Below are 121,438 nucleotides of genomic sequence, written 5' to 3' on the forward strand. Positions count from 1 at the left end.
ACAAGCTGCTCAGGTAGGGTAGATAGATTAGTGGACTCAATTGGGCAGGACATTGTGTACGGTGTTACTTGCTCAAGACTTAAGCCCCCAAAACACATCATATTACAGAGGCGGTAAAGACACTCACTGGAAATGTTGAGTTAATACGGATTCTAAACCGCTATGGACATGGAATGTCCTATACACAGCTTGAAGAGGTTGAGACAGCTGTTGCTCTTCAAAAGTTAGAAACTCATAAAACTGACGGTATTGCTTTGCCAGAGGACATTAAACCGAACATCATGACGACCCTGGCATGGGACAACATAGACAGGCTCGAAGAAACACTAAGCGGTGGAAGCACTTCACACAGAGTGAATGGAATCGTGGTACAGCCAAAGGCATTCGGACCGGACCCCATGCCAAAGGATATCTCAATGCGTAGTCTACAGGAGTCTGGTAAGAAGCCAAGGGCAATTGGGTTAGTCCAACCACTCCTGCCGATCTACAATGTTGGTGAGAGTGTTTGTCCACCAGTAAACATGGCCTATATATACCATAGATCATAAAAATGACTAGTAAACGGTTTATTCCAGAGATACTTAGCTAAACAGAGTTTTTTTAGTCCAAAATTTCCACACAATTTTTACCCCAAACCATGGAAAACAGTGCATATTAATGGTAAATGGTTCACAGCTTTCAAAAGAATACAAAGATTTAAGATGAAAACAGTGCAATTGTGAATCTAGGCAGAGGAGGCCAACTTGTTACTGAGAAGGTAACACCTGAAACTGAAGATCAATCACTTTCGCTGGCATCGTCGTCGTCATCATCGCTATCCTGTCTATGGGATGGTGCATATAAAACGTCCCTTATTGCTGATCAAAATTGCTTATCGGAAACAGTGACCCATGTGGCGGTAGCGAGTTTCTTTTTCACTGTCATAATGCTCCTTAACCGTTTTGTCTGACGCCACATAAACGTATATCAAATGCGTTGAGTGTGTCGTTAAATAAACATTCCTCTCGTATGTATGTGTAGTCTATATGCATTTCTAGTCGATTAGTTTATAGGTTGTTAGGTTGTTTGATAATGAATGATATGGAAATAAATAGTTTTTGGTGTTAAAGAGTTCATGCATACACTATTACTTGGGGGGGGGGGGGGGGGGGGGGGGGGGGGGGGGGGGGGGGGGGGGGGGCTATTGTTTGTAGAACGTATACCATTTAATACCATCCACACATTAAAATAAATTATTATTTTTTAAAATCTATAAATGAAGAAATAAAGAACGAAAGAAAAGAACAAACAAGTAAATAAATAATTAAATTGATATCTGCATACATATACATGTGCACAAGTTGCTCATTCTGAAAATGACTATTATTAATGAATCGATTTGCCGTTTCTCTTAAAGGGACATTCCTGAGTTTGCTGCATTGTAAGATGTTTCTCTTAAAGGGACATTCCTGAGTTTGCTGCATTGTAAGATGTTTCTCTTAAAGGGACATTCCTGAGTTTGCTGCATTGTAAGATGTTTCCGAATAATAAAACATTTCCACGATTAAACTTACATATTAAATATATTTTCTTGTTTAGAATATCAATGTCAGTATATTCAATGTGTTTCTGGTCGTCTTAACATTTGTAAGAAGCCCAAACTGGATTTTGTCTTTTTTAGGAAATAAAATGAAAATTAACCTAGTACAAATATTCGAACGATCAGAAACGGGTTTAATATACAGCCACTAATATTCTAAACAAGAAAATATATTTAATATGTAAGTTTAATCGTAGAACTATTTTATTAGTCGATAACATCTTAAAACATTGTAGCAAACTCACGAATGTCCCTTTAATTGGTTACGTTATTTGTGGTTGTGTCTGCGACAGGGTGAGGATGACTGCCCATGAAATCAAGCTTGATACGACTGGCTGGCTGCCCGTCTGCAGTCGTAACCACTAACAAAAGAAAAGAAAGTTTGCCACAGTACCATTGGTGGACTTTCACACCTGTGACAAAACGAGATATTGTCAAGCGTTTCTTAGTTGAATTCAGACCCGTGATAACGCTGTATATGCATTCAGAGGAACGCAAGTGGTTTATTATAAAAACAAACAAAAAAAATATATATATATATATATATATATATATATATATATATATATATATAATTCACTTTTTTTACGGCAATAAATTAGGACACAAAACTGGGGCATGGTGCAGCGCCCTTTTATATATTGCTAGCTAGAACGCTATATTCATCCATGTGGTTTTATAGTAAACGTAAACACGATAGATACCATTATGTGAATGTGTGTCTTCATCCCCTGGGTAACATTCATTTGATAATCCAGACGTTATGATCCCCTGTTTCTCAAGGCAAATAATAGTTCTACTATGAGAGTAGTAGACAATGGGAGATCAGTTCTACTGACTGACCAGTACTGCTTTTAACTATAGGCACTGTTACTGGAGTTGATGCTAAACACATCTAAGTTTAGTAAATAATTATGAGTAATCATTAAAGTAATCGCGGATTACGATTATATTAGCAATGTAATCGATTACGATTGCGATTAGATGACATTCTCAAACAATGTAATCGATTACGATTGCGATTAGATGACATTCTCAAACAATGTAATCGATTACGATTGCGATTACATGAAAACATGTAATCGATTACTGATTATGATTACCCCATCTCTGCTATATATATATATATATATATATATATATATATATATATATATATATATATATATATATATAAAGAGTTCAGGCGCAAAACGCGATATAAACCATTTCCTTTATTTTTAAAGCCATTATTGTATGTCAGTAAGGACTAATCGTAGGCCCGCTGATTTACCGCAAAACGCGATTAATCCTTGTGAAATTGTATTGGTAAAGCCCGTTTTTGTTTTTTTTACTGAAAATGAAAAAAATTGATATATCGCGTTTTGCGCCTAAACTCTTCATATATGCAACAGTAATTATACAAGAGATAATATTGGGAAACACCAGCTGTTTAGACTCAGGCAGACGATTTGTTGGGGGCTGTTTTTTCTCTGTATTACTAATTCATATAATACATTTTGATATGGGCAAGTATATTAACCCCAATCCGTATTAATATAAAAAATTTCTATATAATCACTGTTTTGACATTGGTTCATGAGTGCATGTCATCACAGCTAGTTTTGATTTTGTAAACTAGTCTGGGAGTGGCAGTCGTCTTTGTGCGAGAAGGATGAACTGTTCAGAAAGGGTGATTTCTTCGTGCCTCGGGAGTGCTGTCCTCATGCAGACGAGGCACTAGTTAGGGAATCATGAAATCAACTCAAAAATTATCTTGACAAAATTTGTCATTTTTAAATTTCGGCTAGAGAAAGGAAACTGCTATAATGTCACTGGTCACTCCTACGTAATAGCAAAAACTAATATTTTATGTGCACTGTCCTGCAAACATTGCATTATACACCATGTATATGTGTACATACATACATACATACATGTGTACATACATACATACATACATAAATCAATACATCTATACATGCATACATACATATATGTGTACATGCATATCAATACATACATCTATACATACATACATGCATACGTACATACATGCATACATACATACATCAATACATACATCTATACATACATACATGCATACGTACATACATGCATACATACATACATCAATACATACATACATCAATGCATACATAAATATAGCATCACGTTCAGAATGTTACTAATTATAGCATCACGTTCAAAACGCTATATCAATTAAATATATTATCATGTTCGGAATATTACTAAATATAACATCATGTTCGGAATATCACTAAATATAACATCATGTTCGGAATGTTACTAAATATACCTCCTACATAACTCCTTGAACACCTGCCTTTGATTTACGATATAATTTGCTTTTAAAGGGACATTCCTGAGTTTGATGCAATTTTTCAGATGTTATCGACTAACAGAGACTTTTTGACGACTGTAATTGCATATCAAATATATTTTTCTGCATACATTATTAGTGGCTGTATATTAAACGTGTTTCTGATCGTTCTAATATTTGTACTAGGTTAAATTTCATTTCATTTCCTAAAAGATATTTTTTTCGTACATATGAAATTATTTGAAGACAAAATCCAGTTTGGGCTTCTTACAAATATTAAGACGACCAGAAACACATTGAATATACAGACACTGATATTCTAAACAAGAAAACATATTTAATATGTAAGTTTAATCGTAAAAATATTTTATTAGTCGGAAACATCTTATAATGCAGCAAACTCGGGAATGTCCCTTTAATGTTCAAGGTAACTGCTACAGAGAGGGCTGGTTCATTAAATGGAAGAGCGACGACAGGTGCTACGCTGCGACTAGACAGAATCGCATGACCAACGTCAGGTCTGATCAGGCCTGCCTGTCGCATTTCAACGGCTCTTTAGCGTATCTGTCCAATCAGCGACGCATTCGAGACATGGAGGCGTGCTTGGACGTCCACAGTTCCAGTAAGTCAACCATTATCATGTCTTTGTGTAGCCCGAGTACTCGAATGTAGGGGCATGGGTAAAACGTACGCCTGATATGTTTACCAGTCGTGGTACACTTTCTGGAACGACAAATAGACCAATGGGCTCACCGCCGAGTATTGATCTCAGACCGACCGCTGATCAGCCCAAAGCTTTACTACCCCTTTCTATTTATACACTTCTGTTTTTTTTTCTTTCTTTTTTCATTTACTTCTGTTTTAGCGTCTAGTGCCTACTGGTTTGGACTCATGGTTGTCGACATGGATGTTGTGAATGTTGACGCTGTTTGGCTAAACAAGAAGAAACTCGGCGGCGACAGAAGTGATTGGCCGTGGGATGCCCAACAGACCAACACTCGATGCGTGTTCGTCAGCAAGCGAAAGGGAAGGTGGTTGTGGAAGAGACAGGGCTGTCTATACAAGAACTTATTCATTTGTCAATATACCGGCTGTCCATAAGCAGACAAGACCCGATGGAGGAGGGTCTGGGAGGAATGGAAGCGAACGGAGAGGTGGTTGTGTAAGAGACAGGAATGGCTATCCAAGAACTTGTTCATTTGTCAATATATGAGCTGCTTGTTTCAATAGTATTCCTAAAATGGAGTTCTTTTGACATTATGTTGTGTCTCTTACCCTTTGAAATAAATGTATCATGTTTCAGCATCACGATGTGCAACACTGCAAGATTTACTGGTTCTGTTCAATTGTTTAGACCCTAAGTCGTTTGCAAATGTTACGTTTAATTCCTATCCAATCCTTGTTTTCTTTACATTTGCCTGACAACAAACCCTAACCCCGACAGATTTTATATACAATTCATCATCTAAAATGACTTATTTCCATTTTACAAAAATCTGTTTATTTTGTGAATGCAATTTCGTTCTGCTATAAATAACTAAGGCTATTTGCATAACAAAAGCACCATTCTATAGTGTCTTTCAAACTAGCGGAATATATTGTAGTATGACCTATATTTAAGAAACAATTTGGAAATGTAAGTCAATAAACAATTCAGATGCGGATTCAGGTGCGGAGTCCAGGTGACACGCCCCCCTCTGTTTTTGTCAAACAATATATATTACAGAATACAAAAAAAAAAAAAAATCCCATCTACCTGTTTTTTGGCTCCCGCTATTAATAAACGCCCAGATCCGTGTCTGCTATGTCATTAATGTAATGTACTAATACGTTTGGCTGCTAATTGGGATAAAAACAATGTAAAACAACTATAAGATAGGTTGATACATTATCACTGTCAGGTTGTATGTCCATCAATAATATATAATATTTAGTATTTACTAATGCACGGGCAAGTGTTCATCTGTAGGTCACGTTCCCTTTTAGTTAAGGGGGTTGGGGTGAGGTCTTAATCTCGAGATGTTCATTGTGACATAATGCACACACACACACACGTGACCAGAATATTGTATACCCGCGATTTTTGGAGGCGTGGCCCTCTGACCAACCCCCCCCCCCCCCACCCACCTCTGGCTTCGTATGAAGGTGTATATTTATATGGTTTTATATTGATTGTCCGTGTTTTGTAATAAACGTTTATATTTGTTCAATTGATAGGTTGTTTGATAGTGACTGATTATTAATGTCATGGGAATAAATTGTTTTTAGTGTTAAAGGAAGGCGTCGGACATATGGCTAAGGACTACCCAGATATTGAGAGAGGAAACCCGCGGTCGCCACTTCATGGGCTACACTTTAGCAGCAAGGGATATTTTATATGGACCATCCCTCAGAAAGGATAGTACATACCACGGCCTTGGTTACACCAGTTGTGGCACACTGGCTGGAACGAGATATAGCCAAATTGGGCCACCGACGGGGATCGATCCTAAAGCGACTGGGCATCAAACGAGCGCTTTACCACTGGGCTACGTCCCGCCTCTCGGTGTTAAAGAGTTAGTAAATGCATTGGACGTTATATGCTTGATGGGTAGGGAGAAGCAATTTTCGATTTACCCATATTTTACTCAACTAACAATAATGTATGGAATGTTCAATAATACATTTTCTGTGAACGTATATACCCTTCAATGCTTGTATTTCATGTGGTTTACACAATGCTACAACAGCATGTCCAATCATATGCCGAGTCAAATAAAAAACACTTCACAATCTAAAATTTGAATAAAGTCATGTCGGTAGCTGACGTTGCAAGGGCGCTGGGTTGCAGTCGACCGGCAATTTATGACACGAGTACAACAAACGGGCACGACGATTTATCGCCCCCGACCGGGTAGCCCACGTGTGACGTCATAGGCAGATGTCCGTCATATTGAGTTAGTCACCTCCGCTATTTTTCTGCAATCAAATTAAATAATGGACACGATACCTAAAAACATTCTGTCGAGTACGCAAATTGTGGTAGTTAAGGGTAAAAATTCGGACAGAATGTCCCAGCTCATCTCATTGGTCAATAATTTACGATTTTTTTTTTTTTCAAAACAAAGACGAATATATGTTAATATGATGGCCATGCGTCAAATATATTTATAAACAAATACCCGTGTTGAATGCTATATTCGTCTTTGTTTTGTAAAACGTTTGTTACGTCATTGACCAATGAAATGATTTTGCCCAAATTTCGACCCGTAAAGCTATGGTCCCACAGAGCCTGCGTTGGTATACGATGGGCTACGATGGTAGCATCATGGAACATCGTAGAGCATCGTGTAGGCCATCCTGCGTCGACGTACGATTTTGTGGCCTCGGAGAGCCATCGTAGGTTGGAAAATCATCTTTTGAAATGTTCAAAAGATAGTCTACGATGGTCAACGTCGTAGACCATCGTAAGACCGTCGTACGACCGACGTACGGCCGTCGGACGATGTCGTAGACTATCGTATGACCACGTAGATAACTTTCACTTGTCCACAGGTAAATACCTGACACGTACGATATCGTACGGCATCAATGGAAATCGTACGACGATCCTGCGAGGACGCAGGATCATCCTGGGTCCTCGTAGCCACTTTGGGAGTAGCTACTTTGGGAGTATATAAACACCAGCCATCACTTCATCATCATCAGTTCGAGCCGACTTGTTCAAAGTGATTCATCATGACGCTGATTTCACCACAGAGGTTGACAAGGCGTCAAGAGCAAGATGACGTTGACATGATCGCTATAGCTGTTCTGCTGAGGAGGCGTCAAGAAAAAGATCAAAGAAGAAGAAGACAGTTTTGGGTGCGGCCCTGGATAGCCAGGCGAGAGTTGTTCGGCACGTATGATCAGCTGATGACCGAGTTGGAACGGGAGTCTCATGGAGATTTCAAGGGCTACCTGCGCATTGAGCCGGCCATGTTTCACGAGATGCTTAAGAGACTGACCGACAGCCTTGAGAAGACCAAGACCAACTGGAGAACACCCCTTGGGGTTGATTTAAAACTTGCAGTGACCATCCGCTACCTGGCCTCCGGTGACAGCCACCGAAGCCTCGCTTACTCCTTCCGTGTGACGCACAACACCATCTCCAAAGTCGTGCGGGAGGTGTGTGCCTCAATTGTTGAAGAGTATGGCCCAGAGGTGTTCAGCACGCCTTCAGCCCCTGATAGCTGGCGTGTAGTAGCTCACCGCTTTGGTTCACGGTGGAACTTTCACCATGCGTGCGGTGCACTGGATGGCAAACACATTGCCATGAAATGCCCCAAAGACTCTGGTTCACTATATTATAACTACAAGGGCTTTTTCTCCATCATACTCCTTGCCCTCGTCGATGGGGACTACAAGTGGGCTGACGTCGGTGCCAACGGCTCCACGTCTGACTGTTCCGTGTCCAACAGTTCGACCCTTAGTACGGCCCTGATGAATAACACCTTGGGACTTCCCCCGCCCGAACCTCTACCGAACGATGACAAGGATACCCCGTACTTTCTAGTGGGAGATGATGCATTTCCACTGCGAACATAGATGATGAAGCCATTTTCTCACCGTCAAATGTCAAAAGAAGAGGCCATCTTCAATTACCGGCTGTCCCGCGCCAGACGCATCGTGGAGAATGCTTTTGGAATACTTGTGCACAGGTGGCGTTGCCTGCTCACAACCCTACAACAAGAGCCAGAACGTTTTAAAATGTATTATAAAAAGACGTTTGTTTTGAAAAAAAATGAAAATAAGTTCTGGGTGGAAGATTCCACCACATTTCGTTTGAGAGTATGAGAGGTCATTCGAGAGTATGAGAGGTATTTTCCCCATGCACAAATAACCTCCCATACTCGCCTCGAAACAGTTATCTAAATAGCACATTAAAAATTATGTTATTTAATTTTTGTGTTACAAATTGTATTTTCAGTGTAAAAATTATAAATAATAAATTACAATATTATAACTTACTGAATCTCTGGCTTCCATGATCCATTGCATCGATCGGCGTTGGAATTTGCCCCACTGCCGTTCAGTGAGTTGACGGCACTCCGCCTCCAACCACGACATGTAGGCCCCAATGGTGTCGACGGTCTCGATGCGTCTCTCCACATGGCTTCTGGCGAGCTGCAGCAGGGCGTCGTCCATCTCGTCCCGGCGGCCCTTGCCAGTCTTGGAAGTCTTGCTGGTATTGCCTGCTGCTGTCTTGCTGGTAGAGGTTGAGGGCTGGGTAAATTGGAAAGAAATAGTACTATCGGTCTGTATGGCGCTGTCTTCAGACGATTGGTCACAGTCATCTACCATGGGAGCGATACCTATCACGCCCAGCTGGGATGTCTGTGTCCTCACTGCCACGTGACCCTCCAACCAGGAGAAGTTGGCGAGGACCCATTTGTTCCTACTCGTGACGTGGGTTTTCCCCGACCCGGACTTCACGTCCTTGCAGTCCCTCCACCTCCCATAATTGCTTCTCTGTGTGGTGAACCATGTACGCCCATCAAATGTCTTTGCCTTGTCATTCAGCAGCCGCTCTTTCATCTCAGCCTGCTTGAAATCTTTTCTGGTTTTGTCCCAAAAGATTGGGTGTTCCGAAAACCACTCCGCTAGCTCGGTCTCCTGTTCCTCCGTCAGAAGTTCTGACACGGACGTTGTCTGCACAGGCCTGGTTTTGGTCTTCATTTTCTTGGCTGGGACGGCCGCTATTGCCTCCTGATCACCGTCACTGCGCTCTTCACTGTGACCAGGGTCTTCCCGGTTGTCTCCCTCCGTCTCTGCCTCTCCCTGCTGCATCAGGTCTTGTTGTTCTGGCTCTTCCTCCACAACAGGTGCTGGCTGACTCCCCTTGCCCTTGTCCTTGCCCTTGCTCTTGGTCTTGCCACCTTTTGCCATCTTCAAATAGTTGTGTACTGAACTAAAAGTGGAATTGAACTTAATTATATACCATACTGTGATGACGCAGGACGTCGTAGGCCGTCGTACGATGTCGTAGACCATCGTACGACCACGTGAGACAATCGTGGGCCTATCGCGGGATGCTCGTGCGACGTCGTAGGATGTCGTACGACGTCGCACGACTTTTTCGGGTTACCTCGACTACCAACGAAAGCTACATCATACGATGACGCACGTCATCGTACGATGGTCGTACGATGACGTGCGTCGTCGTATGATTGCAATAGCATAATATTTCATTGTCTACCATCGCGGGCCATCGTAGGTTTAGGCCATCGTAGCCCATCGTATACCAAAACGCAGGCTCTGTGGGACCATAGCTTTACTTCCGTGCTCGATGCAGCAGAACAAAATTCGCCATGTTTATATACTACTATCTATACAAATTATATACATTGTAGTTATTAACATAGAATATTTTAACACCAACCTTTCCAACACTTCTCAACTTTACCATAGAAAATCGACACCTAATACCAGAATCAAATATCAGGCTGAACCACAACTGTCACGTGTCACTATCTGCACGTGCACTTAATATGTGTATTCGTATTCTACTTCCATTTTACCGGCCTCAGTGGCGTCGTGGTTAGGCTGGTAGGTACTGGGTTTGGATCCCAGTCGAGGCATGGGATTTTTAATCCAGATACCGACTCCAAACCCTGAGTGAGTGCTACGCAAGGCTCAATGGGTAGGTGTAAACCACTTGCACCGACCAGTGATCCATAACTGGTTCGACAAAGGCCATGGTTTATGCTATCCTGCCTGTGGGAAGCGCAAATAAACGATCCCTTGCTGCTAATCGGAAAGAGTAGCCCATGTAGTGGCGACAGCGGGTTTCCACTCAAAAATCTGTGTGGTCCTTAACCATATGTCTGACGCCATATAACCGTAAATAAAATGTGTTGAGTGCATCGTTAAATAAAACATTTCTTTCTTTCGTATCAGCATTGGTCGAAATAGTCTGAGGAAGTGTGAGGAAGACTCGAATGAGGTTCAGCAATGATTGGTTTCTTGCAGTCGATGACTGTTTTAAGCAATGGTGGTGTTCTTGCTGGTGTCCATGACATTGTTAAAGGAACATTCCTGAGTTTGCTGCAATTTTTAAGATGTTATCGATTAACAGAGACTTTTTAACGATTGTAATTACGTATCAATGATATTTTTCAGCATAAAATATTAGTGGCTGTATATTAAACATGTTTGTGATCGTTCTAATATTTGTACTAGGTTAAATTTCATTTTATTTCCAAAAATATTGTTTTTTCGCACTTACGAAATTATTTAAAGACAAAATCCAGTTTGGGCTTCTTAGACATATTAAGACGACCAGGAACACATTGAATATGCAGACACTGATATTCTAAACAAGAAAATATGTTTAATATGTAAGTTTAATTGTAGAAATATTTTATTAGTTGGAAACATTTTACAATGGAGCAAACTCAAGAATGTCCCTATAAGCAATGATGTTCGGTTTGCGAAAGCAGTCGGTAGAGACCAGTCTAGTCACAAGAACTTTGCTAAATAAAAAAAATATGGACGACAAAAGAAAGCAATACGTAGTTTCACTTTATCGCAAAATTATTGATTGTGTTTCTTTTAATAGTAAATATATGTTTCAATACTGTAATAGTGTGCTGTTGGGATTAGTTCAATGGGGACGCGAAGACGGGTGAAGAAGCACGTAGGCCCTACACGGATGGATGTAGGAGTTTTTAAGGGAGGGAGTGTAACGTTTGAAAAGGACACCATCATTATTCAGGGAGGGGATGCAACATTTAAAAGGGGCACCTCCGGTATTCATGCGAAACAAGCTTCATGCTTTCAAGCCAGTCCTGGGAGAGTGGCAGTCCTCCTATAGGCAGTGCATGGAGGATGAAATATGGCGCATTCATTTATCTTGAAAAGATCCCTTGGTGCATTGGTGTTTTGTCTGATAACTAATAGTCAGAATTACCAAATGTTTGACGTCCAATAGCCAATGATTAATTAATCAATGTGCTCCAGTGGTGTCGTTAAACAAAACAAACTGTTCGTTTATCATCAGAGAGAAACTGGAAACAGATATCTTTAGACGAAGATATGTGATAGAATCCTTTCTTTGAGATACTGACTTTTATTCTAAATTTTAGTTTCATCTGTCTGTGATATTTGTATTTTTACACAGTTCCTAACACTGTCGTATAATGCAACAGTTGCATTTTTATATTGATGTTAATCATCACTTGATATTTGCAAATACCACAGTTTGACACCCAATAGCCGATTTATTTTTTGGTCACCATTCATTCCAGTATTCAAGGAGAGGATACAACTTCTAAAATGGCATCTCCATTATTCAGGGAGGGGTGTAGTGATTAAATAGGCCCTCTCCAGTATTTAAAGAGGGGGCGCAACCTTTAAATGGACATACCCTAGTTTTTAAATACTAAGGCATAGTTGTGACTGTTAGAGCCTTTTTTGATAACTAAAATCATATTTTACTTAGATTTTATTGTTTAGATTATCCATTTCCATACATTCGAAGTCTTTTTGGTCATCCTGGTATTTTTATTATCACACAATGCATTTATCATATTTTTAAACATGCACGTGCGTCTGAGACGTAACATTTATGGAGTCGAGTATTAGTGAATTTTTAGAAGTTTGTTTTGTTTAACGACACCACTGGAGCATATTGATTTATTAATCATCGGCCATTGGATATCAAACATTTGGTAACATTGATATATAGTCTTAGAAAGGCCTACTACATTTTTTCATTAGTAGCAAGGAATCTTTTATATGAACCACTCCATAGACAGGATACCACATACCACTGCCTTTGATATACCAGTACACTGGCTGGAACGAGAAATAGCTAAGTGGGCTCTACTTTTAGAGTCACAAACTCGTGTTTCACTCAATTGTAACTTTATCCAAATGTGTTGTAGGTTTGTAGATTAATTAAACTTAGTGTTATTTCTTACGGGTTGAAACTAGGGTCTGTCCCTTTAATTAAACTTAGTGTTATTTCTTACGGGTTGAAACTAGGGTCTGTCCCTTTAATTAAACTTAGTGTTATTTCTTACGGGTTGAAACTAGGGTCTGTCCCTTTAATTAAACTTAGTGTTATTTCTTACGGGTTGAAACTAGGGTCTGTCCCTTTAATTAAACTTAGTGTTATTTCTTACGGGTTGAAACTAGGGTCTGTCCCTTTAATTAAACTTAGTGTTATTTCTTACGGGTTGAAACTAGGGTCTGTCCCTTTAATTAAACTTAGTGTTATTTCTTACGGGTTGAAACTAGGGTCTGTCCCTTTAAAAAGACAACGACAGAATTGAAAAGTACACTAACTATCTACGCAAATGTCAAGATGACAAAGACATTTCATATTATCAAGGAACAATGGGTTCTATGACTATCTGGTATTTCGAAGAGTGTTTATGGTACAGGCAATCTATCGTCGATGAACTAAGTAAAGCTCGTATCTGCCAGATTTACGAGTGTTTTCGCATTAATAATGTCTTCATTTAGTAAAGGAAGGGACGTAGCTTAGTGGCACAGCGCTCGCCTGATGCGCGATCCATCTAGGATGGATTCTAGTCGGTGGGCCCATTGGGTTATTTCTCGTTCCAGCCAATGCTCCACAAATGGTTAACAAAGGCCGTGGTGTGTACTATCCTGTCTAAGTGATGATGTGTATAAAAGATCCCTTGCTGCTAATCGAAAAGGGTAGCTCATGAAGTGGTGACAGCTGGTTTCCTCTCTCAGTATATGTGTGGTCCTTAACTATAAGTCCAACGCCATATTTCCTTCCTGACTTCACTGGTTTCGAGCGGAATGTGAAGATTGTCTAGAAATTTCTTGTCGCAGGTCATACCTTGGAATACCAGTTCTGAGCAGATTAATTTTAAATTGATTTTTTTCTTGCATGAGACGCGCTGGGAAGCTTTGCCCGAAAGTATTCAAATCCCCCAAAATTTGTTTTGTTTAACGACACCACTAGAGTACCTTGATTAATTAATCATCGTCTACTGAATGTCAAATATTTGGTAATTCTGACACAAAGTCATCAGACAAAACCTACTTATTTTTTGCTAATGCAGCAAGGGATATTTTATATGCACTTTCCCACAGGCAGGACAGCACATACCAGTGTGGTGCACTGGTTGTAACTAGAGAAACCCTAATCAGTTAAACTGATCCACCGAAGTGTTTCGATCATGCGACGCGAGCACTCAACCGATTGAGAGGGGCGGGATGTAGCCCAGTGGTAAAACGTTCGCTTGATGCGCGGTCGGTCTAGGATCGATCCCCGTCGGTGGACCATTGGGCTATTTCATGTTCCAGCCAGTGCTTCACAACTGGTGTAACAAAGGCAGTGGTATGTATTATCCTGTCTGTGGGATGGTGCATATAAAAGATCCCTTGCTGCTAATCGAAAAGAGTAGCCCATTTTTTTCTGTCGCGCGACACGAGCGACAAACATACACTGAATAAGTGAAAATAAAAAATTGGGGGCCGAATTTTCCAAAAAAAACACACTTTTACTTGGCAGTTTCAACTGTTGATAACAATTTAAAAAAAAAAGAAAAAAGACTGTCGTTATAGTCGAGTTAGGATATAAATAATATCGCGGACGAACTATAGGAGGTTCGATCACGTGACTAAAGTTCGTCAAGAAAGCGCTCGTTTTATCATTTTATTTACAATATCAACTGTAATACACATATAAAAACAACATGTATATAATAAAATAAATAAATAAATAACAAACAAAAACACACACAAACAACCATTCACTGACACAAGCCAAACAAACTTGCACAATTATTTAAACCTCAATAACACCTAATAGTCTGAAATAATTGACTGCCAGTGGCAAGTGATCGCTTGATGTGCGGTCGGTCTGAGATCGACCCCCATCGGTGGGCCCATTGGGCTATTTCTCGTTCCAGCCAGACCCAGTGCATCACGACTGCTATATCATAGGCCTTGGTATGTGCTATCCTGTTTGTGGGATGGTGCAGATTAGGCGTGATTTAGCTCAGTTGGTTGAGTGCTCGCTTCAGGTGCTTGCGTCGCAGGATCGAACCACCTCAGTGGGTCCATTTTGATGATTGTTTTTTTCTCGTTCCAACCAGTTCACCACAACTGAACAAAGGTCGTGGTATGTTTTCCTGTATGTGGGAAAGTGCATATAAAAGATCCCTTCCTGCATTAGAAACAAAATGCAGCGGGTTTCCTCTGATGACTACGAGACATAATTACCAACTGTTTGACATCCAATAGCAGATGATTTTTTAATCGATGTGCTCCAGTGGTGTCGTTAAACAAAACAAACTTTTGGTGCATATTAAAGACCCCTTGCTACTGATAAAAAAGGTAGCGGGTTTCCTCCTCTAAGACTATATGAAAAAATTGCCATATGTTTGACATCCAATAGCCGATGATTAATAAATCAGTATCAATAAGTGTGTGTGTGTGTGTGTGTGTGTGTTGGGGTGGGGTGGGTGGCTTGAGGTCACTCGAGCTAGTTCCTCGTATATACGCGGGACTACAGATCTAAAGGAGCAATAATTCTCTCTGCTTCTCTCAGTCAGGGTGAGGTGTAGCTCTATGGTAGAGCGCTCGTCTGAGGTGCGATTGGTCACAGGGTCGATCACCGTCGATATGTCTGGGTTTTACCTTCCTTACTAGTGCTCTACGGCTGGTACACCAAAGGCCGTGGTATGTACTGTCTTGCCTTTGAGAAATTGCACACAAAAGATCCCTACCTGCTATATCGCTATGGGCATGTTTCTGTCAAAATAACCATATTGTAGACAGCGCCTAGTCATATATTACGATGTGCTGAGATGTTATTGAACATCTTTTTTCAGCCTGGATTTTATATTGAGAGAACTACATGGGTCAACAAGCAAATCTATATAAATGTAAACGGTGGCGCCTGATTGGGTGCATACGGCCTCATCCGCCCCCGGTTACGTCAACGCGTATTTCTCCCCCCCCCCCCCCCCCGATTGTCTGTCTGACTCTCTCTCTCTCTCCCCCCCCCTCTCTCTCTCTCTCTCTCTCAATCTGTCTTTGTTTTTGTATGTCTGTCTTTGTCTGCATGTCTCTCTCTCTCTCTCTCTCTCTCTCTCTCTCTCTCTCTCTCTCTCTCTCTCTCTCTCTTTCGCTTTGTGTCTCTGTTATGGTTGTTGCTGATGCAAAACAAATGTAGCCGGTTTCCTCTCTATGGCTGTGTCAAAATGACCATATGTTTGAGATCCAATAGCCGATGATTAATAACACAATGTGCTCTAGTGGTGTCGTTAAACAAAACAAACTTCTGTTGATGCAATGTGATGATGATTACTATGCAGTGATGTCAATCCTGGGGTGAGACCAGGTCTCCTGACCTCCCCTGAAAACCATTTATAATTAGGAAAGAGCTGAATAAAACGCCAGTTTTATTACCTGTATCCAAAATTATATATCCAGTTAGATTATTGTCCCGTTTTCAGGGTCGTAACCAAACATGTGTCCCTTTCCGTTTTATACGTGCACCTGTTTTCTAACTGGAAAAGAACGTACCTATAATATAAACCGGGAGCCCAGGGCCTCGAGCTCGAACGAACGAGGTACTAATATCTGAGTAGTGGGACACATACGGAGTAACTTGACATTTACAGAAATGGATTTCTGCCGGGGCCCACCTGCTGCGTGTGAACCCTGGCTACCCTTAAATAGCCCCTGAAATGGGTCTAGCTCAAACATAGGAGGTACCAGTCAGAACCACTTCTAAACTGTGCACACTATCAACCTTACAACGAGGACACATGTGACAGACACGCCAGCTGCTGCAAAACGCCCCCCCCCCCCCCAGACGCCCCAGAAAGGCCCCCAAAATTTGGGCTAGCTCAAACATTGGAGGTACCAAGTAAAACCAAGTTTAAATGAACAAGTACACCCCACTGAGTGTGAAATGGCCCATGCCAGACAAATTGTCTGCTGCGTTGGCTCTACCAGACGCCCCAAATATTCACCCTCCATACTCTCTTGAAAAACTGGTCTAGCTCAAACACTGGAGGTACCAGGTAAAACCAAGTTTAAATGTACAAATACATTCCACTGAGTGTAAAATGACCCATGCCAGACAAATTGTTTGCTGCATTGGCTCTACCAGACACCCCAAACATTGACCTCCAACACCCTTGAAAAACCATTCTAGCTCAAACATTAGAAGTACCAGGTAAAACCAAGTTTAAATGTATAAGTACATTCCACTGAGTGTAAAATGGTCCATGCCAGACAAATTAGCTGCTGTATTGGCCCTACCAGATACCAAAATTTCACCCCATGGACCCTCTGGAACACAGGTCTAGCTCAGACCGCAAAGGAACCAGGTATAAGAGGATAGGTCACAGAGGAAATAAAATGACAAAAACACAGCTGTTCGTGTTATTTGTTTTCTTAACTTCATTTTTCAAAATTTTCTGGAGGGCGCTAGGGCGCTCGCGATTAGTCACACGAAATATTGTTAGAACCCAATTGTCCCCCCCCCCCCCCCCCCCCCCCCACTTTTTCCTTGCAAATGACGCCCATGCTGTCTTGCATATAAATACCTTTCGCTGCTAATCGGTCAGGCGCGGATTTAGTGGCGGCCCAAGGGGCCCGCCCCCACCCCTATTTTTGGGGTCAAGTTATTTTTTTTTTTTAACTATAGCATACACTAGAGTGGAATTACACAAAAATGCACTTATTTCCCAAGAGTCTTTAAATTATATTTTGTTCATGAAAATCGTCTTAAAGGGGCATTCCTGAGTTTGCTGCAATTTTTAAGATGGTATCGACCAACAGAGACTTTTTAATGATTGTAATTACATAACAAATATATGTTTCTGCATTAAATGTTACTGACTCTATATTAAACATGTTTCTGACTGCTTTAATATTTGTACTAGGATAACTTTCATTTTATTTTCTGAAAACAATTTTTTTCGTACGTACGAAATTAGATGAAGCCAATATCCAGTTTGGGCTTCTTACAAATATTAAGACGACCAAAAACACATTGGATATACAGACTAATATTCTTTCTGATTAGCAGCAACATATTACATAACATGGCTGTTAATACACATTGGCCCAGTTGTTCAAAGCAATGTATATTACTGAAACAATTGTTTCGATATTCCTTCCCATTTACCGGCAGCCGCAGTCAACGGAAAGCCAGCCTAATATGGGAAGGAGAGATTACCACTTTAACTTTAAAAAAAAGAAGAGACCAGAGTTTATGAAATTTTGAAGATAACAAAAACAGTATGACAATACCAAAAACATACGTTAATATAGCTATTTTGTTACTCAGATGCGAGGCAATCGCGTTTCAGGCCACTTAAATTTCAAAATTTCGCGGGGGAGCATGCCCCAGGACCACACCCCCCCCCCCCAGTAATCTCGGGCGCTTCGCGCCCTCGGCCCCCCCCCCCCGCCCCCTATTTAAAAATCATCGATCCGCGCCTGTCGGTAGTTTAATCAATATTTAGATACATCATAATCAATATATTTTAGACACCTTAGCCTAATGTAAAGGTGTATTTTATAAACAGGCGTTCCTTTCCCTTTGTTTATTCGTAACGTCGCACGTGTGACGCGCGAGTTAGCCCATGACGTCACCATTTATCAGAATTTAAACATGGAAAGTCCTTCTTTCGCTCTCCGCTACGAATTAAGCTACCAACGGTAAGTTTTACTTAAAATATCATAAACAATATATATGCTATTTGTTTTGATTAATAAATGTAAAAAAGTATTCTAATAAAATGTTTCATAGGCCTATAAAACGATTCGGTTACCAGCAATTTCAATAGCATTGATCAGCTGCTACATCTACGTCAGATCTGTTACATCACGTGATACTCTTTCTTCGGTAAAAAAATAAATACAATTTTTAGCAGATTTCTCATCAGTTAACGTTAAAAACACGTTAGCCACTGTGTATGTTAAATGGTTAGCTGAGAGAGAACATGATACCATTTAAGGGTTGAATTTAGAAAGCTACATAAGTGACTGTCGAGGAGGGGAGAGCTTGGTTTTTTTTTGTTTGTTTGTTTTTGGGGGGGCTTTTTTGTTGTTGGTTTTGTTTGTTGGTGTTTTTGTTGGTTTGTTTTGTTTTGTTTTGTTGTTTGTTTGTTTTTTGGGGGGTGGGGGTGGGGTGGGGGGGGGGGGTGTTGTTTTGTGTAGAAAAGATGGACCAGTGACGGACCTTCATAAAATTTACAATTCAGAAGGTTTGTTGATATGAAATATTTTATGGTAAACGTATGCACTTTAACAAAGCCTTTAATTATTAGTTCGTTTATGGAGTCATCTCCCCAAAACCCTCTTTAGGTGGTTAAAAGAAAAAAAGAAAAAAGAAGAAACAAGTACGGTAGCAACAATAACAGATCCATAGTCCGTCCCACGGTTAACGCCTTTTTTTTTCATACTATGGCATTAACTGCAAGTTATTTATTCCTGAGCCAATTGTTTTTCTAAATTGGACACAAAAATAGTAGTTCTGTTCTTTCCAAAACACTTCTCTTTTTTTTTTCTTACGTCAAACCTAACTGAAATTATTTTTGTAGAATGATATTGAACGGACTATAATAATAAATAATTATATTATAATACAGGCGAGTATGCAGAAATTTTAGCAGGGGAATCTATAGGATTTAGTCCCATCCTCCTACTTTTTGTTTTGTTTTTGTTTTTGTTTTGTTTGTAAATAATTTCAGTTTTGTTTGACGTAAAAAGAAAATTAAAAGTGTATTGGAAATAACAAAACAAAACAAATATTTCTGTATCCAATTTAGAAAAAAAAAATTGGCTCAGAAATAAATAACTTGTAGTAAATTTCATAGCATGTAAAAACAAATCCGTGTGGGACGGAATATAAGAAAGAATAAGAATAATTTATTTGAATAACACCCGTATATGGGCAGAGCAAAAACAACAACACAATATACATTTATATAGACTTGGCGAGCGAGGTTTATGTACACGTGAGGTGTGTGTGTGGGGGGGGGGGGGGGGGGGGGATTCAGAGGGTGTCCAGTCATGTTCCCCCCAAAATGTATATATATATATATATATATACTGAACAAAAAAAGAAACTTCCGATTTGTACATATAGTATTTGTTGTGTTAAAGAATTCATTGTGTAATGAAATTATATAGGTGCATGCATGGTTCGACATGTCCCGTGTAGTATTCGGTCAATTTGTTTTACTTGTCTTACTGACATTGTTGTCAAGTGAACGAAAACGCTTCAAAATTTGTAAAAATATTAACGTTTTTTACATTGTAGCATTTTTAGTATGCCAAGAATACCCAATAATTTACGCGAACGGGCGATTGGCATGCTTGATGCTGGCATGTCGACAGAAGACGTTGCAAGGCATGTTGGGAGTTCTAGTCGAGCAATACGAAATCTTCGCGTAAGATTTCGAACGACAGGAAGCACCAACGACTTACCACGTCGTGGACGTCCGCGTGTTACAACGCGTGGTCAAGACCGCTATATCATGAACACGCATTTGCGCAATCCATTCCAAACTGCCACTGCTACTGCTGCTAACAGACCTGGGCTTCATAATAACCGAATCAGTGAGCAAACTGTTCGTAATCGTATGCGGGAGAACGGTTTACATGCACGACGTCCTTACGTCGGATGCGTTTTAACGCAACGTCATCGTCTAAATTGTCTTAATTGGGCACGTGTACACACTCGTTGAATACGGCGACGCTGGAATACCGTTCTTTTTAAGAATGAATCCAGATTTTCTTTACAACGTGGTGATGGCAGGGTGCGCGTCTACCGTAGGAGAAATGAAGGCTATGCTGACTGTTGTGTTCTTGAACGAGATCGTTTCAGGGGTGGAGGTTCTGTCATGGTCTGGGCAGCCATTGCCCATGGTTATCGTTCACCACTAGTCGTCATTGATGGCAATTTAAATGATCAACGTTACCGCGATGACATTCTCGCTCATCACATCATTACTCTGTTGCATAACAACGCCAACATCTCAATTTTTCAGCATGATAATGCCACCTCACATACAGCTAGAGACACTGTAAATTTTCTTAGGACAAATAACATTGATTTCATTGATGACTGGCCCGCTAAAAGTCCTGATCTCAACCCCATCGAGCATGTCTGGGATAGTCTGGACAGACGATTGAGGCGTCGTCCCAACCCACCCGCTAACGTCAACGAACTTCGTCAAGCGCTCATTCAGGAATGGAACAATATTCCACAGGCAGAAATCAACACTTTAGTCAATTCTATGCGCCTCCGATGCACTGCAGTGGTCAATTGAAGAGGTGGTCATACCCGTTATTAAGTGGGTGTTGTTGTTTTTTTAACCCCTACCACACTTGGTCAAAATTTCTCCCAGTTTCTGTTAACCTATGGCCATGATTTTGGCACCAAACGATGCATCATGGAACACTCTTTAAACGCATATATAACAATTATTCCCACGGTTTGTTTTCATCAAGTTATGTTCAAGCAAAGTTAGCGGAAGTTTCTTATTTTGTTCAGTATATATATATATACATATACATATACATATACATATACATATATATATATATATATATATATATATATATATATATATATATATACATACATACTGCCATATACATACTGCCATATATATACTGCCATAATTTAGCAATATATATATATATATGTATCTATATATGTATCTATATATGTATGTATATATATATATATATATATATATATATATATATATATATATATATATATATATATATACATATATACACATATACATATATACATATATATACATACATATATATATATATATATATATATATATATATATATATATATATATATTTATCATATCACTACTAAGGAATAGCATTGGGCACGCCCATTACATAAATCACATATTTTGAGACATAAGTATGCAAATATATAAATTATATACCAAAACGTGGAACTATTTTCACCTGTCAAAATTGTTGACGAACAAACATGGCGTCTTTTGAAGTTGTCTTTTGCAAGTATGCAAAGTATGAGAAAATCCCCGCGATTGCAGAGACGTTATTCCAAAAATGTGGGCAAACACACAAAATCCCTTTCGATGTCCCGTTGAAGTTTTCAAGTTTTATTCTTCAAAACGACCGCGAAACTTTTGTGCTGACGACCCATTCTACATTGCTACACACGCACATACACACACACACTCGGTATGCCGAAAGCAGGAGAACAGTGGTTCCTCGGGCAATGCATTGGTAGAAATAAACTTGCTGGACTGATGAAAAACATGTGTTCGAGTGGTAATATTTGTACCACTAAACGACTGACGAACCACTCTGCACACAAATATCTGGTCCAAAAACTGAACGACAATCACGTTCCTGCTCATTAAAACATGCAGATAACAGGACACAAAAATATTCTTTAAGTTAATGCATACAGCCATATAAATCACGACCAACACAAAGAACTGTCGCACATTCTGTCCGCGATATCTACATCTGGTGAATCCTCAAGTTTGGTTCCCGCGTGTTCGTCTTCGAAGGAAATCCGACAACACTTTTAAATTCGAAACAATCACAGATCATCAATATTTCCGGCGGTGTGAACACCATGTTTGGAGGCAATGTCAGTGGAGGCAATGTCAGTGGGGGCAACATCGTAATAAATCTGGCTCAGCCTAAAAGTCCTGTTGTCCCCATAAAACAACGAAGAATCATTTTGGTAGATTCCGACGGCGACTGAACTTGATGAAGCCCTTAAATAGGTCAGTGACGTAGATACGCCTATGTCTGACAATGACGTAGTATTCAGCAAAATGCCGCGAAAAGTTATTTTGAAAATTTGGCTATTGTCAGTTATTTTATTATAATTTCATTGTTTATATATAAAACTGTTAAATTAGTATTAAATTGTTTAAATAGCTACAATCGTTCTGTCCGTTTTTAACCTAGTTTCAGAAAGCATGTATTGACAAACCGATTACCAGCTGAGTGATTGACATGTACATGTATTCATACGTCATAACAAATTGTTACGTCCGAGCGTTGGGGTTTTGTTTATTAATCATTTAAGTGAAAAATAAACAAAATTGACAGTGATATGATAAATAGAATTCGTCACGAGTATTTTTTAATATGGTAAATATCAACCTCGGCCTGTTAATCTGTATTTGTCTCGCCAAAGGCTCGACAAATACAGATTAACGAAGCCTCGGTTGATATTTCCCATATTAAAAAATACTCGTGACGAATCCTCTCTCTCTCTCTCTCTCTCTCTCTCTCTCTCTCTCTCTCTCTCTCTCTCTCTCTCTCTCTCTCTCTCTCTATATATATATATATATATATATATATATATATTGCTAAATTATGGCAGTACAATTAAAACAATATATAATATAACACGTAAGGCCGTTTCAAGTTTCCAATCGTTCTGATCGCTTCTCGTCTTTGCATCTGCACTGCCAGCCGCCTTCTTTGTACTAACGTCGTAAGGAACTTTCTGCGCTCGCGACCAGTCGACTACCGTACACAAGTACACATGTAAATATTGCACACGAAGATGAATTCCATAAATGCGACAATGGAGGCTGTCATCTTTATCACTTATGCTAACATAGAAGAAAACATAGAAGTAACCATATACCCGACGGAATTAAATAGCCGGGGATGGGGGATTTAGCTCAGTTGGTTGAGTACTTTCCTGACTTACTTGCGTCTCGGGATCAAACCACGTCGGTGTATACTATCCATTCTACTGAGTGAGTTTTTCTCGTTCCAAACAATGTACCACAAATGGTCAAAAGCCGTGGTATGTGTTTTCCTGTCTGTGGGAAAGTGCATAAAGATGATCCCTTGCTGCTAATGTAGCGGGTTTTCTCTACGGGTCATAATTACCAAATGTTTGACATCCAATAGCCGATGATTAATGTGATCTAGTGGTGTCGCTAAACAAACGAAACTGTAACTGGTCAGGTCAGAGGTTTTTACATGCACATTCAGAGCAAGCTGTTGTAGCGCAAGCCTGTCATGGGCGCAGGTGTCAGTCTCGGCCGGCTCCTCTGTCCAGGACATGTACATTAACTTAAATAGCCTGGCTAACAAGGACCGACTACCTACCAGACGGCATTGGCATACGGGCTCCCATTTTTGTAGGGGTGGAGTGGGGGTGGGAGACCGGAGGTCAGACTGATATATGACTGAAGCAAACTTAAATACCCTAATCAGGGCCCTGTTCCACGAAGCGATTTTAGCCCTAAGATCATCTTAAATGTATAACGACTGTACATACATTTAAGGTGATTTTAGCGCGCTAAGATCGTTTCCCAGAACGAGGTCCTGGATGACAACATTTATTCATATTACCATTACTACCAAACCGCTATAGAGGGTTGCAAATGATTTAGTAGTAGGCCAACGTAGTTTTTTTACGTAGAAAGACGGAAATGCCCCCCCCCCCCCCCCCAACTTTGTGGGAACAGCGATGTTGTTTTTTATATTTATACATGCATCTTCCTATGCACGTGAGAGTGAAAAGGTTTCAGACCATCTTATTTTGCCGTATGTTCCATCGTTGTTTTCGATGCGGGACGTAGCTTAATTAGTGGTGCAGCGCTCGCCTGTTGTGTTATCGATCTAGGATTGATCCATGTCAGTGGGCCCATTGCGTAGGGCCTATATTATTTCTCGTTCCAGTCAGTGCACCACAGCTGGTGTAGCAAAGGCCGTGGCACATGTATGTGTTATCCTGTCTGTGGAATGGTGCACATAAAAGATCCCTTGCTGCTGATCGAAAAGATAACGAGCTTCTCTCGGCATACTAAGTTCAAAACATGTAGCTCCCCTCTCTTATTTTCGGCAGACCGTTAAAAAATGCGCCCAGTTTCTGTCATTCAAACTGTGCACCTTTTACCTTTGGCATTAATTCTACGAGACATTCAAAATTTCATAGCACCAAAACAAACCTCCGCCTGTTACCAGCTCCGGTCGGCTGCTAGTGCTCTCTTGCATCTGCCAGCGCAGGCGGTTCCTTCTCCCACCTACCCCCACCCCTTTCCTGTTCTGGACGGAGGAGCCGGCCAAGGCCCGCACCTGCGCCCACGACAGGCGTGCGCTACAACAGCTTGCTCTGAATGTGCACGTACAATCCTCTGACCCGACCTGACCTAATCAAAAAGAGTAGCCAATGAAGTGGCGACATCTGGTTTCCTCTCTCAATATCTGTGTAGGCCTAGTCCGTAACCATATAACCAGTGCGTCGTTAAATTAAACATGTCCTTCCTTCCTTCCTTCCTTCCTTCCTTCCTTCCATCGTTTTCTTTTTCTTCTTTTTTTTTCCCCCTGAATTCGAATATTTGCTCCAGAACTGGGGAGGTGGGGGCATTTACCCTCGACCCCGCAACTTGTACACTTATGAACGGCGGTGTTTTTTGTTTGTTTGTTTTTTTGTTCTTTCTTAATTTTGTTTTTCTTTGTTTTATTTGGTAGGGGCGGTGTGGGTGTTGAGCCCAGTGTAAAACCACCACATATCCTATATAAACGTCCACATGATAATGGTTAACATCTAGTAAGATATAAAACCGTTCAATAGTAAACGTTTTTCTGAGCATTCCTATTTAAAAAAAAATTCAGATCATATATGCCCCCGAACTACCCTACAAATATCGCTTCCCTATTTAGAGTTCCGTGCCCCCCCCCCCCCCCCTTACATATCATATCGCTAGTCGCGCAGCAGGAAATCGTGTACGGGAGGGGGGTGCGAAGTTTATAGGGGATTGCGCTTTGCTCCCCAAGAAATTACATTGAACAATTGTTTTTGCTAGGCTTAGGGGAAGGGGAGAGGGGGGTTGACCCCCACCTGCACAATCACCTGATCGTACGTACCACTGACGATCTTTTCCCTTCTTATTTCTTTTTTCCTTTCTTTCTTCTTCTTCTTCTTCTTCTTCTTCTTTTAAAACAATTTCCCCATGTTTCATTTATTTAATATAGTGATTATTGCAATACCGATCAAGAAAATGAAGTCCTCTGCCGTCACTGTTATCCCAGCGCGGATCCGGGGGAAGCGGGGGGGGGGGGGGGGGGGGGAGATCGAGCGGGTCAAGTTTTGCTCATTTATTTTAAAGTGCATTCACCGCAAATGTACATTTTCAATGTTAGTAGTTGCATGTAGACACCGCCACCACTGCAAATATTCCTGGACCCGCACCTGGTTATGTATGCTATTTTTCAAAATTATATTTTCATTGATGCTATCAGTTTGTTTTATTTATTTATTTTATTTAGTTCAGTTTTAATGTTAAATGCCATTTTTCTGTTGGGTGGGGGTGTGAGTGGGGTGGGGGTGGATGGACACTGTTTTGTTAAAGTTTGTTTTGTTTAACGACACCACTAGAACACATTGATTTGTCAATCATGGGCTATTGATTTGTCAATCATGGGCTATTGGATGTCAAACATTTGGTTTCAATGTCAATACGGGGAAGGCTGAAGGTGACTCGAGTTACCCACTAGTAAGACCAGTTTTATTTAAGTCACTCGATGGTCGCAATAGCGGAGTTTTAATATATATAGACAACCCTTCCCCAAAGTGCTTGTTCACCGTATCCCCACTTTGCTACCAGCCTCCCTGTAAGACGTTCCGTTGTTTTGACGTGACGTTGATAGACAACGGCCTTGTAGAGTTACCGCCCTTGACGCAATTTCCATGACAACCACTTAGAGGACGTTCATCACGTCGCGCTTTTGTTTCGATTGTTGTCGTCGCAAATGTTTTCAGTATGAAAAAGGTTTTTCAAACAAATGGAAAGAGAAGACCCAGGGAGTCAACTTCGACTACGTCTACATCGTCAGTGATGTCAGATTACAGCTACGGCTATGTCTATGACAAGAAGCAAGCGGAGAGACAGAAAAAACGGGCCATCAATATTGTCTCCAGTTCGCCAGTCATTGGGCCAGATGAGAATGGGTAGGACTACTGTAACGGGCCAAGTCTTTGGAAAATCATAGTCCGTCCCACAGGGAACGCCTTTTTTTTTTTTAATATATGGAATTGACAAGAAATTATTTATTTCTGAGCCGATTGTTTTCTAAATTGGACACAAAAATAGTAATGTTTTTTTTTGTTTTTCCTAAACATTTTTACTTTTCTTCTTCCGTCAAAACAAAACTGAAATTATTTAGGTCTATATAAACCCCCCCCCCCCCCCCCCCCCCCCCCCAAAAAAAAAAAAAAAAAAAAAACCCACAAAAAAACCCACAACATTTTTGTAGGATGGGACGGAGTACAGAATTTTATTTCTTTGAAAACAGTTTAAATGAAATATTTTATTGGCTAAATATTTTACAAGTTTAAATGAACTATTTTACAAATAATAATAATAATAATAATAATAATAAATAAATAAATATTTTACAAATAATAGTAATAAATAAATAAATATTTTACAAGTAATAATAATAGTAATAAAAACATATATATAGGGCCTATATATATGTATGTATGTATGTATGTATGTATGTGTATATGTATATGTATATGTATACAGTGCTGTCCGGTGTATCGGCGCACCTAAGCTTTCAAGGACTGTTGTCTATGTGAACATTGTAAAATATTTAATAAAATGCGTCTCTCACCAATGAAGAAGTGCACAATCTGAAATACACTACAAACTGTTTTATGTCTGTAGTAAATAAACATTTTAAAATGGTGCATAAATATAGGCACCCCCTTATATCCAAAACGATTTGCATGTCCGGTGATTCGGCGCAGTAGATGTAGATAGTTGACCCCGCTATTTATAAAACGCCCATGACCTCACTTTTAGCCCATAAATGCTACACTATTGTCCCAGAATTATTTTAGTACTTTTTTGTTTTGTCTTGTTAAAAATATTACTATGAAAATGAACGATCACATATGACCCATCTCATGATCAGTTTCAGAGTTTGAGTGGCACAGTACTGCAGATGCATACATGTTCATTGTCATGCATGGCTAAGATGCCTACATGGATTTTATTTTTCTCGGGTAGATTGTGCACACACGTGGATCTTATTTCGCTTTTATTTTTTATAACAATGTGACAGTTGTGAACTGGAATGACTGTCAATTAAGGTGTAAAATTTTCGTTTTGTTTGTATTTGCCTGTGTTTTCTTTTTCGGTTTAAATAAAAAAATAACCGAACAAAAATAATTACATTTATAGTTTACTATAATTTTTAAAATGCGGGAAAGGTGGTTTTAGACTGGTTTTAACATTCTTAATATCAATAAGGATGACCTACTTCGCGTTTATAAACACGAAAACAGGTGAATGATTTATTTTGAAATTATTATATAATTGTTGATAATTCAAAAAAAAAAATAATTGCACCCGTAACAATAAATATGTTGATACTTGATTAACCATTGAAAAAGGAATTGAACTTTAGTTCGTTAAAAACTCCGACAACATGACACCTTCCTAAGCATACTCAAGCAAAATACCAAGTGCGCCGAATCACCGGACGCGCCGATACACCAGACACGGTTGTATATATATATATATATATATATATATATATATATATATATATATACTACTACTCAAAAGAATTTAAGGGTCAGACGATATTTTCGACATTATTTTCTGAATGTCGATTATATTAGCTAGACCATAATGTCACGCATGGTATTGTTCCATTTTGACGAAAGTGGGTCTAAGCAACCCATAAATGAATTAAAATCCACTGTCATTGACACTGTCGACTAGTTCAAATGGCGAAAACATGCTTACATTTGCACGTAAATTAGGGCGAAAGCGAAAGGTCTGCTAAGTGCCCATAACTTGCTTTTTCATAAAGCGCTTCATTTGTACGCTTTGCACGTGTATTCCATGTTCCCAATGCTGAATTTCTGTATAATTGGAGCTTGCGTTCGTGTACGGTGCACACTCCAAATTCGACAATGGTACGACTTCAACTGACTATCGAAGATCGAGGAAGGGCTATTGCTTGGCTTCAGGATGGCAATACGCAAAGAAATGTTGCTCTGAGACTTGGTGTCAGTCAGAGTGTCGTTGGCCGACTGTGGCAACGGTACCAAGCAACGAATTCTGTTCGAAATCGTCCACGTTCGGGAAGACCCCGAAGCACTACAAATAGAGAGGACCGCTACATCACCAATATGGCTCTACGTCAACGCACAACCACTGCACGCCGATTACGTGACAATCTGCGGACTGCGACTGGAACTCGAGTGTCTGATCAAACCATACGCAATCGTCTGAGAGCCAATAATCTACGCTGCCGTCGCCAGGCTGTTCGACCACCACTCCTACCACGTCACAGAACGGCCAGACGTCACTGGTGCACGCTTCATCTGCGGTGGCAACGTGTTCAGAGGGGTCGAGCGATGTTCACTGATGAGTCCAGGTTTAGTCTCCAGTTCAACGACGGTCGGTCGGGTTCGTGTCTACAGACGTCCTGGGGAGCGCTTCGCTGACGTTAACGTTAGACAACTTCACCGTTTCGGTGGTGGCAGCGTCATGGTGTGGGGCGGCATCTCTATCCACCACAGGACCCCCCTCTATGTGGTGGATGGCAATCTGAATGGAATCCGCTATCTGAATGAGATTATCCGGCCGTTGGTTCTCCCAGGCCTTCAGCAGATTGGCGGCAGGGCAGTTCTGCAGGATGACAATGCCAGACCCCACCGCGCCAGGGTGGTAACGGACTTTCTCAGACAACAAGGTATCGCCAGGATGGATTGGCCAGCATATTCGCCTGACTTGGCCCCAACGCCTGGGACGAATTAGGCAGGAGAGTTCGGGATAACCATGCCCCTCCGGCCAACCTTCATGATCTGGGTCAACTTCTTATGGCAGAGTGGCAGGCCATTCCCCAAGAGTTCTTCAGACGTCTGATCAACAGCATGAGGCAACGATGTGTCGAGTGTATTCGCACCAGGGGTGGATTCACACACTATTAAACGAATGTTCTAATGTGTAAAATCCATGTTTGACAACCTTCAACTTTGACAGCATGTCATGTGACTTTCTTGTATACAGTGACGTTTATTTGTGTTTTTTTGTAAATATGGAACAATAAATAAAAAATTTGGTGTAGTTTACATCATCAATCTAATACACTCTGAAACTTATTTGGTTATACATTTTTGACCCTTAAATTCTTTTGAGTAGTATATATGTATATGTGTGTATATATATATATATATATATATATATATATATATATATATATATATATATACAGTCGAACCTGTCTATGGCGGCCACTCGTGGGACATGACAAAAGTGGCCGCCATAGAGAGGTGGCCGCCGTATGCAGGTCATATATAAGTCCGAATTTTTAAAAACAATTACACGTATGTTGCAATAAAACTATTAAGGAGCCATATACATGTGCAAAAACGTAATTAAAAACAAGACAAAAAATTATCATCTATATGAAATTTTATTAAGTGAAAAAGAATATTTAACAAACAACAGAATAATGGAGCACTGTTCTGCAGTGTCACTTACGTCACCTCGCTCCCCACTTAGTGTACCTGCGACGATGTTGTGCCTATGCCTGAATGAATCCAGCCACCCATTTGACGCTTTGAAACTCGCTATTCCCAAATCTTTAACAAATTTTAACGCCTTCTCCTTAATCAGTGGACCGCTGACATTTATTCTACAAGCAGTGGCATCTTGGAACCATTTCCAAACCAACATGTTAATATCCTCATTGCCTGTAAGTTTTCTCTGCCTTTTTCTGTCAGATGGCTGGTTGTTATCACAATCTGCCAACACCTCCGCTTTTCTCTTTAAAATGCCATCATTTTGAGTTCTACCCACCCTGAAATGTTCAGCAATTTTTCTAGCACTCAATTTGTCTTTCTCTGATTTTTTAATGACCTCTACTCTCTGTTCCAACGTTAACGCGATCGGCTTACTGGGTTTAGGTGGCATTTTGAAAATAAATATCAGAAATAAACTGCGGCAGTATTTAATTCCTTCTAGAGTTGACACGTTTAACTCAAGTTGTTTTAGGCTAGATACCCTCTTATCAACTGCGTTTAATGACCACCGCCGATGACTAGTACATCGCACCGTTAATCCAGATTAAAAACACTTGTTAATTAACGAACACAGCTAAGCAACCGACGACCTTTAAAGAACCGCTGTTTATCAAGCCAATTGGTTATATCAACAAAAACATCTTACGTTTTTTTTTTTACAATTGCCGACATTTCTTTATAACTTGCACTAAAAAAACAATTGTGGCCACGATAGCAGGTTCATTTTCGCTTTTTTTATGACAAAAGTGTGGCCGCTGGCCGCGTTGAGCAGGTGGTTGCTATATAGAGGTAAAATATATAGTAAAATTCATTGGGGGACCTCAGGGTGGCCGCCATGGACAGGTGGCCGCCATATGGAGGTGGCCGCGAAGGCAGGTTTGACTGTATATATATATATATATATATATATATATATATATATATATATATATATATATATATATATATAGTAATCGTAATAAATAACTAAATAAAATTAATCTTACAGTATGTGATGTGCCTACATGTATATTCAATTAAGGTTCAAGCATGCTGTCCTGGGAACACCGTCCAGCAGCCTGGACTGCCTCTCCAGGACAGACAAACACTAAACAGATTCAATGTAAATTATTTGAATACAATATTAATTAAATGCGACAACATAAACTGAGACACAGGTGAAAGTTTCTGTAAAATACTGTAACTAAATATTTATATGCACATATCCAGGCATTGGGGCCATTCAAGTATTATGTGACACTATTTTTGACAAAATTTGATACCCGCCTCCCCCCTGCTATGCTCCGTAACGCTAGACCATATACACACCCAAAAATATTATGTAATGTTTGGAGACCTACCTTGTCCCCAATCTTTCATTAACAGACAAGTCATGCTATTGGTATAATATACATGTAAGTAACGTACTATTTTTGATTTAGGAAAACGCTGATATACATTTCAACACAGTTCATAATCCTTACTGTTTTCATCTAGCTATTACGACCTACGTTAAACACTGTCGCTGTGATCGAGCATTTATGAAAAGAAACAACAAAAAAACACACCCCCCCCCCACCTAATGCTGTTCAGTACATCCACCCACCCCATGTAATGCTACATGTACATGTACATAACATTTGGACATACACCCACCCACCTCATATAATGCTACATAATTTTTGGACATACAGCCACCCACCTCCTCGAACGTTACATAATATTTGAATGGCCCCATTGAATCTGAGAATTTTGTCTGGAAAGTTGAGTGAATTTTGTGGTATTGACAGAATGCTGATCGTTCTGGCTATTGGGACATGACATCATTTGAGTGAACTGTGAAATATGTGCATAAGCAGTTTTTCACCCAGAAATAAATTTTTGTGTATGTACATGCTATGGAATTCAATGCAACCACAGACACATGGGGTATGGGTGGCCTCCCCCAGAAAGAAAATGGATTTCAGTTTAGGGTTAGAGTTAAGAAAATCATACAATAATGATAAGAGTAATTAATTTTGTCAAAAGGTTAACTTTAAAAAATTAAATCAGCAAACAAATTTGGGTATAACCCCATAACCATTTTACTCGCTAGCAGAAACCCTGATAAGCATTTGGGCTCCCAAGTTTGTAGACGGTGCACGATGATTTTTGCACAAATTAATTGAAAATGCTCGAATCTGGATAAGAATATTTATTCACATTAAGCATTAGTGCCAAGCAGCTATACATAGCAAACGAATAACTATGCATTTTTACATGGACTATACAACTATTATTGTGAATAGAATGATGAAAAAACAGGGCCAAAAGGTTTCAGTCTGGTTTTTTCCTCAGATATCTCTATAATTTTTGCCCAAATTTGAGGATTTGCTCCAGCACTAAGAGTCAGTTGCGCCACCTCCACACACACACACACACACACCGTGCACCAGGGGTGGGGAAAAATAAAATTGTCAATTGGTCCCACTTGATGTCGTCACTACCGGGGGGGGGGGGGGGAATAAAAAAACAAAAATTTAAAAAACGATATTTGCCCAATAGTTTTTTTAAAAATCATAGTGATATTTGTATAGTTTTATCTTGAATCATGAACGCGAAACGATAAACATGAAAACAAAAACTAAAAAAATTAATCACATAATTATCATCAGTGAAAAAACCCACAAATTGTATATATTTTACATAATAGAATAAATAATATAAAAAAGGAATAAAAGTTATGAATTTTAAATCCTATATATGTATAAAAAAGTACGAGTATTCAGTACTGTATCTTGAAAATTAATCAAAGATGGCACCGTGGAAGCGTTTGACAGCCTGAGCTAGCACATGTTTAGACAAAGAGAGTAATAACGTCATCACTGATTGGATGAAATTTGACCTCTGCTGGCTCTTGAGATAACAGTACATGTAGCTGTTCTGCTCACTCCCACTTGTTAAAAAAAGGTGGAAACCTTTTGTTAATTTTAAAATCCTTTATAATTATTGGATACACTACATTGAACAGTCAACAATAAATACATTTATAGATTATTTCATTATATTGTATGCTATTTTAAGCAGTTTGTATTGCACAAAAGCCTCTTGCTGCAGACTAGGACAGTCAACCCGACAGAGCTCCGTACTCAGGTGTTGACAGGTGTTGATTGTAACCAGTTGCAAATTCTGGGTCCTTTGTTTTAATTGGAGTGTAATACCTTGATGGCTCTCTAAACCAAGAATGGTGCTATCGTTAATGTCTGTGTAATCTCTTGACCGACTCTGCGACTTTGAGAAATGTCTAGCCTAGTGGCAGTCGATTGACACTACTGTAGGTCCGACTTCAGTGACTGGCGATATACTTAGGCAGACTTTAAAATCACAAACGTCTGAAACACCAGCCATATTGACCACTATTTATTTATTATTTTAAATCATGCACGAGATACCATGTCTGGGCTGGCCGGTCCACTTGACCGATAGGAATTTGTTCCAATAATAGAAATGGACAGGTGTTTCGGACTGACAAGAATGACAAAAGTGGGACCGGCAAACGCGCGTTTTTAAAAATAATTTCGGTCTCAGAGATCGAGAATCGGTCCCAGACCGGGAAAAAAGGGCTTTTCCCCACCCCTGCCGTGCACCTGTCTTGTATGATTATGATTATTTTTGAGATATTTTGTGATAAACATACAGTATGTTCAATAACATATTTTTGTTGTTGCACGGTCAGAATGGTCTTTATTACTAATATAATAGTAAGATTAAATGGGTATGTAATGAAAAAAAAACTTCTTTTTTTTTTGGGGGGGGGGGGGGGGATAATTTTCATTAGCACTTAATTTAGTTATGTTTAAAAAAAAAAAAGCACCACAACTGATATATCAGAGGACATGGTATGTACTATCCTGCATATGGGATGGTGCATATAAAAGATCCCTTAATTGCTACAAATAATTTTTTTTATCGGGTTTCTTCTCTCAGACTATAATATGTCAAAATGACCAAATGTTTGACATTCATAAGCCGATGATTAATTACTCAATGTGATTTAGTAATGCTGTTAAAACAAAACAAACTTCTTTTTTTTTTCAGAGTACCCTGTGTGCCAGCGCCAGAGTGCAATGTGCCCGAAGATCCAGAAATACTGGAGTGGAAGATGTTGATGCAAGCTCATGGAGACATGAACCAAGACACCAACAGGAAGGTATTTTATTTAATTAATCTTCCCAAGACCGGGACTTAACCCAGACTTGAGTACTAAAGCGCTCACTTGATACATGATCGGTTTGTAATCGATCTCCGTCGGTGGGCCCATTAATTAGCTATTTATTGTTCCAGCCAGTACACCATGCACAACTGGTATATCAAAGACTGTGGTATGTGCTGTCCTCTCTACAGGATGGTGCATATAAAAGATCAGTTGCTACTAATGGAAGAAAATGTAGCAGGTTTCCTCTGTAAGACTAGATGTCAAAATTACCAAATGTTTGACATCCAACTATGTGCTCTAGTGGTGTCGTTAAATAAAATATTTATTTTTTATTTTTATATTTGGTCTGATCCTTAATCCACTAATTAGCAAAATTATAAGGCACGTAATTTTACACTGAGCTGTACATTGTGGCAGAACTCCTGGGAGTGATCGCCCATCTTTCCTATATACATGTAGTTACGGGGTTTTAGATCTCAATAATTTTGGGCACAACAGGGACTAACGTTGTCTTTTCTGAGCACAGGAAGGCAGTTTCAGTTCAGTATACTGTTATTAACAGCTGCTGGAGAGTTGTCAATTAATATTCAGAAATGTACATTTCAAGTTATTAAACTTAACATTTCGATGGCTTTGATGTGAAATATTTTAAGGTCGGCTACTCACATATTTGTACTTAATTTGGGCTTGATTTTTTTTTGGGGGGGGAGGGGGCATATGTATTTTGGGCACAAGGTTCATCGATCGCCCCGACTTTGATGCATTGATCTATAAGCTAGGCACTGAGTTAAGACTGAATATTGTGTTTCTTTTCAGATTTGTGATGAAATCGTTTGCGAAGCTGTAAAATACAATCCAGATGGCGATTGTAAGAATTAATCTTTTTTTAACTTAGACACATTTAAATTAAATTATTCATTGTTCATCATTTGGAATTTCGGACTTCACAAGATTATACTGGACAAAAATATCAGATTTTAAAATTACATGTATAGGCCTAGCATATAAAATTTACAGGGATCGAAATAAGTCGAAAACGATCGTTCAGGTTACCAGAAGGTTAATATCACATAATAAGAAAGTCAAGAATGGTAGTTGAAAGAATATTTTGTTTAGTATCGCGTAGAGATTTTCTAGGCAAATTTCAGAGGTCGCTATATAAAATTTTAAAACATTAAACAGTAGTTGTTAATCAATTTACAATTGACTAGAGATACATGTATCACTAATCAATTAAGATTTTAAAATAAAATGTTCTCTGTACTTTGTTCTTCACAAAACGTTATTTACTAAAACTACATCTAAATTTTTATGAACTGAATGTAATTTAGATACACATACAATATATCATGAATACAATGAGAATAGCTAGTGCATGATTCAGGGCCATACCCTGATCAAAATCCTAGGGGGAGCACTACTTTTATCAAAGAAATGAAACACTATACAAATTAAACCCTGAGATGTGTATGCTACTTTCAGGAGTGAAAAAAAAAAAGGTGAAATTCTCAGGAGGGCAACTGTCCCTGCCCCCCCCCCCCCCCCCCCCCCCGAGGGTACGACCCTGTGATTTACTTAAGGATTGTCTGTTATATCTTTTATGTTCATTGGGGTATGAACAAAAATAAATCATCCGCAAACTTATGTGAGAACGGCTTTGCCGATTCACAGTTTGCAGATGATTCTTTTGTTTGTTCATACCCTGATGAACGTAAAAGAAATAACAGACAATCTTTAAATAAACGTAAAAATAATGTTGTCATGCAATATATCTGATGATGTCACTTTAAATTGGTTCTTTGTCTTACTGAGCATTGTTGTTGCAGATCGATCCAAAAATAATTAGGAGATAACCATATGAAGTTTTTAGATTTGCGGGTGTTATTGTCTGTTTGATCCCGCAAATGTCATTTTTTACTGAAGGCGTTAAACTGAGGTTAAAAGTTAAATATTTGCGGGCATCAAAAAGAATATAACACATGCAAATTTAGAAACTTTATCCTGTTTTGTCCATTTTAAACTGAATCGTTTTTCTACGGAACTAACACTATATTTGGTATTTCTTGAAAAAAATACCTGGCTACAATCTAACTGTAGACCCTTGAACCATCAACTTGGCCAGTTTCAATTGCTAATGACGTCATTAGCTTTCCAGTTGTTATTTTCATTTGATCCTGGAAAATGAATGTAATTAACCAATCAAATACAGAACACACTCGCCATCAGTTTACAATTCAAAATAAAATATGTACTTTTAGTGTTATTATTAGTAAATATATGTTTGAAATTTAATTATAGGTATTGTCAGTTATTTCTTTTATATAACATAACATAGTCATATTTTATTTTGAATTTGTTTGTTTGTTAAAACATTCGCTCAGTAAAACGCTCAGTAAGACAACTTGCCCATGTAAAAGGATGTCATCAAGTCTGACATTCCCTAGCTGACGACGTAATTTTTACATTCATCGACAAATTAATAAACTGCTGTTGCTCCGGCTGAACCATTAGGATGACGCACTATATTGTAATCATTGTAACAAAAATTTAATAATTACTCATTGTTCTTAAACTGAATGTATATAGAGGTTACCGGGGTGTTTTTCGGTATCGTCAGTACCAGAGGCTCGCATAATACAATTTTTATTCCTAATATATGATATTGACGATACCGAAATACACGAGGGTAATAATCTCCTTATCATATAAGCCCAAGCTTAATGCAACATGTTTTTGTAAACTGTGCACGCAACTTTAATTCCAGTCCGCCATTACTAGATATTCAAATAATTACTAGATATTCAAGAATATGTGGCGCAGTGTATTTTACATCAAAACAAACTAGGGCTTAACGGTTTTTTGTTTTCTGAATGTTGGACAGCTTTCAGTGTCAAATTGCCATTGAAATGTTTTTATTTCATGACTATGAATGCATTCGTCAATCATGGAGTGTCACCCAAGTACGTTTGCATAAATGTCAATAAACCTAGTGCCGAGACCTCGACTAATTTACATCTAATTTGCAAAGTTATCAAATTCTTAAAGTGTTGATTGCATTGAAAATGTAAGATATTATATGATAAATAGATATATTTTTTTAATGACAAACTGATGCGCTGAAGCTGTTGATATTGACTTTGATTTGATCTAACAGCCCAATGTCCAACAGCAGACTATGCCATGTCTCCGATTAAGTGTTCCAGCTTTGAGGATTTAGATATGCGTTTGGAAGATTGGTCCTTGCTTGACGACATCATGCAACAGTTCCACGAGTCTGAAGAGTACAGGGATATTGCAGACTTCTTTGTAAGTACATGTATATAGAGGTTATTACCAGAGTGTTTTTTGGTATCGTCAATATCATATATTTTGTAAACTGTACACGCAACTTTAATTCCAGTCCACCATTACTAGATATTCAAATGACGTAATAATTTAATATGTGGCGCTGTATGTTTTTGAATGGAAATGACGTCATACTCGAATGACATCATTTTGGATGTCCTTACATCAAAACAAACTAGGGCTTAAAGTTTTTTTATTTCCTGAACGCTGGACGGCTTTCAGTGTCAAATTGCCATTGAAATGTTTTTATTCGATGACTTTGAATGCAGGCATACGTCAATTATGAAGTGTCACACAAGTACATTTGCTTAAATGTCAATAAACCTAGTGCTGTGACCTCGATTAATTTACATCTAATATGCAAAGTTATCAAATTCTTAAAGTATGTAATCTTAAAAATATCACATACTTTGATTGCACTGAAAATGTCAGATGTTATATGATAAAAATGTTTATCAACACATAATTATAAATGCATGGCCTTATAATTTGCAAATCAGAATGCAAATCTTTTTTACAGTTCACCAATTCCCACCCATGTCTTATACATCCAGCTTTATAAACAACCAGAAAATGTCATATCTGCACTGACCCAAGTTTCCAACATCAGGGCTCGAAATGGCCTATATGGCCAGGTCATCAAATGCGACTGATGTCCTGTTTGGGCGAATTAAATATTAAAAAATAATGGCATTAGTTGCCCAAATAATATTATTTGGGCGATCTTCTTTAGAGCTATAACATATGAGACACTATTGGTATTTGTATCAGGGGTTCAAAATTGTTCAAAAAATTACTGCCAATCAGATATTCACTTGCCCCATATATTTTTCCACTTGCCCATACTTCTTAAGGTAACCAACTGTGTTACTCCTATGTAATTTAATACAGTGCTTAATAGTGTAATAATCTTGAAAGTAATTAGTTAATTGAACAAATAAAGAATTTTGCCAATATTTTTCCTGAAAACAACACTTACCTAGGAAGTACTAAATGTATATGTCTGTCCAGTAGTATCAACTGTCTTCTCTATTTATTGATTTAAACTTTATTTTTTAAATAGTGTCCATTTGTTGATTTAAACTTTGTTATTTGTTTGGTAGTGTCGATCCACTTGTTCATCTAAATATAATTATTGTGTTGATGTATGCCTTAGTGACCACTGTTTGTCCGTGGATGTTGTGAGATCCCTTTCCACTCATGAGCCATTCTTTTATGGCTGGCATTGGTTCAAAAATGTTTAGGGATGTGTCATTATTGTGTGTATATTATTTTAAAATTTTTGCCCCTGAACACTTCTCTGGGGTGTTTTTACCCTGTTAATAGCTGAGAAAAGTCTCTCGCAAATAGTCATGGCTGGGCTCAAAATAAACATGAGCCCTGTTACTTTGCAAATGTTTTTAAATAGTGCAGGCTTGGTAACAGCCGGGAGGGGGTGTACATCGATTGCAGCCTTGTATTTTTAACTCATTGAGCATAATTTATTTGTTAAAAACTATTAATAAAGCAGAAAAAAATTAATATATTCATGTATGCTTAGAGGGCATTGCACCATCACGATTATTGCGTAAGGCTAATGAAATCTAACTTCACCTTACCCGTTCATTTTACACAAACGTAGATTTACATTTGCAAAGTACTGAAACACATTAAGTATTTTCTGCTACAAGGTTTATTATATCTAAACTAAAATGTCTTGCATCTTTTATAAGCATACAGTTCGTAATATTTATGCTCTTTTCAAGTGAACTCGGAAATTATAAATTTGCTTTACGCCCCCGTTAATTTGCAAAGAGCAGATTCCGGAACCACATTATAACATCTAATTTGATTTGAATATGACAATTTTAAACTGTATCCCACCTCAACATACTCCATTGCGAACATACATTATATAAGCATTTATTTTCACTCCAAAATTGAGAATATTTCCATCTCAGTTTTTTTGCTATATGACTGCATCTGGCTGAAGTACCGGTCCGAACAGGTGGTTCATTAACTGATTCACTCCGGCTGTCACTTGCGCTGTATACCCATGTCCCAAAAGGTTGCTGCACAATATTACAAAATAACATAGGCAAAATACAGTCAGAAGGCTTTCCATTAAACATACATATTGGTGAACCATAACATGTGTCACAATTAGGAACTATAGTGGACCATGATGAATGAACTCTCACCCGAAAGTGATCTGTGTAGTGAGACCTTAAAGTCTAGTGACAGATTTTGCCAAACTTAGTTTGGAGTCAGTTTGATAATTTGGATCATTTACACCATGTAAAGGTATACTAGAGCCGTGTAACTTATGAACTGTAACCAATACACCAAAAGATAGATGCACCATACCATCCAATAAAACTTCGTATCACATTGTTACTCCTTGGTCATCCACACAATAGATGACCATCAAACAAGCAGCCACTATATGGTAATGTATGACCTTGTTGGTAGTTCTGATATGGGGAACATACAAAGAAGCTAATTATCTAGTTAGTTCATTAAAAATATTAGTTTTCATCAATTGTTGCTATGGGCAACAATTGTTTCATAATGAAGTGTTGAAATCCTGGTTTTATCTATATATTTCAGCATGAAGATCCACTTATTATTAAAGGCATATACAAATTCTACTTTTATAGTAGAATACTATGTTATATATACACAATACCATCAAAACTGTTTGTCACTATGACTGTACATGTGAAAAAATTCATTATGCACAAAATCACAGAAATTAGGGTAAATTTGGATATTGACCTTGTGACCTTGAATATTGACCTTTAACAATGAGAAACTCAGTGTTAGACACTCAGATCAATTTATATATTACATGTAAGAACACTAGAATATACATTTTGACACATATACCCCTAAAAAATAAAAATAAAATAAAAATAAAAAAAATAAAAATAAATAAAATTGACATGTTTGCAATATTTACCCAAATAGGGCCCCCATACGCTTGGCTCAAATCCACATCCATGTAATTACCTTTTATAAGGATGCTACGCTATTACATTTTCATTTTGGCTTGCTAAACTTATATTTTTGGGGATAAACAGTAATTTCATGTTTTACATTATGTTCTCACTACACAGATCGATGTCATCTGCCATTGAAACCCATGTTAAATTGCCCAACTTCAAATGAAGATTGCCAATAGAACGGGTTCTCATTGGCACTAACAACATACACCATTGCGAACATACATTATATAAGCATTTATTTTCACTCCAAAATTGAGAACATTTCTGTCTCAGTTTTTTGCTACATGTATATGACTGCATCGCTCTGGCTGTAGTACCGGTCCGAACAGGTGGTTGGTTCATTAACCGATTCACTCCGGCTGTCACTTGCGCTATATACCTATGTCCCAAAAGGTCGATGCACAATATTACAAAATAACATGGGCAAAATACAGTCAGAAGGCTTACCATTAAACATACATATTGTTTAATTCTTCACCATTTCCTAGAAGTGAATATGTGAACGATAACATGTGTCACAATTAGGACTATAGTGGACCGTGATGAATGAACTCTCACCCGGAAGTGATCTGTGTAGTGAGACCTTTTCAACACATTGTTTTTAGTTTTGATGTGCAACACATTGGCAAGAGTTCCAATCGTTGCAGCATTTAGGGTTAGTTATCCTTAGAGCTATGTAAATGCTCGCACAATCGTAACTTTTTCCAAAGGTTTTATCGAGATTTGTAACAAAATTTTAAAAAGGTTTTAGGTGTTACATTAGTCACTTGAGTCTTGTCATCGGGCATATGCAGTTAACATAATTACTTGCCCGGCATGAAAATTCCACTTGGCACGGGCGTCGGGCAATGCGATTTTTGAACCCCTGTGTATTGCATATATTTATTCCACATAAAATCTTGCTCGTGGTTAATGGTTCGCTTACCTTAATTTGCCAACATCCATTATAATTTTTTGGGCCACCATATTTTTTGCCGAGTTTCGAGCCCTGAACATGAAATACATGTATGTAATTTTGAACCTACTAATATAGCAAGTTCTATAGGGAGTATTGCATTCATATGCTCCCTAGACAATTTTGATATAAAGATGCACCGAACAGGTTCGTAGCTAGGAATTTTTAACTTTTAACTTTTAATTTTATTTTTTTGTTTGTGGGGGGAAGGGTGCAGATGAATTGTGTGCATACCTAAAACTCCTTAAACGGTTAAGAAGATGATTTTCTTTAAGTTTCTATTATTTTTACCAGCTAGCTACGGCCATGCCAAAAATGTCAGTAATTATAACTTGCTTAATATTTTTGGGGAGTATAATTTAGAAAAAGTGTCATCCTAAAAGTATTATTGAAACATGTATATTATATATATATATATATATTATTTGCAAATTTTTATAGTCCAAAGAGAAGCAAGTGACTGAAAGCCAACTCTCTCTACAGTCACAACAATCACAACGGGTAAGTTATTGTTTTTCATATTGTATTTCTTATAAATAAATTGCAATATATAAAAAAAAGGGATATATTCTCTGAATGAAAAACTCTTGGTAACATGGTGGCAAGTGAAAATTTGGGAAAAGCTGTAGGTTCATAGCCTGAGTGTCAGCTTTATGGAGCAGGGCTCGAACTTAAAGACGGCACCAATGGCAATTGTCGTTGTTGAGAATGAAATTGCCATAGGTCGGGAGCATCACCAACGGCACTTTTCTGCCACTGGTTAAACATTTTAGTTGTCTGTAAAGCTCCTCTACAATGGCAAAACTATACATAGAGAGAGAGAGAGAGAGAGAGAGAGAGAGAGAGAGAGAGAGAGAGAGAGAGAGAGAGAGAGAGAGAGAGAGAGAGAGAGAGAGAGAGAGAGAGGAGAGGGAGAGGGAGGGGGAGGGAGGGAGGGAGAGGGAGGTTATTACCAGAGTGTTTTTCGGTATCGTCAATATCATATATTAGGAATAAAAATTGTATTATGCGAGCCTCTGGCGAGCATAATACATTATTTTTATAGAGAATACTAAACGAGCTTGCCTGTCATACCATTTTTATGAAATGAGTGAACAGTTTTGGTATTTGACGAGCAAAAGCGAGTCAGATACCAACACTGTTCAGATTTTCATAAAAATGGTATGACAAGCAAGCTAGTTTAGTATTTTATTTATTACAAACCAATTCAGGGGTGTAGGCTAGGGGTGTTCGGGGGGGGGGGGGGTGTTCAGCAAATGGTCTGCTTTCAGAACTAAAACATACAGGTTTATATACATATGGAGTTTCTAGTGGTGCAAAAAAAACAAAATAGAAAAAGGTCCACTTGGTTCATATTCGAAATGCCCCCCCCCCCCCCCCCCCAGTCCAGATCACTCTACACCCCTGCAATTGCAACGAGCCGCAACGCAGATGTCGAGACCTATTACACGTTATTTTCTACGAATTGGGTCAGCAAGTGATCTACATGTACGTCACGCCCACGTCATGCCAATATTACACTAGTTAGATATTGAGTGATTGTTATGACATGAGCAATATCTTACACTGGTGTGTAATAAATTTCTAATATATGATATTGACGATACCGAAATACACGAGGGTAATAATCTCTTTATCATATAATCTCAAGCTTAATACAACACATTTTTGTAAACTGTATACGCAACTTTAATTCCAGTCCACCATTACTAGATATTCAAATAATTACTAGATATTCAAGAATATGTGGCGCGGTGTATTTTTGAATGGAAATGACGTCAAACTCGAATGACGTCATTTTGGATGTCCTTACCTCAAAACAAACTAGGGCTTAATGTTTTTTTTGTCTTCTGAATGCTGGACAGCTTTCAGTGTCAAATTGCCATTGAAATGTTTTTATTCGATGACTATGAATGCATACGTCAATTATGGAGTGTTACACAAGTACGTTTGCTTAAATGTCAATAAACCTAGTGCTGTGACCTCGATTAATTTACATCTACATGTAATTTGCAAAGTTATCAAATTTTTAAAGTATATATCACATACTTTGATTGCACTGAAAATGTAAGATATTATATGATAAATATATATATATCGGATAATAAACAAGTTACTAGTTATTATCAAATTTATGTCCCGAGTGAAATAATTTTCATTTGTCACAAGCTTTAATTTAAATTAAAACAGATACTTGTAAACTAAAACAGACACTAGCTTGTAAACTAAAACAGACAATTGTAAACTAAAACGAGCACTAATAAAGTAATACAGGCACTTTTAAACTTCAACAGAAACTTGTACAAGACAGACACTTGTAAACTAAGACAGACACTTGTAAACTAAGACAGACACTTTTAAACTTTTTCTGGTATATAATATTTTGTTAATTAATTTTCAGGACAATGAGATTAATGCATTTGAATTCAGCAGAAAGAATTCAGAGACTGAATGTGAGTTATTTTTCTTCATTTTTATTTTTAAATTTTATCTTTTTTTTAACTTAAAAAGCAATATTGACATTTAAAAAAAACAAATTCCATTTTATTCAATTAGGGAACATTTTGTTCAGTATCGCATTGCAGTTCACTACACAGGTTTGTGAGATCACTACACATTCAAAACATTGAACAGTAGTTGCTAATCACTTTTCAAATGACTAGAAATATCACTAGTCAAGATTTTAAAAACAAAATGTTCCCTATCTAGTGGACCTATTGTTGGTTGCATTTACGAACAAAAAGTCAAATTATAAAATATAAATATGTTGCTTGATTTGAATATTTTGAGATATATGTGGGTTTTTTGTCAGTCTTGTGCATAATTATATATATATAGGGCCTGTAAATATTTTGGACATTATTTTCTTTAAATATAGTTTTAAAAATTCCCAGCTTCTTCCTCTTATGGACCAGGGCATAAAATTTGGCACACATGATTTTGTTGTTCATCTGTCGGTTATGCAAAACCAATATCAACATAAACGACAGAGCGTTCATGCAAAAGACATATTGTTTAAGCCTAAATTGAAATTGGTTAAATATAGTTAAAAAAACAAAAGATGTGAAAACAGATTTTGACACTGGTCGATATTTGTGGGTCTGTCGGGTTAGGACAAGCAGAACTAATTTTTATTCGCCTGGTAGGTTTCAAGTTAGTCCAAGCACACACAAATGATTTTTCTATATTTATGATAGGAGGAAAGCTTCGAAAATCACTCATCCTAGATTCTCATTTGTATCTGAACTACTGAAGAAAATCATTCCTGCAAATACTATAAACCACACAAACAACATATTGGTTGTCTGAGAAATTCAAATTTTATGCCCTGTGGACTGAGCCTTTTTGTAATGTTATACTAATATCACACCATAATATCCACAACATAATTGAATTAGGAGATAACTATATGGAGTTTTTAGATTGCGGGTGTTATTGTCTCTTTGATCCTGCCAATGTCATTTTTGACCGAAGTCGTTAGACTGACGTTAAAAGTGAAACATTTGTGGGCATCAAACAGACAATAACACCCAAAAATCTAAAACCTCCATATGTCCATTGTAAACTGAATCGATTTTGTATGGGAACTATAATTGTATATTTCGTATTTCTTGAAACATACCTGGCTACATTCTAACTATAGACCCTTGAACCGTTAACTTGGCCTGTTTTAATTGCAAATGACATCACTTTGTAATGGCGTCATTAGCTTTCCAGGTGTTATTTTCATTTGATCCCAGAAAAAGAATGTAATTAACCTATCACAATACAGAACACACTCGCCACCATTTTACAATTAATGGTGCTGTCACACTACATATGGGTGTATACATGCAATGGCGAGGCCTGTCCATGCATGCATGCATGCATGTATCTAGTATCAGTGCCTTTAACAGGTCAGCTAGGTCAGGTCAGGTCATATGTTTTAACTTGCACATTCAGAGCAAGCTGTTGTAACACACACCTGTCATGGGTGCAGGTGTCAACTTGAGCCGGCTCCTCTGTCCAGGACAGGAAAGTGGTTGAGGGGGTGGGATCGAGAGGGAACCGCCCTTGCTGGACATATTACATATATTACATACAAGTTACATATAATTATAGCTCTTTCTCCAACCTAGCTTGCCTATTGTGAGCCGTCCTGGTTGCATGGCTTCCCATAGTTGACCCTTAGTTTTAGCCCTTTTGCATGGAGGACTTGATCAGTTGGGTGAACCTTTTTTTTTCTTTCTTTTTTTGGTTCTACTAGTTGATGGAAGGCAACTCATGGAAGTCTTGTGCCTTTAACAAGAGTTGTTTCCCTTTATAGTGAGCACAATTTTCTTGAGAGATTTAGGAAGACCGACCGTGTCTTGAAAATGATTTTTGACGCTATTTTTGTGTCTCGACTGTGCAGTTGAGAATGGGAGGGAAAGCTAGAGTTAACAAGAGTTATTTCCCTTTATAGTCGGGTCAACTTTGTCGAGAGATTCTCTGACATCTTCCACACTGGCGAGTGTGAAGGAGGAGGAGAGGGAGGAGAAGAAGGACAGGGAGAAAGCTCTGGACCAGGACTTTGACTGCCCCCGGCGAAACTGGTCCCTGCTCGACGACATCGTGTCGCACTTCAGCGAGACAGACACTCGCAGTGATATCTCAAAGATTCTGGTAATTATATATACAGTTGAGGGTTCCATTAGACCAAATCAATTCCTATTGCCGATAATGTTAACGTTTACTAATAAAACTGATATAAGCAGCATTTCAACACACCCAGGAAGTACAGCAATAGAAAGTGTGGCACCTCACATCTAATCTAGCTGCAAGAAAATGGGGGGTCACGTATCATTTAAGAGATTTAATTTATGTTTTTAATAGCAACTGTCATTTTTGCTGAAAATTGCAGTTCCATTTTTGGGGGTACCCCGCATTAGTTTCAACCTCTGGTATATACTGCATAACAACTGTATAACAAATAAAAATGTATTTATTTATTGTCAATGGATAATAGTATTTGCACAAATAATCAATGTCACATATTACTACCAATCACACCCACAGCTGCTTTTACTCCGTAAATATTTGACAGTGCACGTCGAACTTTGACACGGTACTCTTCTTTGGTACTATGCAACCTATATCAAAAAAAAAAAATTCTTTCAAAAAGTGTCCAATTGGGTGTTTAAATGACTATCAGGATCTTCTGTGTTCTGATATGATGTGACAACATAATTGAAAGTGTTGTTCCTACAGTGCAACCTGATTTAATGTACACCTCAGGAAGCATCAGTGTTATGCAAAGTTGTATACAAATGCAATGTATCATATTTAAAACAAATAATAAATAAAAATACTACTCTTGAAGATACATACTATGGGTTTGTTGTGTATGTCTAGTTGTATATGTAGTGTGTGCATGCATAGTCAAGTCTCTCATTTCCAATAAATAATTACCTTAAAACTCATTTATTCCCTGTGTTTTGAAAGCCTTTAATGGGCATGCGATAAGAACTTCACTAGAAAAAAAGCATATTACATGTGGTATCTGAAATGAACACCACTGCATCCACAAATAGTAGTAAATTAATGTGGTACACATCATGGTAGGGTAAACACCCAAGGTATGGACTATGCTTGGATATCAAGTCACTGAATGCAATATTTTCAAACCCATCAGCCTAGTTGGTTTTTATATATGCATTATTAAATCCACTGACAGCTACCAATATATCTATTGATATTTTATTAATAATCTCCAGTGATTGGTGCTTACAGACATGAATCATATCTAGAATTATCATTAGGGTTTTACATATTTATTTTTTATTTGTCATAAAAAAAGCACATTCAATCCATCAAAAGAGTGCGAAAGTCATTTTTCTTTAATTATTTTCTGTTTTAACTGAATATAATATTTATATCGTATGCATTACTACAATCTGTAATGTAACACATCATTTACATAGTAATATTGGAAAATATAGCTTTACAAGTGTGGTAATAGTGGAAGATAATACTAACACACTCCTAGGTAGATTAACAAATGTGGCAAAATTGCTCTTGTACTTGGTATATACTTCAAATACCCTTTACTATAGAAAACTCACTGAATATATGGACAAGATTTAATGAACTGACCTAAAGCTATCATTACCAAGCTTATATTTGTGTACAAATAAAGAAGAGAATGCAAAATGGCTACACAGAACCCACTTCTGTAGATTTTAATGTTTTTGGCAAACTCACAAAAACAATTGTAAAATCTCCCATATTTGCCTAAAACATAATTCATCAACCTAAAAAGTATGTTAAAATTACAGAAGAAATTAGGTTATTTAAATATAGCCATTCCAGAGCCAATTGCATTCAAATACACATTGTTAATGGAGATCTAAAAGCTTAACCTAATATCAGCTAACATTATTTTTTAACTAAAAATAAATTATTACTAATAGCTTATTTCATCTTGCCTAGACTTATTATCCTAAATAAGATTAGTGTTATATGACATGTCCATCACCTTGGATAAATAAGCTTTAAAATATTTTAAAGCTGCAATGTCTGGTTTCAATCATATACAGTCAAGTTCTAAGTTCAAATACAAGCATAACTGCACTTTTAATTCACTCGCAAGTTGTCGTCATTAACGCATATCGTCAAATGCTTACTAGCCAATTAGAACAATTCTCGCCATTTTGTAATACCGAGCGCATTCTAGCAGCCACTTCCTAGCATCCAATTACGCTAGCAGCCAATTTCAGCAGACACGCATGGCGACGTTCTAAACACCGGACCATTACGCCTTTTATAATGTGTGTTGTGGTGTAGGCTATACGATACTAGTTGGACATTCTATATTACCGTAGTACAGACGGATTTTTAAAGTGATACTTCAGATATTATAAAAGTGCTTAATAAAACGGTTAAGTTGTATTTATATGGATATTAGTAACAATAAGACTGTGAAAATGAGTCTTGGTTCTTATTTTGTTGTAGTGAATAATTAAAAATTAGCATAACAGTGTGTATAAAAGTGTGTGAAATACAGGTAACAATCGAAAGGCGTATGAGTCCGGTGTTTAGATCGTCGCCATGAGGGTCTGCTAAAATTGGCTGCTAGCGGAATTGGCTGCTAGAATCCGCTCGGTTTTTGTAATGCAACAATAGCCGAACCGTACTATTTTTAGCCCAGAGGGAGCCCGGCAAAAGTGTCCCATTTTCAAAATAGTGGGTTTATTTTTAACTTGGAAAAGCCAGTGTAGTGAAACCAATTCGGAGTGCGGCGTCTTATATGCACCAAACGTAATGGGATTTTCTGTTCTAAATGCTTAATAATAAAAATATTCCAGACATTGCCGCTTTAAGTAAAAAATATGGACCAAAATCTCCAATTGGTCAGCACAGACTTTTTTTCAAACTCTATTCTCAGCAGTGCACAGTAAATTAATGCCAAGGTCAAGGTCATTATGAACTCCCATGTCCGAGTGTAACCTAATTAAGCAATTATGACTGTCAAATAACAGTAAATGGCACACAATATAAAATATGATAATATAGTGAATATATGCTATAGGTTCCATTAGACCAAATCAATTCCTATTGCCGATAATGTTAACGTTTACTAATAAAACTGATATAAGCAGCGTTTCAACACACCCAGGAAGTACGGCAATAGAAAGTGTGGCTGCAAGAAAATGGGGGGTCATGTATCATTTAAGAGATTTAATTTATGTTTTTAATAGCAACCGTCATTTTTGCTGAAAATTGCAGTTCCATTTTTGGGGGTACCCCGCATTAGTTTCAACCTCTGGTATATACTGCATAACAACTTTGACACGGTACTCTCTTCTTTGGTACTATGCAACCTGAAGGAAGGAAAGAAATGTTTTATTTAACGACCCACTCAACACATTTTATTTACGGTTATATGGCATCGGACATATGGTTAAGGACCGACCACACAGATATTGAGAGAGGAAACCCGCAGTTGCCACTTGATGAGCTACTCTTTTCGATTAGCAGCAAGGGATCTTTTATATGCACCATCCCATAGATAGGATAGCACATACCATGGCCTTTGATGTACCAGTCGTGGTGCACTGGCTGGAGCGAGAAGTAGCCCAATGGACCCACCGACGGGGATCAATCCCAAACCGACCGCACATCAAGCGAGTGCTTTACCACTGGGCTACGTCTCGCCTCCATATATACAGTTGAATGCTGGCCGTTGGCTCGAACCACGTCAGTGCTGGAGAAAGTGTTCGACCCATCCATTCGGTGATTTATAATGAGTAAGTGTAACTTTGACAGTGATAGTATGCTTATCCAAGGTATGATGTGTTGCAGAATCAATTGAGTACTCATCCAGGTAACATTTTGTTTTCAAAATCTTGTTTAGCAATATTTTTTGTCAATTAAAAATTGATTAGTAACTACTGTTGAATGTTTTAAAATGTTGTATCGATCGATTTGTGAAACTTGATTAGTGAATCGCAGTGCGATACTGAAATGTTCCCTGCCTTCCCAACCATCCATTGTCGTACGACTGGTACATCAAAGGCCAAGGTATGTACTGTCTTGTCTGTGGGAAAGAGTATACAAAAATGCCTTGCTGGTTTTTAATAGACATAATAACTGATTTATGTGGCGACAGTTAGTTCCTGATATCTTTCTCTCAACAATGTATCCCCATGTTAGACACCAAATAGCTCGGATGATTGGGGTTTTCTTAATTGTTTTCTAATTAATGTGCGATGGTGTCACTAATGCTACAGTCACATATATCCACTGATTTGGGATAAGGCCCAAATTTCGGGGGAAATTTGCAAAATCTCACGGTGGCCGCAAGGGTGCCATGGCTATCCTGCGGATGCCTTGGTGTTCTTTTCTCGCCGTAGGGTGCATCGGAAGCTTTTAGCATGGAGTTAAAAGTTTCTGATGTGCAGTAGACATTTTTATTGGCCGTAAACCCATAGACATGTTGTATACAGCATCACACAGGCACCGCATGGGCCCAGTACGGCCCCCGGAACATTCTTACAGATGCCGTATGATTTTGGGTCTGAATTATGGGCCCCTCAATTCGTACGGCAACCGGGCGATTTCCAAGATCATCATACGAGTATCTTACGATGTCCATGCCAGTACCTCATGAGCCCTGCCAAATGTGTAAAAATCATACGGTTATCTTATGGCTCCCGTCCGACTGCCGTGCAGCGTCCGTAAGATTATTCTGCAGTACCCTTTCACCTTACCCATGGGCGCCTCGCGATTGGAGTTGAGAAAACATCAAAGGGCACCATGTGGGCCCCCACTGAATATGTGACTGCTACACACGGATGCCGCAGACCCCTGCGATACCCCCGATTTCGTGGAACGATAGAAATCCACCATAGGTAGAAAAATATGTATGGGGCCCATTGGATATGTGATTATAGCATGCATAAGGGACCATCTCAAAATTTCATCACTTCTCACTAAACGAATAACCTTCTAATACTTTTCAACACACACACCTCTCCACCCCTCCAAATTAATTTAGTCAGGGAAAAAGGTGTTGAAATGTTTTAGGCAACAAAAGTTGTAGGACGAAATTGACAAGATGACGTCATGTGTGAAACATGTCACCGTGCTGGGAAACAGAAAAGTTCTGACTTCTCAAACTGTAATTGTCGAGACTAATAATTATTTATTACCCCAGCAGGCACTTATAATGGGGAAAATAAAAATCATAATTTCTCACTGAGAAATTATCATGCATTGGTTTAATGTACACTACTATTGGACGATTTGACGCCAACAAACCAATCACCTTGTCAGTACTAAATATGACGTCATCACGATTTGGCAAAGCACACACAGTGACGTCACATAGTTTAAAGCATTTGCGTTTATGTCTTTTGTTTTACAGTATATATAGAACTTTGGCTTTTGATAATTATCTGTGAACTGTGAATAAAATAGAAAGTTAAAGCAATACAGTAAAGTAGTTTACGTCTTTTCTATAAGAATTGTTTCTCATTTTTTAGGAATTTATCGATGTATAAAAGTCACAAAATAGCTGGAGTAATCAATAGAATAACAAACTCGCTACCAGGTATTATTAAATTTATGTCCCTCGTGAAATAATTTTCACTTGTTACTCGCTAAAGCTTGTGACAAGTGAAAATTATTTCACTCAGGACATAAATTGGTAACTCGTTTATTATCCTCTATGTTGTTCATGTGTTGTTTATGAAATTTTTCGTTAACTGGTCTCGATTTTCACTTTATAAATAAAGAAATAAAAACTACAGACTTTACAATACACTTCCATTTTTGACTTTTTAGCCGCATGGGTGTTTTACCCCCCTCCCCCCATCCCCCCCCCCTCCTTTCACAGGTTATTCATTTAGGGAGAAGTGATGAGATTTTGACATGGTCCTTAAAGATATATTTCTTTCCTTTTCCATGTCAGTTAAAATTTGTTACAGAAATTAAGATTATAGATTAACATTTTCAAGCAATAGTCAGAGGGCATTTAATAAAATAATAAAATAATAATAAAAGGAGAGAAACTTTTGTAGGTTAATTATAATTATATTTGCTTTTGAAATTATGTTAATAAACCTAGCTAGTGGCTGAATGGAATACATTTTTTTTTTCTCAGCTTAAAGACGAGTCTGATGAAAAAATTTATACAGAACAAACAAAGGTAAATGTTCATAACTAATTACAGAGTTTGAGAGCTTTTATCAGTATTATTTGCATGCATGATGGTAAACTTCTTTTTTTACTAAGTAAATTTGTTTTGATTTTCATATAATAAAAATATTATCTAAATTGGACAATTTGTTTGTAAATTTATTTTGAAATATTCATGTACATGTATATATTCTTAGGAATACTAACTAACATTCAGTTCACACTTAATACACCTTTTATCATATACACATGTATATATGTATATGAAGACAGGGCTCGAAACGGTCAGTGTCCAGGTCGCCAAATGCGATTAATATCCCGTTTGGGCAACTTAAATAAAATAAAATAATGGCATTAATCGCCCAAATAATATTATTTGGGCGATCTTCTTTAGAGCTATAACATATGAGCCACTATTAATATTTGTATTGCATATATTGATTCCACATTAAAATCTTGTTCATGGTTCATTTACCTTAATTTGCCAACATCCATTGTTATAATTTATTATTTTTTGGGTCACTATATTTTTTGGCGAGTTTCGAGCCCTGGAAGAGTTCAGGTGCAAAAACCAATAATGCCATTTTATCACAAAACCGACTTCTAGCATGTCCAGAGTAATAAAGTGTGGTACATTTTTCAGATCACATACTTTGAGAATTTGATAACATTGCAAATTAGATTATGGGCATGAAAATTTGTTTATTGACACTTAAACAAATGTACTATGGTGAATGTATGCATTCATAAGCATCAAACAAGTACGGTTGCTGCATGCATATCTTGAAATATATACATTTGTATGCAAGTGGTGTAACTGAAGGGGACTATAGGTTTCATTTCCGTCCTTTCGTCCCTCTGTCTGTCTGTCCATCTGTCCCACATATATAGTTTTTTGGATTTTTTTTGTTTCACAATGTCTTGAGATATTGGCCTTTTTTGCACAGTTATGGCCTTTGAACTTAAGGAGATGTTCAGGGGTGGGAATTCTCCTCGGATCAGCTGTTTTCCTCTCATGGAACATTGCATTTCCTTGCATTTTAATCGTCCTTTCCTCCAAAATGTGTCAGATGGCAAAGATTTTAACCTAGGATTTCAAGAATTTCCAGGACCCCTCTAGATTTCCTCTTTTTTACAGTTCACCAATCTCCAGCCCTAGCTGGATGTTAAAATGTGTTGGGCCTGCATGGTGGGGGACATACATGCATATTGCTTTAGCAGTACTCTCAGAATGCTTGTTTACACAGGAAATGTCTTTAGAGTCTGTATATTTTGTACATGGCTTTTATCACTTACTGTTCATGAAGATTTACCCATTTTTTACGGAGTTACGGCCCTTGAACTTGGGAGACAAACATTTTTGGGACCCACGGTAGAGAACATGTAAATTGCTTCAGCAGTATATATCTCAAAATGCTTGTTTAATTTTTTTTTTCAGTTTGCCAATATGCAGGGACACTGGGTAAGGTTTTGCGATTGTTCATATTTATAAAAGAAGTTTGTTTTGTTTAATGACACCACTAGAACACATTGATTTATTAATCATCGGCTATTGGAAGGAAGGAAGGAAATGTTTTATTTAATGACGCATTCAACACGTTTTATTTGCGGTTATATGGTGTCGAACATACATGTATGATTAAGGACCACACAGATCTATATGAGAGAGGAAACCCGCTGTCGCCACTTCATGGGCTACTCTTTTCGATTAACAGCAGACAGGTTAACACATACCAGTCACGGTGCACTGGCTGCAACAAGAAATAACCCAGTAGATCCACCGAAGGGGATAATAGACCGACTGAACATCAAGCGAACGATTTACCACTAGGCTACGTCCCTCCCCCAAAGAGAATGGGTGTGCATTTTTTTTATGAAGGAATTTAGGCACAATTTTGAACAGTTGATCTAAATGGAAAGGGATAGCTGTGTCCTATATATACCTGCATGAGAAGAGGGAATTATATAGCTGTAATGTGATAGGTTAACATTTTGCATGGATAATATTTAAATGTGGTAGCTAGACTATACATTGTATTTTCATTTGAATATTGTGGTGTTTTTCTTCTTACAGCCCAAGTACATTAACCTCTTGAAACCAGACAATGACAGGACAAAAAGGAGAACTGAGGTAATTGTCTCATAGTGTGTCTTCGTAAGATGTGAGAATTGGGGGTGGGGGTTTGGGGGTGGGAGGGTGGAAGGCTGTTGTTTTCAGAGCCCATCTCAAGTTGTACCTGTCATAATAATATTGATGAAGGCAGGGTAAATACATGGGGCATATGTGCAGGAGGGGGGATTGGGGGTTTGGGGGTGGGAGGGTGGAAGACACTTGTTTTCAGAGCCCATCTCAAGTTGTACCTGTAGTAATAATATTGATGGAGACTGGGTATATATATATATGGGGGATGTGTGCAGGAGGGGGAAACTGGGGGTTGACCCCCTATTCCAGGGACATTTTCTTCATTTAAAAAAAATTTATCTTCTGGAGGCCAGAACATGACCTGAACCCCTAGAAAGTTGCTCACCATAACCAACACCTCTCCCCCCCTCCCCATCCACTTAATTGTTTGCATACACCTGTAGATCCACGCTTTTATTAAACATGCAGTGGTGTGTCAGTGTGTGTGTGTGTGTGTGTGTGTGTGTGTGTGCACACGTGTTTGTGTACCTGGTGTGTGTGTCAATATGTGCGCGCTCGTGTGTGTGTGTGTGTGCGCGTGTAATTGTGTGTATGTGCATGCATGTTTGTGTGTGTGTGTGCATGTGTGCGTGTGTGTGTTTCGGGGTGAGATTGGTGTGTGTGTGTGTATGTGTTTGGGGGTGAGATTGGTGTGTGTGTTTGGGAGTGAGATTGGTGTGTGTGTTTGTCTTTGGGGGTGAGATTGGTGTGTGTGTGTCTTTGGGGGTGAGATTGGTGTGTGTGTTTGGGTGAGATTGGTGTGTGTGTTTGGGGTGAGATTGGTGTGTGTGTTTGGGGTGAGATTGGTGTGTGTCTTTAGGGGTGAGATTGGTGTGTGTATTTAGGGTGAGATTGGCGTGTGTCTTTGGGGGTGAGATTGGTGTGTGTGTGTCTTTGGGGTGAGATTGGTGTGTGCATGGCTGTATTAAAAACAGATGACAGTTTTGTATAGTCCATGTTCTCAGAGAATTAGGATTTTAGAAAAAAGCTTTCACTTATTATAAAACATTTAAACCCCCCAAAAAATTAATCTTAACTGATCCAGGCTTTTACAAAAAAAACGTGGATATATATATATATATATATATATATATATATATATATATATATATATATATGGGACAAAATAGACATGGATTAAAATTATTTCACTCATTCATTCATTCACACATTCATTCACTCATTCATTCATTTATAAATTCACTCATTTGTTCATCCATTCATTCATTCGTTCCATGACTATTTCTCGCTCCAGCCAGTGCACCACAACTGGTATATCAAAGGCCATGGTATGTGTTTTCCTGTCTGTAGGATGGTGATAAAAGATCTTTTGCTGCTAATCGAAAAGTTCCGACAGCGGGTTTCCACTCTCAATATCTGTGTGGTCGATAACCATGTCCTTTGCCATATATAACCGTAAATCAAATGTGTTCAGTGCGTCGTTAAATAAAACATTTCCTTTCTTTGTTCCTCTGTGTAGGATATGATGCATATATAAAAGATCCCTTGCTATATGCTAATCGAAAAATGTAACGGGATTCCTCTCTAAGATTATACATTTATACATGAATGTCTCAATTACCAAATGTTTGGCATCCAATTATTATAGCAGGTGATTAATAAATCATGAATGTCTCAATTACCAAATGTTTGGCATCCAATTATAATAGCAGGTGATTAATAAATCATGAATGTCTAAATTACCAAATGTTTTGCATCCAATTATAATAGCAGGTGATTAATAAATCAATGTGCTCTAGTGGTGTCATTAAACAAAAGAAACTGACTTTTTTAATTTAAAATTGGACTTGCTTCATGATAAAAAATAATGCTTACATGCCTTTCTCGAAACACCCCTCCCCACCAGAAAAAACCTGCTAACCCCCCAAAAAACACAACCCACCAAAAAAAAACCCCAAAACAAAACAAAACAAAACACCCCCCAAAAAAAAGAAAAGAAAAAAACTTGTGGTGAAATCTGAGGTTGTATCCATGACAGGCATGCTTGAACATGAGCAATTTAGATGAAAGTATCTAGCTACATGTGTATGCCAAAAACTACCCACATGCACACTCATGTTTGTTACTTTCAGCATACCCCTGGCAATGGACCCTTCAAAGTACAACCACGTAGGGTAAGCTTTCAAGTTTGTATTTTTCCAATTTTCAGTAGAGCTGCGTGGTGCCCTATTGCACTTGCCAGCACAGGCGGTCCCCTTCTCCCACCCACCCCAAAACCCTTTCCTGTCCTGGATGGAAGACTCTTCAAGAGCCAGCTTAAGTTGACATCTGCTTGTGCTACATTCATTTCAACTTATTTTTCATGCTTATATTCAATTAAGGTTCAAGCACGCTGTCCTGGACACACACCTCAGCTGTCTGGGCTGGCTGTCCAGGACAGTGGGTTAGTTGTTAGTTGGTTAGTAGTTAGTGAGAGAGAAGAGGGTGTAGTGGCCTTACACCTACCCATTGAGCCCTTAAGAACTCACTCTGGGTTGGAGCCGGTACCGGGCTATGAACCCTGTACCTACCAGCCTGTAGTCTGATGGCTTAACCACTGCGCCACCGAGGCCGGTCTTGTGCTACAACAGCTTGCTCTGTATATGTGCATGTTAAGTCCTTTGACCTGGCCTGATCCCTCTCTAGCCTTGCTCCACAAAAACTACTTCAGTACTTGTAATCTTGTTTATCAAAAAAAAAGTTGATGTATGATTCAAATAAAATATCAAAATACTGTTCATTTTAATTCATGTGTTCACATCAAAAACATGAGGGGTGAGATGTAGCCCAGTGGTAAAGGAACACCTGATGGGCAGTCAGTTTAGGATCGATCCCCACAGGTGGGCCCATGCATTGGGATAGTTCTCATTTCAGCCAGTGCACCACGACTTGTATATCAAAGGCTGTGGTATGTGCTATCCTGTCTGTGAGATGGTACATATAAAATATCCCTTGCTGCTAATGGGAAAATGGAGTGGGACTCCTCTCTAAAACTACATGTACATGTATTTGTCTAAATTACCAAATGTTTGACAACCAACTATATAATAGCAGGTGATTAATAAATCAATGTGCTCTAGTGGTGTTGTTAAACAAAACAAACTTTACTGTCACTTTATCATTCAAAATTAGACCTAATTGCTTAGGTCTCACTGCACAGATGTCATCTGCCATTGAAACCCATGTTAAATTGCCCAACTTCAAACGAAGATTGCCAATAGAACGGGTTCTCGTTGGCACTAACAACATACACCATTGCGAACATACATTATATAAGCATTTATTTTCACTCCAAAATTGAGAACATTTCTGTCTCAGTTTTTTGCTAGATGACCGTATCTGGCTGTAGAACCGGTCCGAACAGGTGGTTCATTAACCGATTCACTCCGGCTGTCACTTGCGCTATATACCCATGTCCCAAAAGGTTGATGCACAATATTACAAAATAACATGGGCAAAATACAGCCAGAAGGCTTACCATTAAACATACATATTGTTTTAATTCTTCACCATTTCCTAGAAGTGAATATGTGAACCATAACATGTGTCACAATTAGGAACTACAGTGGACCGTGATGAATGAACTCTCACCCGGAAGTGATCTGTGTAGTGAGACCTTAAAGTCTAGTGACAGATTTTGTCAAACTTGGTTTGAAGTCAGTTTGATCATTTGAGTCATTTACACCACAAAAAGCTATACTAGAGCTGTGTAACTTATGAACTCTAACCAATACACCAAAAGATAGATGCACCATACCATCCAATAAAACTTCACATCACATTGTTACTCCTTGGTCATCCACACAATAGATGGCCATCAAACAAGCAGCCACTATATGGTAATGTATGACCTTGTTGGTTGTTTTGATATGGGGAACATACAAAGAAGCTAATTATCTAGTTAGTTCATTAAAAATATTAGTTTTCATCAATTGTTGCTATGGGCAACAATTGTTTCATAATGAAGTGTTGAAATCCTGTTTTTTCTGTATATTTTAGCATGAAGATCCACATATATTAATGGCAGATACAAATTCTACTTTTATAGTAGAATACTATGTTATATATTCACAATACCATCAAAACTGTTTGTCACTATGCACAAAATCACAGAAATTAGAGTTAATTTGGATATTGACCTTGTGACCTTGAATTTTGACCTTTTACAATGAGAAACTCAGTGTTTGACACTCAGATCAATTTATTTATTACATGTAAGAACACTAGAATATACATTTTGACACACACACCCCTAAAAAATAAAAAATAAAATAAATAAAAATAATAAAAATAAATAAAATTGACATGTTTGCAATATTTACCCAAATAGGGCCCCCATACGCTTGGCTCAAATCCACATCCATGTAATTACCTTTTATAAGGATGCTACTCTAGTACATTTTCATTTTGGCTTGCTAAACTTATATTTTTGGGGATAAACAGTAATTTCATGTTTTACATTATGTTCTCACTACACAGATCGATGTCATCTGCCATTGAAACCCATGTTAAATTGCCCAACTTCAAATGAAGATTGCCAATAGAACGGGTTCTCGTTGGCACTAACAACATACACCATTGCAAACATATATTATATAAGCATTTATTTTCACTCCAAAATTGGGAACATTTCTAACTCAGTTTTTTGCTAGATGACCGCATCTGCCTGTAGTACCGGTCCGAACAGGTGGTTCATTAACTGATTCACTCCGGCTGTCACTTGCGCTATATACCCATGTCCCAAAAGGTTGATGCACAATATTACAAAATAACATGGGCAAAATACAGCCAGAAGGCTTACCATTAAACATACATATTGTTTTAATTCTGCGCCATTTCCTAGAAGTGAATATGTGAACCATAACATGTGTCACAATTAGGAACTATAGTGGACCGTGATGAATGAACTCTCATCCAGAAGTGAATAAAAAAAAATAATGCTTGCATTTATTGGGAAAAAAAAAAAATCCAAAAAAAAAATAAGAATTTAGAAATTAGAAAGAAAAAACAAAAACACTTGTGGTGAAATCTGAGGTTGTGCCATATGACAGGCATGCTTGAATACGAACAATTTAGATGAAAGTCTTAGTAGCTAAATGTGTATGCCAAAAATTACCCACATGTATGCACACTGTTTGTTACTTTCAGTGTATCCCTGGCGATGGACCCTTCAAAGTAGAACCACATAGGGTAAGCTTTTAGGTTTGTTTCAAATTTTCAGTAGAGCTTCGGTAAATAAAAAAAACCCATATATATATATATACATAAATTATAGTAATAAAAAATTTTTTCAAAAAAAAATCTGAAATCCTGTTAATTGATTTAGCCCAATATAGTAAGGTATACTATGAAACAAGTGGTTGCTTAAGTATTACTAACCGTACAATGAATAATGTTTTGTTTTATTTTATTTCATTTTATTTTACATCTAAACAGCTGCTTTAATTACTATCTTAAATGCTCAGTAGAGTCATAAATTACTGTTACTTATTTTTACAGTTTTATTTATAAAAATTGTGCTCCTACAGTTAAACATTTTTCTTCTTACCTGTCTTACTTTACGCACGTAGCTTGGCATACAGTTACAATGCTTAAACACCTGTCTTACACGCACATAGCTACATACAGTTACAATGCTTAAACACCTGACTTACACGCACGTAGCTACATACATTTACAATGCTTAAACACCTGACTTACACGCACGTAGCTACATACATTTACAATGCTTAAACACCTGACGTACATGCACGTAGCTACATACATTTACAATGCTTAAACACCTGACTTACACGTGTGTAGCTACATACACTTACAATGCTTAAACACCTGACTTACACGCGTGTAGCTACTTAAACACCTGTCTTACACACATGTAGCTACATACATTTACAATGCTTAAACACCTGACTTACACACATGTAGCTACATACATTTACAATGCTTAAACACCTGTCTTACACACATGTAGCTACATACATTTACAATGCTTAAACACCTGACTTACACACATGTAGCTACATACATTTACAATGCTTAAACACCTGTCTTACACACATGTAGCTACATACACTTACAATGCTTAAACACCTGTCTTACACACACGTAGCTACATACACTTACAATGCTTAAACACCTGTCTTACACACACGTAGCTACATACAGTTACAATGCTTAAACACCTGACTTTCACACATGTAGCTACATACATTTACAATGCTTAAACACCTGTCTTACACGCGTGTAACTACATACATTTACAATGCTTAAACACCTGACTTTCACACATGTAGCTACATACATTTACAATGCTTAAACACCTGTCTTACACGCGTATAACTACATACATTTACAATGCTTAAACACCTGTCTTTCACACATATAGCTACAGACATTTATAATGCTTAAACACCTGTCTTACACACATGTAGCTACATACATTTACAATGCTTAAACACCTGTCTTACACACATGTAGCTACATACATTTACAATGCTTAAACACCTGTCTTACACACACGTAACTACATACATTTACAATGCTTAAACACCTGTCTTACACGCGTGTAAGTACATACATTTACAATGCTTAAACACCTGTCTTACATGCGTGTAGCTACATACATTTACAATGCTTAAACACCTGTCTTACACGCATGTAACTACATACATTTACAATGCTTAAACACCTGACTTTCACACATGTAACTACATACACTTACAATGCTTAAACACCTGACTTTCACACATGTAACTACATACACTTACAATGCTTAAACACCTGTCTTACACGCGTGTAACTACATACACTTACAATGCTTAAACACCTGTCTTACACGCGTGTAACTACATACACTTACAATGCTTAAACACCTGTCTTACACACATGTAACTACATACACTTACAATGCTTAAACACCTTCATTTTAAGAAAAACAAGCTTCGTAAATTTGGTCCGCTATATTCTCAAGCTCTGTTATTTAGTTGTTTCATTTTGCAGAAATTGTACACACGGTGGAGGAAGAATTTTGACTGGAACCGAACTTCCAACTGGAGGATAACTGATGACAGTGACAGAGAAACTTACCTGCACATACCGGAGATAACACAGGTAAATATGTACTGTCTTTATAGATGTACATACAGGTAGGATATCAACGAGTACTCGAGTACTCGGGAACGGGCTGAGTCTAGCAAGACTCGAGTCCATTCAGATGTAAGAGCTATGCGGAAACATGTAAATGCGCTTAACCCATTTTGTCTAAAAAAAACTAAAACATGATGTTCAATACTGTTGATCACACAAGGTTCATTTGCATGTTTTCACGGTTTCAAGTTTATGATGTGTGCCTTATATTATACGTTATAACCAATTTAGACTTGTTAGCGTTGAATGCAATTTTTGACACTTCTGGGGATTGCAAACAACAATTTTCCTTCAGGGGCCCTTGAGCGGCCCCTGGACCCTGGCTGCAGTAAGCTTTTTTGTTCCAGCTCCTTTGACATCCCTGTGCAAACGGGGGAAAATTTAACCAGTTAAAAAACCAACCATTAAATTGCTTCTCTACTTCCCCAATCACTATAACTGAATTATATATATATATATAGTCTTCATGATTGTATGTAAAAGTCAGTACCTAGTATATCGTTTATCTAATTTGTGAATGTCGGTAAATCATTTTAATAAGATACCCGTACATATTTGTCACTGTGTATGTATGGGAATATATTAAAAACATGCAACAATATGGCTGCGTGCATCCATGAAAAGTGTAAATTGAGAATTAACCACTTTTGTAGGCGATAAATAGTATGTAGATTTGATAATCTTACAGGTACATACGACATCGGTCTTTTGAAAAATAATGTGCCGTTTTATTTCGGGGTGTGGGAAGGGAGGGGCGCAGGGGGTGAGATTAGCAGCAGATGTTTATTTCACCTGTTAAATCTGAAAATGGTTGTTGTTACGGGTAGTTTTAACATGCTCATATACTACGAAGGTTTCGAGCATGTCTGTCCTGGGTCCCGTTTCTGAATAGCCAGGGGCCTGACCCGGGACACGATCTGAAAATGTCTGTCCCGGGTCCCGTTTCTGAATAGCCAGGGGCCTGACCCGGGACACGATCTGAAAATGTCTGTCCCGGGTCCCGTTTCTGAATAGCCAGGGGCCTGACCCGGGACACGATCTGAAAATGTCTGTCCCGGGTCCCGTTTCTGAATAGCCAGGGGCCTGACCCGGGACACGATCTGAAAATGTCTGTCCCGGGTCCCGTTTCTGAATAGCCAGGGGCCTGACCCGGGACACGATCTGAAAATGTCTGTCCTGGGTCCCGTTTCTGAATAGCCAGGGGCCTGACAGGATCTGAAAATGGACACTTTTTTCACAAGCTGGTATTTGGAGGTGTTGGTATAATTAATCCCCTCAATGGATCCATTCAACTGATTGGGTGGGGGTGTTTTTTTTGTTCCAACCAATGCATCACAGCTGGTCAGAGGCCGTGGTATGTGCATTTCTGTTTGTGTGGAAACTGCATATAAAAGATCCCTTGCTGCTAATGGAAAAATGTAGCAGGTTTCCTCTGATGACTACGAGTCAAAATTACCAAACGTTTGACATATTCAATATCCGATGATTAATAAATCAGTGTGCTCTAGTGGTGTCGTTAAAGAGAACAAACTTGTTAATTAACCTTCCTTTCCTTTGTTTTGTAGCAGTTGGCAGCTGAGCAGTCGGTTGTTGAGGAGCGTGCTGCCACGTCAGAGGACATGGTGGTCGATGATGTCAAGGTCTGCTTTAATAGGAGGGATTTCTCTGTACATGTATTATATAGACAATAATTAATGTTGTCAGTCACGACATTTAGCGTGCTGCCACGTCAGAGGACATGGTGGTCAATGATGTCCAGGTCTGCTTTAATATGAGGGATTTCTCTGTACATGTATTATATAGACAAATAATTAATGTTGTCAGTCACGACATTTAGCGTGCTGCCACGTCAGAGGACATGGTGGTCAATGATGTCCAGGTCTCCTTTAATATGAGGGATTTCTCTGTACATGTATTATATAGACAATAATTAATGTTGTCAGTCACGAGATTTTGCGTGCTGCCACGTCAGAGGACATGGTGGTCGATGACGTCAAGGTCTGCTTTAATATGAGGGATTTCTCTGTACATGTATTATATAGACAATAATTAATGTTGTCAGTCACAAGATTTAGCGTGCCGCCACGTCAGAGGACATGGTGGTCGATGATGTCAAGGTCTGCTTTAATGGGAGGGATTTCTCTGTACACGTATTATATAGACAATAATTAATGTTGTCAGTCACGAGATTTAGCATGCTGCCACGTCAGAGGACATGGTGGTCAATGATGTCAAGGTCTGCTTTAATATGAGGGATTTCTCTGTACATGTATTATATAGACAATAATTAATGTTGTCAGTCACGAGATTTAGCATGCTGCCACGTCAGAGGACATGGTGGTCAATGATGTCAAGGTCTGCTTTAATATGAGGGATTTCTCTGTACACGTATTATATAGACAATAATTAATGTTGTCAGTCACGAGATTTAGCATGCTGCCACGTCAGAGGACATGGTGGTCAATGATGTCAAGGTCTGCTTTAATATGAGGGATTTCTCTGTACATGTATTATATAGACAATAATTAATGTTGTCAGTCACGAGATTTAGCATGCTGCCACGTCAGAGGACATGGTGGTCGATGATGTCAAGGTCTGCTTTAATATGAGGGATTTCTCTGTACATGTATTATATAGACAATAATTAATGTCAGTCACGAGATTTAGCGTGCTGCCACATCAGAGGACATGGTGGTCGATGTTGTCAAGGTCTGCTTTAATATGAGGGATTTCTCTGTACACGTATTGTATAGACAATAATTAATGTTGTCAGTCACAAGATTTAGCGTGCTGCCACGTCAGAGGACATGGTGGTCAATGATGTCAAGGTCTGCTTTAATATGAGGGATTTCTCTGTACATGTATTATATAGACAATAATTAATGTTGTCAGTCACGAGATTTAGCGTGCTGCCACGTCAGAGGACATGGTGGTCAATGATGTCCAGGTGTGCTTTAATATGAGGGATTTCTCTGTACATGTATTATATAGACAATAATTAATGTTGTCAGTCACGAAATTTAGCGTCCTGCCACGTCAGAGGACATGGTGGTCAATGATGTCAAGGTCTGCTTTAATATACTACTCAAAAGCATTTAAGGGTCAGACGATATTTTCGACATTATTTTCTGAATGTCAATTATATTAGCTAGACCATAATGTCACGCATGGTATTGTTCCATTTTGACGAAAGTGGGTCTAAGCAACCCATAAATGAATTAAAATCCACTGTCATTGACACTGTCGACTAGTTCTAATGGCGAAAATATGCTTACATTTGCACGTAAATTAGGGCGAAAGCGAAAGGTCTGCTAAGTGCCCATAACTTGCTTTTTCACAAAGCGCTTCATTTGCACGCTTTGCATGTGTATTCCATGTTCCCAATGCTGAATTTCCGTATAATTGGAGCTTGCGTTCGTGTACGGTGCACACTCCAAATTTGACAATGGTACGACGTCAACTGACTATCGAAGATTGAGGAAGGGCTATTGCTTGGCTTCAGGATGGCAATACGCAAAGAAATGTTGCTCTGAGACTTGGTGTCAGTCAGAGTGTCGTTGGCCGACTGTGGCAACGGTACCAAGCAACGAATTCTGTTCGAAATCGTCCACGTTCAGGAAGACCCCGAAGCACTACAAATAGAGAGGACCGCTACATCACCAATATGGCTCTACGTCAACGCACAACCACTGCACGCCGATTACGTGACAATCTGCGGACTGCGACTGGAACTCGAGTGTCTGATCAAACCATACGCAATCGTCTGAGAGCCAATAATCTACGCTGCCATCGCCAGGCTGTTCGACCACCACTCCTACCACGTCACAGAACGGCCAGACGTCACTGGTGCACGCTTCATCTGCGGTGGCAACATGTTCAGTGGGGTCAAGTGATGTTCACTGATGAGTCCAGGTTTAGTCTCCAGTTCAACGACGGTCGGGTTCGTGTCTACAGACGTCCTGGGGAGCGCTTCGCTGACGTTAACGTTAGACAACGTCACCGGTTCAGTGGTGGCAGCGTCATGGTGTGGGGCGGCATCTCTATCCACCACAGGACCCCCCTCTATGTGGTGGATGGCAATCTGAATGGAATCCGCTATCTGAATGAGATTATCCGGCCGTTGGTTCTCCCAGGCCTTCAGCAGATTGGCGGCGGGTCAGTTCTGCAGGATGACAATGCCAGACCCCACCGCGCCAGGGTGGCAACGGACTTTCTCAGACAACAAGGTATCGCCAGGATGGATTGGCCAGCATATTCGCCTGAACTGGCCCCAATAGAGCACGCCTGGGACGAATTAGGCAGGAGAGTTCGGGATAACCATGCCCCTCCGGCCAACCTTCATGATCTGGGTCAACTTCTTATGGCAGAGTGGCAGGCCATTCCCCAAGAGTTCTTCAGACGTCTGATCAACAGCATGAGGCAATGATGTGTCGAGTGTATTCGTGCCAGGGGTGGATTCACACACTATTAAACGAATGTTCTAATGTGTAAAATCCATGTTTGACAACCTTCAACTTTGACAGCATGTCATGTGACTTTCTTGTATACAGTGACGTTTATTTGTGTTTTTTTGTAAATATGGAACAATAAATAAAAAATTTGGTGTAGTTTACATCATCAATCTAATACACTCTGAAACTTATTTGGTTATAAATTTTTGACCCTTAAATTCTTTCTCTGTACATGTATTATATAGACAATAATTAATGTTGTCAGTCACGAGATTTAGCGTGCTGCCACGTCAGAGGATATGGTGGTCAATGATGTCCAGGTCTGCTTTAATATGAGGGATTTCTCTGTACATGTATTATATAGACAATAATTAATGTTGTCAGTCACGAGATTTAGCGTGCTGCTACGTCAGAGGACATGGTGGTCAATGATGTCCAGGTCTGCTTTAATATCAGGGATTTCTCTGTACATGTATTATATAGACAATAATTAATGTTGTTAGTCACGAGATTTAGCGTGCTGCCACGTCAGACGATATGGTGGTCAATGATGTCAAGGTCTGCTTTAATATGAGGGATTTCTCTGTACATGTATTATATAGACAATAATTAATGTTGTCAATCACGAGATTTAGCGTGCTGCCACGTCAGAGGACATGGTGGTCAGTGATGTCAAGGTCTGCTTTAATAGGAGGGATTTCTCTGTACATGTATTATATAGACAATAATTAATGTTGTCAGTCACGAGGTTTAGCGTGCTGCCACGTCAGAGGACATGGTGGTCGATGATGTCACGGTCTGCTTTAATATGAGGGATTTCTCTGTACACGTATTATATAGACAATGATTAATGTTGTCAGTCACGAGATTTAGCGTGCTGCCACGTCAGAGGACATGGTGGTCAATGATGTCAAGGTCTGCTTTAATATGAAGGATTTCTCTGTACATGTATTATATAGACAATAATTAATGTTGTCAGTCACGAGATTTAGCGTGCTGCCACGTCAGAGGACATGGTGGTCAATGATGTCAAGGTCTGCTTTAATATGAAGGATTTCTCTGTACATGTATTATATAGACAATGATTAATGTTGTCAGTCACGAGATTTAGCGTGCTGCTACGTCAGAGGACATGGTGGTCAATGATGTCAAGGTCTGCTTTAATATGAGGGATTTCTCTGTACATGTAAGGGCGGGACTTGATTACCTCAATCAGTTGGGCACTTGCTTGAGGAGCTTGTGTCAATGGATCGAACCACCTCAGTGGATCCATTCAACTGATTATTTTTTTTCTCATTCCAACCAGTGCACCACAACTGGTCAAAGGCCGTGGTACATATATGTGCTTTCCTGTCTGTGGAAAAATGCATATAAAAGATCCCTTGCTGCATTAAGAAAATATAGCAGGTTTCCTCTATTGACTACGGGTCAGAATTACCAAATGTTTGACATCCAATAGCCGATGATTAATATATCAATGTGCACTAGTGGTGTTGTTAAACAAACAAACTTTACATGTATTTATAAATATAGGATACTGAACAAGCTTGCCTGTCGTACCATTCTTATGAAATGTGTGAACAGTTTTGGTATCTGACAAGTGAAAGCAAGCCAGAACCAACACTGTTCACGAGTATCATAAAAATGGTATGAAAGACCAGCTATGGTTTAGTATTTTATTTATTACAAACTAACTGCAAACAAGGCGCAATGTAGAAGTAAGCAGATGTGGAGACATACTATAGGTTATTTTTCCATGAATTGGGTCAGCAAGTAATATTTATTACCCATATGGTTAAAAACAATCTAATTAAAATTAGCTCCATTATTACATGTGGATCTAAAGACAGCCAGTTGGAGCTCGATGTCCACCAATCAAAACCTTACTTGCAGAATCCTGCCTGTGATTTAAAAATAATTTGAAAACATTACGAATTATCCTGAGGGTATACGACATGTTTCGTGTGAATTACGAATGCCTTAAAACATGTTTTATTTTATAAAATAAATAATTTGTAATGTAAAACTGAAGACTGATTTAGTTGTTTTTAATTTTATAAATAAATAAATAATTTTTAATGTAAAATTGAAGACTGATAACCCACCCCGTACATATTGGTATGGTTCGCTGTACTGCGGCCACTAAAATAGACTCGCCCGATATTTTTAGAATTTGTATGCTCCCAAATAACGTTATAAAAGGTGAAGTGTGATTGGTCAATATTTAAATTATTATTTACAGACGAAATGTTACCTGGACATTGGGGACTACGCAGTGTTGTTAGTTTTAAATCACTGGCAGGATTCTGCAAGTAAGGTTTTGATTGGTGGACATGAGCTCCAACTGGCTGTCTTTAGATCCACATGTAATAGTGGAGCTAATTTTAATTAGATTGGGTTAAAAATATTTTGGTACATATATATATATCCCCGTGATACGTCCCACCAGAATGCCAAGTGGGACGTAACACTGTTGACGTCACATGTTAAATTGGTGCACTACAACCTTACACTGTAAGTTACAGGACCGTCTTCCAAACGAGTTGAGTGATATAAATTAAGATCGATTATGGGTAATAAATAGGATATTAAACTCGCTACCATTTTGAATCATATTTATGTCCCTCGTGAAATAATTTTCATTGTCACTCACTAAATCTCTTGACAATTGAAAATTATTTCATTCGGGACATAAACTTGATATGAAATAGAAGCTCGTTTAATATCCTATACATGTCACACGTAAACTTGAACGACGTCATAGTGAGCAGCGAGATGCCATTAATGTACAGTTTAGATTTTGGTGCGAAGCTAGCATTAATGAGTTTTTGAAAGGCACAATAATGACTGAATTGCTGATCGGATAGGCAAAGACTGAGCTGAATGGGATTGACTAAATCTAATGCCGACATTTTGCACATAGCCTAGGCCGTGAAAAAAAAAAGTAGCATGTCGACAACATCGTTTTGGCTTCGTACACAATAGGCCCAAATATAATGGCCTATCTTATTGCAATTTCAATTCATGGCTATATTTCGTAATATGGTACAAAATGGTAACATTACAAAATTTAAAAGTGTAACATTACGAAATGTGGTCATGAATTGAAATTTCTATAAGATAGGCTGTTAATATTTGTGCCTATATTGCGTATGAAGTCAACACGATGTTGTCTACATGCTACAATTTTTTTTTTTTACGGCCCTTAGTAAAAAATGTCAGCTGATAAGGCTGATAAGCTACTTGTGTTTATCACAAGCGTATTAAGGCTTAATATTTCTATTGGGATACCAGGCTAGCACAAGCATCCACAGGGATGTTTCCAGGGAAGGGTAATTAAGACATATAAGTTGGCACATGCAGTATATATTGACCTTATTGTTTGACACAAGTAATTGCTCATGCTCATGAAAAACGATTTCCAGAAACTGAACTCTAAACTGCTCACCTAAATATCACACGCTGATTATTATTGATAATTTATTTTACTCAAAATTACTCTGAATTGGACACTGAGATCAATTGTGCTCCTACAAAATTTCAGGAGAGTAGTTTATTTCTCACCGATTATTTTCAAACCATAAGCACTGTATATATACATTAAATATAAAGCTAATGTATTCTTCGACTGACAGTTACATGTATATACACAAGTATGTATGTCGACGAACATTTCGGTACCAGATCTATGCCTCCGCCCCTCTCTGGATGTCCATGATACTAATTTAATATAATATTATAGTAAAACAAATGAATGGATGCAGTTCTTGTTAATATTAAGTTTTGTTTGTTTATTTCCAGAAACTGAACTCTAAACATGCTGATGTTGATTTCCTAGAAAAGAGGTTAGTACATTTGTGTACATGTATAGGCTTTATTTTAAAATAAAACTGTTAGAATTCAGTTTGCTTATTTTCATTTTATCACCAATCAGATGCTGCAAATTGTAGTTTTTTTAAAGTGGCCATATAGATATTTTAGGAATTTTATTCGTTTAAATTCTTTTCTTTTTTTCTTTTTCTTGAGGGGGGATTATTATTCCACTGCCATCTTTCCTTTCTCTCCTTTCTCTCCATCTCACTTCTTACCAATCTGGCAGCTCCTCCTATATGTCGCTGTCCACCTCCACATCCCAGTCCTTGTCTCTCCAAGCACTAATCTCAGGGGATTGATAGCTCGATCCCCTTTAAGGGCAAATCCATGGTGTAAACAAAATTCTGACAAGGGCAGTTTGAATTTGTTGAATAAGCCGAGCTGCCAAATTAAGGAAGTGTAGTTGGGGGGGGGGGGGGGGGGGGGGGGGAATTAAGGGAAGCTGCCCTCAAAATTTTGAAATAAGATGCTTATACAGACTGTAGAGATGTTTTTTCAGGGCAATTTAGTTTTGTGAGTTGTGGATAATCAATTTAAAAAAAAAAAGGGGCACTTCAAATGGGTGGGGGGAGGGTCATTTGACCCCTGTTAACCTCCCCTCTGGATCCTCTGAGGTCTGAATATTCCTTTCCTTTCCCTTTGACCATATATTCTGTAATGCTATTTTGATCATGTATTCCTTAATGCTCTTTTGATCATATATTCTTTGATGCTCTTTTGACCATGTGTTTCTTGATGCTTTTTTGACCATGTATTCCTTAATGTTCTTTTGATCATATATCACCACAACTGGTCAAAGGCTGTATAATGTACAATGTACTAGTACATTGTGTATGTGTGCTTTCCTTTCCTGTCTGTGAGATAGTGCATATAAAAGATCCCTTGCTGCATTAGGAAAAATGTAGCTATACGAGTCAGAATTACCAAATGTTTGACATCCAATAGCTGATGATTTATTAATTATTGTGCTCTAGTGGTGTCGTTAAACAAAAGAAAATTTAACTTTTATCAGATGAATATATATATATATTCCTTAATGTTCTTTTTACGTACCATCTATAATTCTTAGTGGTGTTTTTTGTATCATGTACCGCATGAAGACATAAATAATGTTAAAAGTTTTTTTTAGTTTTGCCAATATTGACGTGAAAAACCTGACGTCCGGGAGAACTTCTCCAATGAGCCACAGCGGGATCTATCATCAGGTGGACTCCTACATCTCCAGCCTCTTCCAGAAAGAAGGTATGTGCATGCATGCAGGCGTGATTGGCACACATTTCTGTACTTTTAGGTCTTCCTTAAAATCAGGGCTCGAAATACATGTTAGAAAGTAAAATATGACCTGCTGGGTTTTTTTTTTTTAAATAGCAGACCAAAAGAAATATGGACTGTTCAGAATAAATATAGCCTGCTAAGAATAAATATGCCTGTTAAGAAATAAAAACAGCTTGGGGTGAGTGGAGGGTTTGGGACAGTGTGTGGATAATAATTAGCATGTCTGAGATGTATTGTAGAGTATTGTAAAATTAAAATATAACAGAATCATGAGCTCAGCCTCAGCTAAATAGAAGATGAGATGATCGTACAATTTCTGTGTGTGTGTCTCTCTCTCTCTCTGTGTATGTGTGTGTCTCTCTGTGTCTGTGTGTGTGTCTCTCTGTGTGTGTGTGTGTGTCTCTCTCTCTCTGTGTCTGTGTGTGTGTCTCTCTGTGTGTGTGTGTGTGTCTCTCTCTGTGTCTGTGTGTGTCTCTCTGTGTGTCTGTGTCTCTCTCTCTGTTTGTCTGTGTGTGTGTCTCTCTGTCTGTCTGTGTGTGTCTCTCTCTCTGTGTCTGTGTGTGTGTCTCTCTCTGTGTCTGTGTGCTTCTCTCTCTGTGTGTGTGTCTCTCTCTATCTGTGTGTCTGTCTCTGTGTGTGTGTCTCTCTCTCTGTGTCTGTGTGTGTGTGTGTGTGTGTGTCTCTCTCTCTCTCTCTGTGTCTGTGTGTGTGTGTGTCTGTGTGTGTGTGTCTCTCTCTCTGTGTGTGTGTCTCTCTCTCTGTGTCTGTCTGTGTGTGTGTCTCTCTCTCTGTGTCTGTGTGTCTCTCTCTCTGTGTCTGTGTGTGTGTGTGTGTGTCTCTGTGTGTGTGTCTGTGCGTGTGTGTGTGTGTGTGTGTGCCTCAGTGTGTGTGTCTCTCTCTGTGTCTGTGTGTGTCTCTCTCTCTGTGTCTGTGTGTCTCTCTCTCTCTCAGTGTGTGAGTGTGTGTGTCTATCTCTGTGTCTGTGTGTGTGTCTCTCTCTCTGTGTCTGTGTGTCTCTCTCTCTCAGTGTGTGTGTCTCTCTCTCTCTGTATCTGTGTCTTTCTTTCTATCTGTCTGTCTTTGTGCATCTCTCTCTCTCTCTCTCTCTCTCTCTCTCTCTCTCTCTCTCTCTCTCCCTCACACCCCCCATGGAGGGACATAGCCCAGTCGTAAAATGCTCGCCTTGCATGTATATGCCTGTCGTGGGCCCACTGGGGTTTTTCTTGTTCAGGTTCCTCTACTGGTACAAAACAAACTTAAACTCTCTCTCCAGTTCCCTTAAATATACATTGGTATTTTTCTTATACAAGCCTAACTACATTTGTTCAAAAAATTATTATGTAATTAACTGTTATTGTGTGTTGTGTTTCAGAACGCAAAGAGAGTAGCCCCAAGATTAAAATAACATACTGCAACTGAACTGGCTTCAGACACTGGCATCGATATAGACAAATCTCTGAAGAACATTTTCGTATCAACGCCAGTCAACATTTCTTTTTATTATTTATAAAAAATACACTGTTTTTCCAGTGATATTTATTGTGATAAAATACTTTGTTACATGCAGAAATATTTTCTTTTTTACTGTTTATCCATTTATCTAATCGACCATATACAAATTTAATGGTGTATCTGTATGTGTGTTTATGAATCTGTGGAAGTATTTTCCCAAGAATCACAATTTCCTGTGTACTGCCGTGACTGTATGGTTTAACATTACCACCCAATGAATCGCAATTTCCTGTGTATTGCTGCAGCTGTATGGTTTAACATTATGATGTAATGAATCACAATTTCCTGTGTACAGCCGCGACTGTATGGTTTAACATTACCACCCAATGAATCGCAATTTCCTATGTATTGCCACAGTTGTATGGTTTAACATTACCACCCAATGAATCGCAATTTCCTGTGTATTGCTGCAACTGTATGGTTTAACATTACAATCTGATGAATCGCAATTTCGTGTATACTTCCGCGACTGTATGGTTTAACACTAGAACCTGAAGAATCGCAATTTTCAATGTACTGATGCGGCTAGCTGTATGGTTTAACATTACCACTTTCCTTTTGTTTTTCAAACTTACATTGTGGCAGGATTATGCCCAATGGTAAAGGGCTCCCATGATGTGCAGTCAGTCTGGAATCGATCACTGTCGGTGGGATATTTCTTGTTCCAGCCAGCACACCATGACTGGTACATCAAAGGCTGTGGTATGTGATATCATGTCAGTGGAATGGTGTATACAAAAGATCCCTTGTTAGTAATGGAAAAATGTAGTGGGTTTCCTCTCTAAGATTATATTTCAGAATTACCAAATGTTTGACATCCAATACCCGGTGATTAACAAATCAGTGTGCTCTAGTGGTGTTATTAAACAAAACAAACTACTGTTAATACTAAATGTCAACATTACCAAATGTTTGAAATCCAATAGCCGATGATTAACAAATCAATGTGCTCTAGTGGTGTTGTTAGACAAAATAAAATTTAATTTCAACTTTTAAACTTGGGATATTTTGTGAAATTGGCTCCAGTATCTCAGAGCTAAAGAAAATGCTTATTACAGACACACTGTGTAATAAAACAGTGTCAAGTAAATAATGCTACATCAATGTTTATTTTTAAAATGTCCATAATTAGGCATATCTTAAATTACAATAAAAGCGATCTTTTTGTGTGTGTGCTAAAACCTAATTATAACTAGTAAATGCACAGGCTATACAGTTTAGCAGGCAATACACAGGAACGTATGGTGGTAAAAGTATGAAAGTGACTTTGTTGGATTTATACAGAAACAGCTTATTCCTTAAAGTGGGAATTTAATGCAGTTAAATTTAATTTGTTTTCTACAAGGAAATATCTTCACATAAAATAACTGAGAATTCACAAAAATTACTTCATTAACACAAATATATTCAAACTACATCTAAAACAATTAATGTTGTGATTTTTTTAATGAGACTAACAAACAAACAAAATAAAAAACCCTCCATTAATTTTAATAGTGTTATGGCTCTCTGAACATCATATTCAATATATTTATTAAAAAAAAGAAGGAAAATTAATGCCTCAACATATTTTCAGGGATGTGATTTTTCAGTTTTTTAACTGATTTCAGCATTTTTTTAAATGCATAAAATAATTTTCACAAAATAGACTGGATTTGATTGGAAATGCGAAAAAAAAACCGCAACTTTTATTTACATGTTGATACTGTATAGATATTTCAGCTTTTAAAATATATTTTCAGCATTTATTTTAAAATGGGTAACACATCACTGTATTTTGTACTACAAAATTAAAAAAAACCCTCCATTAATTTTAATCGAGTTATGGCCCTCTGAACCTCATATTCAATACAGTAATAAAAAAATAAATAATAAAAAAAAAAAAAAAATTGATGCCATGACATATTTTATAATTCTTATGACAAAATACTTATTTTAATGTCTTGACTAGGTCTGTGTTTCTGTTGATAAGAAGCATTCACAATTTTTTTTTTTATACTGACGTGCTTAAACTATTTTTAAGTTAATATATTTTTATGTATGGTATAGATTTTAGAAACTGTTGTTAGGTCGATTGCCAGATACCAAGCACAAAGAATTGAAAAGTGTATTGATATTGAATTTCAATGAATAAAGAATGTTGTTGAAAATGTTGTTTGTAGTTCTAGTATTATAAGTATACAGTACTGGCGGGGGTGGGGGACCATAGGTGTACGGGCCCCCATTTGTGATATGGGGGGGGGGGGGGGGCAGGCTGGCTTTTGCTCGAATTAAACGAAAATGCCCGAATCTCGATAACAGCATTCATTCATATTAGTAGACTGGCCTCTGAGGCGTTGTGGTTAGGCCATCGGTCTACAGGCTGGTAGGTACTGGGTTCGGATCCCAGTCGAGGCATGGGATTTTTAATCCAGATACGGACTCCAAACCCTGAGTGAGAGTTCCGCAAGGCTCAATGGGTAGGTGTAAACCACTTGCACCGACCAGTGATCCATAACTGGTTCAACAAATTCCATGGTTTGTGTTATCCTGCCTGTGGGAAGCGCAAATAAAAGATTCCTTGCTGCCTGTCGTAAAAGAGTAGCCTATGTGGCGAAAACGGGTTTCCTCTAAAAAAAACAGTGTCAGAATGACCATATGTTTGACATCCAATAGCCGATGATAAGATATAAAAATCAATGTGCTCTAGTGACGTCGTTAAATAAAACACACTTTACTTTCATTCATATTAGTATTACAAACAATCCACTATATAAGGTTGCAAATGAATCGCTACGCATTTGTACATGGATTACAACCAATTTTGAGGGCAGAATGATGAATATACATGGTTAAAAGTTCTCGGGTTTAGCATATTTTGCCCGAACATCTGTATTATTTTTTTCACGAATTTGAGGTTTTGCTCCAGCACTGGGGTGGTGAGCAGTTGCCCCTGCCCCCTGTCTCGTACGCTTATGTGGGGGACAAGGGTCATGTGCTACACTTTCAACGTCGTATCCAAATCCAAACGAGTTTCCCATGCCCACATCCATTATGTTCGGGCATGTCCACTCAGTGTCCGGTATCTGGTATGACCCGTGGCCTGACCCAGGATAGATCATCATTTATTACCCATATGGGCAGAGAGAAGTGGGGAAAGAAAAATGATCTTACCCTAGGGAAAGAAGAAAAAAAAAAAACACCCACATTTCTTCCCCTAGATACGTTTTGACGTCATAAACAGTGCTTCACTATATAGGCTGTTTAAGAACAGTTTCCACAGCGTCGGTCAACAACTAACCTACGCTATCGGCGATACGTACGTCACTGCTAAGACGCAACGCTGTCTCTCGTTTCTCAGGGGGCGAAACGTAGTCGCAAACAGCACAAATGTCACAATGACCACAGGTGTCGCAATGCAGGGCCGTAGCTGGGTTTGTTTTTTGTTTTTTGTTGTTGTTGTTTTTTTGTTGTTGTTTTATTTTTTTTTATTTTTTTTTTTTGGGGGGGGGGGGGGGGCAACTGAGTAGTTAATTTTCTTTAAGTTTCTATAATGCTTTCCGGATTTTTTCCCCCGCTAGCTACGGCCGTGCAATGTTACTGCCACAAGTGTCCTAGCCCTAGTACTCTGACTGTAAGAGAGCTAGACGGACATTTGGACATAAATACGCTCTCATTACAGTCAGAGACCAAGCTATGTATTTTTTTGGCAATTCCCGACAACCAAAAAGTTGGCAAAGATTTCCGCTCTAATACCACAACAATCCTATGTTTGACGTCAAATACCTTTACATAAAATTTATTCCAACACATTTTATTTACGGTTATATGGCGTCCGACAAATGGTTAAGGACTACACAGATATTGAGAGAGGAAACCCGATGTCGCCACTTCATGGGCTACTCTTTTTCGATTAGCAGCAAGGGAACTTTTATATGCACCATCCCACAGACAGGGTAGTACATACCACGGCCATTGATTTACCAGTCGTGGTGCACTGGCTGGAGCGAGAAATAGCGCAATGGGCCCACTAACGAGGATCGATCCCAATCCCTTTCATCAGATGGCTGGACGTTCCCGTACGTCAGTTCAACAAACGCGTGTCGTCACAAACGATATATCGACTAGAGATGATTGACTCAACACACGGGGGTCGCAAGGGATTTGACACTGGGGCGGCGGAGAGGGTGAGGTTGGGAAGAGTGTCGTCCTCTTGTTAATGCTGCTGCAGGAGTGTTCAGAGATATTTACTTTGGCGCGATAATGACTAGTATAAAGAAGGAAGAAAATGTTTTATTTAACGACGCACTCAACACATTTTATTCACGGCTATATGGCGTCAGACATAATAAATATTACGATTAAAGATCACACAAATATTGAAGGAGGACACCCGCTGTCGCCACTTCATGGGCTACTCTTTTTCGATTAGCAGCAAGGAATTTTTTATATGCACCACCCCATAGACAGGATAGCACATACCACGACCTTTGATGTACCAGTCGTGGTGCACTGGCTGGAACGAAAAATAACCCAATGGGCCCACTGACTGGGATCGAATAGTAAAAAGAAAAAACACTAAAACATGTCCTGTTCACGTGACACCTAACACCTAGAATTTTAAGTCAGTGATGAATTTTACTTGTAGAATACAATAAATTGCATTTCATGATATCTAGTTTTTTTTGTTTTTTTTACGGGGATGCATACCCCCGAACCCCCTAGACACTTTGCTTTGCGCCCTCGATCTCAGTCAGCCCCCCCCCCCCCCCCCCCCCACACCCCCCCCCCCAATGTCTACTTGCTTCCTTTCTTTAACGTAAGTCCGTGCTTATATCCAATTAAGATTCAAGCACGCTGTCCTGGGCACACACCGTAGCTATATGGAATGTCTGTCCAGGACGATGCGTTAGTTGTTAGTGGTTAGTGAGAGAAAATAGGGTGTAGTGGTCTGTCACCTACCCACTGAGTCGTTAAAATTCGCTGTGGGTGAGAACCGGTACCGGGCTGCGAACCCTGTACCTACCAGCCTTATATCCGGCGGCTTAACCACGACACCACCAAGGCCGGTTCTTGCCTCCGGCGTACCTGATATATATATATATATATATATATATATATATATATATATATATATATATATATATATATATATATATATATATATAATAGTGAAACCCCTCAATAAACCGGACATTCCTTTATACCTGACTTTTTACTTGATCTCGTCAGTGTCCGGTTTTGTGGGGTTTCACTCCTTTATACAAATTAACCAGTACTTGCACTTTGTTTATCAATAATGTATGACCTACGCAACATTTATGACTACAAAGTATTTCGTTCGACGCATTAATTTCAATAAGAACTTGGGTTATTGTTACATCGATAAAACATAAAACGATACTAAATGAAATTGTCGAAGTAGGCCTAATCGATGTAAGGGGGCGTGACTTGACAGCTGTTGTCCCAAACACAAAAGGGACAGTTGTAGACACAATATTGAATAATGATTAGACACCGGGTTACCTGTTGACTTTGTTTAATAGTATTTATAAAATGTGGTATTTATTTATGCGTAGCAGCAGAAGTGGGAATGATAATAAGGAATAGGGTATTGAAGAAATAACATTTGTAAGATTTTGCTCCAATTCTGCTTGGAACAAGGTAAGTTGCAGGCGCGCATGCAGTATGTTTTAGCAGTAGAGGGTTGAGACTGTGGCGAGAGGAGGTTATGGGGGGAGGGGTGGGGTTGGTTGAGGAGGTCAACTAATTTTCATTTATACTTATTTTCCAGCTTATATCCAATTAAGGTTAAATCACGCTGCCCTGGGCACGTACCTCTGCTCTCTGTCGGAGACAGTGGGTTAGTGGTTATTATTTTCCTGCTTATATTCAATTAAGGTTCATGCATGCTGCCCTGGGCACACACCTCTGCTATCAGATTCTGTCCAGAACAGTGGGTTAGTGGTTGGTAATTAGTGGTAAGTGAGAGAGACGTCTGTGTAGTGGTCGTACACCTACCCACTAAGTCATTAAAATTCGCTCTGGGTGGGAGCCGGTACTGGGATGCGAACCCAGTACCTACCAGCTGTATGTCCAATGGCTTATCCACCGACACAACGAGTGATGCTAGCCTGGAATATAATATATACTGGTAAAAAAAGAAAATATACTTGGGGGGTGGGGGTGGGGGTGGGGGGTGGGGATTACGCTCTAAACCCTCCACTTGAGTTAATTGGTTAAACTTTAAAGTTTGCTTTGTTTAACTACCCTACTAGTAATGATCAGTTATCGGATGTCCAATATTGATCTCTTTTTTTTTTATATATATTGTTATAAGCAAGGGATCTCTGTTATATGCACTTTCCCACAGACGAGGTGGGACGAAGCACAGTGGACGATTTTGGATCGATCCCCGTCGGTGGACTCATTGGGATATTTCAAAGGTATATCAAAGGCCGTGGTGTGTACTATCCTGCCTGTGGGAAGCGCAGATAAAAGACCCCTTGTTGCCTGTCGTAAAAGAGTAGCCTATGTGGCGACAGCAGGTTTCAGAATGACCATAAATTATGTTTGACGTCCAGTAGCCGATGATAAGATAAAAAAAATCAATGTGCTCTAGTGGCGTCATTAAATAAAAGAAACTTTACTTTTTTTACTATCCTTTCTGTGGGATGGTTCATACAAACGATCCCTTGCTACTAATGGAAAAAACAATGCGGGTTTCCTATGTAAACCTATATGCCAAAATTACCAAATGTTTGATATCCAATAGCCAATGATTAATAAATCAATGTGCTCTAGTGGTGTCGTTAAACAAAACAAACTTTTCCCCACAGTCACAACAACATACACCACGACCTTTGATATACCAGTCGTTGGGCATTAGTTGGAATGGGAAAAAAAACAACCGAAGAAAGTTTTCACAGAGTGGATTCGATCCTTCGATCAAAGCGACTGAGTTAAATCCCGCCCCTATGTTAATTGCAACTACCTTGACACGTATTAAATTATATTAATTAACTAATGGTTTAATTAAACCACAAATTAAGGGCTACAGATCTTAAATCGGTGAATAATCCGAATTCTTGCTGCCCTACTGCCCCGCACCCGACCAGGACTGCACATACCCTATATACGTCTGTTGGCTTTACAAAAAGGTAGGTAAAAGGGTTATGTAACTTAAAATGGTGTGTGTGTGTGTGTGTGTGGAGGGGGGGAGGGGAGTTTAGCTTAGTCTATAGGGGCGCTAATTTCGTACAGAGCCGTACTCTGATCAAAATCCTAGGGGGTGGGGTGGGGGTGGGGGCACTACCTTTCATAAACAAATGAAACACTATACAAATTAAACCCTGAGATGTATATACTATTATCTGGAGAAAAAAAAGAAGAGATTCTCAAGGGGGCAACTGCCTCCCTTCCCCACCCACCCACCCCCCCCCCCCTCTTCCCCCGGATGGTACGGCTCTGTCGTACCTAGTGTGACTCATCGAATATATTGGTAGAGGCAAACTGGACACCTCTAGAGCATACCTATTTAGTCATCAGCCATTGGATATGAAATATTTGGTAATTCTCACAGTTAGGCGATTTTGGATGGACACGGATGAACACGGAAGCTATATCATACAAAAGGGCGGAACGTAGCCCAGTGGTAAAGCGTTCGCTTGATGCGACGTCAGTCTAGGATCGATCCTCGTCGGTGGCCCCATTGGGCTATTACTCGTTCTAGACAGTGCACCAAGACTGGTATATCAAAGGCCGTGGTATATACTATCCTGTCTGTGGGAAAGTGCATATAAAAGACCACTTGCTGCATTGGGAAAAATGTAGCGGGTTTCTTCTGATGACCACGTGTCATAATTACCAAATGTTTGATAGCTGCCTAGGTAAATTGTTCACCAATATACTAAATGAAAGATTATGTGATTTCGACATGGAAAATAATATTATCACTGACGCCCAATTTGTCTTTAGAAAACATTTGTCCACTGCAGTTCTACAGTCCCTAATAAATAGAGTGTGTGATGAACGAAAACGGCTTTATTGCTGTTTTGTTGACTACAAGAAAAAGAAAAACATCTGACTTTGCAAATTGACAAAATGTATGGTATAAATTAATTAAACAAGGCATAAGTGGGAAAATGCTTGCTATAATAAGGTCGCTATATCAAAATGCTAAATGCTATGTAAAATATAATAATGTAAATTCTGATTTCTTTATAATATTATGCAAAAAATGGTTTAATTCAAGGAGAAGTGTTGTCGCCAATATTATTCCCCATGTATGTCAATGACTGTGATATGCAGCTAATATCAGACAACTGTCCTTATATCGATATACAAATGTTAAACATATTCCTGATAATGTACGCCGATGGCATGGTTCTGTTAGCTGACAAACAAGGGTTACAAACAATGATTAATAATAATATTCTCTGTTTAATTATACCAAAAACTGGGATTTAACTGTCATTTTAAATAAAACTAAAATTGTTGTTTTCAGAAACGGAGGTAAATTACAAGATAATGAGAAGTGGTACTTTAATGGATGTAAACTAGAGGTTGTAAATGAATTTATTTCTCTTGGCGTTTTATTTTTCTATATTACTACTCAAAAGAATTTAAGGGTCAGACGATATTTTCGACATTATTTTCTGAATGTCAATTATATTAGCTAGACCATAATGTCACGCATGGTATTGTTCCATTTTGACGAAAGTGGGTCTAAGCAACCCATAAATGAATTAAAATCCACTGTCATTGACACTGTCGACTAGTTCTAATGGCGAAAACATGCTTACATTTGCACGTAAATTAGGGCGAAAGCGAAAGGTCTGCTAAGTGCCCATGACTTGCTTTTTCACAAAGCGCCTCATTTGCACGCTTTGCACGTGTATTCCATGTTCCCAATGCTGAATTTCCGTATAATTGGAGCTTGCGTTCGTGTACGGTGCACACTCCAAATTCGACAATGGTACGACTTCAACTGACTATCGAAGATCGAGGAAAAGGGCTATTGCTTGGCTTCAGGATGGCAATACGCAAAGAAATGTTGCTCTGAGACTTGGTGTCAGTCAGAGTGTCGTTCTCCCGACTGTGGCAACGGTACCAAGCAAACGAATTCTGTTCGAAATCGTCCACGTTCGGGAAGACCCCGAAGCACTACAAATAGAGAGGACCGCTACATCACCAATATGGCTCTACGTCAACGCACAACCACTGCACGCCGATTACGTGACAATCTGCGGACTGCGACTAGAACTCGAGTGTCTGATCAAACCATACGCAATCGTCTGAGAGCCAATAATCTACGCTGCCGTCGCCAGGCTGTTCGACCACCACTCCTACCACGTCACAGAACGGCCAGTCGTCACTGGTGCACGCTTCATCTGCGGTGGCAACGTGTTCAGTGGGGTCGAGTGATGTTCACTGATGAGTCCAGGTTTAGTCTCCAGTTCATCGACGGTCGGGTTCGTGTCTACAGACGTCCTGGGGAGCGCTTCGCTGACGTTAACGTTAGACATTGTCACCGGTTTCGGTGGTGGCAGCGTCATGGTGTGGGGCGGCATCTCTATCCACCACAGGACACCCCTCTATGTGGTGGATGGCAATCTGAATGGAATCCGCTATCTGAATGAGATTATCCGGCCGTTGGTTCTCCCAGGCCTTCAGCAGATTGGCGGCGGGGCAGTTCTGCAGGATGACAATGCCAGACCCCAGGGTGGTAACGGACTTTCTCAGACAGCAAGGTATCGCCAGGATGGATTGGCCAGCATATTCGCCTGACTTGGCCCCAATATAGAACGCCTGGGACGAATTAGGCAGGAGAGTTCGGGATAACCATGCCCCTCCGGCCAACCTTCATGGTCTGGGTCAACTTCTTATGGCAGAGTGGCAGGCCATTCCCCAAGAGTTCTTCAGACGTCTGATCAACAGCATGAGGCAACGATGTGTCGAGTGTATTCGCGCCAGGGGTGGATTCACACACTATTAAACGAATGTTCTAATGTGTAAAATCCATGTTTGACAACCTTCAACTTTGACAGTATGTCATGTGACTTTCTTGTATACAGTGACGTTTATTTGTGTTTTTTGTTGTAAATATGGAACAATAAATAAAAAATTTGGTGTAGTTTACATCATCAATCTAATGCACTCTGAAACTTATTTGGTTATAAATGTTTGACCTTTAAATTCTGTTGAGTAGTATATAATGGAAAATTTGCACGTAAACAGAAATGATTTTCAGAATAAGGACGCAAGGCATTATTTTCAATATTGAATGTATGCAGAAACAATTTCTTCAATATCGAAACAATGCTTACTGTTTTTGATACATATATTAACTCTATCCTTAGTTATGGTGCTGCAGTTTGGGGCTTTCACTCGGGCCATGATGCTGAAAACGTACATATACAATTTTGTAAACTATTATTGGGGGTAAGGAAAGGAACGTGTAACGAATTTGTTTATAGCTAACTGGGACGGTTTCTACTTCAAGTAACAAGAAAACTGAGAATTTTTAAATATTGGATAAAATTACGTAACACTACAAATTGTATTCTAAAGGGTATATATGAAGAAATGGCACAATATAACGATAATTGGTTAATTAACATTAAGCAGGAACTGTATTCACTTGGATTAAACTATATTTGGAATTTATCGTATGTTGACGACAGTATCTATATAATCAAGGAAAGGATATTAGATACTTTTATGTAATTATGTTACAGCAAAACAATTACAACGCCTAAATAATTTTTATATCAACATTTATTAAATAAACTTAGATTACAAACATATTTAAGATTGTCAATGGAAACGCGTTATATAAAATAAAAGAGATATGTAAGATTAGAATATGTGCTCATAAATGAAATGTAGAATCTGGTAGGTATCGAAAGATCAGAAATAATATGTACTCTGTGTAACGCTAATGCCATAGAAGATGAATATCACTTTATAATAGTGTCCACAATACAAAGATTTGCATTGTAAATATAAAAACATGTATTATTATAAGCAGCCAAGTGTGTATCGTTTTATACAGTTATTAACCACCGGTAACAATACGGAATTGAATAACCTAGGACAAGATTTAGTGCAAGCGAAAACAATTAGAGATCGGTTAATGCAGGATGATAGTTCGTATACTAAATGTAACTTCTATCACTTTATTTGTCCATGGTTATATATAAACCACACCCACCATTGTTTTGCACGTGTATATTTTGTATAACTATGCTGTATTATTTATGGTATGTATTCAGCTGATGAGTTGTAAAACTCAAAGCAAATAAAGAACTTGCACTCGATATCCAATAGCCAATGATTAATTAATAAATGTGCTCCAGTGGTATAGTTGAACAAAACAAACTTTGATATATATTTATAGGATACTGAACGAGCTTCGATTTCATATCATGTTTATTCCCAGAGTGAAATAATGTTTGTCAAAAAAAAAAAAAAAAAAAAAAAAAAAAAAAAAAAAAAAAAAAATATATATATATATATATATATATACATACATATATATATATATATATATATATATATATATATATATATATATATATATATATACTCTTCAAAAAAAGAAACGCAAAAGGGTACAAATGGGTTATAACTCCGATTTTATGTTTTCCTACCGGTTCATGCTTTGTGAATATAAGGTCATTGCATGTCCCAAACACATTCCCACGGTTAAATTCGATAAAACGCAGCTACTATACAATAAAGTTCCAAAATGTGAATATTCGCAAAAACGCAGCCACGTGCAAACCATGTCACCACTGCACGTGCGTTGTCTGCACGTGCAACATGAACACGACAGTATAAAAGTGCAGGGTGTTCGCTTGCCTGGCCTCTGTATCTGGCCGACAGTTGACAATCCAGGACATGCCACGTCTCAGTGAACCGCAGAGAAACAATGCCATCGGCCGACTAGACGCAGGCGAATCCAGAACGGCCGTTGCCAGGGCATTCCATGTGTCCCCAAGCACCATCTCCAGACTGTGGGACCGTTACCAGCAACATGGATCAACACGTGACCTCCCTAGATCCGGTCGACCACGGGTCACTACCCCCGGGCAGGACCGCTACATCCGGGTACGCCACCTTCGGGAACGATTGACTACTGCCACCTCCACAGCCGCAGCAATACCAGGTTTGCGCAGGATATCCGACCAGACCGTACGGAACCGCCTACGTGAGGTAGGAATTCGTGCCAGACGTCCAGTTCGAGGTGTCATCTTAACACCACAACACCGTCGACTCCGACTGCAGTGGTGCCAGATTCATCGACAATGGCCTCAACTGCGATGGAGACAGGTGTGGTTCAGTGACGAGTCCCGATTTCTGCTCCGACGTCATGATGGAAGATGTCGCGTGTATAGGCGTCGTGGTGAACGTTATGCGGCAAACTGCGTGCAGGAAGTGGACAGATTCGGCGGGGGTAGTGTCATGGTGTGGGCAGCCATCTCACACACTGGCAGAACTGACCTGGTCCACGTGCAGGGCAACCTGAATGCACAGGGCTACATTGACCAGATCCTCCGGCCACACATCGTTCCAGTTATGGCCAACGCCAACGCAGTGTTCCAACATGACAACGCCAGGCCTCACACAGCACGTCTCACAACGGCTTTCCTACAGAACAACAACATTAATGTCCTTCCTTGGCCATCGATATCACCGGATTTGAACCCAACTGAGCATCTATGGGACGAGTTGGACCGACGCCTCCGACAGCGACAACCACAGCCCCAGACCCTGCCCGAGCTGGCAGCAGCCTTGCAGGCCGAGTGGGCCACCATCCCCCGGGACGTCATCCGTACTCTGGTTGCTTCAATGGGCAGGTGGTGCCAGGCAGTTGTCAACACACGCGGAGGCCACACCCGGTATTGACTCCAGATGACCTTGACCTTGGTGGTGTGTCCTATCACTTACTCACAATGGACTAGAGTGAATTGTGAACAATCCTGCAACATTTGGTAATTATCGGACTCACCATTCAATAATTAAATCAATTCTCCAAATGTTACGACAATGTGGTTTTGCGTTTCTTCTTTTGAAGAGTATATATACATACATACATGTGTATATTTTACGAGTTACATAAACATGATATGAAATGGTAGTAAGTTTAATATCCTATTTATTACCCACAATCGATCTTAATTTATATCACTCAACTCGTTTAGTTGACGTTCCTGTAAAGTTGTAGTTCGTCAATCGAAGCCGCGCCGTTTGGTTAGAAAGATAAACTACTTTAATTTCCCCATTTTTATTTTATTTTATTTTATTTTATTTATATTTTGTTGGCACTTTATTCTCACTACAAATCTATTTTGCTTGATATTCTGTGCATTAACTTTGTTTTGAATATTTATTGTAGTCTTTCGTCCGGTTTCATTTTATCTGCACTGTTAATTTGTCTTGCTTGATGTTTTGTGTATTTACTTTGTTTCAAAATATACAATATAAATTTACAATATTTGTAATTAGAAGAGGGCCTCGTAAGTTGAATAACTTGTGCCCAATCCTTTTGTATATGTATGCAATAAAATATGTTTCAAACAAACAAACCGCGGACATTGACAAGTATTACGGCTCACGGACCACGGACCACGGACCAATGCATGCCCTGCTTTACTTCTACACGCACATAAAACTGTTTTTGTTTTTTATTGCAGGTCGAGTCCAACAATGACTCGCTGCCATCTATATGTGGTGCTCGGACTGGCATTGCTCGCCAGTGTGTTCGTGTCAGGTAATTGTTAGTTAAAGTGACAGACCAGAATTTTTAAACACCACGACGTATTTTTTTCCACCATTAAAGCCGATTTTATATAATTTAAATTGGAAGAACTTACATTTTATTATTTAGAATATTCATTTTCGTACACCTGAAGTGGTGATCCGGGTTTTGGTAATACCCCCAAATGCACTTTTCATAATTATAAAGATGCACGTTCGTCTGAGAAGTAATGGTTATCGAGCTATTTTTAGACGGTATTTTCCTATTTAAACATCACAGACTTTAGCTTCACTCTGTTAGAACCTTATCCAAATGTGTTGCAGGTTTGTAGATTAACTAAACTTCGTGTACATTTTCACGGGTTGAAACTAGGGACTGCGTCTTTAAAAGGTTTTTTTACTGAACGACACCACCAGAGCACATTGATTAATTAATCATGGACTATTTGGTGTCAAACATTTGGTAATTCTGACTCGCAGTCATCAGAAGAAACTCGTTACATTTTTCCTAATGCAGCAATGAATTGTTTATATGAACTTTCCCACAGACAGGAAAACACATACCACGGCCTTTGACCAGTTGTGGAGCACTGGTTGGAATGAGAAAAAAACAGTCAAATGAATGGATCCATTGAGGTGATTCGATCCTGCGATGCAAGCACCCCAGGCGAGCGCTCAACCGACTGAATTAAATCCCCTCTTAGAATAAATGTTTAAATGAATGAATGAATGAATGAATGAATATATGGATGAATGGATGGATAAACTGATGGATGATGGATGGATGGATGGATAAATTGATGGATGGGTGGATAAATGAATGAATGAATGGATAGATGGTTAGATGAATAAATGAATGGATGGATGATGAATGGATGGATGGATAAATGGAAGGATGGATTGATAAATGAATGAATGGATGAATGGATGGATGGATGAATGAATGGATGAATGAGTATGTTGGTGGATGGGTGGCTGAGTTGGTATGAGTTGGTGAGTGAGTGAATGAGTAAGTAAATAAGTATAACTAAATTAATGAATGATTGATCTAACCAGTAGCATATTTTTAAGAAAGAAATAAGGACTAGCAAATCTTTAAATAAATAAATTAATTAATTAATTAATTAAATAAATGAATAAATAAATAAAATCAAAAATGAAATGTACTCTAACGTAGGGGGAAGTGACGTCAGCTCCTACCAACTCATGTATGCACAGTGTAAACAAACGCAGTAATTTAGGACATGGCGCATCGCTTTGATCAACCGGACTTGTAAAACAACCATGGAACATTTTGTTCAGTATCGCGTCGCGAATCGCTATGCAAGATCGCGACACAATTCTAAAACGTTTCGCGTAATTTAGAGATCCATATTTTTGACATTATTAAATTTTGATGGTCGTCCTTAACAACCAAGCACATGTTAAAGGGTTTTGAAACAGGGTATAAAACAGACAACCAGATAATAGAAATCAGTATGTAAACGCTGACCAGCTGCCAAATAAAATTATTGTACCGTGGCCATGATTTTTGTCTTATAAATCTCAAAATATGTCTTATAGATTTTCAGTTGGATAATTCTTAAACTTCCTACAGGAATATTCTAAGGTGGTCTTTACAAATTAATTGATTATAATTTATTATCGTGACAAAATTGAAAATTAACTAGCGGAGCTCTCAGTAGTAGGGGGGGGGGGGGGGGGGGGCTGTATGGGGCCATGACCTACTTTTCCGTGATCACGTGATCTTGGTAGGAGTCAATGACCTTGGTACAGATGTGCGACCTTGTGTGCAGGTGTGTGACCGTGATGTAAGCCTGGCCTCAGTGTGCAGGTGTTTGACATTAGTGTAAGTCTGACCTTGGTGTTGGGATGCAGTGACCTTGGCTACCTTGGTGTCCAGGTGATTGACCGACTTGAACAACGCTCGCCGTGTCCCTGACCGACTAAAGACGGTTTCCATGTCCTTGGACTGACCTTCGGATGCCTCACTCGGCGTATAGAATGGGTATCATTTGGCTAAATTGTCATTCGCTCGCCGCAAAGTCTACAGACAAGATCTACGTCCAGTTTGCTCCAGAGGCTGTTGATATTCACATTGTTGTGGCCTGTTGCTGTTTATTTTGAAAGAAGGAAATGGCATCACCAAACACTACTCAGTGCCCATAACATGGATAAAAATTGCGATGCCAACCAGAAATTGGGCAAAATGCATACGTTATGGCCCAATCATGGAAGCAAGAGCTTTTGATACATATCCGGAAATTCGACAGTTATACGGGGAAAATATTCCCCACCAAACGAGGCATCGCTCTAAACCTACAACAGTGTCTTCATGTGCTCATCAAATTGACAAAATAGCTGCTTTAAAGGAAAGGAAAGAGGAGAAGTTGTTCTCTCGTCTAGGAGCCAACATGCATGTGAGTGTAGACAGAGACATTGCCATGGTGGACATTCGTCAGTGGTGGTGGTGTGTTGACGCGATCAAGCCTTCAAGGAAAGAAAAGAGGAGAAGTTGTTCTTTCATCTAGGAGCCAACATGCATGTGAGTGTAAACAAATACATTGCCGGGGTGGACATTCGTCAGTAGTGGCGGTGTGTTGATGCGATCAAGCCTTAAAGGAACGGGATTTTCTTCACATCAACCAATGGCAGAAGTTGAAAGAATGTGACTTTGTCCCAGACCTGAAATCTGTAGTGCCCTGTGCCATGCAGGAAGACCACCAACACTAGATGGGATTCAAGCAGTGTAACTTCTGTAATCTGAACAGATGTCATCAGGGGAGTGATTATTGATCCCGGCAGACTGATCTGGATGGTATACAGGTATTGTGTTTCTTTCCCAAGGTTTGTTCATGCTTGAGAACTCGAAGAGAGCAGACGTGGGTTTTTTTTATGATTCTGACATTCTTGTGTCTTGTTGCACTCTATCTGGAACGAAGAAGATGGCATCGGGATATTCGAGCAGTGTTAGTAGCAGCAGCAGTAAATGTTTCAAACACGCCAGACACCTGTATGTTAGTAGCAGCAGCAGTAAATGTTTCAAACACGCCAGACACCTGTATGTTAGTAGCAGCAGCAGTAAATGTTTCAAATACGCCAGACACCTGTATGTTTCTGTATTAACTATGTTTTGTCATACATGTGCTATATTTTCATGTTGCATGTTGTAAATAAACTATCCCTGTCCCGAGTCAGACCTATCGGAGGCCGGACTCGGGATAGGCGTGTTCGTAACCGTAGTGGTATATGGACACGTTAAACCAGTTACTAAGTAAGTTAAGTAAATAAACTGAATAACAGGTTTTGTTTCCTTATTTATGTCCTACATGTATGTCCCTGGGTGTATCCCTGGACGTGTCCCTATGGTTTAGAGTCGTGACACTGGCAGATGGTATGGGAAATATGTTATATTTTTTTCTTGGGAGCTCGCACGATGGCACGATGAGATTATGCTTGAGAGGAGGGACACTGGTCATACGTATCACACACATTCAAACTGACACTCCTGTACCATACCTTAATGCGCATGCGTGAGAAGGTATATAAGTAAACTGGTAATGATGTTCGTCATTTGAGTTAGAACCTTCCAAGAAGCAACAGGTCAGATCAGTACAAGTTGTATGTACCCGGCGTGGATAAGTGGACCCGTTTCTACAGACTACAAGCTTAAGGCAAACTTCAGTCTCACTACGAAATTCAGCGAGGCGAGAAAAGTCATCTCAGTGTTGATTGATGTCTAGAACATTACGATTCCACGTGGAACAAAGAAAAAGAGCAACAGAACAAATCTTCGACACTCAGTATCGCCATGGTCTCCCCAGCGCAACAGATGATAGAGCAAGCCAAGGCCGATCTGAAATGGAAACAACAACAACAACAAAATGGTACAGGTTGGAAAGCCCCGAAACGGCAAAAACATTTCTAAATAGACTATAACAGGAGTCACATGGGCCAGAGAACGGCATTTCATTTAGAGTCGTTATGCAGAGCACGTGTTCACAATGTGGTGTCACATTCTCGAGAAGAGACGCCATGTTAAGACATTTTCAACAAAAACATCCTAAACTGCTAAGGGATGGTAAAATCTTCCCACCACCTCAACGCATCATCTGGCTCTACAAACGATGACAACCACTTCTACAACATCATTGGGGCAGATGTTCGAGTGAAATTTGTTCAAGGCATATTGGAAAAGGATCGTTATTTGGGCCCCAGGGTCAGAAATCTCATCGTGTTGGAATATTTGATGTGTATGGCCAATAAAGAATCTAGCATCACCGACCTGTTCACGGAAGGAAGTCACCACAGAAACCTCTCGATGATTGCCTTCAAGCAGGACCTTTATTACAGTAAAGACCCGACACAGAGAAGAAACTGCCATTACCTGGCGCTGTTCAACAACCGTATCGACAAGCAGCAAGTTCTGACGTTGGCACGGCAGATGTATCCGAAAAACACTCATCATTTGATACAACGGTCTGAGGAAGCTACCCACAGGCCCTACAGATATCTCTTGGTGGACTTGAAACCAACCATGCCCGGACACTGGCACCTTCGACCCAATGGTTTAAAAACAGACGTAACTGAACAGTATAAAAGCACGAACGTAACAGCGAATGTCTCAGAAGAGTTGCATCTACCATCGAAGAAAGAGCTCTACATGCAAATCATGCAAAGGGACGCATTCAAGACAAAACTACCAGCAATACCCGCCTACGAAAGTGACGATGAAGAAGATGATGACGTAGAACCCTATCTAAAAAAAGTAAAGAGGATGCAGTCTTGCGATAAGTGTGGGCTGGTCTTTAAAGACGGGAGCGACTTGCAGTGACACTTGCGATTTAAAATGTTCGAGGATGGAAATGGAGAGCCGTCGCCCGACCTGGAAAACAAAGACATACGTCTGATGATTGTGTGTGAATTCGACATCAGTAGTGACTGCTTCGAAAGTAAGAGGACACGCTACAAAGAAACAAGAATGTCCCAAAATGCCATCGAAAAAAACATGAAGACTTTACCAAGGTCAGGCTCACATCAAGGTCACACACCTGCACACCAAGGCTCAAGGTCGCACATCTGCACCAAGGCCATTGTCTCCTACCAAAGGTCACGTAATCACGGAATAGTAGGTCATGGCCTCATACAGGCCCTCCTACTACTACTTTTTAGGCCGATTGTTTTTAAGTTGCCTAATTATTGTGTAACTAGGGACACATCAAAACGACTTAGTAAGTTACTACTGACTATTTTGTCAATCTGGTCAGCTTTTCTATAATATTTATTGGAATTTGATACATAAATAAATGTTATACCTTAGTTGATTTATTTTGTGAATGTTGATGTCACATAACACGCGAAGTTCAAGCAGGTTTATTTTTTTTTAAAGTGGCGACAAACAAGAGAATACCGATTATGACTACCACATTGTGTACACCAAACATGACTGTACCTGAATTTATTTGTTCTTTGTGACTACTAAATACAATTGCTATAAATACATGATATAAAAGTTCTTTAAAAATTGTCTGTTCATATTTAATGTATCATATACGTTTAAAACAAACTGCTACACAAAATTAGTAATCACTAATCAATTTTCATATTGATTAGCGACTGTCGGTAATCAAACTTTGGAAAACAAAATGTTCCCCGAACAACATAAATGACTTGATAATGTAATAAACTATTTTACTAAATATATTTCAATTTGCATTAACAGAACGAAATGGGAATATATATGTATATTTTCTCTCTTAAAGACATACTGTCACGGATTTAAGAACCTTATTTCTCTAAAAATGGATAATAAATACAAATTACATTAATTGTTGGAAACCAAATCTAGCTATCGCATCACCTTAATTGAACCATGATGGAGTGAAATCCAGGTCATCCCTCGCGGCAATTTTAGTTTTTGAATTATGGACCATTGCCATAATTCAATTATTTTTACAAAATATCATTAATAAATGGAGTATGGTAGTTATGAAGATGGTTGAATAAAGTACATTTAGGGACAAATCAGATTATTTTTATTCTGGTAATACTTTGTTAGACCATAGGTCAGTGGTCTGTGACAATATGCCTTTAAAATATCTACAGAAAAAAAGAAGAAGCATACTATAGGTTTATTGGTAGGCTACGTTGGAGCAAAAACGACCACACACGATACTCAAGTGATAATTTTATTTTCTTTAGTACTACGTAACTGGTCAATTCTCTGATTTTAGATGGGGAAGTCTACTTAATCAAGAGTTTTACAGAATTATTTACAATAATAAAGCATGATGGCTGATAATGTGCATTACCATTTTAGAGGTGGCAGGTTATTTCACAATGACCTGTGATAATACCGGTACGTATTTTTGTGTCTCACTCACTCATTTCCTGCCTTACCTAATCACATTTAGGGCAGCGACGAGGTTCCTCCACGCCGGTCAATCCCTTGCCAATCTCTCGATGGTGCCCCATCTGTGTCCTGTCTCCTTCATCTCTATTTCCACTGTTCGGCGCCATGCTGATTTTAGACGTCCTCTCTTTTTTTCCCTTCAGGGGTCCAGCGCACGGCAGTTCTGATTATAGATGTGTCATTTTTTGTTTTGTCTAGGCGGCGGTAATTAATTGCCTTATCTGGTTACCTACCCAATATATACCTGCTATTCAGGAATCACAGGTGGGGCAATTAAAAATAATAGACCAATTAACTAAGAAAACACTCTGTTTATCATTTCAGTGCGTAGGTTAAGACATGGATAAAACATGATACAGTTATTTCGACTTTGACAATGGTGGTTTATTTTGTATTGAAAAATAACATATACTTATTGCTGGGTTACTGGTATGGATATTATTACAGAACATTGCGATGCATGCCTGTTTCATCCTTCCGCAAAAATCAGGTATGTTTGTTTCTTCAGTTGTAAGACTAATTCCTGACGTGACGCGTAAAGTATTACGTAACCACTGGCTCACCAGAGAGCGTAGTCGCTGGGATCGAACAAAATGGCTGCGCCCGTTATATATACTAGCCGTCATATTTAACCGTTTTATTAATTAAATATACCAATATTCTTGTTGATATTAACCAGTAAATTTACACCTACATGTATAAGACATATAAATGGTCGAAATACCTTAAGTGATCTCTATAATAAAGATATATTTATTTGTGTACAAACCTTTATCAAACAAACACATTGTCTTGATTAAAATTATCTAATGGTTTGCCTGCACATGCACTTCATAGTTTCCTTTCTAGTTTCTTTCAAACTCCTGTTGTACATAATATCCTCTTTTCCACAATTTGATTGTTATTAAAATACAATGGTATACAAATTTCATATGTATACATTACTATTATATTATAATTATGTAATTGTCGCCATTATATTGCACGTGTATAGGAGAGGGCCTAGTAAGTTGGCAAACTTGTGCCCAATACCTTTGTTGTTTATGCAATAAAATATGTTTTCAATAAAAATGTACGTTTTTGTTGTATTCTACTCTATATACATAGGCTGGGCATACTGCTTGGGCCTCTCCTCACTAGAGACCGTAATTCCCCCTCCAATAGAGACTGCCCCCCCCCCCCCCCCCACACACACACATCTATGTCCAGTTGCTTTACATTCTGTTCTGAGTAATGCTATAACATTGCATTTTATTCACGTTCAGGGATAATTAAAAAAGAAGAAAAAGTTATAGTGATTTAAAAATGAATCTGAAATGGATTGTATTAAAATATCATTTTATCGCAAATTTAACAATAACACTTAGTGTTTTCCCTAGAAATTTGGCAAGGCATAGTAGACAAAACACTTTTGGGGACATTTTCGTCATTTTCAGGACACTTTTCTTTTGCATTAAATAAAAAAAAAAAAAATAAATAATAATAATAATAATTGAAATAAACATAAATGTAATTAATGTTTTGCTTTAATAAATGAATGGCAAAATATAAAACAGAGATATTTTTATTAATTAATAATACATTTTTTTTAGTGTTTCATCAAGGCAAATTTAGAATTGATTATTATAAAAGACTTGTTTAATCTGAGGGCAGCATGACACTGATTCAGGCAAGATGGCGCTGGACTACTGAGGCATGGTGCTGGACTACTGAGGCATGGTGCTGGACTACTGAGGCATGGTGCTGGACTACTGAGGCATGGTGCTGCACCATGCTTAAACAATCTAGGGAAAACATTAACACTGAGAGGCGTGAATGCAAATTATGATTTTTATTCCGCCAGTTACGAGTGTCCGCTGGGCTACTACTACTAATAATGAATGAATGAATGAATGAATGAATGTTTAACGACACCCCAGCACGAAAAATACATCGGCTATTGGGTGTCAAACTATGGTAATGCAAATAAATAAAGAGATGATCAACATCAATATAAAAATTCAAGGTTTAAACAAAAACAGTGTAAAGAACTGTGCAAAAATACAAATACAAATATCACAGAATTTTACGGACACCGAATTTTACTCTAAACTTCAATTTGTGCTGTATTGGCCATTCTCAAAGAGAATGTTACACCCCTGCACCACGGTGAGGTTACAGCACGCGCAGGGGACTACTACTAATAAAAACTTAGTGTTATTCATAGTATTCAACTGATGCGCAGTCGGTATGGGATCGATCCCCGTCGGTGGGCCCATTGGGCTATTTCTCGTGTCAGCCAGTGCACCACGACTGGTATATCAACGGGCGTGGTATGTGTTATCCTGTCTGTGGGGTGGTGCATATACAAAAGATTCCTTGCTAATAATAGAAATAAATGTAGCGGGTTTCCTCTCTAAGACATGATGTTAAAAGGACCAAATATTTGACACCCAATAGCCGATGATTAGTAAATCAACGTGCTCTTCCTCACTCTCTGTTTTTCTATGTTTCAGCTCAAGTTGACTCTATCCCGGATGTAGCCACTAAGAGTTGTCTTCTGAATGGACAGGTCGACGAATTTGGTATGTCCTGCAGTCTGCTAAGGTCTCACTACACAGATGCCATCGGCCAATGAAACCCACGTTACATTGCCCAACTTCAAATGAACATTGCCAATAGAACGGGTTCTCGTTGGCATTAACAACATACACCATTGCGAACATACGTTATATAAGAATGTATTTTCACTCCAAAATTGAGAACATTTCCGTCTCATTTTTTTGTTGTTGCTATATGACCACATCTGGCTGTAGTACCGGTTCAAACAGGTGGCTCATTAACCGATTAACTCCGGCTGTACCTTGCGCTATTCACTCATTTCCCAAAAGGTTGATGCACAATATTACAAAATAACATGGGCACAATACAGACAGAAGGATTAGTATTAAACATACATATTGTTTTAATTGAATTATTCTCCAATTCCTAGAAGTGAATATGAGAACTACAACATATGAACTATAGTGGGAGGAAGGAAGGAAATGTTATATTTAACGACGCACTCAACACATTTTATTTATGGTTATGTGGCGTCAGACATATGTTTAAGGACCACACAGATTTTGAGGAAGGAAACCTGCTGTTGCTACTTTATGGGCTACTCTTTTCGATTAGCAGCAAGGGATCTTTCATATACACCATCCCATAAACAGGATAGCACATACCAGTCGAGGTGCACTGGCTAGAACGAGAAATAGCCCAATGGGCCCACTGACGGAACTATAGTGGATGCATGAACTCTTACTCGGAAGTGAACTGTGTTGTGAGACCTAAGGCGTAAATTCCATTAATTATTATTATTATTATTATTATTATTATTTTTTTAAAGTTCCATCCTCTCTCAGACTGGTTCTGAATAATAATAAAATAATTTAATAATAAATTCAGCATTTTTATTTTCATTGCATCCTCCGTCCTGGTTTATGTTATGTGGGGGGTTTTTTTGGGGGTTTTTTTGGTGGTTTTTTTGGGGGGAAGTCTTTGTCTGTCTGTCTGTCTGCCCCACTCTGTGTCTACCTGTTTGTCTGCCTCTGTTGCTGTCTCACTCTGTGTCTGTCTCACTCTGTGTTATCTGTCTGTCTGTCCCACTCTGTGTCTGCCTGTCTCTCTATGTGTATATATGCCTCAATATGTGTGTGTCTGTCTCACTCTGTGTTTGTCCGTGTATCTCACACTGTGTTTGTATGTCTGTCTCACTCACTATGTGTCTGTCTGCCTCACTCTGTATAGTCTGGCTGTCTCAATATTTGTCAGTCTGTCTGCTTGTCTTACTCTGTGTCTGTCTGTCTCACTAAGTGTCTGTCTGTCTCAACAAGTGTCTGTCTCACTATGTCTCACACTGTGTCTGTCTGCATGTCTGTCTGTCTGTCTCTCTATCTCAGCCATTGTCTGTTTGTCTCACACTGTCTCTGCCTATCACACTTTGTGTTTATCTGTCTCAATATGTGTATATATGTCTGTCTTTCTCACTTTGTGTCTGTCTGTCCCACACTGTGTCTGCCTGTCTATCTGTCTCACGCTGTGTTGTCTGTCTCACTGTGTGTTTGTCTGTCTCATTCTGTGTTTGTCTGCCTGCCTGTCTTACTCTGTGTCTGTCTTATTCTGTGTCTCACTCACTGTACGTCTGTCTGTCTCACTCTGTGTATGTCTGTCTCTCTGTCTCATTCTGTGTGTGTCTGTTTGTCGCGCCCTGTGTCTTCCTGTCTCACTATGTGTATGTCTGTCTCTCTGACTCTGTCTGACTGTGTGGTTCTGTCCCACTCTGTGTCTGCCTGTCTATATGTATCTGTATGTATGTCTGTCTCACTCTGTGTTGTCTGTCTGTCTCGCTCGGTGTTTGTCTGTCTGTCTGTCTCACTCTGTGTTGTCTGTATGTCTGTGCCACTCCGTGTCTGTCTGTCACACTCTGTGTTTGTCTGCCTCACTCTGTATAGTCTGTCTGTCTCACTCTGTGTTTGTCTGTCTGCCTGTCTTACTCTGTGTCTGTATGTCTCACTCTGTGTCTGTATATCTCTCACTCAATTTGTGTCTGTCTGTCTCACTCTGTGTATGTCTGTCTCTCTGTCTCACTCTGTGTGTGTCCGTTTGTCGCACTCTGTGTCCTCCTGTCTCATTCTGTGTCTGTCTGTCTGTCTCACTCTGTGTATGTCTGTCTCTCTGACTCTGTGTCTGTCTGTCTGACTCTGTGTCTTTCTGTCTCACTCTGTGTCTACCTGTCTGACTTTGTGTCTGTCTCACTCTGTGTCTCTATATCTGTCTCACTCTGTGTGCCAGTCTCACTCTGTCTCTATGTCCGTCTGTCTGTCTATGAGTCTGTGATGTCATTCACAGAGGCCTGTACCACTGCTGTCTGTCTTGTTATTTCAGCGTGTTACATGGACGGGAAGTGTTACCCTCTGTACGAGCGATTCGACACGGACGACAGCACCTGTATTTGTTTTAGCATTGGCAATCACGCCTGCACATTGAATTCCGTTACTAATGATTAAAACTCATAACTCACTTATCAAGTATTGTTGTCGCTGATAATCAATTGACCCATTAAAAAAACACACACAAAAAACAAAAACACAAAACACAAAAAACAAACAAAACAACAACAAAAAAAACACACCAAAAAACTCAAAAGAAAAACAACAATAACAACAAAACAAAACAACACAACACAGCAACAACAAAACACAAAACAAACACAACAAAACAAAAGCAAAAGGAAAACTAAACAAACCAAACACACCCACAGTTTCTGTGAAAAATAAAATAGCTATGACATTTGCTTTCATAAAGAAACACCCCTTCCCCCAAAAAAAAACAGAAGAAAAAAGAAAAAAAAAGAAAAAAAACCCACAAAACAAAACAAACAAAAAAACCCCACACAAAACAAACCCATGTTACTTTGTATATCTGTTACTTTTCAACATCTTTGCATTCAGGTTGTACAATAAAACGACGGAGCGCCATGCCTGCCAGAAATTAACTACGACTTCCTAGTTCGAAAGTAATTGAGGAGAGCGGGGTAGCGCGCGCCCCTTAACAAGATTGCGCGATTACACTAACTACACAAACATTAGAAAGTGTGGTTATTGTTTACCTGAAGTAACAGTGTTAGGTCTTTCTTTCAGTCAGAAGATTCCCAGTTAATGTGATATAGGTAATGTGGAATTTAAAAAAAAAAGGTTTTGAAAAAGTGGGTCACTTTGCCCCTACTACCGGGACATATTGCACCGGATGGCCACTTTACCCCATGTTTGTGATAATTTACATTTTGTTCGCTAATCTACGCTGTTATATTGTTGAAATTGCATGGAAATAAAATATGTTCCTATTGTATTAATCACTATTAGCAACCTCTGTATCTACAACTCCACAATGCACAGTATGTAAAAGCACATTTATCGGATTTATGAGTGAACTTTCAAAATATTCGTTTTAAATTTTATTCAAAGTTGAGAACAAGAACAGTAACAATTAAAACAACTAATACAATGCCAAGTGTGGTATTTTATTTATTACCCTCCTTTAAATCACGCAGATTATGAAAAATAAATAACTCAATCAATCAATTTTGTATTTCAAGACCGGATGTTGATTTACATAACTAGCCGGTGCACGACTACGTACTGCCGCATTGAGAAATAGTTCGTTGTACTTCCGCTACTTCTCAGTGACGTTTTCAGGGGAGTGGTGTAGACGTACTTCCCCATAAATTTCCATCGGGTTTCTTTTTTTAATTTAAAAAAAGCTGTAAGGTACATGCATAAATATATGTTTATTTTCATGTTGGGTGAAAAATGGGTAAAACTAATGCATGATTCCATATTTTAACAAAACGCCCCCAAAAAACAAATTTTCGCGTTACCCCACTGGTTATGCTAATAATGATGAATTCACAAATCACAACTGACAATAACAATTTGTTGACAAAAAATCCAACCAATAAGAGAATAACAAGTGTTTTTGCAGTTAAAAACGTGTAGCTTGCAAAAGCAGCTGAGTTCACGGGAAAACTAAAGTTATAACTTTAAGGTCGACGACAGTCACTTTTCGGGCCCTTGTGGCTTTGTACACAATAAATATAGCATACCTTACCGTAATTTCACTTGAAATCCATATTTCCTAAAATGTACAATTTTTTAATCACAGAATTTTCTTCAAAGACATTCAGGTGCTTCAGTGGGGTTGGTGTTGTTACTGGGTTTGTTTGTTTGTTGTTGTTGTTTTGTTTTTTTTGTTTTTTTGGGGGGTGGGTGGTGGGGGTGGTGGTGGATTGGACTCTTTGTTTTTGTTTTATTTATGTTTTGATTTGCCCGCCAGTTATGCTTACAATCGTGTACAACAATGTCTTCATTCTAACATGTTGAACATCTAGGCCCTACCTATCTTGAACAATCGACATGCAAAACCAACATAAACATGTTTATACAAATACTAATGTTACAGTTACTAGGTCGATGTTTTTAGGATAAATTATTTTTGCTGTTATTACAGCAAAATTTGCAATTTAGCATGTTTATAATACAATTTAATGTACAATTAAAATTAATTTGAAGCATTGAAACGAAATATTTTGTAAAACAGGCGCCTGTGCAGAAAATTGTGTAGAGGTCTAGACCGTGGATAGCAAAGGTTTTTGTGTGTGTGTTGGGGTGGTTGTGGGGGTCGGGTCATGTTTCCCTGGAAAATACATTAAAAAAGAACAATATAGCATGTGGGGAGGGTACTGTGTGCTGATCGGAATATTACCTAAAATATATATGTTTTTATTTAACTATTAAAATGGTTTTACTGTCACACACAATTCTTTATAAAAACTGTAGGTGTGTTTCTATGAAGTTATGCTAATTAATGTGAGGCGAAATGGCAGCCTTAAAAAATTTCCATGCAAGAAACAACCAAAACAATGTAATTGTGGGTAAGAGCTCGCTAGTCATAATGCATTTGGGCTAGATTCACCTCCGATATTTGACACATGGTCACGCAATTTCAGCAACTTAGGCCCTAATATTTATTTTTTAAAACTAAAACACGTGTAACATATTAGAAGTGCCACCTTGCAGCGATGCATTATGGGATTGATAAAATGGCTGCCGCCATGACTGCCGAGACAACCCCATTTAGGACGCCTTGCGCTCAAATGCGCTAGGGTGAAATTACTTGAAACTTCAAAGAAAACATAGAAATAGGTTCAATTTAACAACTGAATATGTGAACTCGGTGCTTTTCAAAGTACATTTAAAATATCACATTTCATTATCAGTGACAAAATCGACTTTTCTCTATAATGAGCCACGTCTTAAATACCTCAAAACACTTCTAAATGAAGCCATTGATGTAAGATGCCGCGTTAAGACAAAATTATCATGTGACCCTATCAGCTGTAAAGGCCGCGACGTCATACTTTTTACGCGACGTCATTGACAGAGCTCTCTTGAAAATCGTTATTGGTGTAGTTTTAACCGAATTACAAATTAAATAATTATATCAGTTGGAAAGACGACAAAAGGCTGTGTATGTACATCTATTTAATATCACTGTATTATATTGGGAATCTGTAATATTTGTGTTAAAAAGTGAGTCATTTAAGCTGGTGGCAAATATGCAGCGCAAAGTGACGTCAAACTTTGTCATACCTACTTTAGGTAATGTGTTGCTGTGGATGGGATATTTGCTTACAAGCCAACAAGACCTGTGTACCTGAGCTAACATTTTCAAAGATTTATTTAAAATGTGTGACGTCAAACTAATCTGCCATAATCGTGATGACGTCATATTATCGATGTCGGCGACTTTAGTATTGTGATTTACTACAAATTTAATTAAAATGTTATTTTAGAAGTGTTATAGGATAAATAAAATTACTTACTCGTATTTTTTAATATATAAAATACCAACCTCGTCTAGTTAATCGGTAGTTGTCTCGGCAGAGCCTCGACAAATACAAATTAACATCGACTCGGTTGATATTTTCCATACTAAAAAATACTCGTGACGAATCCTCTATGCATCTTATAAATAAATATTCGTTTCACTATACATGAAAGAGAGACCCAATGAGAACAGCTTGATTTTCGTACCCTTGAGGTTTTCAGTCGCAATGTCAACTCTAGCGGGAGAACTGTGTGTCATTCACCCAAGAGCTGACCCTAACCCTTGAGGTTCTCAGTCGCAATGTCAACTCTAGCGGGATACCTGTGTGTCATTCCCAAGAGCTGACCCTAACTCTTGAGGTTCTCAGTCGCAATGTCAACTCTAGCGGGAGACCTGTGTGTCATTCCCAAGAGCTGACCCTAACTCTTGAGGTTCTCAGTCGCAATGTCAACTCTAGCGGGAGACCTGCGTGTCATTCACCCAAGAGCTGACATTAACCTGAGTCAGACCCCCGATCCTATCGGAGGCCGGACTCTGGATAGGCGTGTTCGAAACCCTAGTGGTATATGGACCATGGACACGTTAAACCAGTTACTAAGCTAAGCTAAGCAACAGAATGTTGAACGGTGAACATGACACAGCACACACGCTATAACATTAGCACAACATAGTACGCACAACAGAAGCTGAACATGACATAGCACACACAACATAAGCTGAACATGACATAGCACACACAACAGGACATGGACATAACATAACTCACACAACAGGACCTGAACATGATATATAGCATACACAACAGAACTTGGCACATCAATGACAACAAGACCTGAACATAACATAGCCAAAAGCTGAACATGAGACAGTTGCGACAGTTTATGTTTGTTTTGTTCAACAACACCACTAGAGCACATTGATTATTTAATCATCGGCTATTGGATGTCAAATATTTCGTAACTATGACTCATAGTCATCAGAGGAAACATTTTCCTAATGCAGCATTGTATCTTTTATATGCACTTCCCCACAGGCAGGACAGCACATATCACGGCCTTTATCCAGTCACTTGCGACTGAACATGACATAGCACTCACAACAGAACCTGAACATAATAGAGAACTCACAAGAAAACCTGAACATGACGTGGTACACACAACAGAACCTGAAGAAGAACATGACAGAACACACATATAACATACCATGGTTATGACATAGCACACACAAGATAACTTGAACATGACATATCACTCACAACAGACACACGGAATAGTTTAGCACACACAACAGAAACCGGAGGCGTGATCGCTTAACACTCAACAAAACACAGAGAGAACACTACACATAACATAGTCTGAAGATATCACTGAACACGCATCATACATAACCTGGAGAGATCACTGAACACAATAGAACTTGGAGAGATCACCACTGAACAAACAACAGAACGAGGAAAGATCACTGGACTCACAACAGAACCTGGAGAGATCATCGAACACACAATAAAACCTGGAGAGATCACTGGACACACAACGGAAACTGGAGAGATCACTGACCACACATCATAACCACGAGAGATCGCTGAACACACAATAGAACCTGGAGAGATCACTGGACACACAACATAACGTGGAGAGATCACTGAACACACAATAGAACTTGGAGAGATCACCGGGCACACAACGGAAACTGGAGATATCACTGGACACGCATCATAACCTGGAGAGATCGCTGAGCACACAATGGAAGCTGGATAGATCACTGAACACACATCATAACCCGGAGAGATCACTGAACACACAATAGAACTTGGAGAGATCACCGGACACGCAACGGAACCTGGAGAGATCACTGAACACACAATAAAACCAGGAGTGTGCACTGAACACACAATAGAACCTGGAGAGATCACTGAACACACAATAGAACCTGGAGAGATCACTGAACACACAATAGAACTTGGAGATATCACTGGACACACAACACAATCTAGAGAGATCACTGAATACACATTATAACCTGGAGATATCACTGAACACACAATATAACCTGGAGCGATCACTGGACACACAACGGAATATGGAGAGATCACTGAACACACATTATAACCTGGAGAGATCACTGAACACAAAACAGAACCTGGAGAGATCACTGACCACACAATATAACCTGGAGAGATCACTGGACAAACTTTAGTCGGGAAAAAGAAATGAAACCCGCTGTTGGCGCCATATACTAGTAGGCTACCTCTAGTAAATAAGCAGTAACGGACATTTATTATGAACTTTTCACAGAGGCGGATCTGGGGGTGGGGCAGGGGCCCACGCCCTCCTAAATTATACAACAGTTATAATTTTATTATATATTAATTTTCACCCCCCTCCATACCTCCCCCAAAGTTCCCTTAGCATTCCGTCTCGTGCCATTTCCCTCCTCCCTGGATTTTCTGGATCCGCCACTGTTTTATATGTTCGGCGTACTGGTGAGAACGTTGAGGGGATAGACGGAAGACGGAAGGGGGTGGGGGAGGGGGGGGGGGCAGAAAGGGGAACAAATTTCACTGGGGGCAATCGAACCCACGCCCCACAGGGTGGCGGTCCTGGACTGGTCAGTGTGCGCTCTACCACTGAGCTTTGTATGATGGAATTGAATAGTTTGTAACTGAGATTTTCATCTCTCTCTTTTTTTTTTTTTTTTTTTTTCTTTTTTTTTTGTTGTATATTTGACACTTTGTGACACAACTATACTCCACATCGCAACACGTACCCCGGTTTAGTTACTTTAACAAACGTTCTACTTGTGTTGTAAGAAATGTTATACTCGCTTTGTAAGGCATACTACACTGTATAGTGTACATGTTGGGCAACGGGACTAAATGACCCGAACGGAAACTGGTCCTTGAAACTTAACATATGTTGACTGTCGAATTAGTGTGCTAGTCTGGGGATCGCCTTTCGACTCAGGTTGCACACTGTGACATGTGTATGTGTGTGTGTGTGTGTTTGTTGTTGTGCGGTTCAAATGATCACACAAAGAGTGGGACAGACAGACAAACAGACAGACAGACACAAACACACACACACACACACACACACACACATACACACGCGCGCGCACACGTACACATACACAAACGCACACACATACACAAACGCACACACACAGAGACAGACAAATACACACACACACACGCACACACAAACATACACACACACAGCCACGCACACACTCACACACATATATATACAAACACACATACACAAACACACAGACACACACACACACACACACGCACACACACACATACACACACAGACACATACACACACAGATATATGAAAGAAGGAAGGAAATAGGAAGGAGAGAGAGAGAGAGAGAGAGAGAGAGAGAGAGAGAGAGAGAGAGAGAGAGAGAGAGAGAGAGAGAGAGAGAGAGAGAGAGAGAGAGAGGGGGAGTGACAGAAAGTCTGAGATGTGAGCGACAGTGCGAAAAGGTAGAGAGAGAAAAATGAAAGAATCAGATACAAAGAAAGATACAGAGGAGATGGAGACATAGACAGAAAGAGAGACAAAAAGATAGAGAGGGGCGGGGAGGGGGGAGGGGCAGGAAGAGAAAGGAGGCTGATGGAAATAGACACAGGGGACAGGAGAGAGATATACATAAAGACAGAGAAAATTGAGACAGAGAGAAGTATTAGTGGCAGACATAAAGAAAGAGAAAATTAAGAAAGAGATAAGGAATCAGTGGCAGACAAAAAGAAAGAGAAAATTGAGAAAGAGATAAGGAATCAGTGGCAGACAAAAAGAAAGAGAAAATTGAGAAAAAGATAAGGAGTCAGTGGCAGACATAAAGACAGAGAAAATTGAGACAGAGATAAGGAATCAGTGGCAGACATAAAGACAGAGAAAATTGAGACAGAGAGAAGGAATCAGTGGCAGACAAAAAGAAAGAGAAAATTGAGACAGAGATAAGGAATCAGTGGCAGACATAAAGACAGAGAAATTGAGACAGAGAGAAGGAGTCAGTGGCAGACATAAAAACAAAGAAAATTGAGACAGAGAGAAGGAGTCAGTGGCAGACATAAAGACAGAGAAAATTGAGACAGAAAGAAGGAGTTAGTGGCAGACAGAGACGGAAGGGAGAGAGAGAGACAGAAAGTTAGAAAGAAAGAAAGAAAGAAACAAACAAACAAAGATGTCGCATACACACGTTATTTAATTATTCCACTAACGGGGCTCGATCCTAAACACGTCAGTGCGTTATTCAGTCTCATTAAATGATTTCTATTCTGGTTTTCCACAGCTCAATGGAATTTTATTTAGGCGACCAGTACATTAAATATACACAAACTGGTACGCTCGTACGTACGATCGCGCAACCATACATTCATCTATGTCGGAGGCCGACGTAGTCTAGTAGTAAAGGGTTTGCTTGATGAGTGCTTGGTCTAGGATCTATCCCCGTCAGCGGGCCCATTAGGCTATTTCTCGTTCCAGCCAGTGCACCACGACTGTTATATCAAAAGCCGTTGCATGTGTCATCGTGTCTGAGGGATGGCGCATATAAAACTCCTTGCTACTAATGGAAACAAATGTGGGGAGTTTCCTCTCTAAAACAATATGTCAAATTACAAATGTTTGACATCAATTAGCCTATGATTAATCAACATGCTCTAGTGGCGCCGTTAAACACATAAAACTTTATCTTTTCATGTATATCATCCATTCACAGGAGCATATATCTATCTGTCACTCCATCCACACACACAAACACATCATCCATTCACAGGAGAATATATCCATCTGTCACTCCATAAACACACACACACACATCATCCATTCACAGGAGCATATATCCATCTGTCACTCCATCCACACACACAACACACACATCATCCATTCACAGGAGCATATATCCATCTGTCACTCCATCCACACACACACCACACACACATCATCCATTCACAGGAGCATATATCTATCTGTCACTCCATCCACACACACAAACACATCATCCATTCACAGGAGAATATATCCATCTGTCACTCCATACACACACACACACACATCATCCATTCACAGGAGCATATATCCATCTGTCACTCCATCCACACACACAACACACACATCATCCATTCACAGGAGCATATATCCATCTGTCACTCCATCCACACACACACCACACACACATCATCCATTCACAGGAGCATATATCTATCTGTCACTCCATCCACACACACAACACACACACACACACACACATCATCCATTCACAGGAGCATATATCTATCTGTAACTCCATCCACACACACAACACACACACACACACATCATCCATTCACAGGAGCATATATCCATCTGTCACTCCATCCACACACACAACACACACATCATCCATTCACAGGAGCATATATCCATCTGTCACTCCATCCACACACGCAACACACACACACACACATCATCATCCATTCACAGGAGCATATATCCATCTGTCACTCCATCCACACACACACACACACATCATCATCCATTCACAGGAGCATATATCCATCTGTCACTCCATCCACACACACACACACACACACACGCACACAACACACAAACACACACACACAGATACACACACCAAACTACACACACACAAAGAGCGAGAGCGAGAGAGAGAGAGAGAGAGAGAGAGAGAGAGAGAGAGAGAGAGAGAGAGAGAGAGAGAGAGAGAGAGAGAGAGAGAGAGAGAGAGAGAGAGAGAGAGAGAGAGAGAGAGAGAGAGAGAGAGAGAGAGAGAGAGAGAGACCTACACATACACAGACTCACATACACACACACATGCACATACACATACGTTCTCACATACACACACACATACTCACACACACACACACATATATACACACATACATGCAAAGAGACATACACACACTTACACATGCGCACAGAGACACATACACACAAACATGCACATACACATCCACATATACAAACACATACACGCATAGACATACACACACATACGCACAGAGACACATACACACTCACACATACACATATACATACATACTCAGACGCGCGCGCGCGCACACACACACACACACACACAGACACACACACACACACACACAGACACACGCATATACATACACAGACACAAACGGTGTGTGTATGTGGCGCCGTTAAACAAATGCACATACACAGACATACCCACATATATACACACAGACATACACACACACTCAAAAAGACGCGCGCGCGTACACACGCACATATACATACTCAGACACACGCATACACATAGACATACACATACACACACACACACACACACACACACACACACACACACACTCAGAGAGGCCCAAGTTGCCCCCCCCCCCCCCCTCCCGCTTCCTACGCCAGTGTTAGTCATCTGTAGCTTTTGTTTTTGCTTTCTTCCGGTAATATAGAATCGATGCATTGTCCGCGAGGAATATAAAAATAGAACACAACGCTTGGAGTGTATAAATAAACATATACGATGGAGTGAAATGTGCTGCTTTCACATATGAAACTTATAGTACTGGCATGGTGGGCGTGGCTGTATGTCGAGATTTTACAACAAATTGTTTCGCGACTCATGTGACCTAATAACAAGAAGAAAGAAAATAATAGTACTCTGTGACAGAATTTGGTAAGTATTGCTGTTTTGTTCAACTTTCATAAAATAACAGTACTCTGTGACAGAATTTGGTAAGTACTGCTGTTTTGTTCGACTTTCATAAAATAACAAAGATGTTTAGATATCAATAAGATACTGATAGAAGTCAGTAGGAACAGGGATGCGGGGGTGGGAGGGGAATGTCAGTAATGAGGTTAATTTCCTGGTGCAATGAATGATCTTTTGTTTTATGTAGTCAGTATTTGCTATTACTATTTATATAGTGCAGGTGCGTGTGTACGGTAGTTTATATGTATGTGTATGCGTGCGAGCGTGCGTGCACGCATCCGTGCGTCTGTGAGTACGTGTGTGTACGTACGCGTTTGCATATATGCGTGCGTGCGTGTGTGTGTGCGTGTGTGTGTGCATGACTTTTTGCAGAAGTGGGGGATCTAGACAGTGTGTGTGTGGGGGGGGGGGGGGGGCGGGACTATAAGGGGTCGAGTATAACAAATATTTTTAAAAAGAAAATATTCCTGAGCAATGTTGATCTTTTTTACCATCTTTTATTGGCAGTTCTATTAGATCCACAGAAAACCATAAAACACATTAGAACAATTATCACAACAACGATTTAATGTTTTATTTAACGACGCACTCAACATATTTTATTTACGGTTATATGACGTCGGACATATGGTTAAGGACTACACAGATTGAGAGAAGAAACCCTCTTTTCGATTAGCAGCAAGGGATCTTTTATATGCACTATCCCACGGCCTTTGTTACACCAGTTGCGTGCTAGGATGTCGTTAAACATTTATTCATTCATTCATTGTTACACCAGTTGTGGAGCACTAATTGGAACGAGATATTTTCCAACGTACGGTTTTCACGCTTATGTCAGTTTTGACAATTGTAAGTGACCCTAAACAGGTCATCGATTGAGACAAAGGGCGGAAACACGCTTCCGCTATAAAGACCGGAGGCGGTTCCCCGCTTAGTCTCCCCACTCCCCAACGCGCACAACAAAACGCAGCATATATCCTGGATCCGCCCCCGAAGGCTACTCCTGTGGAAAAAGCAGCGACAAATATTATGAAATACAATTTCCTATAGACAGCTGGGCAAAATACATAGCACGACCTTGGATTTATCAATAGTGAGCCACAGTGGTCAAGCGCTCGAATGAGGCGTGTTCAGAAGGCATAGTGCTCGCGGTGTATTTGACTGGTTACCATTGCCTTCAGTCAGTTCGCAATTCATTTAACGTTAGTCGCAAAAACCAGTGAAGCGAGCGTCCGCGACCCTCAACCTCCTCAACATATCTTCGATTTGCGGTCTAGAAAATAGGATCAATCCCCGTCAGTGGGTCCATTAGACTATTTCTCGTTCCAGCCAGTGCTCCAGACCACAGTTTGTTTTACAAAAGCCGTGGTATGTACTATCCTGTCTGTGGGATGCTGCATCTAAACGTTCTCTTGTGCACGTCTGATGCGCGATTGGTCTATGATCGATCCCCGTTGGTTGTCCCGTTAGGCTATTTCTTGTTCCAGCCAGTGGTACACAGCTGGTGGTACAGATGCCGTGGTATGTACTATCCTGTCTGTGGAATTCTGCATGTAAAAGAATGTGTTTTGCGGTTTGGATTGTTTTTTCTTTTTCGCTTTTTTATACTTGTTTGTTTGATTTGTTTTCGTTGAGGTGGGTAGATTGTAGTGTTTCAGTTTGTTTTAGGATGTTGCTGTGTTGTTTTTGATAATGTTGTTGTTTTGTTGTTGTTGTTTGTGTGTTGGGTTTTCCTGTTTTTATGCCATGTGATTCTACTACAGGAAAAACGTTGTGAGTTGTTATAACCTATATCAACAGGTGCCTGTGTTGGTTTGTGCTGCACTCTGTCGCCCATAGCTGTAATCCATAACCACGTGCTTACAATGATAAAACATGTTTAACAAATGCCATACAGGCTGTCTACACCTCGCATGTGTGTTTGACCTTTTTTCACTGATACCTGTGAAAGAACAAAACCCACTGGTGCAAGATATATATAGGTTATACACTGACATGAATTCACTCCATTACACACACAACAGGCTTTAAATATTAAACGTACATTACAGATAACTGTAATAGTTTTTTTATTTTTATTATTGCACACACAATACTAGGACTCCGCTTTGGAAAGCAATTTTCTTTTTATTAAATGCAGTGGATGTGGTTGTAACTTGTATCTGCATAAAATAGCTGTCTGTCTATCTGTCTGTTTACATGTCTGTCTGTCTATCTCATTATATGCATGTTTATCCGTCTCTTTGTCAGGACAAGATGTAGCCGAGTGGTATAGCGGTCGCTTGATGCGCCGTCGCTCTAGGATCGATCCCCGTCAGTGAGCTTATTTCTCGCTGTAGCCAGTGCACCATGATTGGTATATCAAAGGCCGTTGTGTGTGCTATCCTGTCTGTGAGATGGTGCATATGAAAGATCCATTGATAACGGGTTTCTTCTCTTAGGCTATATGTCAAAGTTATTATATTACCAAATGTTTAACATGAAATAGCCATTGATTAATAAATCAACGTGGTCTAGTGGTGTCGTTAAACAAAACAAACTTTTCTTTTTCAGTGCAGTGAATGTGGTTGTATGTGTATAAAATAACTTTCTGTCTGTGTGTGTCTGTCTGTCTGTGTGTCTGTCTATCTGTCTTAGTATGTCTGTATGTATGTGTGTCTGTCTGTCTGTGTGTGTGTATGTCTGTATATCTGTTGTCGTTCTATTAGTAATTGCCTAACTGGCTGTATGCCTATCTCTGTGTCTGTCTCCGTGTGTCTCCGTGTGTGTGTCTCTCTGTGTGTGTGTGTGTGTCTCTCTGTGTGTGTGTGTGTGTGTGTGTGTCCCTGTGTGTCTCCGTCTGTATGTGTGTGTGTCTCTGTGTGTCTTTGTCTGTCTATGTTTGTGTCAGTGTCTGACCGACTGACTGACTGACTGACTGCTACTTTGTGCAATGCCCTAGTCATAGTGTCCCATGCCCTGGAATTAATTTAGCATGGTCATCATACTAGAAAGTTAAAGTTTGTTTTGTTTAACGATACCACTAGAACACGTTTATTTATTAGTCATCGGCTATTGGATGTTAAACATTTCGTAATTTTGATGTATAGTTTTAGAAAGGAAACCCGCTACATTTTTTCCATTAGTATCAAGGAATCTTTTATATTCACCATGCCACAGAGAGGATAGCACATACCATAGCCTTCTATATTGCAGTCGTGGTACACTGGCTGGAACAGATTATCACGGCCAACTGGCCAAACTTTATTTTGCATGTGAGTAATTGGTCATAATACTAGAAAGTTATTATTATAATATAATATAATATATGGTATGGTATGGTATAATATCAACAATACTACTTACTACTACTATTACTACTACTACTACTACTACTACTACTACTACTACTACTACTACTACTACTACTACTACTACTACTAATATTAATACTACTAATAATAGTACTAATAATAGTAATAGTAATAGTAATAATAATAATAATAAATAATAATAATAATAATAATAGTAGTAATAATAGTAGTAATAATAATAATAGTAATAATAATAATAACAGCAATTTTAGTAATATAGAAAAACTCCGCAATTGCAACCATTGGCGGGACTGAGTGGGGTGGTCCTAATACCGAGTTACCGAATTGCCAACATTCAAAATGATTATTGTAAATATTATTTGTGAATTTTACATCCATCCCTCCTTTCTGATTGTCTTCAGCAATGTCTAAATGTAGAAGTAGTAATTTTATTGCGTTTTTTCGTTGTTGTTGTCGTTGTTGCTGTTGTTGCTGCTGCTGTTTTGGTATGCCTAATACAAATAACTGGAGATTCCGCACAGTTGAGATGACTCTAAGCAACCACTCATTTCTTATCTCATTTATCTTGAAGCAGGATCCTCCACCTCAGTATGTTAGCTGAGGATTAAACGAGGGGTGGGGGTGGGGGAATTTACCTTAGTCGGTGCTTGCGTCGCAGGGTTGAGTCACTTCGGTGGATCCATTCACCTTATTGGATTTTTTTTCTCTTTCCTAACAGTGCACCACGACTGGTCAAAGGCCTTGGCATGTGCTTTCCTGTCTGTGGCATGGTGCATATGAACGATTCCTTGCTATAAATGGAAACATTTAGCGGGTTTCCTCTAATGTCTACGAGTCAGATTTATCAAATGTTTGACGTCCAATAGCCGATAATTACTTAATAATGTGCTCTAGTAGTGTCGTTAAACAAAGCAAAATTTAACTTTTAACTTATTGTAGGTTTATTTGGTTTGTTTAATTGTTTTTGCTATTATTATTATTATTATTAATTTTAATGTCCTTTTCTGTCTGTTGGATGGTGCATATAAAAGATCCCTCGCTACTAAAAATGTAGCGGGTTTCCTCTGATGACTACGAGTCAGTCTTATCAAATGCATGACATCCAATAGCCGATGATTCATAAATCTGTGTGCTCCAGTGGTGTCGTTAAAGAAAAGAAACTTTAACTGAAGATTAAACTCTGCTTAGATGACTCTAAACAGCCACTCAGTTTTTGCTTTATTTATCTTCAAGATGGATCCGGCAAATTCATCCATCCATCATCCATCCAACCATTCATTCATTCGCTCATTCATTCGCTCATTCATTCATTCCTGCACATCACTGTGAGCAATGTCGGTGTTTTTCGGAGTGCAGCAGACGAGACAAAGATAGATTTGGTAGGATAAATGTAATGAAACCTTTTCGATTCCATCCTGAACCGGAGTTGAAGTTTCTCACTGATACTGAATTGTATTGTCCATTTTCATGTGATCTATGCATGATATTTGTAATGTATGCACAGTTCTTTACACTGTTTTAATTAAACTTTTGAATTTGTTTTGCATTTATTTGTATTGTCACTTCATTATATACATTTTACCTTAGTTTGACACCCATTAGCCGACGTATTGTTTTTCTGTCGTTCGTTCATTCAATCATCAATCCATCCATCCATTCATCCACCCATCCATCCATCCATTCATCCACCCATCCATCCGTCCATCATGCATTCATTCATCCACTCATTCACCCTTCCATCCATTCATTCATTCATTCATTCACCCATCTATCCATCCATCGATTAATTCATTCATGGGTCAATCCATCCTTTCATTCATTCATGCATGCATCCATCCATCCATTCAGTCATCCATACATTCATTCATGCATTCATCCATCCATGCATTTGTAATTTGTGCACAGTTCTTTACCCTGTGTTTTAATTAAGCTCTTGAATTGCTTTGCATTTATTTGTATTGTCACTTCATTATATGCATCTTACCTTAGTTTGATACCCATTAGCCGACGTATTGTTTCGTTCATTCAATCATCCATCCATTCATTCATCCATCCATCCATCCATCATGCATTCGTCCATCCACTCATTCACCCATCCATTCATTCATCCATCCATTCATTCATTCATCTATCCATCCAGCCATTCATTCACCCATCCATCCATCCATAAATTCATTCATGGATCCATCCATGCACCCATTCATTCATTCATTCATTCATTCATTCATTCATTCATCCATCCATTCATCCATCCATTCATTGTTGTTTCAGTGTGTTGGAGTTATGAGAAGACGTCGACGAATAGAGACCATGTTTAGAGATTTAATCCTGAGTGTCTTGGTCGGCTTTGTCACGGGCTTCATCACAACTCAAACCCTCATGTTGTTCCTATGGAAACACCACGCCCTCGCATGCAAATTAGCATACTCCAGACACCACCAGCCACACGACATGATTGGTCGCTTTCGCGGCCTCCACTCAGAAACGACCAATAAGAAGCTGCTATTTGTGGGCGTCATGACAACGAGAAATAATCTGGAAACGAAAGCCAGGGCTATTTTCGACACCTGGGGACAGCACGTGCCGGGGAGACTGGTGTTCTTCGTGGGAACAGGAGATAGAGTTGCGTCCCCTCTCCCCGTGATCGAGCTGAGCGACGTCGCCGATGATGGCTACCCTCCGAGAGAGAAGTCCTTCGCGATGTTGAAGCACATGCACCAGAACCACGGCAACTACTACGAGTGGTTCATGCGCACCGACGACGACGTCTACGTCCAGACCGACCTACTGGAGACCTTCCTCAGCTCCATCAACAGCTCCGGCGACGTCTACATGGGACATCCGGGGACCGGCACCCCGTACGAGGTCGGTCGGCTGGGACTGGAGACGAATCGTCCGTATTGCATGGGCGGACCGGGAGTTGTCTTCTCCGGAAACACTCTCCGGAAGCTGTCAGGACATCTGTGGGCTTGTCTGAACGAAACCGTGACGTCACACGAGGATTCCGAGCTGGGACGGTGTGTGCGCCGCCATGTTGGGTTGTCGTGTACGTCATCAAAACAGGTATGTGTTAAGGCCCCATGTTTCATCAATAATTAAAGGGCCTATTCTGAGTTCTCTGCTAATGTAAGATATTTCGACTATTACTTATAAAATCACATATAAAGTATATATTTTCTTCCTTTGTATTTTTGTGTCAATATAAACAAGGTGTTTGTAGTAGCCATAACCGGACATTACCTCCCAATAACTTCGTTCATACAAAAAGAAGAAAAAAATCTATCTATCTATATAGATATATATAGATATAGATAGGAAGTAAAACAGAATTTTAGCTACTATAAACGTTAGACCAACCCCCCCCCCCCCAAAAAAAAAAAAAAAAAAAAAAAAAAAAGTACATACACACATTGATATTCTAACTTTATTTGTTAAAAATTGATTTGTTATTTGAAAATATGTTACCATGGTTGCAAAATCAGGATGCGACGCGGTGAGCTTAAAACAGTTAAAATACACTATTTCCAATGAGAAGAAAGGAAATATTTCATTTACCGACGCACTCAACACGTTTTATTTACGGTGTTATGGCGTCAAACCTATGGTTAAGGACCACACAGATACAGGCACAGGAAATCTGCTGTCGCCACTCCATGCGCTACTCTTTTCGATTAGCAGCAAGGGATCTTTTATATGCACTATCCCACAGCCTTTGTTACACCAGTTGCGTGCTGGGATGTCGTTAAACATTTATTCATTCATTCATTGTTACACCAGTTGGAACGAGATATTTTCAGTGAGAGGCTCATATAACCTGTATACAGCGAGTGCATGCGGTCTGGCTAACAAAAAGATAAAATAAAATAGAATATTAGTTTCAATGAGAGCGTCTAGACTCGACGCATGTGATGTGTGAGTCTGCAAACGCAATAGGTCAGCCAGAACGCAGTTGGGTGTATATGCCCTGAACGCAGACGCGCCGTATGCAAATTCCAATGCAGGTATTTCATTTAGTTTTTTAAAGGCACACATAGCGCGTATCCAGTCTAGGAAGGAAGGCCATGTTTTATTTGACGCACTCAACATATTATATTTACGTTTATATGGCGTCGGACATATGGCGAAGGATCACACAGACAATTAGAGAGGAAACCCGCTGTTGCCACTTCATGGGTTACTCTTTTCAATTAGCAGCAAGGGATCTTTTATATGCACCATCCCATAGACAGGATAGAACATACCACAGTCTTTGATGTACCAGTCGTTGTGCACTGGCTGGAACGAGAAATACCCAATGGGCCCACCGACAGGGATCGATCCCAGACCCACAACACAGCGAGCGAGCGCTGTACCACTGGGCTACGTACCGCCCTTGACACCCTACAGATAACTACGGCCAAATAGCCCAATGGGTCCACTGACGGGGATCGATCCCAAACCAACCGCGCATCAAGCAAGCGCTTTGCCACTGGGCTACATCTCGCCGCACATACAGTCTAGACGCTCTCGTTGAAACTAATGTGTGCGATGCGTGCGTCTGAAAAACGCTTACGGCCAGCCATAATGGTATATAGTGTATATGGTGTACATGGTGTACATGGTGTATATGTTGTATGTGGTGTATATGTTGTATATGTTTTATGTGGTGCATATGTTGTATATGATGTATATGTTGTATATGATGTATGTGGTATATATGTTGTATGTGGTGTATATGGTGTATATATTGCACATGGTGTATATGGTGTACATGTTGTATATGTTGTATGTGGTGTATGTGGTGTATATGTTGTATATGTTGTATATGTTGTATATGTTGGATGTGGTGTATGTGGTGTATATGGTGTATATGTTGTATATGCTGTACATGGTGTATATGGTGTATATGTTGTATGTGGTGTATATGATGTATATGCTGTATATGTTGTATATGATGTATATGCTGTATGTGGTGTATATGGTGTGTATGCTGTATATGTTGTATATGATGTATATGCTGTATATGTTGTATATGCTGTATATGTTGTATGTGGTGTATATGGTGTATATATTGTATATGATGTACATGTTGTATATATGTTATGTGGTGTATGTGGTGTATATGGTGTATATGATGTGTATATGTTGTATATGATGTATGTGGTGTATATGGTGTATATGTTGTATATGATGTATATGGTGTATGTATTGTATGTGGTGCATATGTTGTATATGATGTATATGTTGTATATGATGTATGTGGTGTATATGTTATATGTGGTGTATATGGTGTATATGTTGTATATGATGTACATGTTGTATATATTTTATGTGGTGTATGTGGTGTATATGGTGTATATGATGTGTATATGTTGTATACGATGTATGTGGTGTATATGGTGTATATGTTGTATATGATGTATATGGTGTATGTATTGTATGTGGTGTATATGTTGTATATGCTGTATATGTTTTATGTGGTGTATGTGGTGCATATGTTGTATATGATGTATATGTTGTATATGATGTATGTGGTGTATATGTTTTATGTGGTGTATGTTGTGTATATGGTGTATATGGTGCATATGCTGTATATGTTGTACATGGTGTATATGGTGTATATGGTGTACATGGTGTATAAATGTACCTGGATGTGTTTGAACAAAATCTTGTGATTAAAAAATTGTACCTTTTACGAAATATGGATTTCTAGTGAAATTACGGTAAGATATGCTATATTTATTGTGTACGAAGCCAAAACAAGGTTGCGAAAAGTGACTGTCGTCGACTTTAGCAATAATGCCGTCGGATGCACCGTCTCCTCACGTAGAAAACTTGAATGAACTGTCAACCGAATTATTCAGTGGAGCGATGATTTATGAAGGCACATTTAATATAAACTTAAACTTTTCAGCAACGAATAATTCCATTAACATCACTAAAAGAAAACACACCTGTGACGACTCAAACACTTGAGTGAACAATTCTTGACATTTTTCTTCGTTGATAAAACTGGCACGCTGAAGTTTTTCTGACGTATTACGAGCAAATTAAATATTATATTGTTCGTGAATTTTAGCTATTACATTGTCTTTAAAAGGCATTTCAAACAATATCATTAAAATTATAGGTAACGTTTCACTCGTTCTTTCTTATTTCTGTTTATTGTTTAAATAGAACTATATTTCTATGTGTAATAATTGGTGGTTCTTCGGTCCGCGTAGTAACACAGCTGACCTAGTTGTGTAAATTTATAAATCCCCGTCATTAGCTAGCAGTGTTACAAATTTAGAATTATTATTTGGAAAAAAATTCCAATTTAGGGCATCGGGGTTTCCTACAGGAAATACACTCGTGGAATACAGAAATCAGAAAACCACATATATGTAGTTTTGTCTATGTATGGGAAGATGTGTGTGTGTGTGTGTGTGTGTGTGTGTGTGTGTGTGTGTGTGTGTGCGAAAGCGGGCTTCGGGCTACAGTTTATACGAAAATTCCGTCACACAGCGGGCTTTGGGAACCAGTAGCATTTGGGCGACAGTAAATGCCGTCGCCCAAATGCCATTACCACTGTATTGTCGTTAATTGTTAATATATTTAACATTAATTGATGTTCTTTAATAGTTATTCGTTGATAATTTGAAAATATGACGAAACGTTGCTCGAAAAATAAACAATAATTTTAAGAAACGAGCTTTAAATTGGCTTCTACCGAAATGTGTGTGAACGATAAACTGTCAGAGAGCAGGCTTCGGGATACAGGTGTGTGAATCGTATAACGGCGTTGTTTGTTCACCAATAGCGCCAGTACTCTGAAAACCTCGTTTTATTTTTATATTCCATCTATGTGCAAATTATCAATTAATTCTAATACGTGAAAGCTAATAACACCAGGGGAGTGCGCAGGAAATTTTGCAGGGGGGGGGGGGGGGGGGGGGGGGGGGGGTCGAAGGACACCGTCAGGCGAAGCCCGTGGTGGGGGGTCGGTAAGACTCGATAAGAATAACGTTATCTAAATTTGATAGAAAAAAAACCCCTGTGGATCTTTGGTAAAAAAAAGAAAAGAAATAATAATAATAATATAAAAATCGACACCATATGCGCACGGTATCAAACGAAGGTAAATATATACATGGAAGATGACGCTACTGTACTACATATAGCAACTGAAATTTTAGATGTATAGTCTGCTTTTTTAAAGTCTAGGCCTTAATAAAAACAAAAACAAAAACACCTACTTATATCCGCGCATGGATGTTATTTATTGTTGCGATCTATCAGCAGTGACGGCAGCAAATTGTCCTGTCTTCCTAGAAAAATCAATCAGTCAATCAATAAAGTAAAAAATAAATGAGATGACGATGATTGGTTTCATCCACACTTAATTTACTTTGTTTTTAATTTATGACATTTGGACTGTCTTTGGATTTCTTTCTCTTAATACAGTTTAATAAAGTTCAAAGCCAAATAATAAGAAGACAAAGAAGAAAGACCGTTAAAGTAGTGTCTGATATATGTTATGTATATGTAGAATAAAATAAAATTATCAAGTTATATTAACCAAAAACGCATTTAATGGTTAAAGAATTTAACCCTTCCCCAATAATAAATAATGAAATTAAATCTCCCAGAATGCACCCACAGACATCTTGAATTAACAAAAAAAAAGAGAAGAAAGTCTACACATCATTTATGTGGCACGTAATCGGAGGGGACTCTTTTTTTTTACCAAATTAACAGGCTCTATTCCTACCCTCACCCCGAAAAAAAGAGAAAAAGACTCCGCCCAATAATTTTTTACCGTTATGCTACCCACCACTGATACATTATACCAGCTGGACGGTATTGTAGTGAATTACACGAACCCATGGTCGGGCCACATGGCTTTTATAGGTACTTCGGGCCCCTTCCGGTACTTCAATCTTTCACCCCACTACAGTGCCTCAGCAAAAAAAAAAAAAAAAAAAAAAAGTATATATATATATATATATATATATATATATATATATATATATATATATATATATATATATATATATATGTATACAATTGACGGGCTCGGTGTTTACGTGTGCATATTTAGCTATGTCCCAATTATGGCGATAAAATAATGTTGACTTTCTCTTATATTTATGTGATACTTATCTAACAACCAACATGAAGATATTCCACTTCTTCTTTCGCAAAAATATATTTTGACCTCTGGTTTATTTGTGTGATATCGCCTTTCTTCATCTCTCCCCCTCTCTCCTCTCTCTCTCTCTCTCTCTCTCTCTCTCTCTCTCTCTCTCTCTCTCGTTCCAGCCAGTGTTCCACAAATGGTGTAACATAGGCCGTGGTATGTACTATCCTGTCTGTGGGATGATGCATATAAAAGATCCCTTGCTGCTAATCGAAAAGAGTAGCCCATGAAGTGGCGACAGCGGGTGTCCTCTCTCAATATCTGTGTGGTCCTCAACCATATGTCCGACGCCATATAACCGTAAATAAAATGTGTTGAGTACGTCGTTAAATAAACCATTGCCTTCCGTTTCAAACGAAAGGCGAAAATCTCACTCGTTTCGGCAGGCACAGTTTCAAAATGTTCACGTGCCTTTAAATAGTGTAACCAGAGCCCCACGATTGGTATATCAAAATGTGTTCTATGTGCCGTCCTTTCTGTGAAAAAGCATATAAAAGACCCTTTGCTGCTAATAGAAAAATGTGACAGGTTTCCTCTCAAGACTACGTGTGATAATTACCCGTTGTTTGAAACCTAATAGCAGATTATTAATTAATTAACATGCTCTAGAGGTGTCGTTAAACAAAAAACAATTTGAATTATTTAAGCAAATGTAACAAAGTAATATGGCATATCTAGGCCCAAGATGTCCCAATTGGGACATCTGGGGTAATTGGGACATTTTGGGCTTCAACTTGCCCCTCCATATTCGATGCATATCAGCTAAGCTGCAGATAGATCATGCTGTCTGCTACAGACACAGACGTAGTTTGCCTTAGCTATTGCAACAGTGGGTATACCTGAGAGATGTGAACAGTGGGTGGCTTTTATTAGTACCTGTCCACATCACCCCGACCAAATTGGTAGGGCAAAGGGAATGGGGATTAGTTCTTCTCCAATATCGAGTAATGGCTGACTGGAATTAAAGTTGTGTATGCAGTTTACAAGGTCACGTTGTATTAACTTTGAGATTATATAATAAAGAGATTATTACCCTTCTGTGTTTCGGTATCGTCAATATCACATATTGGGAGTAAAAATAATATAACTTTAAACGTCATTTCCAACTAAAACGTATTTACGGCCCTAGTACTTCTAGTTAACGTGTGTGTCATAAAGAAATCAATTTCAGATTAACCTAAATACATCACAGTATCGATTTCCATTGCGCCTTTTTCACTGGGTGGTATGGTAGTGGCGACCTTCCCCAAGTTCAGCCAGCAAATGTTTCGCTAACGTTCGCGAACTATTTGACTGGTTTTCGACATGACCATTTTAATTGGTTTAGCATAAACTAGTTTAGCCGACGTTGTGTTTTTTGTTTTTTTTCTCGGTCAGACTAAACTGAGCCCTGGTCATCACCTAGGAGCAGGAAGTCATTCATTCATTCATTCGTTAACTTGCTATCACACGTATATGTATTGGCATTATGTGTTATCGAAAAATAACGAATGGTGTTATCACCGACGGGTGTGTGAGAAAAATATTTATTACATACCTATTCAATCTTACTATAGTGATAAAGGCATTTTGAAACTGTGTGGTAAATATATGTTGTATCGTACATATATGCGATCTGGACCGGAACTTTTAAATGGGGAATTCCCTTTTCTTTTTACTGCAGTTAGCTCCTT

General features: G+C 38.9%; 3 protein-coding genes across 6 annotated transcripts in view; all 3 read left to right on the forward strand.

The window, feature by feature from the left end:
- The first annotated feature begins 7,619 nt into the window (after positions 1-7,619).
- Positions 7,620-8,468, forward strand: LOC121386580. The gene has a single exon (XM_041517530.1). It carries the CDS (start codon positions 7,620-7,622, stop codon positions 8,466-8,468), a length of 849 nt encoding a protein of 282 aa, XP_041373464.1.
- A 10,036-nt stretch (positions 8,469-18,504) lies between these two features.
- On the forward strand, positions 18,505-73,588 carry LOC121386399. 4 transcript variants are annotated; one of them, XM_041517277.1, is made up of 18 exons: positions 18,526-18,587; positions 25,392-25,460; positions 34,525-34,636; positions 35,459-35,510; positions 37,797-37,948; positions 42,371-42,430; positions 44,331-44,382; positions 46,374-46,573; positions 52,554-52,598; positions 54,027-54,050; positions 54,663-54,719; positions 56,864-56,905; positions 59,919-59,960; positions 61,770-61,880; positions 63,482-63,556; positions 70,169-70,212; positions 71,370-71,482; positions 72,888-73,588. In XM_041517277.1, the coding sequence occupies exons 1-18, from the start codon at positions 18,541-18,543 to the stop codon at positions 72,932-72,934; spliced, it is 1,344 nt and encodes a 447-aa protein (XP_041373211.1). In that variant the 5' UTR covers positions 18,526-18,540; the 3' UTR covers positions 72,935-73,588. The 4 variants fall into 4 exon arrangements, with proteins under 4 accessions (XP_041373212.1, XP_041373211.1, XP_041373214.1 ...); XM_041517278.1 differs by lacking the exon at positions 25,392-25,460 and having other exon boundaries at positions 18,505-18,587; XM_041517276.1 differs by lacking the exons at positions 18,526-18,587; positions 25,392-25,460 and adding an exon at positions 26,621-26,871.
- A 34,412-nt stretch (positions 73,589-108,000) lies between these two features.
- Positions 108,001-121,438, forward strand: part of LOC121386451 (chondroitin sulfate synthase 1-like) — a 14,844-nt gene continuing 1,406 nt past the window's right edge. Inside the window, exons 1-2 of the mRNA XM_041517350.1 lie at positions 108,001-108,254; positions 113,876-114,667. Coding sequence (XP_041373284.1) covers positions 113,888-114,667 — 780 coding nt within the window. The 5' untranslated portion in view covers positions 108,001-108,254; positions 113,876-113,887. The remainder of the gene's footprint in view (positions 108,255-113,875; positions 114,668-121,438) is intronic.

Source organism: Gigantopelta aegis, chromosome 12 (genome assembly GCF_016097555.1).
Source record: "Gigantopelta aegis isolate Gae_Host chromosome 12, Gae_host_genome, whole genome shotgun sequence".
Taxonomy (NCBI): Eukaryota; Metazoa; Mollusca; class Gastropoda; order Neomphalida; family Peltospiridae; genus Gigantopelta; species Gigantopelta aegis.

Excerpts from the sequence above, each read along its gene's own strand:
- LOC121386399 (XM_041517276.1), top strand. The coding sequence starts at position 26,684 with ATGAAAAAGGTTTTTCAAACAAATGGAAAGAGAAGACCCAGGGAGTCA. Across the intron at positions 52,599-54,026 it reads TTTATACAGAACAAACAAAG|TTTGCCAATATGCAGGGACA; the intron begins GTAAATGTTCAT and ends TTTTTTTTTCAG. Across the intron at positions 54,720-56,863 it reads GGACAAAAAGGAGAACTGAG|CATACCCCTGGCAATGGACC; the intron begins GTAATTGTCTCA and ends TGTTACTTTCAG.
- LOC121386580 (XM_041517530.1), top strand. The coding sequence starts at position 7,620 with ATGACGCTGATTTCACCACAGAGGTTGACAAGGCGTCAAGAGCAAGAT.